The 130,465-nt window shown below is 37.5% G+C and overlaps 17 protein-coding genes and 1 long non-coding RNA gene across 25 annotated transcripts in view; 9 read left to right on the top strand and 9 right to left on the bottom strand.

Annotated features, from left to right (window-relative positions):
- LOC131316783 (ATP sulfurylase 1, chloroplastic-like) overlaps positions 1-2,627 on the bottom strand; it is a 7,299-nt gene extending 4,672 nt beyond the window's left edge. The window contains exon 1 of the mRNA XM_058346230.1: positions 1,877-2,627. Within this exon, the coding sequence (XP_058202213.1) occupies positions 1,877-2,520 (644 nt within the window). The 5' untranslated portion in view covers positions 2,521-2,627. The remainder of the gene's footprint in view (positions 1-1,876) is intronic.
- A 6,180-nt stretch (positions 2,628-8,807) lies between these two features.
- Positions 8,808-10,945, top strand: LOC131316798 (uncharacterized). Its single transcript, XR_009197280.1, has 2 exons — positions 8,808-9,115; positions 10,343-10,945. It is a non-coding gene; the product is annotated as an uncharacterized LOC131316798 (long non-coding RNA).
- Positions 10,946-13,728: 2,783 nt separating this feature from the next.
- LOC131316790 (cysteine-rich repeat secretory protein 38-like) lies at positions 13,729-14,649 on the bottom strand. The gene has a single exon (XM_058346241.1). The coding sequence runs from the start codon at positions 14,647-14,649 to the stop codon at positions 13,930-13,932; it is 720 nt and encodes a 239-aa protein (XP_058202224.1). The 3' UTR covers positions 13,729-13,929.
- Positions 14,650-19,250: 4,601 nt separating this feature from the next.
- On the bottom strand, positions 19,251-20,242 carry LOC131316787 (cysteine-rich repeat secretory protein 38-like). The gene has a single exon (XM_058346239.1). The coding sequence runs from the start codon at positions 20,177-20,179 to the stop codon at positions 19,451-19,453; it is 729 nt and encodes a 242-aa protein (XP_058202222.1). The 5' UTR covers positions 20,180-20,242; the 3' UTR covers positions 19,251-19,450.
- A 4,250-nt stretch (positions 20,243-24,492) lies between these two features.
- On the bottom strand, positions 24,493-25,517 carry LOC131316786 (cysteine-rich repeat secretory protein 38-like). Its single transcript, XM_058346238.1, has one exon. The coding sequence runs from the start codon at positions 25,439-25,441 to the stop codon at positions 24,710-24,712; it is 732 nt and encodes a 243-aa protein (XP_058202221.1). The 5' UTR covers positions 25,442-25,517; the 3' UTR covers positions 24,493-24,709.
- A 6,495-nt stretch (positions 25,518-32,012) lies between these two features.
- On the top strand, positions 32,013-37,476 carry LOC131316784 (meiotic recombination protein DMC1 homolog). Of its 2 annotated transcripts, XM_058346234.1 has the most exons (15): positions 32,013-32,108; positions 32,220-32,302; positions 33,256-33,347; positions 33,427-33,498; positions 33,601-33,639; positions 34,771-34,828; positions 34,935-34,980; positions 35,118-35,163; positions 35,824-35,885; positions 36,024-36,090; positions 36,185-36,277; positions 36,367-36,435; positions 36,844-36,922; positions 37,095-37,274; positions 37,399-37,460. In XM_058346234.1, the coding sequence occupies exons 1-15, from the start codon at positions 32,095-32,097 to the stop codon at positions 37,458-37,460; spliced, it is 1,062 nt and encodes a 353-aa protein (XP_058202217.1). In that variant the 5' UTR covers positions 32,013-32,094. The 2 variants fall into 2 exon arrangements, with proteins under 2 accessions (XP_058202217.1, XP_058202216.1); XM_058346233.1 differs by having other exon boundaries at positions 37,095-37,476.
- Positions 37,477-38,337: 861 nt separating this feature from the next.
- LOC131316792 (transmembrane emp24 domain-containing protein p24beta3-like) lies at positions 38,338-42,370 on the bottom strand. The gene is made up of 4 exons (XM_058346243.1): positions 42,038-42,370; positions 39,732-39,918; positions 39,523-39,630; positions 38,338-38,685 (listed from the first exon to the last, which is right to left on the bottom strand). The coding sequence occupies exons 1-4, from the start codon at positions 42,269-42,271 to the stop codon at positions 38,552-38,554; spliced, it is 663 nt and encodes a 220-aa protein (XP_058202226.1). The 5' UTR covers positions 42,272-42,370; the 3' UTR covers positions 38,338-38,551.
- A 765-nt stretch (positions 42,371-43,135) lies between these two features.
- Positions 43,136-47,457, top strand: LOC131316785 (perakine reductase-like). 3 transcript variants are annotated; one of them, XM_058346236.1, is made up of 8 exons: positions 43,136-43,251; positions 43,443-43,552; positions 44,176-44,346; positions 44,888-45,094; positions 45,347-45,519; positions 45,667-45,763; positions 46,173-46,326; positions 47,073-47,457. In XM_058346236.1, the coding sequence occupies exons 2-8, from the start codon at positions 43,490-43,492 to the stop codon at positions 47,249-47,251; spliced, it is 1,044 nt and encodes a 347-aa protein (XP_058202219.1). In that variant the 5' UTR covers positions 43,136-43,251; positions 43,443-43,489; the 3' UTR covers positions 47,252-47,457. The 3 variants fall into 3 exon arrangements, with proteins under 3 accessions (XP_058202219.1, XP_058202220.1, XP_058202218.1); XM_058346237.1 differs by having other exon boundaries at positions 43,183-43,237; XM_058346235.1 differs by having other exon boundaries at positions 43,191-43,313.
- A 3,066-nt stretch (positions 47,458-50,523) lies between these two features.
- LOC131316791 (early light-induced protein 1, chloroplastic-like) lies at positions 50,524-51,695 on the top strand. The gene is made up of 3 exons (XM_058346242.1): positions 50,524-50,809; positions 51,023-51,112; positions 51,196-51,695. The coding sequence occupies exons 1-3, from the start codon at positions 50,663-50,665 to the stop codon at positions 51,649-51,651; spliced, it is 693 nt and encodes a 230-aa protein (XP_058202225.1). The 5' UTR covers positions 50,524-50,662; the 3' UTR covers positions 51,652-51,695.
- A 1,073-nt stretch (positions 51,696-52,768) lies between these two features.
- On the top strand, positions 52,769-56,286 carry LOC131316970 (early light-induced protein 1, chloroplastic-like). Its single transcript, XM_058346552.1, has 5 exons — positions 52,769-52,808; positions 53,559-53,701; positions 55,743-55,817; positions 55,942-56,066; positions 56,154-56,286. Exons 1-5 carry the CDS (start codon positions 52,769-52,771, stop codon positions 56,284-56,286), a joined length of 516 nt encoding a protein of 171 aa, XP_058202535.1.
- A 2,448-nt stretch (positions 56,287-58,734) lies between these two features.
- On the bottom strand, positions 58,735-60,323 carry LOC131316125 (uncharacterized). The gene is made up of 2 exons (XM_058345404.1): positions 58,921-60,323; positions 58,735-58,868 (listed from the first exon to the last, which is right to left on the bottom strand). The coding sequence occupies exon 1, from the start codon at positions 60,315-60,317 to the stop codon at positions 59,007-59,009; it is 1,311 nt and encodes a 436-aa protein (XP_058201387.1). The 5' UTR covers positions 60,318-60,323; the 3' UTR covers positions 58,735-58,868; positions 58,921-59,006.
- Positions 60,324-60,348: 25 nt separating this feature from the next.
- On the bottom strand, positions 60,349-60,882 carry LOC131316969 (uncharacterized). The gene has a single exon (XM_058346551.1). It carries the CDS (start codon positions 60,880-60,882, stop codon positions 60,349-60,351), a length of 534 nt encoding a protein of 177 aa, XP_058202534.1.
- Positions 60,883-63,254: 2,372 nt separating this feature from the next.
- LOC131309678 (early light-induced protein 1, chloroplastic-like) lies at positions 63,255-65,722 on the top strand. Its single transcript, XM_058336281.1, has 3 exons — positions 63,255-63,523; positions 64,533-64,583; positions 65,249-65,722. The coding sequence occupies exons 1-3, from the start codon at positions 63,374-63,376 to the stop codon at positions 65,591-65,593; spliced, it is 546 nt and encodes a 181-aa protein (XP_058192264.1). The 5' UTR covers positions 63,255-63,373; the 3' UTR covers positions 65,594-65,722.
- Positions 65,723-86,034: 20,312 nt separating this feature from the next.
- Positions 86,035-87,663, top strand: LOC131309688 (early light-induced protein 1, chloroplastic-like). 3 transcript variants are annotated; one of them, XM_058336291.1, is made up of 3 exons: positions 86,035-86,323; positions 86,970-87,011; positions 87,180-87,663. In XM_058336291.1, the coding sequence occupies exons 1-3, from the start codon at positions 86,174-86,176 to the stop codon at positions 87,522-87,524; spliced, it is 537 nt and encodes a 178-aa protein (XP_058192274.1). In that variant the 5' UTR covers positions 86,035-86,173; the 3' UTR covers positions 87,525-87,663. The 3 variants fall into 3 exon arrangements, with proteins under 3 accessions (XP_058192274.1, XP_058192270.1, XP_058192278.1); XM_058336287.1 differs by having other exon boundaries at positions 86,060-86,323; positions 86,964-87,011; XM_058336295.1 differs by lacking the exon at positions 86,970-87,011 and having other exon boundaries at positions 86,060-86,323.
- Positions 87,664-92,542: 4,879 nt separating this feature from the next.
- On the top strand, positions 92,543-95,039 carry LOC131309663 (early light-induced protein 1, chloroplastic-like). Of its 2 annotated transcripts, XM_058336268.1 has the most exons (3): positions 92,544-92,790; positions 93,700-93,741; positions 94,546-95,039. In XM_058336268.1, exons 1-3 carry the CDS (start codon positions 92,632-92,634, stop codon positions 94,891-94,893), a joined length of 549 nt encoding a protein of 182 aa, XP_058192251.1. In that variant the 5' UTR covers positions 92,544-92,631; the 3' UTR covers positions 94,894-95,039. The 2 variants fall into 2 exon arrangements, with proteins under 2 accessions (XP_058192258.1, XP_058192251.1); XM_058336275.1 differs by lacking the exon at positions 93,700-93,741 and having other exon boundaries at positions 92,543-92,790.
- Positions 95,040-95,920: 881 nt separating this feature from the next.
- On the bottom strand, positions 95,921-99,256 carry LOC131309656 (chlorophyllase-2). The gene is made up of 2 exons (XM_058336262.1): positions 98,866-99,256; positions 95,921-96,836 (listed from the first exon to the last, which is right to left on the bottom strand). The coding sequence occupies exons 1-2, from the start codon at positions 99,139-99,141 to the stop codon at positions 96,156-96,158; spliced, it is 957 nt and encodes a 318-aa protein (XP_058192245.1). The 5' UTR covers positions 99,142-99,256; the 3' UTR covers positions 95,921-96,155.
- A 4,665-nt stretch (positions 99,257-103,921) lies between these two features.
- LOC131316354 (VAN3-binding protein-like) lies at positions 103,922-109,735 on the bottom strand. 2 transcript variants are annotated; one of them, XM_058345691.1, is made up of 7 exons: positions 109,363-109,735; positions 108,124-108,249; positions 106,124-106,550; positions 105,237-105,512; positions 105,092-105,141; positions 104,628-104,685; positions 103,922-104,469 (listed from the first exon to the last, which is right to left on the bottom strand). In XM_058345691.1, the coding sequence occupies exons 1-7, from the start codon at positions 109,666-109,668 to the stop codon at positions 104,255-104,257; spliced, it is 1,458 nt and encodes a 485-aa protein (XP_058201674.1). In that variant the 5' UTR covers positions 109,669-109,735; the 3' UTR covers positions 103,922-104,254. The 2 variants fall into 2 exon arrangements, with proteins under 2 accessions (XP_058201674.1, XP_058201673.1); XM_058345690.1 differs by having other exon boundaries at positions 108,124-108,252; positions 109,363-109,734.
- A 19,307-nt stretch (positions 109,736-129,042) lies between these two features.
- Positions 129,043-130,465, top strand: part of LOC131316744 (protein IQ-DOMAIN 19) — a 4,775-nt gene continuing 3,352 nt past the window's right edge. Inside the window, exon 1 of the mRNA XM_058346175.1 lies at positions 129,043-129,728. Coding sequence (XP_058202158.1) covers positions 129,243-129,728 — 486 coding nt within the window. The 5' untranslated portion in view covers positions 129,043-129,242. The remainder of the gene's footprint in view (positions 129,729-130,465) is intronic.

The following is a 130,465-nucleotide window of genomic DNA, read 5'->3' as shown; positions in this document are numbered from 1 at the left end:
ATAGACAACAATACTTCAGGACTTTTCTTCAAATTGAAAATGCACGACAAATAATTGAATTCATAGGTGGTTATTAGTACAAAACTATATTAAACATGTACCCACATAACCAATATCTGCAAATCTCATCACCCTGACTCTATCTCAATACATTTTCACTCTACTTTCTCACTTCCAAGAGCCCATTGTCTAAGCTACTACCTAACCTGAAAACTTACCAAGCTTCTAAAGTTAAACTATCCCACAGGCCACCGTTCAACCTAAGGAAGTTCTTAAGATTACTGTAAGGACACGTGCACTTTCCAACTTCATAGAACTTAAGTCCAAATCCTACACTCAACAATCCCATTTTAAACTACTCCTACCAAAAAAAGAACATTGATTTCTGTCCGCCGCCCTCCTCATGGAGCCGTACGTGGACGTTACGGGCCTTACGGCTCATACATCTCCCAGCCAGCAAGCAGTTATCCTTCCTTTACTCAAACATCTAATTTAGAGAATGCTTAATCTTCAGAAATAACTAAATCTCCACATGTCACTTTGCCAATCTAATTTGTATATTTGTAGATCAGAACAACAGCATAATCATTGAATCTTAAAAATGAAGCATCAAAACTATCAGATGACTAATAGCAACCCGCTTCTACTGATTTCATACAAATGACTTTAGTTTTGTTTCAGACCATCTTTCACTGAACCTCTTTCTTTTAACTTCTGGTGGATATTTGTTAGTTTACAGATTCACCTTAATTCTAATAATCCAAAAATTAAAACATATGAATGAAATGTCTAATGTCTACAAAGGACCCCAAAAAATTCGATATGATAAAACTTCAGTCCATATTGTCTTATTTCAGTCACAAACTGAAAAGTTAAAAACTGTTTTAAGCACAAAAAAAAACCCTTAACCATGTAAAAAACCTAACCAGAACACAATCTAGATAAACCCAACCCGGCCCCCCCTCCCAAAAAAAAAAAAAGAAATAAAAAGATTTTTGCACCCCACTTTTTTTACAATATAAACTACAAAATTTGTTTCCAGCACAGAATTGGAGACCCTGTAGTGCGCCTCTGCCTATGCACTACAGGGCTATAGTGCATCATTCTAGCGGTCCAAAAGTGTTTTCAATGGGCCGGATTTAAAAGGACTCTTCCAGTCTCCTCCGGGAAAATGTGTTATTACAACCGTCCATCTCAACAATCACGATACCCTTCGAGCGAAGAGACCTTCTCCCGGACTGAAAAAAACCCGAAAAAACCGACTGATTGATTGGGGTGATGGCGGAATTTTTCTGGACCGAACCGAACTGAACCGATCCGAAATCGGTTCGGTCTCGGTTTCCCGGAATTCTCGCCGGACCGAACCGAACGACTATATATTTTATATATTTTACATATATACACTTTAAATTAAATGAAAATTTTATATTTCGGGTGGACGGAAATCACCAACCGGACCGACCCCACCCCACCCCAAACCGAACTCAACTCAACTCAACTCAACTCAACTTTGGTCGAGATCGGTCCTGAAAATATTTGAACCAAACCGAACTGAATCGGTCTTCGGAAATTTCACCCCGAAACCAAAATCACCACTATTTACAACAGAGACAACTTTTAAGTACATTTATGGAAGCGTACGTGAATTTTTTTTTTTTGCTCAGCGTATTTGAAAAATAATTACTCAAAACAAAAGAGTAAATGTTTTTTACCCTCTATTTTTTTTATTTTATAAATGCACTCTAAGATATACTCCCATCATTTATTGCGTAAATTATGAACTGCATTTTTAGAAACATTGGTGTGCAAAAATCTTTCTCCAACAAAAACCAGACCGTAACCGAATAAGAAACGGAAAAGACCCAAACGCCCTTACTTGCTAAGAATAGCCAGCGGGTCACCCCCGTCATCAACCAGGGCCACCCGGGTCGACTCCCCGATCCGCCCCTTCTGCTCGTCGTCAACCGCGAGCACGATCGGCACCGACATGTTCACGACGGCGCCGTTCTCAACTCTCAGGGAGTTGAAATGAAGTGTTTGGAGGAACTCGGACTCTCTCATGAACCCTTTAAGCGGGTTAGCCCACCCTTCGCTGAGAACGTGGACCCACTCCAGATCGATCCGGGTCAGCCCGATTCGAGGCAGGGACAGGGCCTGTCTCTTCTTGGACTCCCTCTGGGTTTCCTCGACGAGGAGTGAGACGAGTTTTCCTCCATCCGGGTCGATGAGGCTGCATTGGATTCGGGTCCTTCTGGGGGGTTTGAGGAGAGAGACGGGGAGGTGGGAGAAATGGGTTTTGTTAGGTTTGGGGAGAGAGAGAGAGGGAGGTGGGGTTTTGAGGAGGGAGGAGGACATGGATGGCATTGGAGGTGGAGACCGATTGATTAAGGTCTGCATCTGATTGGTTTCTGTGTAATTAGAGAGTCCGGTGCCTTGTACGGATTCAAATTTAAGATTTTTTGGGTTTGATTTTTGGATTACTATAATGGGATTACTATATTCATTCTTCAGACAGTTCATTCTTTAGACACCCACTCCAACTTGGGACGATGAACCTGGACAGTTTTCCTGAACTATCTGCATTTAATCACAGTTAAGGGAGTGATTTCGAAAGGATTGATTATCATACGGAATGGGGCACCCTACTCCACAACATAAAGGTGGGAGGGGAAATCCCAAAAAGACCCTTTGTTGTTGTTTGGGTGGGATCTTTATATCGGGTTAGTGTCCAATCCAGTTTATTACCCTTCAGTTCGGTCCAGTTTTGGGCCATAGCCCACAACAATGATTAGAAACATTTGTTTTTTAGAGTATCTCTCGTGGTTCAACTTAACTATTTGATAGAGACGAAATTGTAGAAATCAGATTCCAATTGAACCCGCCAACCCGGGGATCCTGTTGTCCATCCGAGCCATTCAATTCTGGCAATAGACGATTCAGATTTTGTCTCGATAATAAACGAATGGATGACTGAGATCTATTCGGCTGAGATAAAATTTGAGCCGTCCATTGCCGAAATGGACGACCCAGATAAAATAAAGGACAACACCCATGTTGTCCCGGGGTCCGAGTTCATTTTAATTGTTTAAACAAAAATGCTACTTACACAACCGTTGTGTTGGTTGTGTGTGTAATTCTGACTGTCCAGATGTATTTGGACGGTCTAGATTTAAAAAAAAAATTTCCATGGATAAGTTTAACATAACCGTTGTATTTTACATAACCGTTGTGTGTGTAGCACTTTTGATGTTTAAATGAGCATGCTATTTTTGGATGAGTTTTTGAAAAATTTTGTAAGGTTATGAGTAGAGAGAGAAATGAGAGTAATAATTAGAAAAAAATAGAAAGAAAAATGAAAATAATAATTAGAGATAGAAGTGAATAATAATTGAACGTAGAAATAATGAATATTTTTTGAGTGGAGAATATTTTTTAAGAAAACAATCCAAACAAAGCATGCATTTCTCGCTCTTAAAAACAAAAAACAACCTCCACTCACGTACGTCTTTTTCACCACGTAGATGGTCTTGCATTATTACTCCTAAACAAAAGATACTCCACTACTCCTCCTTTTATCAGAGAAGAGAAAATCTTTTTACGGCTGTTCCGTAAATAAGAAGTTATAGAGCTCAATCATGACGATCCAAATTGAAAATCAATTATTGGTAATAGTTGATTGTGATTAACTTTTCTCTGAATTTTTTTTATTAAAATCTAAACCGTTTAAAATCAAAATGAATACACGAGATTGAACAACTCCGTAAACAGACTCCGTGAAAAAGGCTCATTAGAGAATCCAGAGAGTGATCTTCCTTGTCAAGAATCCAACGACGGGACGCGAAAGATACGGATTAACCTTCTTTTCCTACTAATTTCTCAATATGTCCCACGAAAAGAACACTTTTATAAAAAGATGCGAATTTGGTCGGACAAAATAAATTGAAGGACAACTCATGTAAAAGATGGGTTTGGATTAAAAAATCAAGCGATTTATTTTCTGTCTCTATTTAATTATTATTATTTTTTTGCATTTGTTTATTTTGCATCAAATTCTTGTGACTTATTAATTTACCTCAATGAGAGGAATTGAAAAAGTATAACATTATAATCGAATCTTATAATTTTTTGAATAAAGCGAAAAATTCAAAAAGACAATTTCTGATCTTCTTGACTTATTTTGTCTTTTTAAAAAATTATGAGTTTCGATCAATTTTTTTCTATTTTTTTTATTTCTCTTGATGAGAAGAATCAATAAGTCACAAAAGTTTGACGCAAAATTATCAATTACAAAAAAAAAATTGAATAAGTACAAAAAAAATAAGTTATTTTGAGCCAAATCCACCCTTTATGCATGATACGAAATCAATAAAATGTATCTCAAGTTTTCTTTTTTGTTCCAGTACTTTCTTCCTTTCTGGCCCTTTCTTTTGGTTTTACAACAATGTTACACACGCCCATCCCCTTACAACATGCATCTCTCGCCGTCCATCTCAGCAATCAATGATCCGAATTTTTAAAAACAACTTTTATCGGTAAAAGAAATAGTCCTTTTTTTTTGTATTCGGTAAAAAGATAGATTTCATTAACTCAAAACACAAGTACTGAGTCAATAGGAACTTGGGAACACCGGTCTGACCACTCAAGACCCTCATCTCCTAACTATACAGAAGAACTAATTTAGACTCAACATGCTGAGCCCAACTAGGAAGATAAAAACACCTAAAACCCGAAGTTGGTAAAAAACCAACAACGAGACCCAAAAAAAAACCCAAACACCTAAAAACGGGCCAGGCCCAACACCAAAACAACCACCCAAAACCAAACCCTGCAAAACAAAACGCACAGCCACCCAACGCCGCCACCACCACACCTGCCAACCGAGACACACAGAGCAAACCACAGCTCCGCCACAGATCCACAACACACGGACAACCGCCCCAAAAACCTCCAACCACCACCCACCGCCATCAGCCGCCACTGTCATCCCCGGCTGGGGAAACCCAGCCGATTTCGCACGCACGCTCCTAACTGTCAAAGCAAACCAAGGTAGTACTTTTTGACGGCGAGAGATGCATTGTAAGTGGATGTTGTAAAACTCTGTTGTAGGCGTATCATTTTGGTTTTACATATTACAAAACATGACTAATTTACCGGATAACTCAGGATGAGAAAATGAAACAACGATTAAAAAGAAATGGAAATTAAATAAGTAGTTATCATTATCATGAAAGTTTATTACGATATCGCATGTTAATTAGATAGTGAGAGGCACCACTACTTCGAGAGAGTTTTAACTAAATTAATTGTATTGAAACTTTTGGCATTTAAATTTTTTCTTTGTTTTACGTCAAAATTTTTGAAAATTTATTCGTCTCAATGAGTGAAATTAAAAATATATACAAAAGTAATTTGAAGTTAAAAATAGATTAGTTAAGGCAACAGTTTTTTTATTTTGCTTTTGCTTTTAGTGAATTTTTAATTTTACTTTAGTCATAAACCTTCTTCTCTTAGTCAAGACTACTGATCGACTAACCTTAAAAAATTAATCTAAAGTATTGAAAATTAAAAATGCATTAGAAAAAGACCCCTAAATGCATTAAAAAAAGACCCCCTAAAAAAATTAAGTTAAACTCTTCTTCGTGCAGATCACTCTGCATAATAGTAGTTTATTGCACTCAGAGAAATTAATTAAGAAGAGTTAAATCTAGGATTAACTGGGCTAGCTCGATCAGTTAGCCAAAACTCTAAAACAAATTACTTTACACACACATTCACTTCTTTTGGTGGATCCTACACATACCGGAGGTATAGCATATGTGGGGTCACAATATAAATATGAGTGAATTTGTGTAAGTGTTTATAGTTCTAAAATAATTGTAATTTTAAAATATATATTTCTCTCACTTAATTCAAGGAAAAGTTTACTGCACCAATTCGGTTTCATTTTAGCACAATATCAAATTCGTTGGATTAAACTCATCTCATTTTTCATTCAAATTAAATAGTTGAACGAAGTGAAAAAATTGATACCCCGTACTATTATTTTTTTGACGTCAACAAATGACAATAGGTGGAGTTAGAATTCCCCAAGAAAAAAAAATTAATACTCCTGTCAATGGACAGATTATGGCTATAGCAAGACAAGTGGTTATGGAGAGAGCTTGCTCTACCAAACAAGAATTCATTTAGTATTAGGATGCGAAATTCTAGAAGCATCACTTGGAATGTTAGAGGGCTAACCAAAAAGGAGAAAAGAGCTAGAATAAAGAAGATGCTTAAAGAAAGAAAGGTGGATATGGTTTTCTTTCAAGAAACCAAACAAAGGTCTATATCTAAGGAATTCATTAATTCAATATGGTGGAATGACAATTGTGAATTTCTGGAAGTTGATGCGATTGACACAGCTGGGGGACTTCTATGCGTATGGAATCCACAAGTCTTTTGTCTGGAGGAAACAGTGGGCTTTAGAAACTTCATAATTTTGAGAGGTACTCTTGCTCAGTCTTTTCATTGTGTTTTTGTTAACATTTATGGTCCATGTTGCACTGTGGAAAGAAGATTACTTTGGGAAAGGTCTGTTTGGTCTGTTTGGGAATTCTCCTTCTTGTGTCTGGTCTCACCCTTGTGTCTGGTCTTATCTTGGTCTGATGTTTTCAGTGGTGATGATGTGCTTTGAAATTTTTTGTTGATGCCGGATTGCTTGGACCTTAATGTTTAGAAAAGCCACCACCTGATTGTTTCTGCTGTTTTGAACTTCAACTGCCAATCCCTTGGTTTTGGTGCTATTGTATTGCTCTGAAGAATGTTGAATCCCGAAAGACGCTAATTTTGACGCTAATGCTGCTACTGCCTGAAAGATGCTAATTTTGACGCTAATGCTGCTACTGCTATAAGTTGGGGTTGCTGCTGATATGAGATAATCCATATTGATGCAATGGCCGTATCCTGTATTGTGGGGTCTTTTTCATCTGCTGACGAGCCAGTTTGTTATCTCCAACTGGTTGGGTTAAAAAGAAGACTTGAGCTGCTGTTTTGGGCTGAGCTTAGTGGGAAGTTTTCAACTTCTATTTAAATCTTTGTAAGCTTCATTGGGTATTTTTCTTGTAAGTGGTTTGGGTTGATTTCTTATCAATCCTCGGGCTTGAAAAGCATTTGATTGTCGTTTGTCGTGAGATAGGATGTCAACCTTGTTGGGATGTTACTCTCACATTGTGATGCTATTTTTTCTTGCCCTTATATGTACTTCATTATCGTGATTAATAAAATCTATCTTTTTCGCCGTTCAAAAAAAAAACATTGTCATTGTCATTGTCGGCTTTTTGATATTGTAGCAAGCAGGAAAAAATAGCCTTGGCAGCCATTTGAACATGCACCACCGGGTGAGCCTACTCTTACTTAGTGGAAGAAGTAGGGCTTTCATGTAATTTTGTCACTAAATACTGAAAATGAATGAATTTTATCGAATTTAAAGTGTGGAAATTATTTTGCATAATTCAAGAGTTAAGATTTTTTTCTTTTTATCCTCTAAACTATGCCCATTTTCTCTACTTAGTCTCTAAACTATCAATTTAATGATTTCATCCCCTCAACTATCGTATTGTTACCTATTTAGTCCAATAGATAATGGAAATTAGAAATTTGGACGGAAAATGTGAAGTAAGGCCCTGTTTGAGACATGATACGCACCTAAGATTGCTTGATCGTGGTGCTTAAGTCCGTTAGTTAGAAGTGCTTTTAGCTTTTATTGTCGTTTTTAGTCGATATTGCTCGTGAGGTAGTTTGTTTAGTGTTTCAGGCAAAACGCCCTTAAAAGGCGTGTTTTGGATGCAAAGTCAACCCCCAAGTTAATTCAAGACTCATCGCTCGGTGGAACTTGTGCCAAAGTGACCAAAGAACGAAGGCGAGGAGCATCGGGCAAGCCAACGGTCGTCGGGTGTCAAGTTTTGGAGGCTGGCCTGAAGACCAGAGATAAGCTCCCCGTATCGATACGGATTTTGGACCGTATCGATACGCGTTTGTTATCTTTCCAATCAGAGAGTCCCGTATCGATACGGCCATAATCTGTATCGATACGGGATTGTTACGGGAGATTGGCCTTTTCAGCTTAACGATGTGGTATCGATACTTTGCTTATTCTGTATCGATACGGAGAGCTTCCGACCAGATATTTTGCTACTTTTTGGACTTTCCATTTATGGAATACTTGCCTTTTATAGTATGTTTTTAGATATTTGAGGAGAGAGAAACCCATTGTGTATAAATAGGGGTCTCCTCTCTCCCCTTTGGGAGCTAGGTCTTTAATAGCTTTTAATTTTCCTCCATTAATGGTCTTTCAAGCTTTTCTAGTGTAATTCCTTAAGAACTCAAGTAAGTAATTCTCGTTTGTTAATTTCTCGTTTATTAAAGTTGTTCCTACGGACTAGATCTTTTATAATATCAAGTTTGTTTTCGTTTTCATCGGTTAAAAGTCATGTCTCGTTTTTATGCTTTCTTTTATGCTTTAGCTATGTGTGAGTAGTTGATAGGCCAAGTCTCGGGGTAATCTTTCCTGATGACTTAGGTAGTTATTTGGTTCTCAAACCTTCGGGCTTAAAATCTTGATTTTCGGAATTTCATTAATCTAGCCTTTTTGGTCTAAGCGAGGCGTGTTAACTCCTTGGTATGAAGCTTAGTCAAGCGGTCTTGGCAAGTGTAGAGACCCATAATTATTTTCTCAAATTTTAAATGTTTAATATGTATTTGGATTATCAAAATATGGATAATGCAGAAGATATGAGTTGGGTCAATGTGAGATGACTTGTAAGTTGTGGGAGTTGATGATGTAGTTATATACTTGAAGGGTGTGTGTGTGAATTGGCCTATATAAGGATCAAAATATCAGGGAAGATTATTTTCTTCCCCCGTACGCCTCTCTCTCTCCCGTTCTCTCCTCTCTCTCGGCTCTCACCTCTCTCACCTTCTCTCTTCGATTTCATCGACCACGAGTGAGACTTTTGAAAAATATCAAGTACTAAAGTTGTTCTACGCGACGAGAGCTTCCTATCCATCGAAGAAAATTCACGATCGGAGCACTTCGAAGTTTCCTCCATGTTCGGGCTTGCTTCTAACCTTCGAGGTAGGGATTTCCTGCCTTCTTTACATGTTTAAGTGTTATTTTGATGTACAAGGATTAAGTTTGATCATCTATTTTGAGTCTTGAATAAACCTATTGTATGCTGAAAATTTCGTGGGTTCTGGTAATCTGTTTTTTTGGAGCCTTTCTGCTAGGAATTAATTTTTGGTGCCTTCATAACAGTTAAAGTACGTTTCAATACGAAGATTTCGGTACCAAGATCATGAAAAACCGATAATCACATAATTAGTTATGAATTTTTGAATATCGGCTGTTTTCTGTATACGCGAATCTGTGCGTGGCTGTCTTCTTTTAATTTTCTGGGCATGACGAACATTTTGGGTGGCTTTGGGTCATTTACAGGAGGTGCATATTTAAGTTAAGAAGAGATTGGCGTTGGAATCAATTAATTTGGTTAAGTATACAATTTTTGGTGAATTTCTAAAGCTGGGTTGGTTGATAGGTGCGAAAATGGTTGCGAAACTGTTTTTCTTTTGATTTTTGGGTTAATCTCCTCTTGTTTCTGAACCTGGGATTTTTACTGAGTGTAGGGCTTGTCGTAGTGCAACTTTTGGCTTTGGTTTCACTATTTTTGGGTTTAAGATGAGAGAGCTATGATTTTTCAATCAATTTTACTTATTTTCGCGTAGAATCTGACAGCACCGGCGGACTTCGGTAAAATGGCCATAACTTTTAGCTCGGGACTCGAAATGATGCACCATTTGTTTTGTTAGAAACTAGACATATAAAGCTTTCCAACGATGCATCCCATGCATCATGGGTATGTCCGAGCGATAACAGATTTGCACACAAAACTGACCCAAATTCTGCTTTGCACCAGTTTCACTGCTACGCTGAGCTATAATCGCTAGGCCATAGTAAGGTCATCCGAACTCCGTTTTTGATGCACGACCTTTGGATCGAAGAAAAAGAAGTATACTTTTCAATGGTTTAAGTGTCGTCCTTGGATTAGCGTTGTTTAATTGGATATAGTCTAATGTAAAGGATTTAACTTTGCCAATTTGACATGTGGGAATACAATGGATTGACTTGATTAGGTGTTGGATTAAAGAGAACTTGTGGTGTATAAGAGATATGCATTGTTGGTGTATTGACGTTGATGTTGTTTGATGCTTAGAGAAAAATAAACACTTTTAGGGCATTGTATTGAGCATAAATAGAATCATTGAGTATTGTCTAAACATGTTTCCATTTGATTGAATGTTTTAGGAAGTTCGAGTCGTTACGTGGATCGAGGTGAGTGATTTAATACTTAAATTACATGATTTTGAACTTGTTTTCTTTAACGAACTTATTTGAACAAATTTTATGAATTGTGTACTCCATGGAATAACAATGGAAGGTGGAACTATTTGTGAAATATTTGCGAATCTATTTAATGGCATTCCCAACGTCCGGTCTTGCTAGGGGACGGCTTAATGGCTAGCAAGGGTGTTTGAGGTTGGTATGTGTTTTGGGATAATGCGTAGACGTCTGGCTTATCCACTACTGGGGACGCCCGGTAGCTTTGAATTTTGAATAGCGGAATGTGCATTATATTTGGCTTATAGTTTTGAGTTCTTTGTTTTGAAATATTATCAAATTATTTTGCATTGTCCATGGAAGGCATGTGAGTTAAGTATTAATCATTCACACGAGCTTTGGCTTAAGTATTTTCTTTTCCACCTTTCAGGAAGCGACGCGTAGTGTGGCAGGGTGTTTACTTTAGTTTGTAAATTTGTAGGTAAGCACAGCTCTGAGAGGTTTATCCTTTTGGTTTGTAAACCTATGTAAGATTTTGGTTTGTTATCAATAAAAGTTAACTTTTGCTTCCGCTGTTATGTTTAGCCCCTTTTGATCATCGCTTGCTTAGATGATATTTGATTTGTGATTTGGCCTTAGTGAGAAATCACTGGCATTTGTCATGATTAAGACCTCGAGGGGCGGGTCAGGGTCGTGACAGCAAGCGACATATTGAGGGCTCGTGGCCCCCTACGTGTTAGATACATTAGCAAAAATAGGTTGATTTAATTCCGGTTAATCACATCTTTTGATAAACGTAGTCATTAAAGCTAAATCTTCCGGGCGTGAGCACGCGGTCGTGGCTCTCGCCTGAGTTATATTGAGAACCGGTAACATCCTTTGTCAAGGGTTAGACGATCCCTAGACTTGCCTCATTTTAGTTTATTAAGCGTTATCCTAGTCTTTTGCCTTGGCAATTTTCATCGTTTCAAAGCAAAATCAAGTTGGCCGTCTTAAACGCCACAATCCACCATATAAAACCAACAATCCGATTAAGCTACATTCGAATTCTCTGTGGGTACGATCCCGGACTTCCGGATATTATGCTACCAACGACCTAGTCCTACGCTTGGGGTTTTCAACCTTATATTTGAAGGCGAGGTTTGAAGGCGAAGCAAGACATTGTAGAACAGATACTTAATTATGAAAGTCTTAGAGATAAAAATTAATTATGACCCTTTAAGATAAAATGATCAGAAAAATAAGATTTTCGCACCAGTTCAAACTGATTGAAAATTAGAGCATTTAATTTTTTTTACAAGATTCATATATTAAAATCTTATGTGGCATTTTATAGAGACTAACACATACATATATATATTTTAAAAAAGACTGAGTTCTTCATATAGAATTTAGATTGTTTATATATCAAAAATATGGTTAAAAATTAAGCTCTCTAATTTTTAATTCGTGTGAACCGGTGCGAAGAGTTTTTTTGATCATTTTATGCTAAAAGGTTATAATTAATTTTTTTTTTGAAAGCTCTCATAATCTAGTATTTGCTCTAAAGGGTTCCAAATAAAAAATAGATACTCCCTCCGTCCCTTTTTAAGTGTCCTGCTTCGTAACTCCAACTTATTAAAAAGACATCATTATTACACCTTTCACATCAACTTTTTCCTCCACTTTCCCTTCTTACCCATCATCATTACACTTTTACTCACTAACTTTTCAAAATAAAATCTACTTTTAGGGACAAAATAGACAATACACCAACTTTTACCCCCTTAACTTTACAAAATGGACACTTATTAAGGGACAACCCAAAATGAAATACTGGACACAAAAAAAGGGACGGAGGGAATATTTAATTATGATAGCCCTAGAGATAAAAATTAATCATAACTTTTTAGAATAATATGATCAGAAAAATAAGATCTTCGCACCGTTCCAAACGGATTGAAAATTCAAGCACTTAATTTTTTTAGAATGTTTATATACTAAAATACTAAAAAATATAGTTAAAAAATTAAGTGCTCCAATTTTCAATCTGTTGAAACTGGTGCAAATGTCTTATTATTATTATTTTTTTATCATTTTATCCTAAAGGGTGAAAATTAATTTTTATCGCTAAAGCTCTCATAATCAAATATTTGCTCTATAGGGTCTCAAACAGGCCTTACATGTTATTTTCCGTCCAAATTCCTAACTTCCGTTATCTATTAGACTAAATAAGTAACGGTATGATAATTGAGGGGACGAAATCCTCAAATTAATAGTTTATGGACTAAGTACAGAAAATAGACATAGTTTTGGGGATAAAAAGGAAAAAAACTCTTCGAGATTTGATCTCTAGCTACTCACAATTGGTGCTTAGTAAAACTTCTAATCGATCCAATAATATGCAAAAACACTTGTAGTCCACCCCACTCAAAAAATAAATCCAACTTTCAAAAAAAACCTCGCTATCCCTCAACCTTGCCATGCCCTGCCACCGCCTCAGGAGACCGCCGCTAACAACCGGCAACGACTTACCCAAGACTGGTGTTGGATACTTATTTGGCGACCGATGATCTTCTCGGTGCCGGCTACTTAGAAACCTAGCTAAAACTAATGAAATTAACATCACTCTTACTCTAAGTACCAGTGGACTGGACCCGGCGTTGTTTGAAACCCCTATTGTGGATTATAGACCAAATTTCTACTAAATGTTCGATGATTTGTAGACTGTAAATTACCTCTTAAAATAAAGACAGGTCTGTCTTACCTGTATTTTCCTGATTATACAATAGTCATCTTGCTTTGACCAACGAACATACAAAAGTAAACGAACAGAGTTTGGAAATCACTTCATGTGACCGGTAATTTTTATTCAAAAAATGCTTGTTATGGCTTCATTTAACAAGTTAAACTGCTGTTGTGTAAGACTTGATATTTTAATGATCTACGCAAGTTTTTACAGATGCACGGTCGGTCAATCCGGAGCTATACAGGCATTGATGCCTGAAAAGATGAATGATTCAAATTTTCAAGTGAGCTTATGATGGGTCCCATTATGCACGATATGAAAGACAAATTAGAAAATGTCAAATGAGTAAAGGATATTTGACACTATCGCGACCAAGGATGCTTTATGCTGGAAGGAAAGACAATTGGGCAAGTTATTACCAAGTACAACAAGTGCGCGCACTTGGTCCACCAGTTCTATAACTTCACTTCGGTGCAGTAAAATTGTTGTTTCAACTCCTTCAGGGTGGAAGTTGATATGTTTTGATGAAAGGGAAGAGGACTGCTGGCTTGTTCGTTTTAGGTTTTAAAGGAGATTTGACCAGTGAAAGGAGATAGATAGAGAAAATATATTGAGAACCGCGCGCATGAATTTTAAAGTCCCCAAACGAACAAACATTAATGCAAATTTTTGAAGTATCGAAAAAACAAAAACAAAGTACATTTTCAAAACAACACCTCCTTGGACTCCCACAATTTATACAACAAAACATACACCTCCTTAGTTATTCGTCAACTCCACAAACCTTAACAAAACAACCAACCCTAAAAACAATGATGCATTCTCTCTAGGCATTAACAAAAGGGTAAATCTCGTAACGCACATTGCAGCTCCCGCCCACGACCCTCCCTCCTTCTTTTCCGTCACAACAGCTTGGAAGCTCACTAATAGCCTCATCAATACACTTTTTGCAATCGATGCTAGAAAGATCTCTGGTGCACTGGACCAACCCATAAAGCTTCTTATGTTCCCCAATCTCCAGCTCTCCCGCAGCGTACATTTTCGGACTACCATAAGCCTCTTCCGCTAGCTTTCTCAACAACTCTTTGGTGTTTTTATTGAAATAAATTGGATCACTCACATTTTTCAAATTCCACATGTAAAACTTGTTCTGGTTGTCGATTTTTCCAAGGAAGTCGAGGTTCGAGTACTTCAATTCGCATTCGTCGTACCATATGATTGCTCCTTCGTCGTTAGGACAGAGTGTCCGAATCTCACTTCCTGCTTCGGCAAGACAGGACCGGCAGTCTGTGGTATTGACGTCACCTCGGCAAAGAGCTAGGCCATTGGCTTGGTTGGGGCTCGGTCCCACGGAGCCAGAACCAAACCCGGTTAGAGGAGCTGTCAAGAAGAGATAACCCATGAGCTTGTTCAAGTTTGCTTCGTAAGGGCCGTATGGAGCGAAATTTCCTGAATTTGAACAGATATGGAAGAGAGGGTTGGTTCCGAGGGCAATTTGCAGGAGGAGAGTGAAGGAAAGGAGGGACGTGAATTGTGAGGAAGGCATGTTTGTAGGGATGCAATGTGTGTGTGTGTGTGTGGGAGAGAGAGAGAGAGAGAGAGAGAGAGAGAGAGAGAGAGAGAGAGAGAGAGATTAGGAGATGGGTAAATTATCCTTGGCAGATTGAGGATTTATAATAGGGGGGAAATCAAAAGGCCAGAAGCCAAGATCAACTGTTCAAAGATTGACCTTTTCTTTCAAAAAGGGCAGTAATAGAATATGTATGTTCTTCATTAGACACTGTCAAAGTTTAGACTGTACAATCAGAAAATGATTTTCTGATGAAGTTTGGAGGCGGATCGAATTCATCGACTCCTTTGAGTAGGTTGAATTGGATTGTTGAGTTTAGTGTTTATTTTCAAAGTTTATTCATCATTATAGGGGTGAGAAATGCTTTGGCATATTTTCTTTAGTATCTTAAAAGTATATTACGCAATACTTTCACACTACATGTTCCGTTCAATTATATAACTCTCCAGTATTTTCGTTTGACAAAAAAAAAAAATTTTATAGGACTCTCCTCTTTTAAAAGTATTCAATTATTGGAATGATTGATGTTATTCATGATAAAGGTATGGTTTTTATATCAAACATTATTCACAAAACGTATTACTCTTCTCATTTAAAAATCAATTATTCAAAACAAACATATTGCTTTTTTGATTTGGTTGAAAGCAACTTTCAGCTTTCAATCTGTTATTATATTTAATTTTACCTACAATTTATGTTCTCTCATATTACAAATTTCCTGTTAGTATGATAGTATAGATTGTTGTGCATCGCATGGGTTCACTGCTAGTATTTTATAATTGCATGTAGATTGAACAAAATAAAACATGATAATTCTTTTGATAGTATCTGTTCAATTTGTACATGCATGCATAATTGATACCGTCTTTCGTATGTATATTTCAAATTTTCTTAATGTTTGCCAGCCTAGTACTTAAATCCTTTGTCCTTCCCTGATAATGACTTCTACGCGCTCAGCTCTCATGGATTTCACATTATTGGTAAAGTAATCGGATGAATTGTCGAGTAGATAGATCTGATCCCAGACACGGCTGTTGCTCCGCGGTATATTGGATAGTTCTCGAGGTGGTAAGACTAGGATATCATGCACAAATGATCCTAGCAAGGACAATCACCCATTAGAGACTTCTTCTATGGTTTCAGGTAAACTTACCCTTTAAATAAACACAGGTCTAACTTATAACGCATGGAGTTTCCAACAGTACTAGTTACGAAAGTCATCTTACTTTGACCAACGTAGAAAATTAGCCAAATATAGTCTGAAAATCACTTGAAAGTCTGAGGCGGTAAACATTTATAAAATTCATGCAGCAAGGTCTTCAATACAAGTTGGCGAGCAAAAAAAAGGGTCATCGAAATACAAGTTCGTGAATTCCATATTATCGGCTAAAAGATTGAATAATTCTGGAGGTGTAAAGATTAGGATATCATGCACGAATGACTCCGGTCCCAGTGGCAAGGACAATCACCCCACTAGACTTGTTCTATGGTTTGTGGACTGCAAACTAACTGTGAAAATAAACGTGCAAATCTTATAATCTGCAACACTCAGTTAGTGAGTTGAACTGCTTATTGTGTAAGTCTTGATGTGTTTAATCATCTACGTAAACACTCAGTTAATATTGATAGAATAAAGAAAAAAAAAACTCAGTTAGTATGGTATGGGTTTCCATTTGCAAGTAAAATATCTGTCAGGAGCATAATAAAAATCGTCGGAAAAATAAGATATTTGCATCAGTTCAAACAGATTGAAAATTTGAGTACTTAATATTTTAACAAGGTTCATATATCAGAATCTTACGTGGCATTTTACAGAAACTAACACATACATATATATATATTTTTTAAAAAGATTGATCAAGTTCTTCATATTGAGTTCGTGTGAATCGGTTCTAATAGGTTTTTTGATCATTTTATGCTAAAAGTTTATAATTAAATTTTTTTGAAAGCTCTCATAATCTAATATCTGCTCTAAAGGATCCCAAATAAAAAGCAGATATTTAATTATGATAGCCTTAGAGATAAAAATTAATCATGACTCTTTAGAATAATATGATCAGAAAAATAAAATCTTCGCATCGTTCCAAACGGATTGAAAATTCGAGCACTTAATTTTTTTGGAAGGTTTATATACTAAAATACTAAAAAATATGGTTAAAAAATTAAGTCCTCCAATTTTCAATCTGTTGAAATCGATGCGAATGTTTTTTTTTAATCATTTTATGCTAAAGGGTCAAAATTAATTTTTATCTCTAAAGTTGTCATAATCAAATATCTGCTCCACAAGGTCCCAAACAGGCCTTACATGATATTTTTCGTCCCAATTCCTAACTTTCGTTATCTATTGGACTAAGTAGGTAACGGTATGATAGTTGAAGGGATGAAATCGTCAAATTGATAGTTTATGGACTAAGTAAAAAAAATGGGCATAGTTTAGGGGATAAAAAAGAAAAAAAACTCTTCGAGATTTGATCTCTTGCTACTCACAATTGGTGCTTAGTAACACTTCTAATTAATCCACCTAATAATATGCAAAAACATGTGTAGTCCACCCCATGCACTCAAAAAATAAATCCAACTTTCAAAAAAAACCTCGCTATCCCTCAACACTGCCATGCCCTGCCACCGCCTCAGGAGACCGGCGTTAACAACCAGGGACTTACCCAAGACTGGTGTTGGGTAATTATTTGGCGACCAATGACCTCCTCGCGCCGGCTACTTAGAAACCTAGCTAAAACTAATGAAACATCACTCTTACTCTAAGTACCAGTGGACTGGATCCGGCATTGTTTGAAACCCCTATTGTGGACTATAGACCAAATTTCTACTACATGTTCGATGATCTGTAGACTGTAAATTAACTCTTAAAATAAAGTCAGGTCTATCTTACCTATATTTTCCTGATTATACAATAGTCATCTTGCTTTGACCAACGAACAGAGTTTGGAAATCACTTGATGTGACCGGTAATATTTGTTCAAAAAATGCTTGTCATGGCTTCATCTAACAAGTTAAACCGCTATTGTGTAAGACTTGATATTTTAATGATCTATGCAAGTTTTTATCGATGCACGGTCAATTCGGAGCTATACAGGCATCGATGCTTAAAAGATGAATAGTTCAGATTTTCAAGTGAGACTATAATTAATGGATCCCATTATGAACGATATGAGAGACAAATGAGAAAATCTCCCATGAGCAAAGGATCTTTGACACTATCGCGGCCAAGGGTGCTTTATGCTGGAAGGAAAGACAATTGGGCAAGTTATTACCAGTATAACGAGTGCGCGCACTTAGTCCACCAGTTGTATAACGTCACTTAGGTGCAGTGAAATTGTTGTTTCAACTCCTTCAGAATGGAAGTTGATATGTTTTGATGAAAGGGAAGAGTATTGGCTTGTTCGTTTTAGGTTTTAAAGGAGGTTTGAGTGGAGGGAGATAGATAGAGAAAATGTATTGGGAGTATTGGGCGTTGTTTCAAACCCCTAGATATTGTACGTGGACTATAGGCCAAATTTCTACGACATGTTCAACAGTCATGCTACTCACACAGCAACTGTGCACAGATTTTGTGCACAGATTGTAATGTGAGACCCACTTTGGGTTCTACACAAACGATCCGATTCGTTAATTAAATGTAAAATATTTTTTTAAGAGTCCTCACAAAAAATAAGGTCAATCCGATATCTGTAAGTGCTTGATTCAATCATCTAACTTTTTATTTAGATTTCAGGATAATAAAAAGTTAGATGATTGAATCAAGTACCTATAGGTATTGGCTGATTTTTCGTTAGGACCCTTGAAAAAACGTTTTACATTTAATGAACGGATTGAATTGTTTGTATGAGATCCGAAATGGACCCTACATCACAATTTGTGCAAAAAAATGTGTGAGTATCATTTCTACATGTTCAATGATTTGTAGACTAAAAATTAACTCTTACTAAAATAAAGTCAGGTCTATCTTACCTATATTTTCCTGATTATACATTAGTCATCTTGCTTTGACCAACGAACATACAAAAGTAAACGAACAGAGTTTGGAAATCACTATTACCTATATTTTCCGGTAATATTTATTCAAAAAATGCTTGTTATGGCTTCATTTAACAAATTAAACCGCTATTGTGTAAGACTTGATATTTTAATGATCTATGCAAGTTTTTTCCGATACAAGGTCAATTCGGAGCTATATAGGCATCGATGCTTAAAAGATGAATGGTTCAGATTTTCAAGTGAGCCTATGATAGGTCCCATTATGCACGATATGAGAGACAAATGAAAAAATCTCACATGAGCAAAGGATCTTTGACACTATAGCAACCAAGGGTGCTTTATGTTGGAAGGAAAGACAATTAGGCAAGTTATTACCAAGTATAACGAGTGTGCGCTCGCACTTGGTCCACCAATTGTATAACATCACTTATTAGGTGCAGTGAAATTGTTGTTTCAACTCCTTCAGAGTGGAAGTTGATATGTTTTGATGAAAGGAAAGAGGAGTTTGGCTTGTTTGTTTTAGGTTTTAAAGAAGGTTTGAATGGAGGGAGATAGAGAAAATGTATTGAGAATTGTGCGCATGAATTTTAAAACCCCCAAACGAATAAGCATTAATGAAAATTTCTGAAGTATCGAAAAAACAAAAACAAAGTACATTTTCAAAACAACACCACCTAGGACTCCAACAATTTATACAACAAAACATACACCTCCTTAGTTATTCGCCAACTCCACAAACCTTAACAAAACAACCAACCCTAAAAACAATGATGCATTCTCTCTAGGCATTAACAAAAGGGTAAATCTCGTAACGCACATTGCAGCTCCCGCCCACGACCCTCCCTCCTTCTTTTCCGTCACAACAGCTCGGAAGCTCACTAATAGCCTCATCAATACACTTTTCACAATCGATGCTGGCAAGATCTCTCGTGCACTGGACCAACCCATAAAGCTTCTTATGTTCCCCAATCTCCAGCTCTCCCGAAGCGTACATTTTCGGACTACCATAAGCTTCTTCCGCTAGCTTTCTCAACAACTCTTTGGTCTTTTTATTGAAATAAATTGGATCACTCACATTTTTCAAATTCCACATGTAAAACTTGTTCTGGTTGTCGATTTTTCCAAAGAAGTTAAGGTTCGAGTACTTCAATTCACATTCGTCGTACCATATGATTGCTCCTTCGTCGTTAGGACAAAGTGTCCGAATTTCGCTCCCTGCTTCGGCAAGGCAGGACCGGCAGTCTGTGGTATTGACGTCACCTCGGCAGAGAGCTATGCCATTGGCTTGGTCGGGGCTCGGTCCCACCGAGCCAGAACCAAACCCGGTTAGAGGAGTTGTCAAGAAGAGATAACCCATGAGCTCGTTCAAGTTTGCTTCGTAAGGGCCGTTTGCAGCGAAATTTCCTGAACTTGAACAGATATGGAAGAGAGGGTTGGTTCCGAGGGCAATTTGCACGAGGAGAGTGAAGGAAAGGAGGTGAAGGGGGGACGTGAATTGTGAGGAAGACATGTTTGTAGGGATGCAATGTGTGTGTGTGTGTGTGTGTGTGTGTGAGAGAGAGAGAGAGAGAGAGAGAGAGAGAGAGAGAGAGAGATTAGGAGATGGGTAAATTATCCTTGGCAGATTGAGGATTTATATAGGGGGAAAATCAAAAGGCCAGAAGCCAAGTTCAACTGTTCAAAGATTGACCTTTTCTTTCAGAAAAGGGCAGTAATAGAATATGTATGGGCTTCATTAGACACTGTCAAAGTTGAGACTGTGCAATCAGAAAATGTTTTTCTGATGAAGTTTGGAGGCTGATCAAATTCATGACTCCTTTGAGTAGGTTGAATTGGATTGTTGACTTTAGTGTTTATTATCAAATTAAGTTTTATTCATCATTATAGGAGTGAGAAATGCTCTGGATTTGGCATATTTTCTTTAGTAAACTCTCTCCGTTTCATATTGAGAGTTAACTACGAAAAGTCGTACTATTTTTTAGATCAAAAAATCAACTACTTCTGCGTATAATTTTTTGAATTTTTCGCACCAAATTAAAGTACTAATCGAGATCTTTAATACGTTGCGTAAAAATTCAAAAAATTATACACGGAAATAGTTGATTTTTTAATTTGAAAAATGGCAAAAGAGAAAAAGTGAGACTTTTAATATGAAACGGATGGAGTATATCTTATGGTTTCCAATTTAATAAAATAAGAAATTTAAAAGTATATTGTTTCACACTATATGTTCTGTTCAATTATATGACTCTTCAATATTTTTGTTTGACCAAAAACAAAAATTATATGATTCTCCTCTTTTAAAAGTATTCAATTATTGGAATGATTGATGTTATTTTGATAAAGGTATGGTTTTAATATCAAACATTATTCACGAAACATATTACTGTCCTCATTTAAAAATCAATTATTCGCAACAAACATATTGCTTTTTTAATTTGGTTGAAAGCAACTTTCCGCTTTCAATCTGTTATTATATTTAATTTTACTTACAATTTATGTTCTCTCATATTACATATTTCCTGTTAGTATGATAGTATAGATTGATGTGCATCGCATGGGTTCACTGCTAGTATTTTATAATTGCATGTAGATTGAACAAAATAAAACATGATAATTCTTTTGATAGTATCTGTACAATTTGTACATGCATAATTGATACCATCTTTCGTATATATATTTCAAATTTTCTTAATGTTTGCCAGCCTAGTACTTAAATCCTCTATCCTTCCCTGATAATGACTTCTACGCACTCAGCTCTCATGAATTTCACATTATCAGTAAAGTAATCGGATGAATTGTCGAGTAGATAGATCTGATCCCAAACGCGGCTGTTGCTCCGCGGTATATTAGATAGTTCTCAAGGTGGTAAGACTAGGATATCATGCACAAATGATCCTAGCAAGGACAATCACCCATTAGACTTCTTCTATGGTTTCAGGTAAACTTACTCTTTAAATAAACACACGGTCTAACTTAGGAGTATAACGCAGGAGTTTCCAACAGTACTAGTTACGAAAGTCATCTTACTTCGACCAACGTAGAAAATTAGCCAAACATGGTCTGAAAATCACTTGAAAGTCTGAGGCGGTAAACATTTATAAAATGCATGCAGCAAGGTCTTCAGTACAAGTTGGCGAGCAAAAAAAAAAGGGTCTTCTTCAATACAAGTTCGTGAATACCATATTATCGGCGAAAAGATTGAATAATTCTGGAGGTGTAAAGATTAGGATATCATGCACGAATGACTCCGGTTCCAGTGGCAAGGACGATCACCCCACTAGACTTGTTCTATGGTTTGTGGACTGCAAACTAACTCTGAAAATAAACGTGTGTATCTTATAATCTGCAACACTCAGTTAGTGAGTTGAACTGTTTATTGTGTTAGTCTTGATGTGTTAATCATCTACGTAAACACTCAGTTAGTATTGATAGAAAAAAAAAACTCAGTTAGTATGGTATGGGTTTCCATTTGCAAGTAAAATATCTGTCAGGAGCATAATAAAAATCGTCAGAAAAATAAGATCTTCGCATCAGTTCAAACAGATTGAAAATTAGAGCACTTAATTTTTTTACAAGATTCATATATCAAAATCTTACGTGGCATTTTACAGAGAGTAACACATACATATATATATTTTTTAAAAGATTCAGTTCTTCATATAGAATTTAAACTATTTATATATTAAAAATATGGTTAAAAATTAAGCTTTTTAATTTTTAATTCGTGTGAATCGGTGCTCAGAGTTTTTTTGATCATTTTATGCTAAAAGTTTATAATTAATTTTTTTTGAAATCTCTCGTAATCTAGTATCTGCTCTAAAGAGTCCAAAATAAAAAGAAGATATTTAATTATGATAGCCCTAGAGATAAAAATTAATCATGACTCTTTAGAATAATATGATCAGAAAAATAAGATCTTCACACCGTTCCAAACGGATTGAAAATTCGAACACTTAATTTTTTTTGAAGGTTTATATACTAAAAGAATAAAAAATATTGTTAAAAAATTAAGTGCTCCAATTTTCAATCTGTTGAAATCGGTGCGAAGGTCTTTTTTTTATCATTTTATGCTAAAAGGTCAAAATTAATTTTTATCTCTAAGGTTCTCATAATCAAGTATCTGCTCTACAATGTCCTAACATGACATTTTTCGTCCAAATTCCTAACTTTCGTTATCTATTGGACTAAGTAGGTAACGGTATGATAATTGGGGAGATGAAATTGTCAAATTGATAGTTTATGAACTAAGTAAAGAAAATAGGCATAATTTAGGGGATAAAAAGGAAAAAAACTCTTCAGATTTGATCTCTAGCTACTCACAATTGGTGCTTAATTAGTAAAACTTCTAATCCACCCAATAATATGCAAAAACACTTGTAGTCCACCCCACTCAAAACATAAATCCAACTTTCAAAAAAACCCTCGCTATCCCTCAACACTGCCATGCCCTGCCACCGCCTCAGGAAACTGCCACTAACAACCGGCGACTTACCCAAGACTGGTGTTGGATACTTTTTTGGCGACCAATGACCTTCTCAGCGCCGGCTACTGAGAAACCTAGCTAAAACTAATGAAACATCACTCTTACTCTAAGTACCAGTGGACTGTATCCGGCGTTGTTTGAAACCCCTATTGTGGACTATAGACCAAATTTCTACTACATGTTCGATGATTTGTAGACTGTATAAATTAACTCTTAAAATAAAGCCAGGTCTATCTTACCTATATTTTCCTGATTATACAATAGTCATCTTGCTTTGACCGACGAACATACAAAAGTAAACGAACAGAATTTGGAAATCACTTCATGTGACCGGTAATATTTATTTCATTTAACAAGTTAAACCGCGCGCTATTGTGTAAGACTTGACATTTTAATGATCTATGCAAGTTTTTACCGATGCACGATCAATCCGGAGCTATACAGTCATCAATGCTTAAAAGATGAATGGTTCATATTTTCAAGTGAGCCTATGATGGGTTCCATTATGCGCGATATGAAAGACAAAGGAGAAAATCTCACATGAGCAAAGGATCTTTTGACAGTATCGCGACCGAGGGTGCTTTATAGGCTGGAAGGAAAGACAATTAGGCAAGTTATTACCAAGTATAACGAGTGCGCGCGCGCACTTGGTCCATAACTTGACTTAGGTGCAGTGAAATTGTTGTTTCGACTCCTTCAGAGTGGAAGTTGATATGTTTTGATGAAAGGAAAGAGGACTGTCTTGTTCGTTTTAGGTTTTAAAGGAGGTTTGAATGAAAGAAGATAGATAAATAAAATGTATTGAGAATTGCACACATGGATTTTAAAGTCCCCAGACGAATAAGCTGCAAATTTCTGAAGTACCGAAAAAACAAAAACAAGTTTAACCGCGCGCTATGGTGTAAGACTTGATATTTTAATGATCTATGCAAGTTTTTACCGATGCACGGTCAATCCAGAGCTATACAGACATCGATGCTTAAAAGATGAAGGTTCATATTTTCAAGTGAGCCTATGATGGGTCCGATTATGCACGATATGAGAGACAAATGAGAAAATCTCACATGAGCAAAGGATCTTTGACACTATCGCGACCAAGGGTGCTTTATGCGGGAAGGAAAGACAATTAGGCATGTTATTACCTAGTATAACGAGAGTGTGCGCTCGCACTTGGTCCACCAGCTCTATAACTTCACTTATTAGGTGCAGTGAAATTGTTGTTTCAACTCCTTCAGAGCGGAAGTTGATATGTTTTGATGAAAGGGAAGTGGAGTCGAGCTTGTTTGTTTTAGGTTTTGACGGAGGTTTGAGTGGAGGGAGATAGATAGAGAAAAATGTATTGGGAACCGTGCGAATGAGTTTTAAAGCCCCCAAATGAATAAGCATTAATGCAAATTTCTGAAGTAGCGAAAAAACAAAAACAAAGTACATTTTCAAAACAACACCTCCTTGAACTCCCACAATTTATACAACAAAACATACACCTCCTTAGTTATTCGTCAACTCCACAAACCTTAACAAAACAACAACCCTAAAAACAATGATGCGTTCTCTCTAGGCATTATTAACAAAAGGGTAAATCTCGTAACGCACATTGCAGCTCCCGCCCACGACCCTCCCTCCTTCTTTTCCGTCACAACAGCTCGGAAGCTCACTAATAGCCTCATCAATACACTTTCCACAATCGATGCTGGAAAGATCTCTTGTGCACTGGACCAACCCATAAAGCTTCTTATGTTCCCCAATCATCAGCTCTCCCGAAGCATACATTTTCGGACTACCATAAGCTTCTTCCGCTAGCTTTCTCAACAACTCTATGGTCTTTTTATTGAAATAAATTGGATCACTCACATTTTTCAAATTCCACATGTAAAACTTGTTCTGGTTGTCGATTTTTCCAAAGAAGTTAAGGTTCGAGTACTTCAATTCACATTCGTCGTACCATATAATTGCTCCTTCGTCGTTAGGACAGAGTGTCCGAATCTCGCTCCCTGCTTCGGCAAGGCAGGACCGGCAGTCTGTGGTATTGACGTCACCTCGGCAAAGAGCTAGGCCATTGGCTTGGTCGTGGCTCGGTCCTACTGAGCCAGAACCAAACCCGGTCAGAGGAGCTGTCAAGTAGAGATAGCTCATGAGTATGTTCAAGTTTGCTTCGTAAGGGCCGTTCGCAGCGAAATTCCCCGAACTTGAACAGAAATGGAAGAGGGGGTTGGTTCCAAAGGCAATTTGCAGGAGGAGAGTGAAGGAAAGGAGGTAAAGGGTGGACGTGAATTGTGAGGAAGACATGTTTGTAGGGATGCAATGTGTGTGTGTGTGTGTGTGGGAGAGAGAGAGAGAGAGAGAGAGAGAGAGAGAGACTAGGAGATGGGTAAATTATCCTTGGCAGATTGAGGATTTATAGAGGAGGAAAATCAAAAGGCCAGAAGTCAAGTTCAACTGTTCAAAGATTGACCTTTTCTTTCAGAAAAGGGCAGTAATAGAATATGTATGGGCTTCATTAGACACTGTCAAAGTTTAGACTGTGCAATCAGAAAACGATTTTCTGATGAAGTTTGGAGGCGGATCGAATTCATCGACTCCTTTGAGTAGGTTGAATTGGATTGTTGAGTTTAGTGTTTATTTTCAAAGTTTATTCATTATTATAGGGGTGAGAAATGCTTTGGCATATTTTCTTTAGTATCTTAAGGTTTCCTATTTATTATAACTCTCCAATATTTCCGTTTGACAAAAAAATAAAATTATATGACTCTCCTCTTTTAAAAGTATTCAATTATTGAAATTATTGATGTTATTTATGATATAGGTATAGTTTTTATATCAAACATTATTCACAAAACATATTACTCTCCTCATTTAATTATTCGCAACAAACATATAGCTTTTTTGATTTGGTTGAAAGCAACTTTCAGCTTTCAAATCTTTTATTATGTTTAATTTTACTACAATTTATGTTCTCTCATATTACAAATTTCCTGTTAGTATGATAGTATAGCTAAAATGGACATCGCTGTGCATCGGCCGAGCAAAAAAAAAAAACATAGCTGTGCATCGCATGAGTTCACAAAATAATACATGATAATTCTTTTGATAGTATCTGTTCAATTTGTACACTCATAATTGATACGTCTTTCGTATTTTTCAATTTCTCTTAATGTTTGCCAGCCTAATACTTAAAATCATCTATCCTTCCCTGATAATGACTACTTCGCGCTCGATCAGCTCATGGATTTCGCATTATTGGTAAAGTAAATATTGGATGAATTGTAGAGTAGATAGATCTGATCCAGACGCGGCTGTTGCTCGATCCGCGGAATATTGAATAGTTCTCGAGGTGGTAAGATTGGAAAAAAGATTAGGATATCATGCACAAATATTGATCCTAGCAAGGACAATCACCCATTAGAGACTTCTTCTATGGTTTCAGGTAAACTTACTCTTTAAGTAAACACAGGTCTAACTTGTATCTATAGTTTCCAACACTACTTACGAAAGCCATCTTACTTTGACCAACGTACTCCCTCCGTCCCGATTTTTTTGTCACTTTTTTGATTTTTCGAGAGCGTTTGACCTCTAAAAAAATTGTCTATAATTTTTAATTGATAATGTTTTAATATGCAATATGGATCTTATTTGGTAGATTTCAATTAATTTTTATTATACAAAATCTTCAAAATCATAAAAAAATATTATAAAATGTAAGATATAAGTATATTTTTGAAAAACACAAATTTAGACAATTGGACAAACAAACTGAAACGGAGGGAGTAGAAGATTAGCCAAACAAAGTCTGAAAATCACTTGAAAGTCTGAGGCGGTGAACATTTAAAAAAATGCATGCAGCAAGGCCTTCAAGACAAGTTGCCCAGCAAAAAAAAAAAAAGGGTCTTCTTCATGATCAATACAAGTTCAAGAATTCCATATTATCGGTGAAAAGATTGAATAATTAATTCTATCTGGAGCCTGGAGGTGGAAAGATTAGGATATCATGCACGAATGACTCCCCAGTGGCAAGGACGATCAGTACCCAATACTTGTTCTATGATTAGGATATCATGCACGAGTAATAGTTGTCTACTTGATAATTGCACTCATGTGATCATTCTTCATGTAATGCAAAATAAAGCTCATCATAGCTTCGGTTAGCGAGTGGGAGTTGAACTGTTTATTGTGTAAGTCTTGATGTGTTCATCATTTACATAAACACTCAGAACTATTGATCAAAACTAAAAAATAAACACTCAGTTAGTATGGTATGGGTTTCCTTTTGCAAGTAAAATATCTGTCCCAAGAATAATAAAAATCGTCGGAATCTGACAATTTTTTCACCGGGTAGCAATGATTTGATCAAATTTTTACCGATTCCTAAAATTTGGGTTTATTTCTATACAAACAATATAATACACTGAGGCTCACAAGATGAACAGTAAAGATCGTCAAGTGAAACTAAGGTCCCATGCATTATGCAACATCATATGAGAGATCCAAACCAAACCAAATTTTATGTCTTAATCAATTGGGGTCGGCTATATGAATCTTTTTTTTTCTATTGAGCACTATCAAAGGCCATTTGTTCAATCAAATCCATTAAACTCATATTCTTGCGCACAACAGCATCATCATGTGAGAGATCGAATGAGAAAATTCATGAGCAAAAGATCTTTGATGCCACTGTGCCAAGGGTGCCTAGTTGCCTACGCTCGAAGTAAAAAATAATGATGGCAACCTGACTAAATTTTAGGCGGTCACTAGCATAGTCCAAAGCTTGTTTAGATGCAACTAGGTGCGGTGAAATTGTGGTTCAATTTTCTTAGGGAATGTTGATACTCTTAATTTTGATGGGATGGGAAAAGGTTTGAGACATTCTTGTCGTTATTAACTCAAACACATACGTAATTATTATTACGTTAGATTTTTTGGATGATTACAACTTAAAATTAATTAGCAATAGGTGAAGTAGACTCAAAAGGGCTTCTAGCCCAATGGTATTTCTTGGTTCTTCCTCGTAGGAGGCCAAGGTTCAAGTTCCGTCCGGGGCGTTTGTGGTTCAAGTGTATGAACAGCCTTTAGATTCCCCAGTAAACTAGTTTACTAACTATATCCCAGAATCTCCGCTAATGTATACCGCTTGGCAAAAAAAGAACAAGATAGACAGACAATTCTAGAATATATTAACCAAGCTTTTGTGTCTTAGATGACCAGATGCACATGGAGGTATGACTTGAGAAGACAAAGAGATTTGACTCGGGCAACAGACGCTCAATCATGTGAGGTGAGACAACCCAAGACCTAACTATGATACCATGTTAGATTTTTTAGAGGGTCAATTCCAACTTAAAATTAATTGGTAATAGATGAAGCAGCCTCTAAAATATATTAACCAAGCTTAGAAAGCTTAGATGAGCAATGTGGTAAAGTTTAACAATTATTAACTTGACAATGTCATGATACGTAATGCCTACACGCCGCTATGTAAAACATCTAAAGAATGGTGATTCCGACGTGTATACAGGGACGGAACCAAAATTTTCTATACAAAGTGGCCATAATAGCGAACAATAAAAATTTGAAATTTCAAGGACCAGTAGTATTCATTTCAAAAAAAAAAAAAAAGGACCAGTAGTATAAAAAAGTTATTTAAAATGACACTCTATCTTAAACACAATATCTAGAGCTCTTAAAAAAACATAAACAATTAAATGTGGTCCCGAGTGAGAAAAATGTGTGTTAGTGTAAACAATATGGTTGTAAGTTTTCAATTCTTTCAAAAGTAACGTTTTTTCTGGCAATTTACGAGGGCTCGGCAATCCGACCCGATCTTTTTGTAGGTCTTGTTTCCAACTTAAGCTGATTGCTTAATCGTACGTCTACGGGGTGCTAGGGTGTTTCACTATGATGAAAATATGTCAGAGTTACAAAAAAAAGAGGCAGCCCTAGCTTTGCTTTTATATGTGCAAACAAACTAATATTAGAAAACCCTAAAAAATGCTAAAATCTGTGTTGGGCGGGACCCAAAACATTCCGGGTCATTTTTACTGCAACTCTAAAATTGTCTTCACATCTCAACAATCTCCCACTTGAAGACATGATCAGACATCCAGTCAATCATCAACTATCATTAACACCACCAGCACCCAGCCTCCCACTCAAGCTTGGAGACCCACAGAAGCTGAACAAGACTTCAGCTTCTCCACGGTAACTACCTTCGTAAACATGTCTGCCGGATTATCCCTTGTGTGAATCTTCTCCAAAGTAAACTGCCTATCCTCCAACAAAGAGCGAATAAAGTGATACTTTATGTCAATATGCTTGGTCCTCGAATGAAAAGCTGCGTTCTTTGCCAGATGTATTGCACTCTGACTATCGCTGAACAATTTGCAATTGTCCTGTTTCTTACCCAACTCTTTCATGAAGCTCCTTAGCCATACCATCTCCTTGCATGCCTCCGTGGCTGCAACATACTCCGCATCTGTTGTGGAAATAGTCACTATTTTCTGTAGCCGCGAAACCCAATCAACTGCTGCACTCCCCAGTGTAAAAACATACCCAGTAGTGCTCTTCCTGCTATCAATATCCCCTGCTAAATCCGAATCCACATATCCTTGCAAACAAATATCAGAACCTCCAAAACACAAAGCCAAATCAGAAGTACCTCTCAGATACCGCAAAATCCACTTAACTGCCTCCCAATGCTCCTTGCCTGGATTTGCCATAAACCTGCTGACAACTCCCACTGCTTGAGCAATGTCTGGCCTCGTGCTAACCATAGCATACATCAAGCTGCCTACCGCCAAGGCATATGGAACTTTGGCCATGTAGTTCTTTTCTTCATCAGTTACTGCCCCTTTTTCCCTTGAAAGCTTGAAGTGACTTGCCAACGGTGTGCTAATGGGCTTAGCACCTTCCATGTTGAACTTTTTGAGCACCTTTTCAACATATTCCTCCTGTGACAACTTCAACTTTCGGTTCACCCTGTCCTTGCTGATTCGCATCTCAAGGATTTTCTTTGCAGAACCCAAATCCTTCATTGCAAACTCCCTGGACAGCTGTGCCTTGAGATTAGCAATCTCATCCATGCTTGAACCTGCAACAAGTATATCATCTACATACAACAAAAGTATGAGATACGATTTACCAAGCTTCTTAAAATAACAACAGTGATCCCCATGACATCTACTGAACCCCGTATTTGTCATAAATGTATCAAACCTTTTATACCACTGCCTAGGCGCCTGTTTCAACCCATACAGACTCCTTCAAAGCTTACATACCTGATCCTCTTTCCCATTGACAACAAAACCCTCTGGCTGATGCATATAAATATCCTCCTCCAAATCCCCATGAAGGAAAGCAGTTTTAACATCTAACTGCTCTAAGTGCAAGTTCTCAACAGCCACAATATTAAGGACACATCTGATAGTACACAGGAGAAAAGATTTCGGTGTAGTCAATACCTGGTTTCTGCTCAAAACCCTTTACTACCAACCTCGCCTTGTACCGTTTGCTCCCATCAGATTCTTCCTTAAGCCTGTATACCCATTTGTTGTGCAAAGCTCTCTTCCCCTTGGGCAACTGAACCAAGTCCCAAGTCTGGTTTGATGAGAGAGAATTCATCTCATCATCCATTGCTCGCTCCCACTCTCCCCTGGTCTCCACCTGCAATGCTTCCTTAAAACATTCTGGTTCACCACTATCAGTTAACAACAAATAGTGTAAAGCAGGAGAATAACGCATTGGTGGTTTAACGGTACGTGTAGACCTCCTGAGTGGAGGAGTCTGTGGATCTGCCTGTGGAGTAGGTTGTATATTAATATCCTGAGGCTGTAAGACATTACTGTCAGGGATCCCCTCAAACTCTACAAAGTCTGAATTTTCATTAGCCTTATCGGGTTGATTCTGTCTATTTCTATACAAAACAGACTCATTAATTACCACATCCATACTCCTGCGTGTTTTTCGATTTTCAAAATCATATAACTTATACCCATAGCTATCAGTACCATAGCCTATGAACACGCACTTTCGAGACTTAGCATCAAGTTTACCCCTATCACTCGATTCAATATGCATATAGGCCATGCAACCAAATACTCGTAAATGAGATAAATTTACCTCTTTACCTGACCAAGTCTCCTCCGGCAATCCATTGTTCAAAGGAACTGAAGGTCCCTTATTGATCAAAAACGGTATGTGATCGTTCTTATTTTGTTGGCGCAAACAATAGACACATTAAAATTTACGAAATGAACGAATTAGATTTAAATGGGATCACAATGAATTTTACTTTAGGAGATTAGAAGAATTGATCTCGATTCTTTTTTACACCTTCGCTCACTAAAAAATCAAAAATTCTAAGAGCAGAGACGATTTGCAGAGAAAAACGCGTTTGGCGGCTTTGGCCACATTTTGGGTCCCGAAAAAATCTAGAAAAATATCCATAAATTTTTGAATATTATTTTATGGAGCCCTGTAAAAAATCAGCCCCAGAGGATATCGGTAAGTATTACTACTTTTGGATTTGTAGAGGCGAACTAAGCAGTTTCGCCCATACGAATCCAAAAGTAATACTTGCCGATATCCGCTGGATCTGATTTTTTACAGGGCCCCATAAAATAATATTCAAAAATTTATGAATATTTTTTTAAATTTTTTCGGGACCCGAAATGAAGTCAAATGTGTTTGTCTTTGCGTGGTTCTCTGTAAATTGTCTCTTGACTCTGCGCATAGCAGCGCTGCTAAAAAATATAGCTGCCACGTCATGCAGCATGCACTGGTGCGCTGAATATCTAACCGAAGTGGACTCCATACACGAATTAAATTAAGTTGATAGAAATTCGCAGTCCCCGCCGTATATATAACCACCTCGCGCTTCCCAATTCAAATTCACCGCTCCAATTTCGACCAACCAACTAACTCTCTCTCTCTCTCTCAGAGAATCGAAAATGCTTGGGTTCAAGTAAGCTCTCCCTCGCGATCTCACCTCTACTTCGAATTCCACACACAAACACATCGCATTGCAACAGCTAACGGAATTTGTTTGATTCTTCCCTGTTTGTGATGACCTAAGGTCGGAAGAACAGGGCCAGCTACAGCTCGTCGAGCGCGAGGAGATCGAAGACGAAGATGACTTGTTTGAAGCCATCGACAAATGTAACTAACTAAACAACTCCTCATCACGACTCCGTTTCACTTCGATCCGTAAATTTTCGTTTACTCCTCGCTGTTTTGTTGCTTTTATCGTTACTGTATTCGTCGATAAATCCGTGTGAATCCGAAATTCCAACATAACGCGCCTCCTTCGAGTGATTCTTAGATCGATATACAGATAGATTAGATCCGAAGTCAAATTTTCTCATCGCTTTCGATATTCTGCTGTATATTTTGATTTCTCTCTGTTTTTGTACATTTTTGTTTCGATTCGACTTCTACCGATTGATATAAAATTATGAATATGATAAGCTTCTAATTTCTTCTGCATAATAACTGAAATTTCTGTTCGTGACTGAATGCGAGTTGCTTCTGTCCTCTGTTTTGGCATTACGAACGAAAGTTAAACGAGATTCTAACAAGATTTTGTGTTTATTTACACTGTAATTAGCAAACGAACGGAGCTGCTCGTGGCTCCGCTCGACTCGTTTGGTAATTGAGCCGAGCTTGACTTCGAGTTGTAGGCTGGTTCATTAAACGAGCTCGGCTCAGCTTGCAAAAGCTTGGCTCGTTGTTTAAAGAGGCTCATTAAGGAAATAAGTCAGTAAGGGCTGCTCGGCGCTTAATTTGTTGCATATTTCTGTTTCATTATCATAACCTTCCGTATGTTGCTACGTTAATCCGAGATTTTAGAATGAGACTTGACCTCAATTTTCTCTTCATTTTCGAAGGTTTTTTTTTTTCTGTTTTTTTCTTTAGCAGTTTGATACTGATTTGTGTAACTATCCGATCAACCTTAATGTTCCTCCAAACTTACCTAGAAGTTCACTAGTCCTCAGCAGTTATCGATTGCTTTCGTTCATGAGTAGAAACCGGATCGGCACGTACTGTGCTAGACGGAATCAACTACTGAATCCGTATCTCTGTTTGTTCGCTTTTATTCGTGATTTTCGCAGTGATAGCTCACGGAATCAATGCTGGAGATGTGAAGAAGCTTCAGGATGCAGGGATCTACACCGTCAATGGCCTGATGATGCATACGAAGAAGGTGTGTTGTTTTCTTCAATTCTGTTTTTGCGAAGTTCAGTTCTGGCGAGCACTTTTAAACTGTGATCTCCATTTTGCAGAACCTGACCGGAATCAAAGGATTATCTGAGGCGAAAGTGGATAAGATATGCGAAGCTGCTGAGAAGATAGTGGTTGGAGCTTTGATTGGCTAATAATCACAAGTGTTATTATTGATATGTTTGTCAGTAACTTCTAGGGGTTTCTGATTAATTTTGTTTGCTAAATGTATGCAGAATTTCGGTTACATCACAGGAAGCGATGCTCTGCTCAGAGTAAGTTGCTAATTCTACCATTATAATTCTAATACGCCTTGGCGAAATTTTTTTAAACTTTTACTCCCTCGTCTCAACTTGTTTGTCCAATTTTTGCATTCATATCTCTCAGAAAATAATTTGTATTTTGAAATGGACAATGTGTTTTATATGATGTAGAAAACTTTGTATTATAGAGTAGAGATCTATCAAGTAAGAAATATAGTGCATATAAAAACTAGTACAACTATAAAAATGTAGACAAATTTTTTAAAAGGTCCAAAATATTGAAAGTGGATAAACAAATTGAGGCGGATGCAGGGCCGGCTCTGGGCTAAGGCCCAAGAGGCCGGCGCCTTAAGCCCCCAAGAATGTGAAAAAATTAGGGCCTTCTATTATTTTGGGTACCTATTATATATGTCCAATCTTTTTTGGTATAGCAACACTAGAGGTCCATTTTAATACATAAACCACCTATTTTACACTTAAGAGACACAGGCCCAATGGTTGGGCCCAACCTGACTTGCTCAATCAAACGAAACAAAAAAGGAAAAAGAAAATGCAGATCACGGGCTGCTGTCTTCATGTAGAACCCCTTGGAAAATGATCCCATGTTATGGTTCCTATATAAGTTTTATGCATATTCTACCCTTAACAACTCTAATCTCCTGAACACACAATAAAATGGAAGAAGATGAATTAGAGATCAAAGAAGAGAAAACAAGATCAGAAATTAGTATTTGTATGGGTTTTTTCCTTGTTGAATACATGCATTTGGCTTTGAAAAAATCATTTAACTACTTGTTATTTTATTGTCGTAAATTTTATTAAGGGCCTCATTGTCTACGTCCGTCTTAGGCTCCAAAATCTCAGAGCCGGCCCTGGGCGGATGAGTGTATAAATAACGACACATTGTTACGAAACTTCTACCTATTGTTTGGCTCAGTTTTTCAAACTTTTTTGGAGGAAATTTTTTCTGAATACAGTGAGAGCGCATGTGAGCAAGCTCCTCCTACAAGTTTTTTGGCTACGTTTTTTAAACTTTTGGCGTGAATGTGGAATTTCTCTATGCACATCTTAGCTGATTTCTAGAGTTGTTTGGTTCAGTTGTAGATTCATGGTTAACTGAGTTATTGCTTGTGTAATAAACAGAGAAAGGCGGTGGTTCGCATCACAAGTGGAAGCCAGGCCCTTGATGAACTCTTGGGTGGTAAATTCCTATTCTCTCTTTGATTATGATGGACTAAAAGTTCAGTTTCAATGCTGTAATTGACAAAGTTTGTTTTCTCCATCTTGTATCTTGTTGATATGCAAAGGCGGGATCGAAACTAGTGCGATTACAGAGGCTTTTGGGGAGTTTCGGTGAGAGCCATGCAATCTCTATTTGAATGTCTTTTGTGTTTGTAATCACAACCACCACTACATAGTTTTGAAGTAACTTTTTCCTATTTCTTCATTTTTAGTTTGTGAACTAATGGTTTTCGGTGTTCTTACTTCAGATCTGGAAAGACACAGCTAGCACATACTCTCTGCGTTTCTACACAGGTTCGATTCTGGAATTTGTCTCTTTAGAATTGGCTTCGTAGTTGGGCTTAGGTTTGGATTCTGCCAAAACATTGAGTTGACCCATCTTTGAATTGGCTGTGTTAGTTGGGCTTATGTTAGAATAGAATAGAGAGAGATTAGCTCATCTTTGTCTTCAAGCATCTAGTATTACTTTTGTTAGTTTTTGACTTGTTGGTATCTTTATGGATAGAGCGTCTCCTAGTTAACCATTTCTCATGCCAAAACTCTCCTTTGGCCTGAGGTTTGGCTTTGACATATCAACGGTTTATCTAAATATCAAAAGTAAAATGGAATTTTGGTGTGCCTAATTTGGCTCAAGGTTTTGCAAAGCCATTTTGGACATAACGGTTGTGATATAACTGCTCAAATGAATTTAGTGCCTAGAAAGTCTTGACACCAATGGAACGACATTGCCAAAAATGGCACTATGGTCGCTTTTTGTCTCCTGTTTGGGTGTCCAAAGACAAAACTCGAGAATGAGTTGGTAATTTAGAAGATCAGTTATCCTTTCCCCACCACCTATATGTTAATAAGAAGCATGATGTACTGGTTCCGTGCCATTTACAATTACTGTCTCTGGTGTTTGGGCTTTCAGTTAACTCTTGAAAGTAGTTTATCTGGTTTCCTTTACTTTTGTAGCTTCCCACAAGCATGAAAGGAGGAAATGGAAAGGTCGCATACATTGATACTGAAGGAACTTTGTATCCTTTCTGATAACCTGCAGTTTTTGTAGTGGTCCATTATAACATAAGCACAAGAATTGGCATTCAATAGCTCTCCTTCAAGAGAATCTCTCTCTACCAAATCTGTGTTTCTCCTTAACTACATTCGCTCTGCAGCCGGCCTGATCGGATAGTTCCAATAGCTGAAAGGTTTGGCATGGATGCGGGAGCTGTCCTTGATAATGTAAGCCTCAAATTTTCCTTTCCAGCGTAATGAATTAGGATTATAATAAGTGAAAACCAGAACTAAATATGCCTAGTTTGTATTAATGGGACAGATCATTTACGCACGTGCATACACATATGAGCATCAGTACAACCTGCTTCTTGGTCTGGCTGCCAAAATGTCCGAGGAACCTTTCAGACTTCTGGTGAGAGATTACTAACATAAATAGCCCTATGATGCCATTACTTATAATGCTATTCAGCATACTGATGTGATAATAAATTGAACATCCAGATTGTGGATTCTGTAATTGCTCTTTTTCGTGTGGATTTCACCGGAAGAGGAGAACTCGCAGAACGACAGGTTTACTCGAGTCTCAAGTGTGTTGTGATATCTACTGCGATATACTTACTGTCTGTTACTGATCCATAAGTTAGCAACTAATGACATCATTCCAACTTCAAAACCGATTTTCAGCAATTAAGCTCATGGTCCATCTCTTTACCTGAATTTCAGCACTTACGAATGTACATATCTTCTATTAAACACCTTGCACAGCCTACAAAAGACGTTTAAGCTTAAAATAAGAATTTCAGAACTTATTGTAGTGGATGCTAGTAATTTAGTTGTAGTTGCTCAATTTATAGTATAGAAGTTGAACCATCTTCTGTTGATGCTGAAATTGTTGTTGGAAACCAAGATACCTACTTCCTAACCTTTTTCCTTTAAGTGTGAATTCTCTAAATGACCGAAGGGTTTTCCTATTTGCAGCAAAAGCTGGCTCAGATGCTTTCTCGGCTAACAAAGATAGCCGAAGAGTTCAATGTTGCTGTCTACATGACTAACCAAGGTAAAACCTCAATCTGAAAGCATGTCATGAGAAACACATTTGTAATTTTCTGATTCTGAGTTAGTTACTAAGCCATTCCCACCGTTCTATTCTTTCACTGCACAAAATACTTTGACAACAAAAATGGACTTCTGCAACGTTATTGTTAATCAATGGGAATATGTGGATGCAGTTATTGCTGATCCAGGCGGTGGGATGTTCATATCAGATCCGAAGAAGCCAGCAGGAGGGCATGTGCTTGCCCATGCAGCAACAATAAGGTTGATGTTTAGAAAGGGCAAAGGGGAACAGCGTGTTTGCAAGGTATTCGACGCCCCAAATTTGCCAGAAGCTGAAGCAATATCCTTCCCCAGTTATCTCACTTCTTATTTACGTTTAGCTCTTATTGTGATTACCTAAATTGCTCAAATCTCACTTTGCATTCAAATATTCAACATCTCAATTTCGAGTACCAAGATTGCTTTGTTGGCCCGAAGTTCTTGACAAAAAGCACATCTTTCAGATAACAGCAGGAGGAATAGCGGATGCGAAGGACTGAAGGTTAATTGGTGGAATTACTTTTGTCTTTTATTACTTTCTTTCTCCCAATTCCTGCTGTCGACTGAGTTTTCAGATATTTTTCTTGGTGCTGCCTACGTCGAGTTTAGCTTAAAGTTGTTCAGTTCAATACATGCAAGCCAGTACATTTGGTAATTGTTTTTAGCCTTATGTTGGTTTAACCTTAGCAGCAGTATATTGAATGAAGATATTTGGGCAATTTCAACACGGTGGTAAGTGCATGATTAAGCTACGACAATAGATAATAACGTACGCATACATGAGCCTATCAGCACACTGATTCATCATCTGTTCAAAAGAACTCTCAAATACCAGTTTGCCACTCATTTTCTGAATTCATAAACATAATTCAATACCGTCGTTAACAACTCATTGGAGACAGGCTTGTTATGAAATCCGAACAAGCTCAAAGCCATTTGGAGTTAACTACTCATTGGATATGGGCTTGTTATGAAATTTGAACAAGCTCGAAACCATTTTGAGAAAATTGAGTTTCTCAAATTCTCCGCCGAGATCAACTTTTTCGAGCCTAGTCTTGGTATTTGATCAAAATTCATTAGATACATTAGTTAGACTGATAAACGAGTCGAGGTTCAATAATTTTGGAATTCGTTAGTTTAAGTTGGACCATACTCCTCTACGACTCGGTGTCCGGCTCATCCATAAAGTGTCAGAAGCTTCAAACGCATTGTGGTTCCCAGTCTTTTCATAATCTCTCCAATGTTCATAATCCTAACATAAAATCAAGTCACAAGTTTTCCATCGCTTTAGATTTTCTTTCGAAGTACCGAGTATCTCAAGATGGAGAGATACGCTGCTTATCCAAGAAACAAAGCGAAAGAATGAATGAGATGATGTGAATTCCAACTACTGCAAATATATTGAATCCCCGCACTTAAAATGTCACTTTTGACATGATTGAAATCAGCAAATAAGGTAAAGAAAAACACTATCCCGGAGAAGTTATATCCCGAATAAACAACTATGATCCCGCACATGGGTTGCTAATTAAAAAAAAAACATGTTTGCTGTAATCGCATCTGTTAGACTCCAAATACAAACCCAGATGCCTCAAACCCTGTTGTAACCAACCGACTTACTGAACAGCTGCCGTATGTATAGGACTTGAAGGACACTCAAACAAGCCAGCAAAAGGTATTCTCCAAATGTGTAAAATAGAACCCGTTTCCTCGTACTATCATTAGCTGCAGCAGAAACAAAGATGGTGAATCAGTACCAGGCTATTCGGTGGAATAGCCCATAATGAAATCATTAAATTGCAAACATAAGTCTTCTAGTGGAGACGACTTCGTAGTTATCATGAAGTATTGAAGTTGAGTTTACAGCATTATCTTTGACCAATATACCTTGATATAGGATATAAATTCAAATCATAATCATCGAATTTGCTCTCCCTGTATACCTATGTACTAATGTACATAGGTACTTATTTTAACAGCAAATGGCCTGGAAACAGTTTTCTTTCTCTGAATATAAGCTGTTCATCCCATCAACTACATTAGTATTGCAGTCCTTGCATAGAAAGGGAAATATGGCAGTCAAAGCATACCATTCTCCAGTCAACATGCGCAGTCAAACCAATGTTTCACCCGTGGTGGAGTAAAATGAAACAGAACTACTACAATTTTTGGGACAGAAAATTTGGTTTGTCCCGCATAACATCAAACTCCATCTCCATCATCAGATAAAACGATGCAAAAACCGTAAATACTAATTTCCCCATGTGTAAGTGAAAGTAGGTGCTGCTCTTCCTTGCAATTTTCTTCATATTAAAACGATTTTCGTACAGAAACATGCAGTCAGGGAAGTATGCTGCAGAGGTAGAATCTCTGCTGTACAGAGACAATCCAGGATTAACAATATCACATCTTCTAGATTCTACACAAGTTTTGTTTGACTTTGCAAAACCATGTACATCAAGACCATTTGACATTGCAAAACCATGTACATCAAGACCACCGCAATTTTGATGACCGCATCAATTTAAGCACACAAATATATCAAGAGAAAGAACAGCTTACTACGACGATGGCGAGCATCACGTGCTTTCAAGTACTGTTGCTCTGCCGTAACAGATTCCAATGCCTCCCTCAACTCTGCTATCTTAACATTAATAGGGTCCAAATGCTCTGCAAAAAACCGCCAGATTAAAACAAAGAACGAAAAAATGGATGTTATTCATGAAATGTACATGCAAACTCATAATTAAATAAAAGAGAACTAGACAAACCATCTTTCGCGAGGTTATGTTCATTGGGAATGTGGCCAATATGTATGTGGAAAGCAACTGTCTCTGGTGTTGAGTGAGGGTTATGAAAACAGAATTTATACATTCCACTTCTTGGAGCCTTGAACTCAAACTTGTCCCCAGGTGTTCCCTTCAAAGTGTGCACCTCATTACCTGCTGGAGATGTCACCTGCACGAAACCAGGGACTAAATAAATTTACTGATTCCAAAAACAGTAGGCCTTAACCCAACCCCTGATTTACTCTCGGTGTTGTTTCTCGTAAGCTTATGGTATTGTTCATATGAGAGAAAGTGATTCCGGATGATAAGATGTGATTGTTCATTTCACCGCGACTACTCTTTACAACCACCTCAATTAATTTGATCCGGAAAAAAAAACTTGATTTTCAATTGACTATTTAGGAGAATCAAGACCAGTTTTGTTCTTTTTATTGATTGATTGAGAGAGAGAGAGAGAGAGAGAGGTGTGGGGATTGAAAGGAATTAAAGTGGGTGGGGTTTTTTTTCCTTCAGGTATGATGCTGGACTCCAAGTTCCAACCCATAATCCAAAATAAAAAGAAAAGAAAACAAGAAATTTAAATTTTTTGAAATGCTTACTATTTCTTAATTTCTTTGGCTCTCCAATGATTGTTTTGCCTAGAAAAAAAAAAAAAGGAGCTCCTCACAATGAGCTAGGGTTTTACTTTGAGATAAAATGTAACATAATTTTTTTTTTTTTTTTGTAAGGTTGATAGAAAAAAGTATTTTTTTCAACTAGAAGTATAACAAAATTAATTTTTTAATTACATAGAATAGCCAAATGTGTAATTCCTAAGCTATCTAGGGGCATATTGGTAATCTAATCTCTAGTCAGGAGCTCCCCTTAATCCCAGGACTAATAGTCCCACAACACCCCCCACACCCCCCCCCCCCACCCCCCAAGATTATTTTGTCCCAACCTTGAAAGATAACTAGTCCGGGACTAATAGTCCCGGGACTAAAAACAATACAAACATGGGATTAGGAGAGGTGAGGGGATTAATAGTCCAATCCCACCCTTAGTCCCCCCAATCAAACAGGGCCTAAAGGGGCTCCTCGTTGGTACACACACACAATAAAGTGGAAAAATAATAATAATAAAGGCAAGCGGTGGTTGATAACAGGTTAGGTCCGTTAGGAGCTTGAGCAGGAAATGGCATGCCCAAAAAGGCTCAAAGGTAATATACAAAGCTTCAAAACACCATTATAATTAAACAATATATATCAACATATAAGAGCAAATCCCCACATAAACAGATGTCCTTCATGCATGTCCTATCCTGCATTACAAACCTAACAAAAATAATATACTGAACTATCTCTATCCTAGCCATACGCATATAATAAAGTCTTGAACTATCAACCCACCAAAGTAGCAACTTATATCACCTTTAATCCATCAACTCCACGACCGAGATTCATGTCTTCCTATCATAAGACCCCATCAATCCCCATCAAATAGGTTTAAAAAGGAGGCAAAAAAAATAATGTTGCAAACCCCAATTGCTTGGGACAAAAGGCTTCATCTGGTTTCTTTGGTTAATCCCCATCAATAGACTCTCTCCAATTACTCGAACCTAAAATCAAATGACCTAGTCCATAAACCCTAACAATCCTGAGAATTCACATTCCAAATCCAGCAAGAAATTCAACCAATCAACAAGAAAATCGAAACAACAAACACATTTATATACATACATATATATCCTCTATTACTATCATAATTTACTACTCCCTTCATTCTAAACTGTTTGTCTAGTCCACAAAACGGGGTCTTAAAAATAATACAACTTTTGCTAGAAAAATTCAACAACATACTACTCATAGAAAACAATTAGTTCTTTTAATTTGTGAAGAAAGTTTGAAACTCTTCTAAGTCATCGTTTTGCAGACCAGGCAAATATTTTTGGGACGGAGGGAGTACTGTAAAGGAAATACCTTATTGGTTTGAAGGGCTGTTATGAAGCCGGCTCACACTTTTAATTTCCTAATCTGCTCAAAGAATTTGCCAATCGGAGAAAAGAATAACTGTAACCCTAATCTTCCTCTCCCCTCTTTTCTTTCACATCTCAGATTTCATAACGAATTAATCTCAATTCAAGATTTTCACTTTTCCCCCTTCTTCATAACACGATTTGCACACGTATCGCGTTTGCCTCAGGCCTCTAGTAGTATATAAATGTGCGTGTGTGTGTGTAGAGAGAGAGAGAGAGAGAGAGAGAGAGAGAGAGAGAGAGAGAGAGAGAGAGAGAGAGAGAGAGAGATTACGATGAAATCGATGCCCGGGTGGTCGGAGTTCCAGAAGATATCGTGATCGACGACGACGAAGTTACCGGAGACGGTGTCGTCTTCGTAGAGGACGTACTCGTACACGCACTCGACGTCGTTTACGGTCACGGAAAGGGCCGAGACGTCGCTCACCAAGCTGAGCAGAAGAAGCCCTGCCAGCGCCGTCGCCGCCACCGCTTTCTTCTCTCTCCTCATTCTCTCTCCTCTCTCCATTTTCCCGTCTTCTTCTCTTCCAAAACCCTTTCTTGATGGTTCTTGATCTCTGAATTCACTTTCTCTGATTGGCAAACTCCATTTGAGGAGACGACGCCGTGTGATGTACAAATGTTCATGTGGTGGTTTAATACACCATCACCCCTGAAGTATGTGACTCTTGATAGCTTGCTCCCATTCAATTAAAACGCTTGACACTTTGCCCCTCTTCCATCAATATTCCGAGCATGGCTACAAATGGAGTGAGTTGTTCGTTTGCAGCTCGAGGCTCATGTCACGACCCAAGTGTTTTGACAAATACGTGACATGCTTCCCACCAACACATTGAGGTTTTTCCAAATAATCTAGAGTTTCATAGAGCAATTTAGAAAATTTCTAGAACCATCTCCTAGACTTAGGCTTATCCATAGCTCTGTTTGGGAAGGAGAGTAGGAGTATTATTTAAGAACCTTTGTTTTTTCTTGGCAAATCTCGCGTGCTTCTCGGGAAGCAGTCTAGAATAAAGATTCGTTCGGTTAAGATTCTTATTTTTTAAATACTTATTTCACGTTTTATAAGACATACATTCTCTCATAATACATAACTTTTAATAATTCAAAAAATAAGTATTCATTTAAAAAATAGGAGTAAGTAATTAGTGGATGTTCTACTAATAACGCTTTTTTACTTTTAGAAAAAGTTCACGTTTTGTTTTATTCAAATTTTTTTTGGTTTGTTAATTTTGCACCAAACTTTTTTATATTATAGATTCGTATCGACAAGACGAATTAAAAAAGTAAAAAAAAAATACTTTTACCCACTTTTAAGAAAAAAAAATCAACTTTAACAAACCCAAAGGAGGGTTTGGAACTCCCTCTTCAGTCTTCACTACAAGCCAAAAGTCAACAGCTTAAGGATTACATGTTTGGCTGGCAATGTGAAGATAGACCTCGTACCATCTTACCTACTGCACGTCAGATCAAGCAGGTGTGAGCTTCAAGGTGTAGCTGCTATTACTCCTACTAGTTTATTTGATGTTGATCAAATCAGTATCATGTTGAAAGTACTTTTTAAACCTGATGATTTTAATTAATAGCACCTGAAACCTAAAGTAAATTTTTTTTGGAGGGCAGGTTGCCTGTGCCATTAATAAATTAAGAGGTACTCTTGCTTTCCATTTCCTTTTTCGCAGGGAACTTCTCTTCGACCTAAGATCTGCAGGTTTCTTGTGGAGGAGTAATGGAGCAGCAGAATTCCCAAATCCAAGTCCCGAAAGTGAAATTGGGCAGCCAAGGTTTGGAGGTAAAATTCTCAGAAATCTGTATATAGCGGATGGAAATTGCTTCTGATTGTGAATTGTCTGCCATGAGTTTGTCCAAATTCCCCTACGAAACAGGACTTCAGTTATCTTATTAGTTGAAGTCTTAAATCCCGTCTTCCACCTGGGTTTAAGTTGAAACCCAGTTGTCATTGGTTAAAAAAGATCTCAAACCACTCAGATTTGAAGCAAAAAAAAAAAAAAAAACAAAGAAACGAAAAGGAAGAAGAAAAAGAAAAAACGTACATTTGACTAATCACAAGATCTTAATTCTCAGCTTTACCTTATTAGTGCCCAACCTTACTCACATAATCCTTCAAGATACCCTCTGCTCATGCTCTCAATTCTTGCTCTGCGATCGCGCTCTCAATACTTGTTCTCGTGAATTATACTAGTAGTTTGGGATGTTTTCCAGAGACTATTGTACGCTTGCGCTCGCGCACGTGCCCGCGAATTATGTGACTTAGGATCTCCAATCTAAGAGAACATATGAACAGCAAAGGTAGTTTAGTATTAATGCAATAAGTAGCTTCCTTAGCGGGTTTTGATTTCTCTGTTGAAAATAATACAATTTCAGCCATGTGATGCTGTCCCTTTTGTGTTGCAGGTTTCTACTTTGGGCTTTGGATGCGGAGGACTTTCTGGAATATTAAATGCTCCACTCTCCCATGAAGCTGGATGTTCCCTTATAGTTGATGCATTTCAGAAGGGTATCACCTACTTCGATACAGCTGATATCTACGGACAAAATCGTGACAATGAGATAATGGTTGGCAAGGTACAGTAGTTCTCTTTCCGCATTTTTATAGTTCTAACTTGACAATGCAAATGATAACAAATGTGAAATGAACTGTAGTTGTAGGTACCGTTTTCCTTTAGTCTAATTTTCTTGATTGATATTAAATGAAGATTTGTAACTTGAAAGGACTCAAAGTGAAAAGAAAAGGAATTGGGGTCAAAAGTCAAAGGTGATTGATATGGTATGGCAATGTTACATACACTTATCTAAATACTTAATTTTGGACACTAGATTAGTTGGACATCCCCTTGGAAAGCATACTAGGTAATCCTAAAATTACCTAGTTATGCATGAAATACCATGCAATGGGTTCTATTGAGGTACGTTGCTCAACATTCAAAGCTGATTAGACAGTGATGAATCTGACATTAGACTCAAATTCGCATCCGACACGTATATATTGGTTCATATAAGTTTGTAACAGATGATGTCGCCATGAGTATGTCATTATATAGATATGCAGATCTCAACTTGCATCTTGATCTGAAACTACAAGAAAAACTATCTTTTTGCTTTTCAGGCACTGAAGCAGCTGCCTCGAGAACAAATTCAGATATCCACGAAATTCGGAATTATCATGTCCGCCGATATGAGTCATGTAGAGGTCAATGGTACCCCTCAATATGTGCGCCAATGCTGTGAAGCAAGTCTCAAATGGCTTGATGTGGACTATATTGATCTCTATTACCAGCATCGTGTGGACTCCTCTGTGCCAATAGAGGACACTGTAAGCATAAGATACAATGATTCCTATAAATATATCAAAATAGCCCTATTCTTGATGAGTAGTCAACGGCACATAAATGTGTTCAGAGTCGTTGATGTGCATGTGTTTCACATGATGCAAATGGGATTGGAGACCTCCAAACACGTTTATGTCCGAATTTTTGTCGGTGCAGTGGTGTCCGAAGAGTTTTTCCATTCTAGATTTCCAATAAATCGTATTTGACCTTGTTTGTTTTGAATTGATGCAAGCAAGATGGGGGAGCTGAAGAAGCTAGTGGAGGAGGGGAAAATAAAGTACATTGGATTATCAGAAGCCAGTGTAGACACAATAAGGAGAGCACATGCTATCCATCCAATCACTGCCGTGCAAATGGAGTATTCTCTGTGGGCTCGTGAAATTGAAGAGGATGTACTTCCATTGTGTAGGTTAGTTAGATATAATTGGACTATATTTTTGTAATATCAACGCTTATTGACTAGAAGTTATTTCAGACTTAAAAAGACATCAAGAACATAGCTAAGTGTTGGATGAGTCTGAACCAATTTGCAACCTTTTTGGCCTTAAATCCACAGGGAGCTTGGAATCGGGGTAGTGGCGTATAGCCCTCTTGGTCATGGGTTCTTTGGTGGGAAGGGAGTCGTGGAAAGCTTGCCTTCAGAAAGCTTTTTGGTATATGACTAACATTGTTTGTTTGGTTTGGTTTTGTTTTCATTTCCTTCTTTTTAATCTCGGGAAAAAAAAAATGAGATGTTTGAAAACACTTGTGATTTTTATTTGGGAGACAATGTAATGTTTGGAGGAAAAAAAATGCAATGTTAGGAAGATTGCAGTGCAAGGACACAGATGGATCAGAAATGTCCTATGCATGTGGTTCCACACAATGCACTTGGGATTGAACACATCGAACTCCTGCCGACACATATGTAATTTTCTGTTTTAACAACACATATTGTTTTGATCTTGGGCAAGAATAGTTTCTAAAAATTCAAAATATATCTTCCTTATTATACATCTGAGTTGTCATTATGGACATACAGGATTTCATGGTTGAGATATACTTATACATTGTTTGTCTCAGGCTTGGCATCCAAGGTTCACAGGGGAGAATTTAGAGAAAAACAAATTTCTCTATGCTCATTTTGCAGACTTGGCAGAAAAACATGCCTGCAGCCCTGCTCAGCTAGCTTTGGCATGGCTTCTCCATCAAGGAAATGATGTCGTTCCGATCCCCGGTATGTCAAGCTCTCTCTCAATCAACTTATGCGCTCTTTAGATTTCATCTTCAGTAATTTTTCCGACGTTTTTGGACTAACCTCAAGAGAAGCCAAATTCTTTCTGTATCTAAGTATTCAGTACGCCGCTGTACGCGTTCCGATTCTCCCGCGTCCTTATTAGGGATTAGACCATGTTGCTGGGGCTATTTGCAGGCCTTCTCGTATTCTCATATCACGTTGATTATCGAAACTGTTCATTATTTGAAAATAACAGTTGGCACACTGGATTGAAACCTGTTTATTTCATGATAAATGTATTACGATCGTGTATTCATTAATATTACCTCGACTCTACTATGGCATAATTGATGTTCTCAACGAGCTCTAATGATAGCAAATTTCAATCTTCAAAGTCAGTTCAGGAAGGACTCACAAACGAACAAACAGCACGATCGAGCCCCTCCCCTTGTAAGAACTATAGAGGAGCTGGTTCCCTTTAGTTCCACTTTATGAATCTTTAACACATGCTAATTCATATGCAATGAATTGATCAATACCTGACCACAGATTTTGGGCAAGTAAGTTATGTTTTTTTTTTTTATCTTCGAATGTTAGCATTGTTAGAATAGCTAGATTAGCACATTGGAAGACGAGTTGAACTCCTAATCTCTTTTCTTCTGGCACCTAAGGGCACTCCTAATGCCGTCAGGCCAAAGGCCTCTTAGCGTAAATTTATCTAATTGTGGCTGTGTTTGTTTTTGCAGGAACAACTAAAGTTAAGAACCTTGATGCCAACATTGGATCTCTGACAGTGAAGCTTACAACCAAGGATTTGAAAGAAATTTCTGATGCAATTCCTACTGATCAAGTGGGTGGACAAAGGGAGGTCCAGGTCTTTCTTCCATTTTCTTATAGGTCTGCAAATACCCCACCAAAAGCATAAACTCCAGTTTATAAGTAGTACTTGTGAATGCTGGTGGAAGAGTCTCTCTCTTAATAACTGACAGAAATCAATTGCTTGTGTATGTGTGTATTTTATCTACCTCAGATGCTATGTGTACTGAGGAACGAACAAATGCTGCTTATATCTGAGGGTTTTATATGTATAGAATTTTGACTTTTAAAGCGATATATTTCGTGTTACCTTCTTATTTGGTGGATTTCGATTATATGGTTTATGTTTGTTTTCCGATAAGATATCAGATTTATCCAAAATCAAAGCATTCTCAAAATTTGTAAGACATACATCAACAGTTCATTACATTTACAATGGGAAGTTGCTACGTACGGCCACCAATGGCCATGGTCGGTTTCCTTGGAGTTTCTGTTTGGTGGCCATGGTCGGTTTCCTTAGAGTTTCCGTTTACAATGTAAGCTTGTAATAACGCAGTTCCACGGGCATATAAGATTGATTGGTTCTTAGTAGCAATCTGATAACGTTTGTCTTAAACCATCATCTAATGTTGATCTCGCAACTTACAAAGGAAAACATGGTTTTTATCAGATACCAAATAGATGAACAAGTTGTATTTCATTCGATGCACAATAAATATAGTTTGCATTTCAAAATACAGCCTGGTTGCGGGCTTATCTATATCGGATCAAATTTATCTCTTTTGCAAACATAGACTCTTCTTGGATTATAAATCTTGCGCTTCGAATGTACTCAGGTCCGTTTGCGAGCCTAATTATTTTTACATTTTTTATTTTGGATTGTAAGTTAATAGATTATGGATTGTGGCTATATAACATATTATGAATCTGATATAGTGTTTGAAAGTTATGTACAGAATAGATTTTGCAACAGAGTAGTATTTATGAGGATAATGCTCAAAATAGATTATGAACGGGTATTTTAAGGATAATACTCGAACTAGATTAGGAGTTTAGAAAGATAATCTAAAATGAGAATGAAGAAAATTCCTCAAGGGCCAATTCTCAGATTGTGCCTCTAAAGTGTAGTTTTCATAATGCATTGTGAGGAAATTTATTCTCACAATTCAGCTCCCTTACGAAAAAAGTAGAAAAAATGCACAATCAAAAATGCACAATCACAATGCACAATGCACAATCTGGCTCCCAAGCAGACCGTCATCAACTATAACATCCTAAAGAATATGGTGGGATAAAGTAGGCAGATGAACTGAACTTGCCCATAGTGACAGATTTTTCTGTGTTCCGGGGACAATGCTCGTCTCAGTCACGATGCTAATTTCTGTTTTGGACCTGACCATGATAGTACAAAGATATTTTCATACAACATAACTTTTGAGGTAATTTTAAAATTACACATGTAACTAATTCTTAAATAAAAAAAAAACTCTAGATATTTCACAACGATATTCTAGAGCTTCTAAAAATGAAACATTTATATCTTTTTCGATAATAATATCTATCATATTTGGGTTTTGTCCATTGGAGTTTTTTCAAAATACTAAATTTAGTTTATGCTTTAGTCATAATTAATATACAATTAAAAAGTAGATACACCTAATAATACCAACAAACTATGCTTACCTTTTAAAAAAAAAAAAATTAAGATGCACAATTTTAAATCACTCAATTGAGGTCTATTACATTAAGGCTTTATGTTTCCTTTGTTAGGAAAAGAAATGTCAGACAAAACACAATCGAAGTATAATTCTTTCTTTTATACAAGCCTTACATTGAGGTTGAGTTTTCATCAAATGGTTTGAAAGATGCCATGATTAAATCAAACAGTTTAAATTAATGTATTTGGGATTCCGCTTCTTGAAATAAAGTCCGACTTTTTCCGAATAAGTAATCGTAGGATATGTACAGAATTAGAATACTCGTATAAATCGTAAAATACGCGATTGCATCATAGGATTTCTATACAAAGATGATACATGGTGGAATACATATCGTCTAATGTATGTTTTTGACAACTCTGATTATGATAATTATCTCGTGTCTTGGAACAATTATTAAATGCGAACTCGAAGGAGTTTGACCATATTAATAAGTGTTTGTTCTCCATGAGGTTATATGTTTGAATTTACAATAATTATACAACCACAAACACTTACACACACCTTCATATCTTTTGGTGGGGTCCACACACGCTGGAGGTGTAATGTGTGTAAGCCCTAATGTGAATGTGAACGAGTTTGTGTAAGTGTTTGTGGTTATAGAATGATTGTTGAATTTATATGGGCCAAATATCCCAAAACTTTGGGGCGTTAGCTTCAAGGCCTCAAAATTAATTAAGGTGCGTGCAAGATTACCCTACCATCCAATAAAATGATAGAACAATTACTACTATTAATTAAATGCTCTTGCTACAATAAAAAAGTCTACCCCGCTGCACCAATTCACTGCTCATACAAAATGGTGCCGTTGTGGCACAAGTTGGTCCATGTTTGGTGCACAATAAATGAGCATGATGATTGATGATTTTACGAGCACCTTACTGATATCGGATTGAGATTTTTTTTTGGTAAAAATCCACAAAATAATATTTAAAAAATAATTTACAATTTGAATTATTTTTTTTTGAGACCTGAAATGAGTCTACACCAAACAAGACCAACTTCTGCCACAACGGCACTGTCTGGCATGCGCAGTGATTGGTGCGGTGAGAGTAGCAGCGCTATGGTACAATGGAACTTTCTGGATCACACTAGAGCGGAATAATATCGTGCATTTGGGGTTACAACAACGTTCACGAGGAATCCAGTCCCACGAGCACTGACGCTGCAACGGGCGACAGCAGTATCAATGGGGTTAGGTCGTGATCACGATGTTACAGCACTTAATATTACGTATCGAACTCCGCTTTGGAAAAACGTGGCCGTGCCCACCACCATACCAACCTTCCCCCAAACCAAAAACCCTAGTACTATCCATGGCCTCACAGCCACAAACTTGAACTCACGGTGAACCTTAAAACCACGTCGACCCACCTCACCATATGTGGCCAAATGAGAACCCACGTGACCCAACGTCCTTTTGGGGTCCAAGCTCGTTGACGTGGCCCTCAAAATATCCACCAATTTGTTGTCTCTCCCTTCACGGATCCTGCAAGGTGCTTTTTGTAGTGCATTCTGTAGAATAGATCTGAGTCGTTCATCTCGACAATCGATGATTCAAGTATGTTTTTTTAACTTGTAATAATTAATAAACTTATCTAAACTAATAATTGTCAAAATGAACGGTCTAAATCTGCTCTGCATGATGCACTACAGGAGAAGCACCCACTCCACTATATAACTATCTCGACCTTTATTTGTTTTCTCTCATCAACTCAAACTTGTAGCACTGAAGTGATAAGTTTCTTTCACATTACCTTTCGAAAATCCTCCGATTTCTTCCCTTGTTAATAAAACTTCAAATGGCCACTTCATCGGTGATGCAGTCCATCCTGGTGAGCCCGGTGGTGAGCGTCGCGAAAGGGTTGGGTTCGAATCGGTTGAGCCCTTACTGCCGTATGCCCCATCAGAGGAGGAGTTCTAGCATTGCAGTGCGCTGCACGGCCGAGGTTTGTCAAACTGGTCTGCATTTCTATTATTAAGTCACGAGATTGCATGTTCACCAATTGATTGTTTTATTTATTTTTATTTTGGACGGCACTTTTTTTTTTTATTAATCCTTAAAATTATTACAATGATTAAAAAAAATAAAGAATGATGACATCAAATTCTAAATAAAACTGCCAACCCGAGATCACCAATTTGATTGTATGACATAGCAGGATGGTGATCAGAAGGAGCAAGCGGCACCCACGGCCACTCCATCAACTCCGTCACCCCTGCCGATTCCTCCACCTCCCCCGAAGGCTAAGGTATATTTAACCAGCCATTGTTCAGAATTCCCTGTGTTTTTGTACTTGTAGGCTTTCTAAAAACATTTCATTAACCATGACAGGTCAGCACCGATTTCTCCGACGTGTTCGCATTCAGCGGTCCGGCGCCGGAGAGAATCAACGGCAGGCTCGCCATGATCGGCTTCGTGGCTGCGATCGCCGTGGAACTATCCAAGGGCGAGGACCTGTTCGCCCAGATATCCAACGGCGGGATCCCGTGGTTCCTGCTGACCACCGGTGTGCTGTCCGCAGCGTCTCTGATCCCTTTGTTCAGTGGAGTGACCGTGGAGTCGAAGTCGAAGCCGTTCTGGAGCTCCGATGCTGAGATGTGGAACGGAAGATTTGCTATGCTGGGTTTGGTTGCATTGGCCTTCACCGAGTTTGTCAAGGGTGGGGCCCTAATTGTAGGTCCTGTTTGGATGGAAATTCAGAATTATCAAAATGGTGTCACATTTGTAGTTGGACCCACAAAAAATATGTTAAATTTTGTAAAGATGTCGTCATTAGTAATGTTTTGATAATGTATCATTGCGGCTTTTAAATGCACTAAAATTTAGGATGACACTCGTGTCTAAATTGTGCATAATTTCTACTTTTTTCCCGATTGATTAGAGTAATAATTCGTGTCACGTATGAATTACTCCCTCCGTCCGGATTTAATAGTCATTTTTTGGAGTTTGTTCCATTTTTCAATCGATTATATCTTTCAATTTATAATGTTTTACGTGATTTCGAAAACTTTATATTATAGAACTAATCAAAATCTATCAAACAATATCCATATTCGATATAAAATTCATTACGGATTCAAAGATATAACCCGTTTTTTAGCCGGCTAGAATAGAACTAGGAACAATTTAATCCGGACGGAGGGAGTAAAAGAAATAACATTATTGTACATTAATATTGAAGTAGCTTCGATCAATTCGAAAAAAACAAGTGAAGAACCTTGAAAAACAAAACTCTAATACAAAACTCAAAACTTTTTAAAGTCATTTCAATTTTATTTTAGATCGGCAAAATGCAAATTCTTTGGGCAGAATATTTTAGAGTCTTTTTGGCAACTAACTTTCACTGCATGAGAGGATGGGTTTTGATCCTCAAAATATAGAGCATAAAGAGGATGACTATCTGTTTGACAAAAAAGAGACTTTAAACTTCAAATTAATTATTACTTTTAATCAACGCAATTTATATTTTTGCAAAATTAGTAAAATATCATACAATAAAAAACATCAATAAGCCTAGAACATGCATGACTACTACAGTATCAAATTTGTCCACCTCTTCATACTCCATCCATTTTTACTGTTCAAACTCTTATATCGTGAATTCAGTCCACGGTCATAATTCAACTGTTTATCTCTTAACTTCTACCAAGGAAAAAAGGGAAGTGATTTCGGCACCCTTTTTTTTTTTTTTTTTTTCTAACAGCACTCCCTTTTTTTGTCCATCTCCATCACCTAACAGAGACACATAAGGGGGTGTTGTTAGAGAAAATGGGAGCGCCAAAATCACTCCCCCGAAAAAAAAAAAAAAACAGGTTTCCAATATATACAATCAACCTATGCTTCAAATCGTTCAGCTCATAACTTACAAGCAAAAAATGGTTGTAAATCGGATATTGATAGATAGATGAACAAGTTGTATTTGATTCTGACAAATGCCAAGAAATGTATTCAAAATTTTACAACTATTTAAGTTTGCATAATAAAATACAACTTGTCGCGGGCTTAATTATCAATATTCTATCAAATTTATCTTGTTACAGACATTTTTCTTGAAGGGGTATGTAAGGTAAATGATTGGCAATTCAGCGGCACACGCATATTGTGGCCAAAGATGTTGTGAGAGAGATTAATAAAATCTATCCTAAACTTTGGCCAAAAAAAAAAAAATGATTTGGATTAAAATGTTGCACTTGAATGAACTCGTAAGATAATATCCTAAAGAGTATGGTGAAATAAAGTATGAAAAGGAGATGAACCCACCCACATTAAACTCACATACAACAATGAAATCTCTAGGGACAATACTCATTCCTTTCATAAAATTGTATGGGATTCACACGCACACTAAGAAGGTGAAGCCCACACACCCTTATGAATACGTTGAGTCATGCTTGGCAGCATCAAATAATCTCTGGTATCTTTGAACAATTATTAAATGGGTCTGGCCAGATGGATATGTGAAAACAATAAATGATTATATATCTTTCATGAGGTCGTATATTCAAATTTCACAAAATTCAAACAATATTCCAAACCTTGGGAGACATTAGAGGGTTTAATTGCCCAATCATTAACTTAAAGTTTTGGAAATTAGGCGAGGTGTATGCGAATTGGCCTAGACATCCGGTTATTTAAAAAACAATTAACAAATGTTTTTCGAAAATGTATTCATCCCAGATTAATATTCATTATAGGGAAAGACTACAATAACCAGAGTAGGAGTACTATAGTAGAACATTCTGGATCAGCGGAGAATGAGTCGTGCCATTTGGGTCACAACGTTCGCGAGGAATCCAGTGAGCTTCTGATGTTTCAACGGCCGACAGCAGTATCACCGGTTAGGTCGCGATCATGATTTTACAGCAATTACGTACGTACGTATCCAATTGTGCTTGGTAAAACGTGGCATTGCCCACCTCCAACCTCCACGTAAAACCAAAACCGCATGGTCTTTACAACCACAAATTTGAATTCCCGTTAATGCACAAGCCACGTTTTTGAGACAAGATTTTTTGTGTCGAAAATTTACGTGCTTCTGTGACAAGAAATTTTTTTTTTGTTCGATTTAAAACATAAAAATAAAAAGGGTAAATTTCACTTACCTCCCCTGAGGTTTCTGACAATGACAGACACCTCCCCTCACGTTTCTGAAATTGCACTTACCTCCCCTGTCAGAGTTGTCGGGTAACTTTTCCTAACCGAAGTTGGGCTTTTACTTTTTTACCCCTTCTCAAATTTTCTTATACTTTTGTCTATTTGACTAAATAAATAACTCAAAAAAATAAACCTAATCACCTCAACATTTGATCAGTCACCTCTGCTCTATATGGAATCTCAAAAATTAAAATTTTGAAACTTTTTATTTTCATTTATTCTTGTCTAATTCTTTACCAATTTCTTTAATCATTCGAGGGACAAGTATAAAATTGAACCAAAGATAGTAAAAGTTCCCTAACAACTAAAAAATCCAAAAAAGAAGAAGAAGAAGTTATAGAGTTAAAAAACTTGTTTAGTAGTTTTTTTTTTGTTTTTGTAGCAAAAATTAATTTGAGATGCCAAATATTCTTTTTGTTTTTTCGTTGGCTCAAAAAAGTTAACATACTTACGCAGAGCTTTTAAGGTGGGTTTAAAAGAGTTATGTTGGGTTATTTTTGGAGACTTATTTATATTTATACAAGTTGAGAATACAAGGAAGTTTTTTTTTCCTTAAAACACAAAGAAATAAATGTTCGTTCATGCCAAACTAAGCTTAATTTCACTTAAATGCCAAAGATTTATACATGTTTATGTGTAGCCTGAAACTAAAAAATCAAATAAGTAGTTGAATAATAATTAACAACCACCACGTATCTTAAAACCACCCATTCACTTATTACAAATCTATGAATCCTATTTTTCTTGGTTTTTTTCTCGTCATTAGTGAACCTTTTTAAACTTTGAGTAGAATAATTAACAACCACCACGTATCTTAGAACCACCCATTCTTATTTTTAGGTTTGTCTCAATGAGTAGAATAAAAAAATTAAAACACCATGGACCATATTTTTCAAAGTTTAGAAAAAAAAAACCCAAAATAATTAAAATAAGTTGATTTATCTTGTTTATTTTATTTATTTGGTATTAAATTAAAATTTTCAAATTGGTCCATATTTTTCTACTTCATAGATTCCTCTTATGTAGAGATACTAAAAGAAGTAATAATTTTTTTTCCCATAATTAAAATTAAAAAAAATTAGAAAAGACAACAAAAAAAAATCACTTTTGGCTAGCCCAAAATGTTGAACATGTATTTTCTATTGTTGATATTCATTGAACATATATCATCAACATATGGTGTTTTGGTATATGTTTATTGCATTTTTTGGAATGAAAAAGAGGGTATAAAAGGCTAAAGACAAGAGATGAGGGCAAAATGGGAAATGAATCTTCACTTTTGGCTGACCTCACTATTTTCCGTCACCTTTAGTGACAGTTGACTAACGGCTGGGGGAATCTGCAGCCGACAAGTAAAGCAGAAGGGAGGTAAGTGCAATTTTTGAAACGTGAGGGGAGGTGTCGTAATTGTCAGAAACCTCAGGGGAGGTAAGTGAAATTTACCCAAATAAAAAATCACATAATCCAACAGTTGAAATGGCCAACAGAGGAATTCTAGCGTGGTCGTGCGCTACATGGCCGAGGTAACTCGAAACTCATTGATTGATGTTTTAGACCCTGTTCATTGTGGATTTTGAGTAAGATTTTTAAAAGTAATGAATACGAAGAGATATAGAGAGAAAAATTATTGAAAACCATGCTAAGAATTATGAATCCCCCAAACGAATAAGACCCTGTGACTTCATACTATGATTGTGTAATCACCGTTTGATTGTTTGATACAGCAGGATGGTCAGAAGGAGGAAGTGGGACCCGTCGCCACTCCATCGCCATCGTCACCCCCTCCTCCTAAGGCCAAGGTACATTAAACCAGCCGTTGTTGTAGCAATATTGTCATGATTTTTATTTACATATTCGAGGGATAAATATTTGAAGGTAATTAAAAAGTGAATTCTAAGACATTTCCTTAATTAACCATGACAGGTCAGCACCGATTCCTTAGACGTGCTAGCATTCAGTGGGCCGGCACCGGAGAGGATCAACGGCAGGCTAGCCATGACAGGCTTCCTGACGGCAATAGCCGTGGAGCTATTCAAGGGCGAGGATGTGTTTGCATAGATATCCAACGGTGGGATCCCGTGGTTTCTGTACACAACCGTGTTGTTATCTGTAGCGTCCATAATCCCTCTATTCAGCGGAGTGAGCGTGGAGTCGAAGTCGAAGGGGTTCATGAGCTCCGATGCTGAGATGTGGAATGGGAGAGTTCCTATGCTGGGTTTGGTTGCTTTGGCCCTCACCGAGTATGTTAAAGGTGGAGCCCTTGTGTAGGTGGTCTAATTTGTATGGGGTTGGACCTCTTCTGTTCCGAAAATTCTTATGCCGAAGGGTTTTTCGGCCGTTGGATTGTGGGATCTTTCTTTTTTTTATGTTTTTAATTCAACGGTCGAAAAACACCTTAGCACTGGAATTTTCGGCATAGAGAACGCAATTGAAAGGACTCGAGTAATGGAAAACTTACATCATGTTCAAGAGTGATTCTTGATACTCCTTCCGTCTTATTTTAAGTGTTTTGTTTCGTAACTCCAACTTATTAAAAAAATATCATCATTATACCTTTCACATTAATTTTTTTCTCCACTTTTCCTAATTACCCATCATCATTTACTCACTAACTTTTCAAAATGAATTCCCATAGTATTGAGAGCTTGCGAAAAATGGAACAAACAAAAGCACCAACAATAACAAAAATTCAATAGAGACTGCGATTTTTATCATGTTTAGTGTTTTGTTTTTGATAGGCAACATAATTTTATTAGAACTCGACGAATGGTACATCGAGCTAGCCAAACTCTATATACAAGAGAGAAACAAGAAACATAGAGAGAACCAAAAGAAAGAGAAAAAGAAAAAAAAGGATACATCCAACACGTTTAGTTTTTCTTATCATGTTTAGTTGTTCACGGTGTTGCAAACCTCCACCCACTAGGCGGAAGATAATAAGTACGTAATGACAAACAAGTTCGAATATATTTTTTTCGGATATCAATACACTTTTTACCCATTATCCTACATCTAATGGGCGGAGGTTAGCATTTTCCTTTAACTTATGAAAAGAAATTTGTAATAGATATTGGAGTTGGGGCGAGTTAATATGCAGAGGACAGTCTCATGTTTTAGCACTTTCATAGGGTACCCTAAGGTTTTAGGCACTTTCATAAGGTACTATAGGATTTTAGGCACATTTTTCGTAATGTTTGATTGCAATAGGTGTTTGTCATTAAGCTCAAAAAATATAAATATGAAAGATTTTTTACTAAGTCTTCCTTTTTTTTCCCATATATAGAATGTGTATGGATAGCTTGAATGCAAGCTATTGGATACATGGCGTATAAGATGTACAAGTTACAAAAAGCTATCTTCAAAATTGTACTTTGATACTTGGCGTATAAGATGTACTACGTAAGGAACCCGGGATGCATGTTGTTCACAAGAGACAACATGTGTGTTGTCACTCATCCGAGCTGTCCGCTCTCGACAACGGACGGCTCATATTTCATCTCAACCGAACAGATCTCAACCGTTCACCAAGATGAAATCTGAACCGTCTGTTGCTAAGCACGGATGGCTCGGATGAGGAACAACACGCATGTTGTCCCCGCAGACAACAGGCACCCCCAATTCCGCTGGTACTTGGTAAGCGTGTATGAAGGTTGTTCCATTGGCGTATAAGATGGATTGGATCTTAGTAGAGAGAGAACTGATAACATTTATCTTTAAAAAAAATGCAAGTACAGTATGTTGTAATTTGTTTAAATAAATCTGTAAACAAGTAACCGATGAATTTCAACCCTTTATACCGAAAAAACTCTCATTTCGTGAATTCATCTCATAGTCATGATTCAAACCATTTATCATGTAATTAATTCATAAAGAAAAACATGTTTGCAACATACATCTTATTAAATCATGATTTAAATCATTCATCTCGTACGTAAATTGTGAGAAAAAAACATGTTTCCAATCAAATACTGATAGATATACATATATTTTTTTTTTTGGATAGGGAACAAAATCTTATTAAAACTCGACAAAGAGTACATCGAGGCAAAATCCCAAACGGACCATAGAGAAAGATGTACCGAAAGAAAGCTAAAAAAAAAGAAAAAAGAGAAAAAATTACATTGAATGGAAATTGAATGAGCCCAATATTACATTGGCCCATAATACCAATCCGGTAGAAACAAACTGAGTGTAACATCACGAGAGCATTCAGATCCAAAATAGGCATTACTTTTGCTTTGTTGGGTTTTTTTCTTTGCTTTTTTCTTTACCCACAAGAGAGCAAAACGTGGAGAGGCAAAAAGGGACTCAAAGGGGGGAGAGATTGTTGAAAAAGCTCGAGGGGGATGCGTGTCAGCATTGGCACGTAGAAGTTCGTCGGGTTCAAGAAGGTTGCTTCAAGTACCAAAACTTCATTTTGCTTGTAGATTGACAAGTTGCGATAGTGGTCCACTGGACTATGGGCCATCGATCTCGCAAATTAACAGTTGAGATGTGCCCTTGTCCGGATTGGGGTCGGACATGGGATCTTGGTCTTGATATTTCGGGATACTGGACTCGACTCCGTTCATGTTAGTGATTAACTTATGCAACACAATTTTTTGCGGTTGTCCTTGTCCAAATTTTTTTGCGTTTTTTTAATTTTTTTGTTTTTTTTTTTTGAACGGCAAAAAAGGGATATTATATAAATAAAGAAGAACAAATAAGAGAGCATGCTAATCAAGCTCTAAAGATTGATAAGAAATCAATCCAAACAACGCCCAACGGGGCCACCCCCAAAAGGACCCAACGAAACAGCATCAAAACCACAGGAATACACCCCAAACACCCACAAACAAAAACACCCCCACCTCCCACTCAAGACAAGACACCTCCCCACCCAAAACCTAAGACACACCCCACCAAGCCCCAACTCGAAAAGCAAGCTAAAGAAAACCAACCTGCAGCTTCAAAGGCGGCAACTACCAAAAACTTAATGAATTAGAAGACTAGGCCTGTCCTGTCACTATGTCAGCTCTGTCCAGGTCTTCAGCTACCAAATTTGCAAATTTGCTTATGACTTCATCCTCCTCACCATCGTACCCCAACCCCATGATCTTATTGCAGGTCCAAATTGCTTGAGCTTCGTCCAAAATTATTCTATTTCTGTTAATAACTCCATCTGAAGAGATAGATGCAGAGAGAGCTAGAGCTGCAACGGCAGATCTATAAACCGCACACTTTGGTTTGTTATTCCTACTCTTGTTATTGAAGGAGTTGCCCCTTGTAAATCCCAAAATATCATCAATTGTCTTCCTCTTCTTCTTTCCTTTTACTCCATTAATGGCAGCTTTGATTGGAGCAGAAAAAGGATCATTTTCAGTTCGGCATGCTTCAATATGTTGTTCAGGAATATTTTCATCATCATCATTTTCCCCTCTTAAAACTTCAGCAAATACTGGATTTTCCTTAACTGAATCCTTCACCCAACTGTCTTGATTATCAGCCAAATTACTAAGGCTTGCTCTTGGAATCTGAATGCACTTATTCAGCCTTACAAAAGTTAGAGGGTCCAAATTAATATTGAGAGTTGTGTTATTTGCTGCCATCTCTCGCATACTATCCATGACCCTTCCACTTCCCCAAGCTGATGTCTCAACCCTCGAAGAAGAATTAGCTGCCTTATCAATACATCCTTGCATGTTTACATTAATAAGTTGTAAGGCACTCTCTTCTGTCCCAATAGCCTTTTCAGCTTCCATATTTGTTTCTGCCATCTCCTCCACAATTTCCATTTCATTTTCCAACTCAGCTTTGTCTACATCGAAGTCGAGCGATTCATCATCCCCCGGATCTGTCTCAACTACGATCTCTTTCTCCTCTTTATCTTTCCCCTTCTTGATCTTAATCGAAGTAAACACACGCTTTTCCCAAGAAGTTTCTGCCATGGGATCTTCAATGACTTTGACCGGGAAGATCACACCATTGATCTTAATATGCACAACCTCATTAATGCAATCAAGATAATCCGTTATGATAAACATACGCCCTTTATCGAAAGCAATGAATTTCTCCGTTAGCTCATCAAGCTTAATCACATCACCCCATAGCTTTCCAATTTCAATAAAGGTAGAAGAGCACCAAGCATTAAGAGGAACACCATAACAAGAGATCCATACACACCTTGAAGGAGGGATCTTTTGATTATCCCATGCATGAACAGAAGAGAACCACTTTGCTAACACCTTCGATTCGTCTTTGAGAAATTCGTTCAACGTTTCAAGAGAATCGAAAGAAATTAAAACATTGAGCCCACCCATATGACGAATCTGAGCATCCCAAATACCATTGCTAATGAAAAGATCGATCTTGAAGCGTATTCACATAACAAAAATTAATCAATTTATCCACTGCGCTCTTTTGCAACCAACCCAATCCCACTTCCTTAGCTTCCACCAATTTCAGCCTACCACTAGAGCCCTCTTTAAGAATATTAGCATAGGAAGAACTATTAGAAACTCTTTGAATGCTCTGAAACTCAATGGGTTTAGGATGCAACCTATGATGAGAAGGGGCCGAAATAAATTTCTTAACCCCATCAAAATACTTCTGAGAGGCAATAGGTTTATCTTTCGAATACTTTGCAAATTGCACGACAATAGCAAAATTTCTTATCACAACTCCATCAAGATCCTCAATCGCATTAATGGCCTCCTCCCTTCTCTTAAATCTAACGAAACCAAATTTAGTGTTGAAAGAAGAGCTCCTCTTACTCGGCATAAAGATATCCTCCACACGCCCAAATGGAGTGAATAGTTGGCGAAGCCACCCAACATCCATTGATTTGGGGAGATTATCGACATACACGGTAAATAAACCAGCCATCTCTGAACCCAGGGAGATTAGAAATGTGGGCTAAAGCATCCAAAAAGCAGCCGAACAGAAAACTAATGAAACTAAACTAGCAACAGCAGTCTCAAAGCTTGAACGCAGAGGAACCCACACAAAACCAAGAATACTGCAGCAGAGCCAGATTCGAAATTTGTTTTGTCCTTATGCAAAAAATCAGCTTAATCAAAAATCGATAGATATATCAAAATTTGAATTTTAGTTTATAAATGGACAATCTGATTTCTGTCAATAATAATAAAGATAAACTATCCATTTTACAAAGTAAAATTCAATTTTTGATACTCCTATCGACATCCAATCAAGTTTATTTTTTGTATGGGTATGCTACTAACAACAACCATTGAGGATAACCAGAGGAAATATGTAGTAGATTTTGAACAAGTGGTATTTCATTTTGTAAAATGCACAATAAAAATATATTTTCTATTTTAACCGTTCATTTTACATAAAAAAAATTACAACTTGGTCGCGAGCTTATCGATATATATCGTCCAATCAAATTTATCTTTTACCGACAATATTATTCTTACCGGGGTATATAAGATAGTACATGATTCAGATGATTCTAAGTATACGACTGTGGTTGGATAAAGTAGGAAGAGGAGCTAAACCTGCCATTTTAACTCACACACAACAATGCATTCTATGGACAGATTAATTATTCTATGTTTTAAGGGCAATGCTCTCTCCTCTCAAAAAATTGTGTGGATTCTATGTACGATTGAAGGAAAAGCCCACACACTTATGAATGTGTTAAGTCATAATAGCTAGCGACGTCCAATACTTTCTTGTTTCTTGGAACAAATTTTTATTTATTTATTTATTGAAAGTGGAACATTAATTGAATGCTCTTGATACAACGCCATATGATGCTTCATAAATGTGTTCATTCCACGTTCATATGTTAGTATAAATGATGAATAAACTTAATTTGGTTTTGGCTAGGGGTTTGTTTTTGGTTTTTGGCCAGATAGGTGTCTCGACTTTTTAAATCGATTTATGGGGCTGTTTTGTTAGATTTTATGGTGTTTTGGTTGCCGGCTTGCTTTCCTCGGTCACAGGTGGCTTTTGTTGGTATACCCTTGGTTCTTTTAATTTTTTTACCATTTATGAAAATTAATTAATATCTTTTGTTGAAAAAAAAGACGATATTTTGGCACTAAATGGTACCACTACAAATATCATTATGTAGTACAACATCCCCAAGGAATCCAGTGCTACTCAGGGGCACCTCCACTAGGGTTTGAGGGGGTTCAAGTGAACTCTTTAAGTTCAAAAAATACACTAAAATTTTGTATATTTTTGTGTATGATTTGATATATTTTTTCTATTGTTGGCACTAAATCAGTCAGTCATGCCAAAGTAAATGAAAGTTTACTGAAAATTGTGAGTAAATAGATCATACAACTCAACAAAATAAAATAAATTAGGCTCGATAAGTCTTCAAGTAAAGTAAATATAGGTAGTGTTCGGTTGCCATTTCATTTTTAGTGTTAGTTTAGATTTCAATCATTACCATATTTCTTTATTCAATCATTACCATATTTCTCTAATTATTACTTTCTTATCTCTTTCCAATTATTACTCTATTTCTCTCTCCACCCACTACCAAAACTAAACTCACAACCAAACAAAGCCCTAATTTAGTGTTTTGTATGCAAAATTTTTTGTATACAGTTTTTGCAAAACCAAAATCCTAGAAGTAGCTGGTATTACCGTCGGTGCAACGGGCGACAGCAGTATGATGGTCGGGATCACGATGTTACAGCACTTACCGACTTACGTATGAAACTCTTACTATTACTAGTACTTGGCAAAACGTGGCATTGCCTACCTCCAACATCCACATAAAACCAAAACCCTAGAAGTACGGAAAATTTTTCGGTCCAGAATGGGTAGTTGCACGTAGTGTTTGCTCGGCGCATCCGAGCTGTTTATTGTATTTTTGGACAGCTCAAATTTGCAGAAAAAAAAATGAGAGAGAAAAGGATGAAATAAGAGGAGAGAGAGTTTCCATTTAAGCTATGCAAAAGTGTATTTGGTCCAAATATTCCGAGCGAATACCATATATCCACCCCGCACCGAAAAATTTCTCCTAATAGTGCACTAGTACTACAATCCATGGCCTTCGTGAATTAATTCCCCGATAATATACAAACCACGTCAACCCACCCCACCACATGTGGCCGAATGTGAACCCACGTGATCCAGTGACCTTTTTGGGATCCTAAACTCGATGACGTGGACTCTCAAAATATCCACCACCTTGTTCCCTCCCTCTCTCTCTCTCTCTCTCTCTCTCTCTCTCTCCTTCCTTGCACTATATATGTATGTATCTCCACATTTACTTCTTCACAACTCAAACTTGAAGCAGCACTGACAAGTTCTTTCGATCATATATAACCAATATATACTCCTTTTGAAGCTAGCTTCTAATTCTCTATCCCCTACTATACACCCTCAAATGGCAACTTCCTCAGTCATGCAGTCCATTCTGGTGAGCCCGGTGACCGGTGTCGCGAAGGGGGCGGGTTTGAGTCCGACGATTCCTCGCGGCTGCTATTTGCCGAGGCAGGGGAGAAATTCCGGCATGCTTGTGCGTTGCATGGCTAAGGTAGGTCTTTTACGTTTTTTACTTTCTTTTTGATTTGATAATTAAATGTCCAGACCAGTTTGCAGAGCAATAAATAATTCGAGGAACCTGAGGCGAGAGAACATATAAATCTCCGGTATCCCCACAGTTTGAAATATTGGGCCTTGATGCTCGCGGGATTGAATTTCAATCTCTTGGGAGCACAAGCTCTTTAAATGTTTTTTTGTTCATATTCATTTTGCCAAATCGGTGGAGATTGCAGAGATAGGTCTTTCGGGTTAATGTGACCCAAAGAAGTTGTGTAGAGGCTCGAGAGGCCCAGCCACTCTACAATTTTAGACTTTAACTATTCCCTCTGCCCGTATTTAAATGTTCAATATTCTATTTTGAACTGTTCTAAAATAAGTGTACGCTTTAAAAACTTAATAGGTAAAGTGGAAGATAATTTTAGAGAGTGTAGGTAAAATACGATATGAAAAGCATAAAGTAAAGGATAATTTTAGGAAGTAGTGATAAAAATTGATATGAAAAATGTAAAGTGGAAAGAAAAGTTGATAAAAAAAATGTGTGAAGCGGAGGTGAAAGTTGACTCTTAAAATTGCGTATTTTTCAAACTGACATCTAAAAAAGACGGTGAGAGTAATATTTTATGCAGTACAATTAAAATATAAATCTTCAAAATTCTAAAATAACTTTGATTTGATCTAGAAAAAATTAAGATTATTCTACAATATCATGTAAAAAAAGCTTCAATTTTTTCATAGATGGGAATAATCACACTTGAGCATTGCAATTATTGTCCAAATAACGAAACGACGTCATATCCAATATGATACTCCTACAAAAGTTACATGATAAGTTGGGTTTATTTTTTGAATGAAAGAACTTTTTTAAAATCGACAACCCTGGGTTTAAAACTCCGACTTCGCCACTTATGTGACCGTAGATCATAAGAGGTATGATGATCCGTGATTAATCCAATGATTTTGGGGACATAGCTTAATTATTATTTGACTTTTTGATGTGGCAGGATGGTCAGAAAGAGGAAGGTGGATCTCCCGTAAAGGCTACGGTGGCTAAGGTATACTTTACGAAGTCATTACGGTGACATAGCTTAATCATTTTCTTTTTTCTTAATGCTTATAATTTGCTGATTTGGGATTTATCCTATAATCTTGTTACGATGTTTCTCACAGTTTTGGCTTACCTTCTGCTTTTCTTGTTGAAATATATTTATTTAAATTTTTTGTTATACTTCCTAAATTTTGTCATTATGTCAGAGAAAACAATGAAGGGTTCAAAATATTGGGGAAAAGGAGTGAAAATCAGAAAAAAGTATGATAGATCTTGTCACTAAAAATTAAGACCTCCTAGGCCCTTAAAACTAATTAATCAGAATTGTTTACTCTCTTTGTGGTGCAATAAGAGTATTCCTCCCGTTCTAATTTGCTTATTTTTATTTACGAAAACCCATTTATTACGAGACTATATAATCATTACACTTTTCAAGTTTCAAAAAAATGCCTTCCGATTTAAGTTAAAGCTGTCACGCCAATTCAAAAGAGAAAGGTTGAACTAGAATCATAATGATTTGTTCTTTTAACTTTTTTAAATGAACAAACATTTTAGGACGGAAGAAAGTTAACAAGTGAGAAAATAAATGAGATGGAGGTACTAATTAATTTAGTTGTTACATCAAATATTTTCGACGGTTAAAACTAAACATTGCACTCCCAACCATGACAGGCCAAGACCGATTTCTTCGACCTGTTAGCATTCAGCGGGCCGGGACCGGAGAGAATCAACGGCAGGCTCGCCATGGTTGGCTTCGTTGCGGCGATTGCCGTGGAGCTATCCAAGGGCGAGGATGTGTTTGCCCAAATATCCAACGGTGGGATCCCATGGTTCCTGCTGATCACCGGTGTGCTGTCCGTAGCGTCTCTGATCCCACTGTCCAGCGGAGTGAGTGTGGAGTCAAAGTCAAAGCCGTTCTGGAGCTCCGATGCTGAGATGTGGAACGGGAGATTTGCTATGCTGGGTTTGGTTGCATTGGCCCTCACCGAGTTTATCAAGGGTGGGGCCCTTGTGTAGGTCGTGTTTAGATGGAAATTATCAAGATGGTGTCACACTTGTAGTTTGACCCAAAAATAAAAAAGTAAAGTTGTAGTGATGCTACTAATATTTGGATGAAATATATATACGTTGCTGCTTTTTGACGAACCAAGGTTGTCTTCCTTTTATTTTTCTTTTTTTCGTAATTTTTCGTTTTGCTTTTCATCGTAATTTTTGGGATTAATCGGATTAATTGTTTGTCCCGACGAGACGAATCGAAAAAGTTTAAAAATATGGACCGTTGTTAAAAATATTTAAATAAGACGCATTTTAGACAAATAAGACAGCTGTTTGATATCACACAAATCCAACAAACAAATAAACAAGTTAAGTTAAAAAGAATGCAGCCTAAAGGCAAATTCGATGATATTGGTCTCCCCAAGGTATAGAGTTTCTACAATAAAGATGTAAGTAACATTGATTAATTAGATCAGGAAAAAATGAAGAAACTTAAAAAATTATACTCCATTGAATCTATATAATATGGAGTAGCAGTTTTTGAATTCTCAATATTTTGGACTCTCGATTTCGTACATATTTTTTCTATGGCTGAAATTTGCGGATAGTAAGATTAGAAATGTATTTGGAAAAGAATGATATTTGGAAGAAGGATGAAAGAAAAACTAAAATTGATGTTTCTTAATCTGATTCAGATTCCTTAATTTTGAATTTTTTCTTTACTTTTCTAACAGTTACCAGTCAAAAACGATTACTGTGATTTAAGGCTATATCTCTCTCCCTCAAACGTTAATTCCAACGGATTCTAATTTTGAATCCGAACACACACATTTACACAAGAAAACGTTCCGGAAACACAAACAAGAGTAATTCTTTGCGGCCAGGAGTATTTTTTTTGCGGCCAAGAGTAATTTTTTCGGCAAAGAGTAATTCTTCTCAGCCAGAGGTAATTCTTTGCGGCCCATAGTAATTCTTCGCGGCCAAGAGTATTTTTTTCGAACAAGGGTAATTCTTTACGGTCAGAGGTAATTCTTTGCGGCCAATAGTAATTCTTCACGTCCAAAAATATTTTTTTCGGCCAAGAGTAATTCTTCACAGTCAAGAGTACTTTTTTCGGGCAAGAGTAATTCTTCGCGGCCATCTCACATGAGGTGAGTTCCAGATATCCGGTTATTTACAACGCTCTCTCAAATGAGATGATACCATACGCATATCCGAGACCCACCTCATGTGAGATGCCATGCATTAAAACAATCGTTTTATCCAAAAAAAAAGAATCAAAAAAGTGGGAGGTTTAATACTTCATTTAAACTATGTTTAGAAAGCATTGTCACTGCAATTTCTCCGAGCAAGCCTAATCACATAGAGGCCAGTTAGATTCAACTAAAAGCCAAAACAAGTATCTTCTTATATTGTACACTGAACTAGTGCTTACCCGTGCCTACGGCACTACGCGCTCCGGTTGGAATTGCACGTACCTATGGCACTTGCTAGCTAGTGGTTCAATCACTAAATCAATTTATTAGTGTGTAGTATGTAATCTTTTTCTTAGTGGCACGAAAGAGAATTACACATGCTTACAGTACTCCCCCAATTAAACTTTTAAGTTAGTTACAAAAAATTATCAATTTGCTTATGGAATCCCAATAAATACCGAGTAAAAAAGTTAAAATAGTATTACTATGGATCCCCTACCGCATCTATTAAACTCATTTGCAGAAAAAAAAAAAGAACATATTAGAACCCAGAAATCAAAAACCTCAATATAACTTTAATCACTAATAGTTATCAAACACCATAAACTAACCATATAAAGAGTAAAAAAAAATTAGTTCAGACCGCGAGAAAAAAACTGGCTATCAAAAAAAGTTACAAAGAACTTAGGCTTGAAATACCTAAGTGTAAGCGATCACCGGAGGCATAGTGCTTGCCCGTGCCTACGGCACTACCCACCCCAATCGGAATTGGCTCAATGTGCTGAAAATTATGTACCCATAGAATTACTATTCTGAAATTCAATTTCTGCCAAGAATTACATCAATTTCTACTCATGCAGACACGGGCAACCCGATGATAATTGAAAAAGGAAGGGAGAAAAAGAAGGGTCTAAAAACATATGGACCTGGACGCGGACTATACTACTAAACTATCATTCAAAACGGAACGTCAAGAGGAGTCAAAATAACAAAACTCGATTATGTGTAACATTTAACCACACCTACCCACCCACACCAAAAAAATCACCCAAATTTTTTGAACATTTAGAACATGCACAAATTCCACTCGGAACAGTAGTTAAATTGAAATTTAAACACTACTTGCTCCCTAGAAAGAAACAGGCACCAAAAACTTCCCCAAAAAAATCCCGAATGAATGTTTCACACGGCTTTCAAAAAATGGTTTCTTTGTTAGATCCATTACATTAGCTTTCTTGGCCCAGCTTTTCACGCAACTTTCTTCAACCAGCTTCGCTGGAATATATAAAAAATCCCAAAGAAATGTTTCTTTTTTTTTTGATAATCAAAATGAATGTTTGTTGGCCTAACTTCTGACGGAATTTGTAGATGATAGGAGAGAGAGAGAGAGAGAGAGAGAGAGCGAGAGGGGGGGGGAATCCAAACGACAGGAGTTGGAATTTTTTTTTTTTATATCATGCCAACAACAGAAGCTGAGTAAAAAAAGAGATGGCATTTTTGTGAAATATTTGAAAGATTGTGGGCACTTTCTTAAAAGAGTTGGATTAAAGGAGAGGATTGCCTATAGTGTTGAATTCGATGGAATTCAAGTCAAGGTGGAGATTTGTTGGAAATTGACTAGAATTCCTAAATTGACTAGGATTCCTTTTCCTATTTGGTTTAGGTTTATTTAGTGTTTTCCTATAAATAGGGACCTTGGGGGTTCCTAGGGTTATGGTCTTTTGTTCAAGGGCTTAGATATTAGGGTTTTGTTTATGCTCTTAGGGTTCCACCAAGGGTTTGTGTCTCCCTTTTGGGTTCCACCAGAGATTTGTCCCTAGATATCTGTTTGGTGCTTCAATTAGAGTTACGGGTATAGCCGGCTCTTTGTTTCTCTCCCCGTTTATAGTGAATCCTCTTGCTCTTTTCCCCGTGGAGTACGTTCTTGCTTTGTGCTTGAACGGAACCACGTATATCCTTGTGTTCTTGTTTATCGCTTGTTGATTTATTATATTCTCAATTTCGTGTTCGGCACAACAAATTGGTAGTTGTGTCGAAAACGAAATTGAGAATATAAACAAAACAACAAGCGAAAATCAAGAACACAAGATTTACGTGGTTCCCCAAACTGGGTACGTCCACGGGAGAAGAGCAAGAGGATCCACTATAAACGGGGAGATAACACACAGAGCCGGCTATACCCGTAACTCTCGTTGAAGCATTCAATTACAGATATCTAGGGACAAATCTCTGGCGGAACCCGATAGGGATACTAAAACCCTAGGTGGAACCCAATAGAGCATAAACCAAAACCCTAATATCTAATCTTCAACATGAGACCCCTTGGGGGCCTCTCCAAAGGGATTCACTCAAGAAGTCCAAAACCTAATAAAGAGAATAAGGCTATATTTATAGCCATAGAGTCCTTCCTAAAATCAATACTTGCCCAAACAAAATTCCTTGCACCCAAAGTTTAAACCAACAAGGAAACAAATCTTTTAGGAAGTCAAATATCTTTTCGACCATCCCAAATTCAAGGCATATCTCCAACAAATCTCCACCTTGACTTGAATTCCCTCGAACTCAACACTATAGGCAATCCTCTCCTTCAATCGCTCATCTCTCCAAAAGCCTCCCATGGGGCAATCACTAATGGCATAAACGAGCAAGGCTCAAGCACACCTGCTTGACCTTGTAAACGCGACTTAGGAAACCCAGCCGCACATGCCTCCAAATTGAGCATCTATCTTCCAACGGGCACCTCCCACCCAACGCATCCCTCCCGGATACACACGAAGATCTGCTCAAACTCCACACAGAGTTAATTACCGACTCCACCACGGAGTTACGTACCGAACAAGTATACCGATAAATATAGTCTCCTCCTCAAACTCTTGACAAACTTTATACATCTCCTCCAACAAAAAACCCTTGAATAATCCTTGTTGAACAAACTTCTCAACTTTGTAACAAGTCGCCATTGAAACGATCACCAATTGCACAGTCCATAGCGGAAAACAAAAGCCTCGAATTGAAAACCCAGAGCTCCGATACCAGTTTGTTGTGTCGAAAACGAAATTGAGAATATAAACAAAACAACAAGCGAAAATCAAGAACACAAGATTTACGTGGTTCCCCAAACTGGGTACGTCCACGGGAGAAGAGCAAGAGGATCCACTATAAACGGGGAGATAACACACAGAGCCGGCTATACCCGTAACTCTCGTTGAAGCATTCAATTACAGATATCTAGGGACAAATCTCTGGCGGAACCCGATAGGGATACTAAAACCCTAGGTGGAACCCAATAGAGCATAAACCAAAACCCTAATATCTAATCTTCAACATGAGACCCCTTGGGGGCCTCTCCAAAGGGATTCACTCAAGAAGTCCAAAACCTAATAAAGAGAATAAGGCTATATTTATAGCCATAGAGTCCTTCCTAAAATCAATACTTGCCCAAACAAAATTCCTTGCACCCAAAGTTTAAACCAACAAGGAAACAAATCTTTTAGGAAGTCAAATATCTTTTCGACCATCCCAAATTCAAGGCATATCTCCAACAAATGATTTGTTAGAACATGTGTGAACGTTGAGTCCCACATCGGATAAACAGAAAAAGAGTTGGACTTTAATATACAATTGGATGACTCACCACTTATAAGGCTTAGCCTTTTAAGTGGATATGGGTCATTCAATGTATATTGGGCCCAAGTAATGTGGTGGACTCTTTGCCGTTACTCCCTCATAAAATTGGGCCTTGAGCACGCAGTGGCGGGTCGATGCATCGGACAAACTCCCAACAAATGGTATCAGAGCCAGGTTGACGATCTATGGGAAAACTCTCAGCGCACCATTGAATGGGTTTGCATAGAAGACACTCGTGGAGCGATATAAAGTCCAAAAAGGTGACTCTCGATGAAGCAAGGTGGCTCGATGTTGGAGTGCTGTATTGGATGGCTCATTGTCGATGGAGTTGACTCGTCGGGGAGCATGGTGTTGGTGAATGAGCACATTGGCTCTCAATGGAGTTCTCGTCGGGGAGCATGGTGCCGGTGACTAGGCACGTTGGCTCTCAATTGAGATAACTCTGAATCGATTGAGTGGGTGCAGAATAAGCCCAGTTCGGGAGATAGGGTTGAGAGTTATAGATCAGAATCAAGGGGGAGCTTGGATGCAGAGAGAGGTTAAGGCCCAATGGTCGGTTCACACATGAGGGGGAGATTTGTTAGAACATGTGTGAACGTTGAGTCCCACATCGGATAAACAGAAAAAGAGTTGGACTTTAATATACAATTGGATGACTCACCACTTATAAGGCTTAGCCTTTTAAGTGGATATGGGTCATTCAATGTATATTGGGCCCAAGTAATGTGGTGGACTCTTTGCCGTTACTCCCTCATAAAATTGGGCCTTGAGCACGCAGTGGCGGGTCGATGCATCGGACAAACTCCCAACACATATCAACCCTTAGATCAAACAAATCTAAGCCGTTGTAACAACTTGTCCCCACACCCTTGTGTTTTATAATAGAGATTGACTCAAAACACCACGATTACAATTTTGCGTGAAGAAGTCAGACCTTGAAGGCCTGATGTGTAGGAAGTTGAATTTCTGTTAATTAGGTCGATTTCCAAATCCTCAAAATTAATCATTCTTAGTAGGAATTACAATTAGGTCTTATATATAGTTCTTGATTGTAATTACAAGAAGCTTACTAATTCAAGAAAAGACTTCTAGCTTCAGAAACACAGACTTTGATACTCTGTATCAACCGCGGAAGCTAGAAAATCTGGGAACAAGAAGTCCTATATGCACTAATTAAATTTCGGTGCGCAGGTCAAGCAACCGATACCTGAGAAGCAAATCTGAAGTACTCCAAAACTGGAAGAGAATATATGCTTATTCATACGCTCAAACCAAATGTGGTGAGCCAAGAAACAAACACAACTGAAAGGGCCCAAGAAAGGAAAAGTTTCCAACATCTTCTTTAGAGGGGGTTATATATGTTTTTTTTTACAAGGAAGAGGGTAAGTTTCCTACGTCCTCTACAAGTAGAGAGATTGTTTTTGTGACTCGAACCCGTGACCAGAAATATGGATACAACATCGAATGCAAACAACAGTTGGGTAATTGGATGACTTTGAATTACCTATTGCCTCATTGGGAAAAAATTTCGATGTAGTGGGAATTCTTCACTTTCCAACCAAATAACATGCAATATTTTACCTCTTCGAATTGGCAAATCAGCAGTAACATATATAACTTGTTCGTTTTGGTATTTAGGATTTGAGGTTCCGTTTGATAAGGGTATTAGCCTTTAGGATTGGACTACCAATCCCAATAAACTGTCAATACCTTGTTTGATAACCCAAAATGGGTTGGGTCTTAGTCCAACAGACTACCAATTAAGGTGGTCTTTAGCAGGTATACACAATACCGTCTCACATTTGGTATTTATAATCCAATCCCAACACAAGCCATGCCAAATTTCTTTCCTATCCTTGCTTAAACCAACTAATGACCAATCCCTCCTCCTGTTATAGGTATGCCTACATACCAGGTGTTTGTCCAAAATCTTTAAGAGAAGAAAGAAAAAGATTACAGATTTTGGTTCTTGTTTTTTGGGTTCCCTTAAACACGAAAAAATAGCTGTTTCCATATAGATTACTAAAATGCTACTCCCTCCGTTCCTTTTTAAGTGTCCTGCTTCGTAACTCCAACTTATTAAAAAGACATTATCATTACACCTTTCACATCAACTTTTTCCTCCACTTTCCCTACTTATCCATCATTATTACACTTTTACTCACTAACTTTTCAAAATAAAATCTACTTTTAGGGACAAAATAGACAATACACAAACTTTTACCCCCCTAACTTTACAAAATGGACACTTATTAAGGGACAACCCAAAATGGAATACTGGACACAAAAAAAGGGACGGAAGGAGTATCTGTTAGTTATGAACTTTTGTGGAAGTTTGAGATAATAAAATGTTAGTTATGAACATAATTTTGTGGAAAAATGTTGGTGCTGTCTTAATAGGTGATGGTTTGATGATACATGCAAGAAGAAAGTTCTGTAAAGGCAACAAAAAAAAATTGCTTAGATACCCGTGAGTGAGGCCTATCTGAGTCGTGTTATAAATGCATTAGCTAAACCTATTGATGGTAGAGGTGAAATTTCATCTTGAGATAATAAAATGTAAGTTATGAACTTTTGTGAAGTTTGAGATAGTAAAATGCTAGTTATGAACCGTCCAAAACTCGTTTGGACGTCTGAAATTGTTGACGACACTGCGTGTGTGGTGCCACCCGCACGGCACCCAAAAAACTTCTCCCTCCCTCCACGCAAAACGAAAACCATGCAACCACGTCAACCCACCTCACCATATGTGGCCAAATGAGAACCCACGTGACCCAACCTCCTTTTTGGAGCCCAAACTCGTCGACGTGGGCCTCAAAATATCCACCAATGTGTTCCCCTCTCCTTCCCCTATATAACCATCTCTACATTCCTTTGTTTCTCTCATCAAACTCAAACTTGTGCTTAGCAAAGTATCAGTAACTGAAGATCTGGTTGCACAAGAGCATGAGGCCATGCTTGTTTATCGTTCCCTTAGTGCTGCTGAGGAAGCTTTTAAAAAACAGAATTCAAGGGTTCAATGGCTAAAGTTAGGGGATAATAACACTCGGTATTTTCATAAGAAGATGGCTGCCAATAGATTACGTAATAAAATCTTATCTATTAATGATGTTAATGGGATAAGGTTAGAAGACCCAGCTGATGTTAAAAAGGAAGTTGTGTCTTTCTATGTTCGATTGTTAGGAACCAGCTTTCCTAATCGTATTGAAGCAACAAATGTTCTCAATGGTCTTGTTGTGGCCAAAGTTCCTGTAGAATACCATGCTGCTCTTACTAGCCTTGCTTCTGCTGAGGAAATTAAGTGTGCCATATTTTCTATTGGAGGTGATAAAGCTCCCAGTCCAGATGGATATAATGCTGCTTTCTTTCAAAAGAACTGGAGTGTAGTTAGTCCAGATGTGGTTCTTGCTGTTCAGACCTTCTTTGTTACGGGAGGGATACCTAAAGTGTGGAATGCCACTGTTTTAACTTTGGTTCCAAAGGTTGCTGCTCCTACCAGCATGAAAGAGTATAGACCTATTGCATGTTGTAATGTCCTTTACAAGTGCATTACAAGTTATGGCAAAAAGGATGCAAGGTATTCTGCCCCTTATTATCAATCATGGTCAATCTGCTTTTGTCAAGGGTAGATCTATAGCTGATAACATCTTGCTTATGCAAGAACTCGTCAGGAATTACCATAAAGATGAGGGGCCTCCACGGTGTGCCATCAAGATTGACCTTATGAAAGCCTATGACTCAGTATCGTGGGGTTTCTTGTCTGAAATGATGGTAGCTATGCAGTTTCCAGCTCAGCTTATTCAGTGGGTCATGTATTGTGTTTCAAATCCCTGATTTTCTGTGTCTCTTAATGAGAATTTTGAAGGGTTTTTTAAAGGAGAACGAGGTTTAAGACAAGGAGATCCGATCTCACCTTATCTTTTCCTCATAGTTATGGAAGGTTTTTATTCTATTCTGCATACTAAAGCTACTACTACCCCCTTTATCTACCATCCCAAGTGTAAAGAGACGCAGATTCATCACTTAGCCTTTACAGATGACTTGTTTATCCTTTGTGGAGCAAATCAAAGGTCTTTTACTATGGTCAAAGATGCATTGGATGAGTTCTATTCTTTTTCTGGCCTCAGTCCCAACCTTCAAAAGAGTGCTATTTTTTATTCTGGGGTTTGCAATGATCTTAAAGAGGTTTTGGAAGCAATCCTCTCCATTCCACAAGGCTGTCTTCCAGTCAGGTATTTAGGGGTTCCTCTCATCACTTCTCGACTTTCTTACTCTGATTGTGTGCAACTTAAAGAAAAAATCATCCAAAGGATCAATAGTTGGACTACTAAGCTATTATCTTTTGGGGGGCGTTCTCAACTAATTAGCTCAGTGCTATGGAGTATGCAAGTGTTCTGGTGCTCTATCTTTATCCTCCCCAAGAATTTGTTAAAGGAAATTGAGAGCCTGCTACGAGCTTTTTTGTGGACAGGGGTTCAACTCAGGTAGGCTGGGGCAAAAATTAAATGGGAATGGGTGTGTGCTCCAAAAGATGAAGGTGGTTTGGGTTTCAAACCTCTCAAAGTTTGGAATAAAGCTACCATGATCAGACATTTTTGGGCTTTGAGTAAAAAATCGATTCGTTATGGGTTAAATGGGTGCATTCATACATTATAAAGAGGAAGTGTCTTTGGCAGATGAATTTGCCTCAAGATTCTTCTTGGACTATTCGCAAGCTTTTTAAACTCAGAGAGAAAGTGCAGCCCCCAATAAAGTATGTGATTGGTAATGGGAATACTACTTTTCTTTGGTTGGATCATTGGCATGATGTAGGCCCTCTTTACAAGTTGTTTGGTGATGATATTGTTAGTAATGTTGGAAGCTCCCTTCTAGACAAAGTTTCATCCATCATTCGAAATGAGGGTTGGCATTGACCCAGGCAGAGAAATAAGGCTATCATGCATATTATGCGAAGCACTCCTTCAACTCTTCGACCTAATATAGCTGTGGAAGATTCTGTGATATGGTTGCCTACCCCTAGTGGTATCTTCTCAGTTTGAACTGCTTGGGAAGCTCTTCGGAACCCTCTCCCCAAAGTTCCATGGGCTCATATTGTATGGGTTAAGCAAGGTAATCCTAGATGAGCTTTTATCATGTGGCTTGTTTGCTGGGGTAAGCTATTTACAAATGATAGGCTGTTATCATGGGAGATGAGAGTGGACCCTCGGTGTGTCTTTTGTCATAGTGTGAATGAACTCACGAACATCTCTTTTTTAACTGTTCTTTTTCAGCTTGTATTTGGGGGAGAATCCTCCATTTGTTTGGCATGACTAGATGTCCAGGGGAGTGGGAGCATGAGATTAACAGGGCTAGCTATTCAATAACTCAAGAAGAAAAGGTTCTCTTCTCCTCTCTATAAGCTTGCTATGGCGGGGACAGTGTATTACGTCTGGAAGGCTAGGAATGATTCAATCTTTGGTAATAGGCAATGTTTTTCGGATTCCATTTATGAGCAAATTGTTAAGGATGTGCGGGATAGAGTGTTCTCTTGGAGAAACTGTGGCCGTAGCCCTCTGAATAGAGTCTTGTGTAGAGCTTGGAACATCTCGGAGAAAGTTTTGTAGCTAGTAGTTAGTTAGGCAAATATCTTTGCTTTTGGTTTTTGTTTTTGTTTCCAGTTTGCTGGGGCGTTTCAATGCGTTGCGCGGCGTAGTGTGTTCAGACGCATGACCTTTCATCAACTACTGTTTTCTTGTTTAAACTACCTGCATCAAAGTTATCTTTCATAAGGCCTGTTTTTGTTGTTGAGAAACCAGTTATCAGTGTTCTCAGAGTGAGACCATATCTACAAGCCATGTTCCATTTTATAAAGGGAAATTTATAAAAATGGTCCCTCTAGTTTGCACGAGTTCTCATTTTCGTCCCTCTACTATTAATTGTACAAATTTTAACCCTATAGTTTTCATTCCATCTCAATTTCGTCCTTCTCCCTAACGCCATCCATGAAACAAACGGAATTGAAGGGCAAAATTGTCATTTTCTCTCATAGAGGGACCAAATTGAAATTTTATGCAAACCAGAGGGATTATTTTTAAAATTTTACATTTTACTTTCGTTTTTTGCAAATAAAATAAAAAAGACCATAAGTAATGTATTTGACAACTGAATTATTTTTTATTGGGTAATCAAACTATATTGAAAAATTTATATTTCATTACACATTACAAAAATATTAGAAAATGTACAAATCAACCCCTTAGCTAATGTCTTTGTATCATGTTCTTATAATCTTCTTATTTTTTCACCCAATAAAAAAATGTTTAAAATCCGTGTTTATTTGTTATATGAGTGATCTTATGAGTAAGTCCCAAAATAAATACACTTATACCCATATTTTAATGTATTTGATCTCTTAATATTTAATAGTGTTTCATTGCTTAATTAAACACAATTACAAGATTTCTAAATACTACTGAACAACTTTTTCTTTTTAATCATGTGACAAAAAAAATAACGATAGTGAAAATTCAATTGAAAAAAAAAATACAAAACCAAGACAATTAACATAAGGGTTGTTTTTCGAATTTTCTCATATTTTTTGTGATGTATATAATAAAAACTTTACAAAATTTCAACAATATTTTATTATTCAATATAAAATGAGATGAGAAATATATTATATATGATGTATTTTAAATTTATTTACAAAAACAAAAGTAAAAAACAAAATTATAGAAATAGTCCTTCTAGTTTGCATGAAATCTCAATTTAGTCCCTCTGTGAGGAGAAATGACAATTTTGTCCTCCAATTCCGTTTGTTTCATTAACGCCGTAAGCGAGAGGGACGAAATTGAGACAGAATGCAAATTATAGGACTAAAAGTAACACAATTGATACTAGAGGGACGAAAATAAAAATTCATGCAAACTAGAGGGACTATTTATAAAAATTTCCCTTTTATAAACAAGATTTTCTTGATCATTTCAAGCAATTAAACGTACTAAAAGTTATTTTATGTCCATGGCTTGATGAAATGGTGCTGTCCTAAAATGATCCAACGACTGAGCATCTTCGAATGCCTGTCAAAAATATTGAAAGTAATATTCTGAGAGCTGATGACAGTCTTATAACAGAACAGATATCTCGCACGGCATATTGTAAAGTAGCGCATGACATTACAGTATGCCGTGAAGGAGATGACAGTGGTCCAGACAGTTTGTCCAGAAACTTCCATTTTCTTTTATGCACTGCATCATCCTTATCACCTCTGTACAGATAGCACCACGTGCACGTCAATGTGATATATTTCCCATGTCCTTTCCCCTCTTACTTACTTATTAAAGAGCTTTATTTTTCCAAAAGATTCATGAAATTTTTTCCTTTTAAAAATGTTTAGTAGAAACTGGTTTCACCGGGCGAGTGGGGTGCTTTTCGATAAAACCTTCCTCATTCGTAACGTGGCTCCCGGACCCAGAGTCTCAACATTTTTTGCTAGACCAAAAGCCTTTTTTCAAAACGAGTCATCGATTTCTCAGATCATTCATCTCAAAAATCCGGGTGACGACTCTCTCAGGCGTGCGCCGGTCGGGGAGCCCACACTTGTCTCTTAAGGGAAGGAATAGAAAATAGCATTGGGCTGCAAGCCATTTGACAACTTTCACTGCTTGATAGGATTGGTTCTGATCCTCTAAATATAGAGCATGAATAGGGTGACCATCTACTTATTTTAAACTTCAAATGCATATTAATTTTAATCAACACATTTATATTTTTAAAATAAAGTAGTATTTTAAAAAAATAACATCATTAAGCCGACATGACCCTCTATCAAATTTGACCAGCTCTCCATTCTCTTATATCGTGAATTCATTCCATGGTCATGATTCAATTGTAAAACTTATAATTTGTACCAAGAAAAAAAAAAGTTTTCAATATATGCAATCAACCTATGCTTTAAATCGTTCATCTCGTAACTTGCATAGCAAAAGTGGTTTTAAATCGGATATTGATCGATAGATGAACAAGTTGTATTTGATTATGTAAAAGGCACAATAAATGTATTTAAAGTTTTAATTATTTAGTTTACATGATAAAATACAACTTGTCGCAAGCTTAATTATCAATATTCTATCAAATTTATCTTGTTACGCTTGAAATGAACTCGTAAGATCATATCCTAAAGAATATGGTGAGATAAAGTATATGAAAATTAGATGAACCCACCCACATTAAACTCACACACAACAATGCAATCTATTGGAGATTATTTTGTATTCTAGGGAGGACAATGCTCCCCCTCTCACAAAACTATAAGGGATTCACATGCTAGGAAGATAAAAACCCGCACACCCTTATCATTGTGTTGAGTCATGCTAGGTGGCATTCTAATATCTGGTACCTTCAAACAATTATTAAATGCAAATTCCAATGGGTCTGGCCAGATAGACATGTGAAAGCAATAAGTAGTTATTTTTCATGAGGTCGTATATTCAAATCTCACAGAATCCAGACAGCATTCCAAACTTTGGAAACATTAGAGGGTTTAATTGTCCAATTGTTAACTTTTTTTTTGGGTCAATGGTGAGTCCAATCGTTAACTTTAAGGTTCGAAAATTAGGTGAGGTGCACACAAATTGATCCGCACTTCCGGAGTAACAGATGCTCTTCGAAAATGTGCTCATCCCAGATTAATATATCAGTAGGGGCTCGATTTGATGCCGTATCCATTGGGTGTATGAGGCAATCCAGGTGTATTGGCTCTTGATGGGACATGTTTTGAACTGTTTGGGATCATCATTTCCTCCGGTATTTCTTTTCCCCTTCTTCGTTAACACAGGCGTAAGGGTACTAAATTATTGCCACCCTTCAAGCTCTCCATAATTTATCCGGCCTAATACACCTTATTTTTTGACCAAATTGTCCCTCCTCATCTACCCTCCCCCAACCTCAAATAACCCTAACCCCCAAATTCAAAACCCTAAACCCAATTTTCTGAAAAAAATCGGAAATTCAAAATCAAATCCCTACACAATTCAAAATTTCGGAACCCTTACCTCAACGAAACCCACTGCCGCCGCAAGTGCTCGTCGCCGCCGTGAATCGTCGTTGCCGACTCGCCGCCGTCAGCCTACTGTGAGCCAGAGGGAGAACGAACCCTAGAAATCACATAGAAAAATGGGGAAGAGAAATGGTGTAGAAGAGAGAGAGAGAGAGAAAGAATCTGAGAGAGAGAGAGAGAGAGAGAGAGAGAGAGAGGTGGTCGGAGATGGTGAGAGAAGTCAATTGGGGAGCGGGAGCGAAAGGGGGGTGTTTTGCTGAAGAAGAGAGAGATGAAAAGGAAAACCTAATTTGGCCAACCACCCGGCCAGCCAAAAGTCCCTTTATATAATTAATTATATAAAAACTTTCATGTATAATTAATTTTTAAAAAAATGTGTTTTAAGTGTAAGAAAAAGTAAAAAAAAAGTTCTTATAATTAGAAAATTATAAAAACATGTGTTCTCAGTTTTTTTATAATTAGGAAATTAATTAATTTAGTAAGAGATGTGTTCTGAGTTTTAAATGGCCCCATCCTTTTACAAAAACGAAAATAGCCCCATCCTAATATAAATTTATATTATATAAGTAAAAAAACATTTTGGCGTAAAATGTTTTAATAAATTTTTTTATAAACAATTTTTTAATTTTTATAAACATTTAATTAATTATTTTACTTGTAAACTAAATTATTATTCCTTAAATTGTGAAAAAGTAATTAATTTTATTGAATTTTGTTATTATATAATGAATAATTTAATTTCATACTGCACAAGGGCAAATGATTTATTTGATAATTTTTTACATCATACACCATTCCTTATACACCCAATTTATCCTTCATGCAAACCAAATATTATTTTATCCCCTTATCTAATATATGATCCAAACCATCTAATTGTTAATACATCATCTATAAATGTCACAGTAATGCGAGTTGTTTATTCTTAACTAATATCAGTTACTATCTTATCCCCTTCATAAATAATACACTCAAAACTTATACTGTATCCAATCGATCGAGCCTAGTAGTATTAAACTAGGAGGAGTATTATAAGTAGAACATTCTGGATCACCGAAGAATGAGTTGTGCGGGGGCACAACACGTGGAATCCAGAGTGCTTCTGATGGTTCAAGTCAAGGGGCGACAGCGGTATCACGGGTTAGGTCGTGAATTGTGATTGTGATTGTAAGGTGAAAGAAGTCAGAAAAGTATAAAATTTTGATTGAAATTTATAATAATTTGTTTTAAAAAGACGAAAATAAATAATAAAAAAAAAGTTGTCATTTTGACTTTTTTTTGTTTTTTTTTAAAAAATTATGAGTTTCGATCAAATTTTTTTACATTTTTGATTTCTCTCGTCGAGACGAATTAATAATTTACAAAAATTTGACGCAAAACAGAAAAATGCAAAATAAAATTTTGCATAAAAATAAAAAACTAATTTTTTTAATTTTTTAATCCAAACTCATCCGTAGCAACGCTGCCAAACGGGGAATTCAAATTCGTGGTCGTAAAGGGCATGGGTTTTGGTTTTGGTTTTATGGGGAGGTTGGAGCCACGTTTTACCAAGTGGAAGTATTGGATACGTAGTTGCTGTAAAATCACGGGAGAAAAGAATCTGACGGTATATCATTCCACAGAGCCATATAAAAATATAATTATGTAGCTAACATATACTCCTTTTTTTTTGAAAGGCGAAGCAACATTTTATTATTTAAGGAGAAAAAGGATTCCAACCAAAAGTTGAAAAAAACACACAAAGGGCCGAAGCCCAAACACCTAAGCGCCCAAGAGCCCAAATAATACAATAAAGCACAAAACACCCAAAGAGTCAAAAAGCCCAGATAAAACAATACAGCCCAGCCAGAAAGAAAACCAAAACCTACCCTAGATCTCAGCCGCCCCCACCACCGGTCAACCACTCCGCCAACCACCAAACCACCATTGGCAACCCAACGGAGCAGCAAACCGCACCCGAACACAACCACAGCAGATCATACCACCGCCGCCCATCCGATCAGGATGCACAACACCCACCACCCGTCAGCCACCATCGTCCACCACCAAACCACCACTGGTCACCCAACGACGGAGCAAAAAGTACTGCGTGAACATATACTCCTAACAGCTAACATATACTCCTAACTCAACGCTTGATGCGTGAACCAAAAAGTACTGCGTGCAATTTTTATTGGCGGCAGTGGTACTGGTTGGTGTGGATTTGGAGGGCAATAATTATGAGTACTATTGTGAGTACCGACGGTTTTCGTAGGAAAATCGTACCGATAGTCGCGTCGGACCGTCTCCGGCCATCGGACGGCCGATCAGAGCGTCCAAAAATTCTAAAAAAAAATCGAGGGGCCCTCGGAAAAATCAACAGCATCCGATGTGTGTATGTGCTTGGATCAAGCACCCTACACACATCGGATGCCGTTGATTTCCACACAAGCCCCCTCGGGTTTTTTTTTTAGAATTTTTGGACGGTTCAGATCGGCCGTCTGGTGGCCGGAGACAGCCCTGGCGCGGCCATCGGTACAGTTTCCCTACGGAATCCGTCGGTACATATATCATTTATATAACCACACATTCACACATACAATTACATTTTTTGGTGGGTCTCATACACACCGGAGGTGCAGTATGTATGTGCCTCAATGTGAATGTGAGTGAATTTGTATTATAAGTGTTTAGGGATAAAGTTTCATTTTGACGTTTTATTTCTTGGATCTATAATATCATCTGTTATCATTTTGACAATAAAAAAAATGTGTTCATTTCACGTTCATATATATAAACGATATTTTGGCACTAAGTGACGGTGCCACTAGAAAAATCATTATGTGGTAAAACATTCCCAAGCAATCCAATGCTACAGATGGTGCGAAAGTCTACGCTCACTCCTCTCTTTTACTGCTCCCCTCATCGCACTCAATTTCATTGTCCAACAATGTTTTGGCTGCATGGTCGATCCGAATTTTAAAAAAACTCTTTCAAGGAAGAGTTAATTAAAAACTCTTCCGGTGAAAAGTTTGTTTAAATTAAATTCGAACCATTGATTGTTAAGACGAACGGTGAGATTAAGAGAGTGGTGAAATCGTAGGGGGCCGTAGCATGGATGGCAACAGCTGTATCATTAGATTTTTTGACAAGAGCTGTATCATTAGATCGGGATCACGATTTACAGCACTTACGTATCAAACTCTTATTACTAGTACTTGGTAAAACGCGGCATTGCCTACCTCACACTTCCACATAAAACCAAAACCCTAGTACTACTACAATCCATGGCCGGCCTTCATAACCACAAATTTGCATTCCCCGTTAAATACAAACCACGTCAACCCACCCCACGTCCACATCGACTCGAAGAGGCTTGTCAGATCTATAGTTTTTTAAAAGTTCATTGGTGCGTTCATATTTGGTTGAAGTATATCTAATCGCAATGGTAACTCCAGGATTTTTTAAGAGAGTGTTCAATAATTACCTTAACCCTGTTACCTCTATTAACTAGTAGAATATACAAAAAAAAAATTGATACTCCCTATGTTGCAAAATGATAGTCCTTGCAAAGACATGCAATTTTTTGAATCAAAAAATCAAATACTTACGTTGATAATTTTTAAAATTTTTTGCACCAAGTTAAAATCTATTCGAGATCTTTGATATGATGCAAAGAAACTCGAAAAATATTATTTTTACCAGGGTATATAAGATGGTATAAAGAGAGAGGTGCTAGGGGCACATCAGGTGTGGTTAAGGTGCGCCACACCGATGTGCCTCTAGTATTAATTATAATTAAAAATACACAATTTGGTCCTTTATTTCTTGATTGTAATTAAAAATCTTACTAATTCAAGAAAAGACTTCTTCAGAAACGTAGACTTCGACGCCGTATTAACTGCGGAAGGTAGAGAATGACAAGAAGTCCTATATGCACCAATTAGATTTTGGTGCAGGTCAAGCAACCGATACCTGAGAAGCAAATCTGAATTTTAGGACCCAAAACGAGAACATTGTTAGAAGATTTAAATGTCTAAATAACAACTAATATAAAATACAATATATAGGTGTTCCTAACAAAAAAATAACTAATTGTAATTTTAATTTTAAAAAAAACAACTCGTGGACCGTGGCCCCATAAGCCCACACATAGCTTCATCTCTGGCAAAGGGTAACACTGAGGCTCCTGCAATTGCTAGGTTTGGGGAAAAATTGATGTGCGCAGCCTTACTCATGCAAGCAGGGAGACTGTTTCCGTGACTCGAACTCGTAACCAGAAATATGGATGCAACATCGAATGCAAACAACAGTTGGGTTGGATGACTTTGAATTACCTATTTCATCATTAGGAAAATTCTATGTAGCGGGAATTCTTCATTTTCAACCAAGCAACGTGCAATATTTTACCTCTACGAATTGGCAAAGCAACAGTAACCAATGATGGGACCAGGAAGAGTCTAGTGGCGGCGACCATCATGACAAGAATTTTAGAAAATGTAATTATTATATGTAAAAAAAAAAAATTATGCCCAACTTATATAGTCTCGCCACCACTAGATTTTTTTAGTATATATTTCGCCACTGCTAGGATAAAATTCTGATTCCGTCCTTGGCAGTAACGTTTAGAGACTTTAGACCAATAGTAACAATAGCCGAAATCATGTCTTTTGGAAATTAGGATCCTGACCCAGTACAGTATTGAGAGTTCGTGAAAAAAAGGGAAAAAACAAAAGCACCAAGAATCACAAGAATTCAAGAGAAACTAACGATGTTTGTATGTAAAAGAGAGTGTTCAATAATTACCTTAATTAACCCTGTTACCTCTATTAAAGAGTAGAATATAAAAAAAAAAATTTGATACTCCCTACATTCCAAAATGGTAGTCCTTGCAAAGACATGCAATTTTTGAATCAAAAAATCAAATACTACTTACGTTCATAATTTTTAAAATTTTTCGCACCAATTTAAAATCTAGTTGAGATCTTTGATCTGATGCAAAGAAACTCGAAAAATATTATTTTTACCGGAGTATATAAGATAGTACATGATTCAGATTCTGAGTATACTATGGTTGGATAAAGTAGGAAGACGAGCTAAACCCGCCGTTTTAAACTCACACACAACAATGCATTCTATGGACAGATTAATTATTCTATATTTTAAGGGCAATGCTCTCCCCTCTCAAAAAATTGTTTGGTGTTCATACGTACGATGGAAGGAAAAGTCCACACACTTATGAATGTGTTAAGTCATACTTAGCGACGTCCAATACTCTCTTGTTTCTTGGAACAATTTTTATTTATTTATTTTTATAAAAAGTGGAAAATTGATTGAATGCTCTTGATACAACGCCATATGATGCTTCATAAATGTGTTCATTCCATGTTCATATGTTAGTATAAATCATGATGACTAAATTTTGATTTTGGCTAGGGGTTTGTTTTTGGTTTTTGGTTTCTGGCTAGATAGGTGTCTCGACGTTTCAAATCAATTTTTGGGGCTATTTTGTTAGATTTTTTGGTGTTTCAGTTGGCAGCTTACTTTCCTCGGTCTCGGGTGGCTTTTGCCGGTATACCCTTGATTTTTTTAATCTTTTTATCATTTATAAAAATTAATAAATTTCTTTTGCTGAAAACAAAAACGATATTTTGGAACTAAACGGTACCACTACAAATATCATTATGTAGTACAACATCCCCAAGGAATCCAGTGCTACTTAGGGGCGGCTCCATCAGGGTTTGAGGGGGTTCAAATGAACTCTTTGAGTTCAAAAAATGCACTAAAATTTTGTATATTTTTGTGTATGATTTGATATTTCTTTTCTATTGTCGACACTGAATCAGCCAATCATGCCAGAGTAAATGAAAGTTTACCGAAAATTGAGAGTAAATAGATCATACAACTTAACAAAATAAAATAAATTAAACTCGATTAGTCTTCAAGCAAAGTAAATATAATTACTATCTAATTTAGTGTTTTGTATGCAAATTTTTTTTTATACAAATTTGCTACCGTTGAACTAAAATCTTGCGGTAGCCGCTGGTACTACTGTCGGTGCAACGGGCGACAGCAGTATGATCATTAGGTCGGGATCACGATGTTACAGCACTTACCGACTTACGTATGAAACTCTTACTAGTACTTGGCAAAACGTGGCATTGCTTACCACCAACCTCCACATAAAACCAAAACCCTAGAAGTACGGAAAATTTTCGGTCCCGGGTGGATACCTGCACGTAGTGCCTGCTCGGCACACCCAAACTCTCAATTACATTTTTGAACTATTCGTATTTGAAAAAAAAAATGAAAGAGAAAGTAATGGAATAAAAAGAGAGAGAATTTCAATCTGAACTGTCCAAAAGTGCATTGAACAGCTAAAATGTGCTGAGCGAATACCATATATCGACCCTAATAGTGCACTTGTACTACAATCCATGGCCTTCATGAATTCCCCGTTAATATACAAACCACGTCAACCCACCCCACCACATGTGGCCGAATGTGAACCTACGTGACCTATTGACCTTTTTGGGATCCGAACTCGATGACGTGGACTCTCAAAATATCCACCACCTTGTTCTCTCTCTCTCTCTCTCTCTCTCTCTCTCTCTCTGCACTATATATGTATGTATCTCCACATTCACTTCTTCTTCACAACTCAAACTTGAAGCCGCACTGACAAGTTCTTTGGATCATATATAACCAATACTCCTTTTGAAGCTAGCTTCTAATTCTCTATCCCATAGTATACACCCTCAAATGGCAACTTCCTCAGTCATGCAGTTCATTCTGGTGAGCCCAGTGACCGGTGTCGCGAAGGGGGCGGGTTTGAGTCCGACGATTCCTCGCAGCTGCTATTTGCCGCGGCAGGGGAGAAATTCCGGCGTGCTTGTGCGTTGCATGGCTAAGGTAGTTCTTTTTCTTCTTTTTTTAACTTTCTTTTTGATTTGATAATTAAATATTCGGGTCAGCTTGCAGAACAATAAATAATTCCAGGAACTTGAGGCAAGAGAACATATAAATCTCCGGTGTTCCCACAGTTTGAAATATTGGGCCTTGGTGCTCGTGGGATTGAATTGCAAGCTCTTTAGATTTTTTTTGTTTTATATTCATTTGGCCAAACCGGTGGAGATGTTGAGGTAGGTCTTTCGGGTTAATGTGACTCAGAGAAGGTGTGTAGAGGCCCAACCACCCCACAATTTTAAACTTTTACTATTTTTTCTGTCCCTATTTAAATGTTCAATATTCTATTTTGGACTGTCCTAAAATAAGTGTCCATTTTGAAAATTTAATAGGTAAAGTGTAAGATAATTTTAGAGAGTATAGGTAAAAGTCGATTTGAAAAGTATAAAGTAGAGTAGAGGATAATTTTAGAAAATGGAGATACAAATTGAGGTGAAAAATGTAAAGCGGATGTGAAAGTTGACTCTTAAAATTGCATATTTTTCAAACTGCGACATTTAAAAAAAAATTGGAGGGAGTAATATTTTATGTGGTTCAATTAGAATATGAATCTCCAAAATTCTAAAATAATTTTGATTTTTTGATGTGGCAGGATGGTAAGAAAGAGGAAGTTGGATCTCCCTCAGAGGCTAAGGTATACTTTACGAAGCCGTTGCTGTAACTGTGATTTTCATTTTTTTTAATGCTTATAATTTGCTGATCTGGGATTTAATCCTATAATCTTGTTAAGATGTTTCTCACAGTTGCTACGTCAAATATTTTCAACGGTTAAAACTAAACATTGCACTCCCAACCATGACAGGTCAGAACCGATTTCTTCAACCTCTTAGCATTCAGCGGGCCGGGACCGGAGAGAATCAACGGCAGGCTCGCCATGGTCGGCTTCGTGGCGGCGATCGCCGTGGAGCTATCTAAGGGCGAGGATGTGTTCGCCCAGATATCCAACGGTGGGATCCCGTGGTTCCTACTGACCACCGGTGTGCTGTCCGTAGCGTCTCTGATCCCTCTGTCCAGCGGAGTGAGCGTGGAGTCAAAGTCAAAACCTTTCTGGAGCTCCGATGCTGAGATGTGGAACGGGAGATTTGCTATGCTGGGTTTGGTTGCATTAGCCCTCACCGAGTTCGTCAAGGGTGGGGCCCTTGTGTAGGTCTTGTTTGGATGGAAATTAATTATCAAGATGGTGTCACACTTGTAGTTGGACCCAAAAAAAAATTGTCCTAGTTGAATTTTGTAAAGTTGTATTGATGATATACTAATATACGTTGTGGCTTTTTGATGAACTAAAATTCTATGGTATTGGTCTCCCATTGTAGAAAATTTATGCAATAAAGATAAAGATATAAGTAGCATCGATTAATGCGGAAAAAAAAATTAAGAAACTTGAAAAATTATATTGAACTAATCAATATCTCCGCGCAAGCATATGCTCAATCCTATTTAAGTTAGCTAATCTAATCTAATCTAATCTCATTAAAGAGTTGTATGAATTGACTAAAAAACACCACAATTGACAATTTTGCGTACTAACAAGCTGCGCCACATTGCCTCCCCAACGTTTTCCTACATTGTTGGAGTGGGCAACAATTGTTCCGAACAATAGCAAACACGTGTCACGATGCTCTATGATCTACGAAGTTAAGAAAGAATCAAATAAACAAAACCGAGGTCAATCTACGTAATGATCATTCAGAATTGGAATTACAATTTGGTCCTTTGTTTCTTGATTGGAATTATAAAAATCTTACTAAAATTCAAGAAAATACTTCTTCAAAAACATAGACTTTGACACCGTATTAACCGCGGAAGGTAGAGAATGGAACAAGAAGGCCTATATGCACTGATTAGATTTTGGTGGAGGTCAAGCAACCGATACCTGAGAAGCAAATCTGAAACACTCCTAAACCGGAAGAGAATATATGCTTATTCATGTACCTCAAACCAAATGTTGTGAGCCAAGAAACAAACACAACTGAAAGGGCCCAAGAAATGAAAAGTTTCTTACGTCATCTTTATAGAGGGGGTTATATATGGTTTTTTTTTTTTTTTTGATATGGAAGGGGGTATGTTATTCTTGATATAAAAAGGCTTTGGATACACTAGATGTAAAGGGCAAGGGCAGGGACGGAACTAGGATTTCACAATCGCGGGGGCCAATTATGAACAACAACATTCTAAAATTTAATTTCAAGGTTCGAAAATCTAATAGTTTGTTTGATTGAGGATTTGAGGGAGGTTTTTCGGGTAGCAATTGGAGAGAGATAAAAAGAGGAATCAGATTAATAATTGAAGGAAAAACTTATGAGAGACCGTGGCGCAGAGAGAAAAATTGAATTTTGGGACCTAAAACAAGCACATTTTTAGAAGATTTAAATGTCTTAATAACACCCAATATAAAATACAATATGTTGGTGTTCTTAACAAAAGAAAATAACTAATATTAATTTTAATTTTAAAAAAATCCAAAACAACGCAAGGGCTGTGGCCCCCATACGCCCGCACATAGCTTCATCTCTAGCAAAGGGCGCAACACTGAGGCTCCTGCAATTACAAGGTTTGGGGAAAGGTTGATGTGCGCAGCTTTACCCGTGCAAGTAAAGAGACTGTTTCCGTGACTCGAACTCGTGACCAGAAATATGGATGCAACATCGAATGCAAACAACAGTTGAGTTGGATGACTTTGAATTACCTATTTCATCATTAGGAAAATTTCTATGTAGCGGGAATTCTTCACTTTCAACCAAGTAACGTGCAATATTTTACCTCTACGAATTGGCAAAGCACCAGTAACGTTTAGAGACTTTAGACCAATAATAACAATGAGCCGAAATCATGTATTTTGGAAATTAGGACCCTGACGCAGTACTGTATTGAGAGTTCGCGAAAAAAAGGAAAAAGAAAAACAAAAGAATCACAAGAATTCAAGAGAGACTAACGATGTTTGTCTGTAAAAGATACTCCCTACGTCCCATAATGTTTGTCCGGTTCGCAAAACGAAGACGTAAAAATAATACAATTTTTGCAAGAAAATTTTAAATTTTTTTCAACAATTCACTAGATATCGATAAGTTCTTTTAATTTATGAAAAAAAAATTAAATTTTTTCTTGAAAGAAATGCATTACTTTTTAGTGCTCGTTTTGCGGACCGAATAAACATTTTGGAACGGAGGTAGTATATTCTTTATACCAATAGGTTCAAGCACGTACAGGCTCAATTTGGTGCACGAGATGCGAGTGTTTTGCCAAATCGGGACTCATCAAGCCAATTTCATCAGGAAGTTGGTTTTTTTTTCCTTTTTTCATATATAGAATGTGTATGAATAGCTTAAATGCCTAGGCTATTGGGTACTTCATTTATTTGGTCAGTAGCCAAAGACGAAATTGTCATTTCTCCTAAGAACCGGAGGAGATGGTAGCATTTCCAGCACAATTTACAAAAGCTAGCTTCAAAATTGTACTTTGATAATTGGCGTATGGGATAGACTACAATACACACCCCTTATTTTGATGTGTATCATATACACCCCGCAAAATGTTATGAATTATAGAGAAAATGTTACGAATCGTACTGCTAAAAAATTACGAATCGTATAAAGGTTATGAGATATACCCAAATGTTATGAATCGTACTGCTGAAAGGTTATGAATTCTAGAACAAAAATTACGAAACGCACTAAAATGTTATGAATGAACCATAAAATAGGTGCATATGGTATATCCTTTTAAGAGATGTGTATTGTAGATTTTCCCTTGGCCGTATAAGATGTACCATGTAAGCATGTATGAAGGTTGTTCCATATATTGGCGTATAAGATCGACTACTGGATCTTAGTAGAGAACTGATAACATTTGTCTTTAAAAAATGCAAGTACAGTATGTTGTAATATATATCTGATTAAACCATGATTTAAATTGTCCATCACGTAACCTGTGAGGAAAAACATGTTCCCAATCAGATATATACCGATAGATAGATTAACAGGTGGTATTTCATTTTGTAAAATGCACAATAAATATATTTTGTACATTAACCTTTTCATTTCATTTTACATTAAAAAAAAATTACTACTTGGACCCGGGCTTATCTATATCCAATCAAATTAATTTATCTTGTATACACTATTATTTTTACCGGGGTCTATAAGAGCATCTCTAGCAGTGTAGCCATTTCTTCCGGCAAGATAGATTCCCGAGCGAAACCATCAAAATCGAGTTCCAAGCAGCCTCGCCAATCCCCACGAACTCGCCAGTTGCCCCCCTCACTCCAGCCCCTCGCCCGTCTGAGCGAGTACGAATGCTCGCTTTGCCAGACAGATCGTGGCTTCTCTCCATTTTCCAGCGACAATGACTTCAACGGAGATTTAATCCTAAAATCATTTTGAGTCCAGAAGATTGTAGATATCGTTGAGACGATTCCAACGCCACCAATCCTGTCAGCAACTGAGGTCACCGGAGATCTCACGTGCCGATCAAAGGCTGCACGTGAGAGAGAGTCAGATCTACTCTTGCACGTATTGGTCACGCGCCCGTCTGAAATATTTATTTATTTTTTACATTGTACGTTGAGGTTTTTATTGGGGCTGTTGGATGGTGGACATGTTTTGTTGCTAGCCAAGAGAAAAATCCTATGATAAATGGCTAGAATTATGGCTATATTACTGAAGATGCTCTGAGATAGAGTACAAGATATGTTAGAGCATCTCCAATCCATCCAAAATAGAGGATGGATGTAACACATCGAGGGGAGATTTTGTAATTCATTCCATTTTTTCTTCACTTTTTGTACTTTTTTGAGAGAATTTTTGAGGGATTCACCGTCTTTTTTAGAGTTTGGAGGAATTTTGTACTCCAAATTTACTTTTGGTTCTCCATTTTTAGAGGACCAAATTTACTTTTGGAGGACCAAACTGCACGGTGGGTCCCTCAAAGATTCTCCCAAAAAGTACAAAAAGTGAAGAAAAAATGGAATAAATTATAAAATCTCTCCTCAATGTGTCTCATCCATCCTCTATTTTGGAGAAATAGAAAATGGATTGGAGATGCTCTTAGTATAAACGATATTTTGGCACAAGGTGACAGTACCTCTAAAAAAATCATCATGTGGTACAACCTTCCCAAGGAATCCCGTGCTACGGATGGTGCAAAAGTCTACACCCATCCGTCTTCCTTTCCACCGCACTTAATCTTACCACTTGAAAGTGTTTTGAATTTAATTCGAATTTTAAAAAACTCTTCTAGAAAAAAGTTAAACTCTTACGGTGAAAAGTTTGTTTAAAATTCGAAGCATTAATTGCGGAGAGAGCGATGAAAACAAGCGGTGAAACCGTGTAGTGAACATAGCATGAATGGCGACAGCAGGATATATCATTGTACTTGGTAAAACGTGGCATTGCCTACCTCCAACCACCTAAAAAAAATTCAGTGCCGAGCGGGTACCACGTGGTGTCCGCTCGCGCATCCGACCCGTCCATTTCATTTTTGAACGGTTCAAATTTGAAGAGAAAAAATGAGAGAAAAAGTATTGGAGTGAAAGAAGAAAGAGAGTTTCAATTCGAACCGTTCAAAAATGTATCGGATGATTCGAATGTACCAAATGAATACCACGTGAAATATACTCGCACGCCACTGAAATCTCTCCCAACCACCGCATAAAACCAAAACCCAAGTACTACTATTACAGTTTTTTTTTTTTGACACGGAACCCTAGTACCACAAGGCCTTCTTCGTAACCACAAATTTGAATTCCCCGTTAATATACAAACCACGTCAACCCAAACAAACAACCCCAACCTTCCGTGTGGCAAAATGTGAACCCATGATTTCATTCATTTTTAAGGGTTTTGAATTTTAAATTTTACTTATTATTTTAATTTGTTTTTGTTATCATTCTTATTTTTTTTATCTCTTTTTAATCATTATCGTTATTTTCAATTATTACTCTATTTTTCTCTATACTTATTATCTACAAATTCAAATTCAAAATCTCAAAACGAATAGAGTCGACCCAAGGTCTTTTTTGGGATCCTAAACTCGATGACGTGGACTCTCAAAATATCCACCACCTTGTTCCCTCTCTGTGCAGTCTGCACAGCTGCACTATATATATCTCCCAATTTACACCTTCGTCTTCTTCACAACTCAAACTTGAAAGAACTGAGTACTGAAGTGTGAGAAGTTCTTTCGATCATATATAGCCATTACCCATTACTCCTATTGAAGCCAGCTTCTAATTCTATCCTCCTAGTAAACACCCTCAAATGGCAACTTCCTCAGTCATGCAATCCATTCTGGTGAGCCCGGCGACCGGTGTCGCGACAAAGGGGACGGGTTTGAGTCGGTCGACGATTCCTCGCAGCAGCTGCTACTTGCCGCGGCAGGGGAGAAATTCCGGCGTGCTTGTGCGTTGCATGGCCAAGGTAGGTCTTTTTTTTATTTCTTTCTTTTTTATTTGATAACCAAAATGTCTGGGTCAGCCTGAAGCACAATAAATAATTTCAGATCAATGAGGTTAGAGAAAAAATAAATCTCTGATTGCCCCACAGTTTGAATTATTGGGCCTTTGTGCTCATGGGATTAAATTGCAAGCTCTTTAGACGGTTTTTTTTTTTTTTTCATATTCACATGGCTAAATCTATGTGGGTTGCCGAGGAAGGTCTTTCGGGTTCATGTGATCCAGAGAAGGTGTGTAGAGGCCCGAAGGGCCCTAACCACCCCGCAATTTTAGACTTTTACTAGTATTTTATACCGTACAATTAGAATATAAATCTCCGAAAATATAAAATAATTTTGGTTTGATCTAGTCAAAATTAATACTCCATTATTCTACAATGTCATGTAAAAAAAGTTCAATTTTTTTCATAGAGATGAGAGCATTGCAATTGTTGTACAAATAACAAAACGTCATATCCAATACTCTCTCCATTCCAAATTGGATGACAATTTTTGAAATTTGTGCCATTTTTTATTGCTTATATTTTTCAATCTATAATGTTTTTCACGAATTTGAAAACTTTGTATAATAGAACTAATCGAGAACTATCAAACAAGATCCATATTGCATATTTTTTGAGATTCATATTAAAAGATATAAGGAATTGAAATTGGCACAGATTTCAAAAATTGTCATCTAATTTGGGACGGAGGGAGTATAATATTGCACTACAAAAGCTGCATGATACGTAAGTACATTTTTGAAAGAAAGTACTTTTTTTTAAATCGATATTCTTCGGAACAAATTCTGACTTCGCCACTTATGTGACCGTAGATTATATATATGAGGTGTGATGATCCATGATTAATCATAGTTTGATTGTTTGATGTGGCAGGGTGGTCAGAAAGACGAAGTAGAATCTCCCCCAAAGGCTAAGGTATATTTATGAAGCCGTTGCTGCAACTGTAACCGTGATTTTCATTTTTTTTTTTCCAATGCTTATAATTTCTTGATCTGTGATTTATCCTAGAATCTTGTTACGATGATTCTCACAGTTTTGGCATATTTTCTAGCAATTTATGCTTATATTTTGCCTTACTTTTGTCCTTATAGCAATTTATACTTTAATCTAGAAATTACGAGTGAGAAATCCGTCAATGGATGAGAAATTTTCTTCATTATTACACATATTTATTGGATATACAGTATAATATAGCAATATAATTTCTAGAATCATTTGGCATTAATCAGTAGGACTATTAATACTTAATTAATGTCTCAATATTGTCGTTGCAATTTTTTAAAATACAGGTAGTCATGAATTAATTAATGTCGTAGAAATAAGATCAAATAGTATGAACTGTCTTACATATTGAACTTTCTGCTTTTCTTGTGAACATTTATTTTTTTTTTATTTTGGTTCTAATTCGTAAATTTTGTTATTACTATGTCAAACAAAACAATGACTGGTTCAAAATATTGGGAAAAAGGAGTGAAAATCCGAAAAAATATAATAAAATTCATTACACTTTTGATACTATGAGTTTCAATTTACGAGCGTTAAAGCTGTTACACCAACTCATAAGGATCTGTACCTTAACTTTTTTAAATGGACAAACATTTTGGAACGGAACAAAGTTAAAAGTGAGAAAACAAAACGAGACGGAGGGAGTAATTAATTTAGTTGTTGCATCAAATATTCAACGGTCGAAACTAAACATAGAACTCCCAACCATGACAGGTGAGCACCGGTTTGTTCGACCTGTTAGCATTCAGTGGGCCGGCACCAGAGAGAATCAACGGCAGGCTCGCCATGATCGGCTTCGTGGCGGCAATCGCGGTGGAGCTATCCAAGGGCGAGGACGTGTTCGCCCAGATATCCAACGGCGGGATCCCATGGTTCCTGCTAACCACCGGTGTGCTGTCCGTAGCGTCTCTGATCCCTCTGTCCAGCGGAGTGAGCGTGGAGTCAAAGTCAAAGCCGTTCTGGAGCTCCGATGCTGAGATGTGGAACGGGAGATTTGCTATGCTGGGTTTGGTTGCACTGGCCCTCACCGAGTTTGTCAAGGGTGGGGCCCTAATTGTGTAGGTCTTGTTTGGATGGAAATTAATTATCAAGACGGTGTCACACTTGTAGTTGGACCCATAAAAAAAAATTATCCTAGTTCAATTTTGTAAAGTTGTATTGATGATATACTAATATAATATACGTTGCGGCTTTTTGATGAACTAAAATTTGATGGTATTGGTCTCCCATTGTAGAAAATTTACGCAATAAACATAAAGATATGAGTAGCATCGATTAATGCGATCAGAGAAAAAAAATTGAAGAAACTTGAAAAATTATATTGAAGTAAATAATATCTCCCAGCAATGAAAAGTTTCTTACATCCTATTTACGGGGGGGTTATATATGTTTTTTTTCTTTGATAAGCAAGGGGGATATATGTTAATATTTGTTGATATAAAAAGGCTTTGGATATACTGGATGTAAAGGGCAACACGAGACTCCCGCCATTGCGGGGTCTGTATGCAGCCTTAACCCCTGCAAATAGAAAGGCTGTTTTCGCGATTCGAACCCGTGACCAGAAATATGGACACAACATCGAATGCAAAAAAAGTTGGGTAACTGGATGACTTTGAATTACCTATTGCATCGTTCGGGAAAATTTTCTATGTAGTGGGAATTCTTCACTATCAACCTAAAAACATGCAATATTTCACCTCTACGAATTGGCAAAGCAGCAGTAACATTTAGAGACTTATACCAATAACAATGAGTCGAAATCATGTCGTTTGGAAATTAGGACCCAGTATAGTATTGAGAGTTTGAGAGAAAAGGAACAAACAAAAGCACCAAGAATCACAAGAATTCAAGAGAGTACGATGGTTGTCTGTAAAGATAAATTCTTTTACACTCAAGCATGTACAGGCTCAGTTTGGTGCACGAGATGCGAGTGTTTTTGCCAAATCGGGACTCATCAAGCCACCTTCGGGAAGTTGGTTGGGCCATTATGGCAGCATCTCATTTGTGCGCGAAGTCCTTTGGTACAACATACTTCATTTGGATCAACCACAAGAACCCTACAAGTCCATTTTCGGATCGATACAATCCATAAAGGCAAAATAAACACAACTCTTTATTGATAGATCTATAGCGAACTCTGTACTTACGGTGAGTGAATTCAGTACTGAAATCACAAGGTTATCACAAATTCTTTTCATCATTTCTGATGCTATCAGTAAATAACTATATAGAACTAAAGAAGCACAGAAAATGAAGTTATGGTAACAAATCTTCATCTTCAAGCAACAAGTTTGAGTTCTTCTCTCCTCTTCTGTATCCCAGTTTCAGTCAAGAAACTCAACCTTTTGAAGCTCCAAAGGCACCTTCTCATGCCCATATCGAATACCAACAAGGTCACTAAAATCGCCTTCCAAATAAGCTCTCAAGAAAGCCACAACAATCCCACCAACAAAACTCCTCATGGGTTCTCTAGACTTGCCATTTTTACACAAACAATAACTGGACTTCCCTCTGATCCCCTTTGTGTCATCATCAAGCATATCAACATGGCCATAGTCCTTAGCAACGAAATGGCAAGCCGGTTTTCGGCATTCCTTATAAAAATCTTCATGGTTAACCCCCTTGGGAGCACAAGGAGGAAACAAAGGGTTTTTTCGTACTTCACCCAAACCGGAACCAATTACCAAAACTGCCATTTCAAGATCAAAGGAGTTAGGAACATAGGTGAGTACTTTTGGGGGAGTTTGTTTCCCTTTGTCCATGCCATCAACAGGGTCTATCCCTATTAATGCTGAAAATTTCAAGGATTTCGGAGTGGCTGTTTTGCCCAGAGCAAGGGAAAAAGCGGCTTTCCCTCCGCGACTATGGCCAGAAAGGGCAATCTTGCTGAGGTTTGGGAGAACATTGGTTGGGAGAACCTTGTCGAGTCCTTCCGAGAACCAGTTTGTTACTGCAGCCGCGGACTTGATTTCATCAGTTGTATCTGGTCCAGCCACACAGTATAACTGTTGCAGTGCAAAACCACATCCAAGACGAGGTAGACATCAAACTACTACAAGTACATAGGTGTTTGGAAAGGAAAACAGTTCACCTACAAAAATGTCTCAAAGAAAACTCATCCAGAAAGATACGTCCTACGTTTTTGGGGCTATGTAATTGCTCATACATATCTAAAGGATAAGGCATGTGGTATGAAAACAAGAAGATTTGTGGGTGCCAAACAGACTTTGAGGGTTCAAAACAAAAAAAACAGACTTGATTGTGACAAAGAACAAGACATGGACGTTTTCAAATTGGCAGTGTATGGCAATAGGACCCCTTAGTTTTGTCTGATACCTACAACTTAAGTCACATCATAAGCGTGGTTGCTTATGCCCCCATCAAATTTCTTTGACAAAATCCAAACAAAATCATTCACATTTCTTTCCTTCTTGATGAAGTCATCCACGTTGCCAAACAAAAGCAACAATGATATGAGGTTAATTCTGGGAAACAGAATTCGAACGGATGGCAAAGAAGCCAACATGACTGAGATTCATAAACACCCATTTTAGTGATTTAACCATTTTCGGATAGGCAATTTTCCTGAATCACCACGGATAGTAGCATACATATGCAAATATGCAAATTCACGGGTCGGGAACAAAATGTGAGTGGAAGTTAGTAGGAAATTTGAGAACCAAAAACATAGTAGTGCAGTTAAAAAACGAAGGAATGTGTGCATTGCTCTACAAAGGTTCAAATAATTGGGTCAAAGTGCGTGTTACGAAAAATTCTAGGATAGCTTTTAAAAGTCATTGTGAGTGTTTGTCAACAATTCTAATCAACAAATTTTCGGATTCCTAGAGATTCCTGGTAATTGAAAAATGATGTAAAATTTATTCCTGGAGAAGTTGAATGTACGTGCTTTTCAGATCAAATTTTGGATTCTAAGTATTTTGGAAACTGATTTTATCTGATTCTCTGAGAGTCTATACTTAAAGCAGAATCTAAAGCTATAATCTGACATTTGTTCTCATGACTATCGCAAACAACCCTCGAACTGAAAGGATGAAAGGTTGAGGAAAACTTAGTTTTTATCATTGCAACATGGAAAATAGCAGAGGGGAGCACCATCATTAGGCCGGTTATACCCCAAAAAACTCCAGAGTAAACACTTAAAAACACATTTGCATAGATTGGTTGAGGGGCCAAGGACACAGTACGGTGCAATATGTATCTGAATTTGTGTAAGTGCGTAGGTCATCCATAGTACTGGTTTTAGTTGCTCCCTCGCCTGTCGCCTCCATTCATTAGCCTCTTGCTCGAGAGATGAGTCTGCTATTCCTTCTGCTCTGCTGTTAAGTATTTGTGTTCCTAACATAATTGGGTCATACCATCGCCTGAGGCCCCTAACAATTTTTTTTTTTTTTGGGCGTAGAAGAAGCCTCAATTATCTAAATTCCAAAAGTCAAATAATGTAGGCCTCACATTAACCCCAAGGGCTTAGGGGTTGGCCTGGTGGTTAATGTCTGAGACTTACGTACACGTAGGGCTGCAAATGAACCGAGCAGCTCGTAGCTTGGCTAGGCTCGTTCAATAATTGAGCCGAGCTCGAGCTCGAGTTTCTCGACACTCAAAAAGTTCAGCTCGCAAAAGCTCAGCTCGTTTGTACAGGCTCTGCTCATTTAAAGAGACTCATTAAGTAAATTAGCCTGGCTTGGCTCATTTAATTGTAAATGAGCCAAGCTCGAACACTACGAAGCTCAGCTCGGCTCGGCTCGTTTACACTCCTAATTACAGGTTTACCCTCTCCTAAGGTGCTATCAACTCCTTTGGAGCCAGCCCATACAGCGCATTTGCTCCGGCTAAAAGTGGATCCCACGGTGGGTTATGGTCCCAGAATTAATAAAGGTGCGTGTAAACTGGCCCGATATCTAATCATAAAAATATATAGACATAGGCCTCATATTGTTGTTTTACCACAGGCCTCCAAAAATCATGGGCAACTATATTTTTTGGGGGACAAAGAATTCCTGTTCATAGAAAGCAAACCTGAGGAGCAACAACAACGAATCCGTGGGAAGCAATGTGTTGGATGAGCTGAGAGTAGAAAGAATTGTAGAAAAGATAGCCATGGAGTAACAGCAACACTGGGAATTCTCCAGCCTCTGATGGTGTGGCAATCAGCAGTGGCTTCGGAGGGAGGGCAGAGAGTGATGAACCGGTGGTCTCAACACTCAGGAGCAGAGTCTTGTGCTTTCCAATCTCAAACACACTTGTACCGGTAGATGTGGCTGGAGATGAAGTAGAAGTAGAAGTAGGAGACATGACCTAATTGGCACTAAGATATTTGAGGCTTCTTCCTTGTTAGTATCTAACTTTGGTTTTGTTCTTCTTTTTTCTTTGCTTTGAGTTTGGGATAAGTTTTACTCCACTTGTGTGTGGCCTTTATAGGCTATAGCCCCACCACCTCAATGTGAAAGCAAAATTTTTGATTTTTATTTTATAGGAGAGTTTTGGTTTTTCAAAGCTGTGCTTCAATGTTAGATTTATATTAAGGAAAATGATTTTGGTACTCCAATTTTTTACGATGGCACTCTAAAGTTTGTCTTTTTAGTGTGTTTGTTATGTATAATTTTTACACTAAAAGACAAGTTTTTGAGTGTCATCATAAAAAATTGGAGTGCTAAAATCATTTGTCTATATTAACTTATAAAAAAAAAAAAACAAGTAAAATCAAACTACTTATAGTTAGGCCACGTTTCACTGAAAAATTTACGCTATAATTTATTGGTTTTTGTGAAGTTGTTCATATTAAACTAAACTAAAATTTCCAGCACATTTTCTTCTAATAACCCAACATATTTTCTACTACTTATAATTTAATGAAAACAATTTGACGTTTATGGATGGACTGCAAGAAGTTGTCCATAACTTAACGCTTAACGAAAAAACCCCTTTATTACTCCTTTGACGGGTAAGAGCATCTCCAACGCTAGATGTCAGTTCTTACGCGGAGGTTTAATTGCCGAATTTATTAAGCCCTTCTGGAGCTTTGCTATCTGATGTGAGCCAAATCTTATGTAGCAATGGCCAAATAATTTGGGAATGCTGAAGTATGGTGACTTTTTGTAAACTAGTTTTGTTTGGAGTTCAGAAAAAATGAAAGTTTCAATATAGAATACTATAATATTACAAAATTGACACTGTGATTGTCACATATGTAGTATTCCAAAAAAAAATTGACATCTTCAAATTTAAACCCGAGGCACAGATGCTCTAACGTAACTAGAAAATGAACTTCACATGTCCCTGTTCATTTTCCTCCAACCTTACTCTAACTTAGTCCAGATCAATGATATCAATACGTACCGGATTTGAGAGAAACCGGTACCCTAATTCCCCAATACCGTTTCGGACCAAATACCGGTCGTTACCGCCCGGTACCGGTCATCTCGGAAAATACCGGCCAGTACCGGAGTACCGGGAATTCCGGCCGAGATTTTGAAGGTTTTTTTTTTTTTTTCTGTCATTTAATCATTTTCTGGTCAAAAAAAAAAACGTTATTTTTTTGGGTGGTTATCTTAACCCCAAAAAAGAAAAAAACATGGGCTTTAACCATAGTACGTGCGCGAGGCTCAAATTCAGGATTTGCACCTCCCCTGCGCGCGAATAACCCATGAAACGCACCCGGTTAATTGGTTTCCGAATCAATTTTTCCAAATTGCCGTCAGCCACAACCCATTTTGCTGCGCTCGCGAGGCCTCTCCTTGGGTCCTCATTTACAAGTCCACTAGTGTGCAAAGTCATTTAAGATGGAAAAGAGTTTTGTAACTAGGCAATGTGGGACAAGATGCAAACACATATGTATTTTATGATGAATTGCATAGTATGGGAAATTTTTTTGAATTATGATTATATATAATTATTATATATATTGTAGTTGCGGTAAATTCGAAACGGTACCCGGTATCTGACAAGTACCAGTACGTACCGTACTAGTAAGAAAACCGATACCCTGGCCAGTACGGTATTCATAACATTGGTCCAGATCGAAAAGCTCATTTCCTCAACTTGTTATCATTTCCTATCTTTTACATTTTTCTTGTTTTCGTTTCACAGAGCGAGGATCCACACTAAGATGTCTTTTTCCTAACGGTATCAGCAGGCGCACTAATGTGCCAGAAGTAAGAAAGTCGGGAGTTCAACTCATCTAAGATGTCATTCTAACTATTCTAGCAATACTAACTTTTGTCGAGGGAAAAAAATAAATTGAAGAGTGACTTTCAACTTGATACGTCGCTCTTCTAGCGAAAAATTGGGGGAGCTAGAAATATTGTGCTATAGATATTTTAGACCCTTTGCCCCACTACCATCACTTTCGTAATGATGGAGAACGCGTGTAAGCATATTAATCTTTCTTTTTTCTGTATGAATTTCCCAAAAATTTGGAAAAATAATAAAGAGAGAAACCCTTTTTCTTTAAGTGAGCAAACATGACAACACCGCAATGGTTGACGTAGGTGGATTTTGCCATCACTAGTCCCCATTTGCAAATCCAAATTTCAATAGTCTAGCAGCACAAACATGAGAACTTGATCTAGCTTTTCAGAGTTAGACCCGGCTTCTCTGCATTCCAAAACTCAGATCACAAAAAGTCCTTCACATCTTGGACGTCTAAAGTCATTCATCAAATTTGAATCATAAAAAAAATACTTAAAAAAGGGCCGAGATTCTCGGATTGCTCTTTGCAGTCCAAATTAGACCGCAGAGAAGCCAAAATCGTAAATGAATGCAACGCATTTTGCAGCTCACTACAATGGACAGGTCAATTCAAAGCCCCAATACAATGGATACGGTTGTAAATGAACTGAGCAGCTAGCGAGCTCGGCTCGTTACTCGAACTCGAGTTTTTGGCTCGTGTAGTTCGTTCGTTAAGGAAGGCTCGACTTGATTAAAGAGGCTCGTTTAGTAAGCTTGGCTCGTTAAGGGTCGAGCTCGACAAAACTCGGCTCGGCTTGTTTGCAGCCTAGACTCTATGGGTGTACATAGTATGGGTCCGGCCCACATACTCACAAATATTGAAGTAGTTTGAGCTCTCAAGCTCGGAATCAGGCCTACATTCATTTTGGACCGGTCTGTCAATAGCCCAATGAAATAGTTGTCCAAAGCCCAATCAAGACAACCCAGAATCAGGCCTGCACTTGTACTCCCAAGCCCCACCCAATGAAAAAAAACAAATAACCAAATAACCCAAGCCTAGTCGTAGAGCCTAGATATTGGCTAATAAAAGTATTTTGTCCCCAAGTATGATTACTTTAATCAGGGATTTCATGGAAAAACCCCAACCACGTGATCACCAACGATCCTCTCCTCATGACAAACTATGTAGGGCCTACAACTAATTCAACGAAAACCTACATGGTTGTGTGATGCGAAAGAAAACTGTCATATCAGGTGACCTTGTTGCTAGGCCACTGAATAACTACTCGCCTTTGATAAAGCAAAAATTGGTTCTGAATAAAATGTGGCGAGCTTATGTACCCTCTTGATCGCTTGTCGTCGTTATCCGATGACGTTTTTGGCTTGAAGATGTAAGGGAGTTTTCGCCAGTTTTTTTTTTCTTTCTTTTTCAGTTGTTCGGCTTTTGGTTATGTTCTCCACGGAGTTTTTTGTGATCCCTTCCTCCCTTTTTCTCTGTAAGTGTGTTTTCCTCTTTACTCTGTATACTTTTTCAGCTAGATTTCAAATTTTGCAAATTTGCAATGTTATTCCTCTATTCTCAAAAAAAAAAAAAAACATGTTACCCGGATCCGGAGATGTTGCCAAGCAACCCCTACTAAGGAGCATCCAGCCAATCATCTCGGCATGAACGGCTCGGTCCATCGCTCGGTCAAAATCTGAGCCATCGATTCCTGAGATGAACGACCGAATCGACCACTCGGCACCACTACCTGGCATTATCTCTCAATCCAAGTTACCCTACTATTAACACCAGCAAAGAGAAAATGTACCTGGATTACTACTAGAAAAAGAAAGGAATAAGAAGCCCTTTTCTCTTTAATAGCTGATTGTTTTGGACATTCCACTGATAAAGTGGGACTTATCTCATGAGTTACCTCACTTTGCTTTATCATCATTAAGATAATACACGAATTCTTGATTCGCTAAATCCACACAAATCTTATTATATCCAGTGGAAGATTGCAGATCAAGACAAAATCTTGTCTTAACCCAGTCCATAACCATAACCTAATCTTAAATAATAAATTAAGTAGAGAATTTTATGTGCCCACCTCATGAACCAACCAAGGACAGAGAATCAAGGGCATTGTCTTTATCTGCCCAAAAATTATTCTTTTTCTCAAAATGGGATTCTTTCCTTCCTCCTCTTTTTGACTGCCCCTATTCCTAGTCCAAGATATAGTCCTTTTCCTTTCCTCAAAACACCAAATAACAATCTCTTTGGATCACATGGGGTTTTTGTTGCTTTCGTTCCCATACACTTCACTTTGACAGTTCAATTTTCAAAAAACCAGATCACAAGTAACACAACTATTTTTTTGGTTCGACATAAAGGTAACCGGACTAGTTCGCGCATCCCTCGACTGGTTCTCTCTCCTGTCTCACCAAATAGCAGCTCATACAAGCCCAAACTAAGAGATTTGCAAAAGATTTCTCTCTTGCGGCCTAATCCCAAAAATCTGCTAAATTTCGAACTCAAAAAATGTCGGGTTTTCAACTCATCTCTGTTGACACTTGAACCATCTTTTGGGGATGAAGTAAACTATTTGGAGAACTTTTACTTTGATAATCTCTTTTCCATAGTAGGAAGATCAAGCAAACAGCTCCATAAACAAACCCAAAACAAAGTGATTTTCGCACTCCTCTGTGTGTATCCTCGATTCTTTACTTATCTTCACGATTGATCTCGTACAAAAGGACAGTTACAAATTCATACATAAAACAAATGTAGATTCTCGGAAGAAGAGTGCGAAAATCATTCTCAAGTACGAAATACATTTGTTAATCCGAGTCCGAAGCCTTAGAATAGGAACACCAAGACAGCCCCACAAAACTACGTTAACATAATGACTAGCAAAAAGCCTTACAGTACAAGAGCCATTAATTCTATACCAATTTCCAGATTCTTGTCCAGTCTACCAATTAAACATTAGTACATAGCAGTTCAAGGAAAATTAAAAAAAAATAAAAAAAGACCACCATATGCCTGCCCCTAAAGTAAAGAAATCCACCTCCCCATTTGGATAACTTTTACTTTTTCCCTTTTCTACAAAAAGTACACCAAGAAAACAACCCCCCACAATATATTCTAAAACATAATGGTTAGTCCAAAAGCCTCATAATAGCCTTGAATTCTATACCAAATTCCCTATTTTTTTTTCCGATTTTACCACCACCCTTCCCAATTAAAACTTCTTCAAATTCTATGCTTGCTTTTCCTTTCAGCTGCAATGGAAAGAAGTCTCGAGACACCTTGAGTCCAGATATCATACTCCCTCTGGTTCCTGCACTCGAATTCGACGACGCCGCGCACCAAGGTCTTCAACCCGAAGTACCGACGGTGTTCACCGCCCTCGAGCAAGTGGCGGCCGGGCCACGCCGCGACATTTTTACAAACTCCCAGCACCACATCTGTAAATTCAAAAAAGACAAAAACTTAAAGAGTGCATCTTTTGATCACCATCTTCACTTTAGTGACACTCTCTTTCTCTAATCCCTATGCAGAATCAAACCCCCACCCCTCCATTTCAGATTTTCACACTGAGAAAGACAAAAGCAAAGGGGCTTACTCTTTTTCTTTTTTGTCATGGTCCCACCAACATGCCTGCTCTTCATCTTTAGCATCACCTGCAGTTTCATAACTAGTTTTCAGGAAAGAAAAAGACTGCAATTCAAGATAAAAAGGTGGATTCATGTGAACTACAATGCACAAATTATCATTTTTGTTCAGTTGTGCATTATTTCATCTTTTGTTTCCGAACCTTTAGCAGCAACCAGCTCACACACGATCTCAAAAGATCTAATCAGGGCACGTAGATCATGTATTTCAGACCCTCTGTGGTACTGACTTCGATCATTCAAAAAGAGAAACAATCCAGAACTTTTATTCAAATTTCCGTGCCTTATGGGAAAATGGTAGAAAGAGAGCCCCAATCGAAAACGAATATGAAAACAATTTGCTGATTTTCACTCATGTAACCTCAGGTGTAGTTTTCATTTCTAGGGAAACAAAATGGCTTTAGATTGAGTTTACCTGACCCATTCTGTTGATATAAACAGACACAATTTTCCAATGAAGATCGCCTGCATCAAGGAAAGAAACAATATTATTCTTCCATTCTTGTGTTCACGACGATGTTAACATCCTGGCTACAACCAGACTAACAATATGAAAGTACCTTGGCGAGTTCGCTTCAGGAGCTCACAACCACGGGCCAGGAGCTCTCGACTGCAAATGCCAAGGAAATTTTCTTCTGGAACAAGCTCACCGCTGAAACTGCTATTGGAACTTGTTTTACTACCAGTTACATTACCATTGCCGTTACCACTACCACCCCCATGACCACCACCATTAATGGCCAATCCAGCCAGTCCTTTCTCCACCGGAATCACTGCTGCTATATTCCACACTTCCTTCAGTGCCCTTGCCTTCAGTGTGGCTGCCCCACGCAGAGCTACATCCAGAGAACACAAACCACGATTCCATCAGACTATGCTCTTTGCAGTAACATGAACCAAATAAAATAAAATAAAAACCCTGTAGGCCATGTTTGGTTGGCTTGCCTATTTACTTATTGCTTATTTGAACAAATAAATAAGTAATAAGCTTAGTCTGGAGGAGGGCTGAATTGCATATTCAAGAAAACCAACATTTTCTCATCTAAATAAACAAATTGAATGGTGTTGATGGTTTTTATGGTTTAGTGGAATACCATTTGGTCCATGTTGATGGTTCTTATGGTTTGCTTCAAAAAAAGTAAACCATAAGAACCAAACGGCCCTGCAGAGTATGAAGACACTATCAGCCCAATGTGGGGTTCACTTTTTCAGAATAAATTTTGGTCTTTTATTTGCCCTTTAAATAAGTCTCAGGGACAATATTTTCCAAATCCATTTACTCCATAAGAAAAGAATGAGAAGCACATTCCATCAAAGTACTAAAATCTTGTCAGTAATTGTTATTACATGAGTATGAACATAACACATAAGGCGCAATAAACATCAAAATTGCTGTAAGAAGTTGATATATCCCAACTAGGTGTGTGTTATACATCGAGTTACATACCGGTGGCAGCAGCGGCGGTCAAAGTCATGATATCTCCGGCTGACCTAACATTGACAGCAGAACCAACAACTGAAGCAAGCATTTCACGCTCGGCCCCCATTGCCTCAGCTGCTTCTACACATTGTGCCGCCACCAATGTGGCGGCAGAAGCAACTGCCATGTCCGTTTTAGCCATATGCTCGTCTTTTCCCGACACAGAAGAGGCAGCAGTGGCAGCGGCAATTGCCGCCACAGCCGCAGCTACACCAGCAACCGAAACAGCAGCATGGAGCTGCGCGTTCTGAGCTCTTGTCTCTTCCTTCTTCTTTTCCCTCCGGTCTTTCAACCACCTCCCCACCGTCTTCCCTCCACCATTGGCAGCGGCGAAGCCACCAGTTGTAGCTGCCCAACTGTACTGTGCATTCAATTGGTAGTTCAGACGAGAAAACTGCACACACAATCAAATCCAATCCATCATTCATTGGTGCAGAGTGCAATTAAGAGTAATTAACATAGTTGACATCAAGAATGCAATTGAATAAGCAAAAGCATTGAATTTCTAGTATGTGCGGGTGCGGGCCATGAACACCCCCACCCACCATTGCGGGCTGTCTATCAGTCATAATTGGATTGATGACACTAGTAGAATTGGACCTGTGTGTGAGAAGCTCAATCATCTCAGTGGATGTTACAGTGCATGTGTACATATATGCATTCAAACAACCATTCATGAGAAACTCGTGTATGTAGCAATTAGCTCACAAAAGTATATGCAACATATACATATCTCTCGGACGGTGTGATTGTATCCCTAGATAGTAATCAGAAAAAATATATACGCATTTGCGCTGCGGGTCACTAATCAAAGACAAATTATTTCATCTTGGGTATTTTTTTGACCTGAATTCATTTCAAAGCTTTTTCAGGTTTCTTTTGGGTGAGAGTTGGATATCCTATTCGTTATATTTTCCATTTTTGTTTAGTTCACCCCATTTTTTTTAGCACAAATTTGTTTTGTTCACGCAACTGTCGATGTTCGATCATACTAGTTTTTCACATGAATAATCTACTTGACAATCTCCCCTTTAGGGAAAAAAAAAAAACTACTCCTATTTGACAAGCTCCAAAGTCAATAATTTCGATCATTGTACTTGACAATGGAGTGACTGGATGAATCTTGTCCATAAATGAGGGGAGAGTGTTATAGCATCCAGAGCACTTTTATCATATCCAAATTGGGGGATTTCTATTTCCAGTGAATTTTGTGATTGGAAGCTAGTAGAAACTGCAGGATGGGAGCTACACTCAACAGTGTTCAATATATGCATAAATGAAGCACGGAAACACGTACTTTTAGGCGTGTCCAGATCACAACCCAAATTGGTGATACAGGTTTCTGTTTAGAATAAAGCCAAGCATCAACAGAGACTACCCATCTGGGGTGCAATTAAAGTCATTGTTGGTTACAGAGAAAGCTGAGAGACGCCTCTCTCTCTCTCTCTCTCTCTCTCTCTCTCTCTCTGTGGAAAAACGAAACACCCCCCAAGGTACCACGCCAGCTGGGTTGTGGGGTACTAGTCAAATTCCGGCAAATATGTCGGGTGGCCGGCGGGCAAACATAATGTAATATTAGAGGAGCATATATATAGATATCCTAATAATTTATACTATTGTTTAGCTTGTGAAACCTGATTTGTTTTCACTATTCAAGACCCGCGGCGAGTCATATTACAGTAATCGATGATATAAATCCTATGTTACAAATACTTGTTATACGCAGCTGTTATACACCATCCTTAATTTGATACATAATAAAAACGGGTGTGAGCCGTGGACTGGACTACACAGTTGGGGAACCACGCACATATATCTATATCTTGCGTTTTCTGTTTCTTTTACTGTTTTTTCGTCGTGCGTTGTGTGCTTGTTGGTTTAGCCGATTTATCAACAACTATTCATGTACGTATGTATGGATGTATATACTGTATATGGAGAGAGAGAGAGAGAGAGAGAGAGGGGACCTTGTCGTCGATTTCGGAGGGAGAGAGAGGGGGGCTGTCAGTGAGAGAGCCACAATTACTGAGGCCACCACCGTTCAAGGGTCCACTGCTGTGAGAAAGCCTTCCAGAAGTGCGTGGTGATACCTCCTGCTGTACACCACCCCCACCAAACAATTCAACAATCTCTCTGTTAGTATTATTTTAGTTGCACACTTACAAATAAAGTCTGTAATAAAGGCAAATAGTCATCATGGAAGCCTAATTAATTGAGTTTATACATAAAAGAGATAATCAGGCTCAAAGAGAGAGAGGAAACTTGAAATTTAAGCCTGCAAAACTCAGAGTAAGAGTGCCATGTTTCTTTATTCACGGAGAGACAGAAAGGAAACTTGAAATTTAAGCCTGCAAAATTCAGAGCAAGAGTGCCATGTTTCTTTATTCTAATTCCAGTCCTAATTTCTTCTCGAGAAAATAGAAAGCCCCCTGCTAACTAGGTAAATTAATACCCCACAAACTCTTTGGTAGTTTCAAGAAGCACCTTGGTTTCCACAGGGGCCAAACCGACAGAAATTAAAGCAAAACACATAATCAAGAAAATGGAGCAGGAAAATGCAACGAAACTATTGCAAGGAATAACAAATAGTACAAGTCAGATGCCAAAAATTAGAAGCCCATTTTACAGAGAGAGAGAGAGATAAAAATAAAAATTAATCATTGGAGCACAATATGATCCGGACCAAACCAAAAAACTCCCCAAAATTAGATACCCAAAAATCCCCAAAAGTGAGCACAATTAGATAAACCAGCGGAACAAGGCGAGCATACGGTTGATCAATCTTGATTCGAAAAACTAGAGTTTCAAAAAGAATTTTCAATGAGACCAACTAAACTTAAAAAATGAGCCTTTTTCCAAGCTGAACACAAATCGATCTCGAGTAGCTTGAATTTTGTCACATATCACAAGTCGAATCAGCACAATAATAACTTTAACGAACTTTAAAAATATGTTTAAGTTTAATTTGTTCAAGAACAAACCCATCTTGAACAAACTTATAACGAGCAACCACGAGCTCCAACTCGAGTCGTGTGGTTCATTTATCGGCCCCAATTCTACTCAGAGAGGAGAGAGAAACGATTAAGTTGTGGAGAGAGAAACGATTGAGCACAACTTGATTCGGACCCAACAAACAAAAGAATCCCCAAAATTTGTCCACACATGTTTGTTTTGTCTTTCGTTGTGTTACCAAGTTGTGTACTCACCGACTGTGACATGATACGTTCCATGATGAGCTGCGAAGTCTCCGAACAAGCAAACGAAAATGGGTTCCCAGAAACCGCCGCCGCCTCCGCCTCTCCGACGAGGTCCTCCGCTATAACTTCACCGCCGCCGCCATTGCAACTTTTGACAACGCCGCCGCTGCAGGCCTTGGCCAGCGTGTGGTGGTGAGGTGGGGCCAGAGCCTTGGACACTTCTTGTGCTGATAGGCTCCAAGAGCGAGAGAGGAATTCCATGGGCTCCTTTGGGGTTTCGGGTGGTCGGTAGACGAAGTGTTGGACTGGGTCCATGTTAGACACAGAGAGAGAGAGAGAGTAGGATCTGGAGTGAGCCTGAAGTTTGGATTTATTGCGGGACTCTCGGAGTCGGTGTTTTATAAACGGAGAATGTGTGTGGGTCACTGCGCGTGGGAAAAGAGTTGCAAACAAATAGGCCAAATGCCAAGGAATAGATGATTAGGTAAAAGAAAAAAAAAAAAGCCCAAGGAGTATCCGTGCAAACCAGCCAAGCTTATTAGTGTTCAAGCTCGATACGAGCTTAAAATTTTAGTTCAAGTTTGGCTCGTTTGTAAAAGATTCGAGCTCGAGACGAGCTTAAAATTTGAGTTCGAGTTTGGCTCATTTGTAAAAAAGTCGGGTCGGGTTAATTTAGTTGATAAGCCTCTAAAAAAGAGCGAGCTTATAAAGCAACCATCTTTTGAGTATTGAGCATGACTTGGTTATTAAACAGCCTAAAAACTCGAGTTTGAATTTGGTTCAATTACTAAACAAGTCGAGCCAAATTTTAATGAGACGAGTCACGTAAAAGGTTAATTTATAAAACTTGCTACCAAGGAGTAGTTTAAAGTATGATAAAAAGAAAAAGAAAGAGTACTCCTCCTAGTATAAAGCTTACCGTACGTGGTATGAAGCCTATTTTATCATCTTTGCCACCAACACACTCAAACCAATATACACTTCCAGTGTGTGACCCACGGACACTGTGATCTTTATCACCCGGCCCACAACGTGTCACTCACTGTAAGTGTGTATTTATTTGTTTTATTTAAAAAATGACGATACCTTTCATTAAATTCCTTTCAGCATTTTGGTAGATTACTGATTTTTCAACCTACTTTTATTCTCTTGCACCTTTGATTATAGAATATTTGTTGTTTTATTTCAAAAAATGTTGATACGTTTCATCAAATTAATTTCGGCATTTTGGTAGATAAATGATTTTTGCACCCTATTTTTATCCTCTTGCACTTTTTTTCTTTTGTCTTTATATACATGATGACATGAATGGATAAAGTACCATTTATTATATGTGGAAAGTGAGTTAATAAGTAAGAGGAATGCAAGTCAAAAAAAATAAAAAATAAAAGTAAGAGGAATGAGATCCTCTTAATTTAATATTTTCTCATAATGCAGAGATATCTTCAGATGAAAATATGTTTGTAAGATCGTCCTTGTGAGACAACTCCAACAATTGTCCGAATTGTTACTAGAGAATATCTTCTTCTAGTTTGTTAGTAACACTTAAATAAAGACAAGAAAAAGAAAGTAATTGCATAGAAGCGGAGTGAAAAATAATTTCCTTTTGGACAACAGTAAAATGCTAAACATAGTCTAAAGGGTAATGATTAGGGAAAATGATGGTCGAGCACATGTTTTTGATAATTAATATCCGCCAAGATATGAATAATTTAAAAAAAAATCCGGATAATACAATTGGGTCAATTATTTTGGGAGGGAGGGAGTGATATTTGTGGAAATACATTAAATATTAATTTTGTGATATTATGTCTACATTATCCACTACTCAGAGATTTGTACACCGTAGAACATTGACAATAAAATACTCCACCAGTCACATATTACCGTCGGAATGTGATTTCCACGACCCTTTTTACAATTCACACTCTAAGCTTTTTATTTCTGTCCGTAAGAATCTACTATCTTGACCTTTGTCCAATAAAATTTTTTACACATCAAATGGCAAGATTGTAAATTCATGTGAATAAAGAAGAAAAAAGTGTATGAAAATTATTTCCCTTATTGTTTCATCTAACTCTACCAAAGATAAGGAACAATTTTAGACATAATGAACGGGTAGTGATTTTAGCCCTTCCTTTTTTATAATCACACTTCTTTTTTGTCTTCTTGTGGTATGAATTTGCAATATTGCCCTTTTAAACGTGGAAGATTATGCAAATGAGAAATTAATTTTGTAAATTTACATCACAAGAGGACAAAAAAAAAAGAGTGTGGTTATAAAAAAGAGGAGTGTAAAAATCAATTACTATTATTTAGGGCTGCAAACGAGCCAAGCCGAGCGTTGTCGAGCTCAGCTCGTTCACTAAACGAGCCAAAAATTTGAACTCGAGCTCAGCTTGAGCCTTAATAAGCCGAGCCCTTAACGAGCTGAGTTTAGTCATTTATTAAACGAGTCTCTTTAATAGAGCCAAGTTTTCCTTGACGAACCGAGCTTTTTTCGTACGAGCAGAGCTCCACTCGGCTTATTTACTAAACGAACCTAAAACTCGAGCTCGAACACGACTCATTTACTATCAAACCGAACTTTAACGAGTTGAGTTCGCGAGCTGCTTCGTTTATTTACTGCCCTACTAGTATAATTATTGTTTTCAACGGGAATCAGAGGTAAACTGATGGAAAACAGGAATAACTTCGAAGGACGAATCTCTGCGCGCACACAAAATTCTAATCTTCCGATTTTTTCTCCAGCTCACAGATATGGGCCTGTCCACGTCAGAGTAGTCCCACACGTATAGTCCGGCGAGCCCACAAACCTGCAAACTGTGTAGGCCTTAGAGGGGTTTAAGATAGAGAAGTGACACCCATTTATCCTGTTGGCCCACTGGTTTGTCTTTTCTGGTCCTTTATCAGGGGAGGTCAGGGTTCGAGTCCCGTCGCAAATGTTTATGATACAAGACTAGGGCTACGAACAGTCTTTTGGACCTTTTTGAACTAACTTACTAACTATCTTCTAACCCTTGTTGATGTGTATACCGCTTGAAAAAAAAAATTGTCATCTCAAATAGACATTTTATTTATATTCGTCTTACGCATGAGTTTTCGGTAATTATAGTGGGTTTGGTCTTATCGACGGGCTCCGGTTTAGGTTTTTAGCCCTGTATGTGAATTTTGAATAATCCAAATTTCTGAGTCTGGTTAAAAAAAAAAGTGTAGATCGATGCTTGCAAATACAGTGCTCAAATCATAGTAGATACTACCATTTTAAGTTGTATGAAAATGACCACATGGCTCAAAGGGTTGGAGGCATGGTCTCAATATCGGATCCGGGGGCTCTGCTGTGCCATGAGGCACAGTAGCGCCTACCCACACCCAAAAAACTGTGCCGTTTTGAATAAAAAAAAAATTTTAAGTTATCTATTTGCAATCCTATAGAACAGAAACATGATTATAAGAGCTTTAGAGATAAAATTTAATTATGTCTCTTTAGAATAATATGATCAGAATAAAAACATATTTACACTGGTTCAACCTGATTGAAAATTGGATCAGTTAATTTTTTAACCATATTTTTTAATATATAAACGTTCTAAAAAAATTAAGTGCTCAAATTTTTAATCCGTTTGAACAAGTACGAAGATCTTATTATTCTGAACATATTATTCTAAAAAGACATAATTAACTTTTGTCTTTAAGGTTTTAATAATCGTGTTTCTGTTCCACAAGATCCTAAATAATGAGCATATACTTAATTATGAGAGTTCTAGAGATAAAAGTTAATTATGATCCTTTAAAATAATACGTTCAGAAGAATAATAAAATCTTCGTACTTGTTCAAACGGATTAAAAATTTGAGCACTTAGGGGGTGTTCCATTTTCCCTTCTTTTGAAAAAGTTATTTTTTTCAAATTTAGAACGTTTATATATTAAAAAATATGGTTAAAAAATTAACTGATCCAATTTTCAATCAGGTTAAACCAGTGTAAAGATGTTTTTATTCTGATCATATTATTTTAAAAAGACATAATTAAATTTTATCTCTAAAGCTCTTATAATCACGTTTCTGCTCCATAGAATTGCAAATAGATAACTTAATTTTTTTTTTATTCAAAACGGCACAATTTTGGGTGTGGGTAGGTGCTACTGTGCCGGATCCCTCAATATCACATCTCTCCATATGATTTCTTCATGTGTCCATCAACATCCAATCAAATCTGGTTACTTGCAGAGATGAGTAATTCTACGTGAGATCTACTATGTAAACGGCTTAGATTATCTTCTTGAGCTCTGTTCTGCTAAGGGCTTTTAAAAAATAATTACTTATTTGTAATTTTCAAATAATAGATGTACTGAAATAATGTTTTGTGCAATATAAATCTTATTTAATAGATTTCGATGAGATATTTTTTAACGGTAAAAAAAATTGAACTGGGCCATGCAAGTTGGGAGCTGATCCATCTCTGTCCTCCCCCACTCTCCATTTCAGTCCAAAAAGCTTCAAAACAAAAGCTTTCAGAAAAAAAACATAAACAAACTTTGCTTTCCCATTTCACCTCTTTTATCTTCTTTGTGTTCTTCTTCATGAATGTGAACTCTCCCTGCTCTGAACAGAGTTGGTTCACTTTCAATGTTCCCATATTGCCCTTGGGCCCTTGGCATGTTAATTTTTTGCAAGAGTGCTACACACACGACCGTTGTGTAAAACACAAAATACAACCAATCTTTATTCGTCCATTGTTGTAATAAATTATTAGGATTCGCTTAAATTCTTCCTTGAAAAGGTTAACATTTTCCTTGAAATAATTTTTTTTTTAAATCTAGACCATCCAAACACATCTGAACGGTTGAAATTAGTTCCACAACCAAAACAAACGGTTGTGCGTGTAGCATTTTTGTAAATTTTGACGAGCTTTTCAACTTTTGCATATGTTAAAGTGTAGTACTTGCTTTACGTAGACAGAATTTGTCCTGGATGGTCAAATAAATGGGGCTATATCTATGGTGGATTGGGCCAACAAAACTTTCAATTCACTAGGGAATGTTTGCCTTCACCAACAAAAGAGTGATCAATAATAGAGGATATTTGTACTTTACTTTAGCAATCTTGTTTTCCAACTCTTTGTTGGCTCCTAGGCAAATAGTACAAAGCCGCTCAACGAATTAATCCCCAAAAAAAGAGTGTACGCTCTTTTTATAATTAGTGATTAGTGATATGGAAAGCCACGTTATCAATGGAAGAGAAGTCAAAAAAGGATAATTTTATCTCCTCCCACTTAAAAAGAAGGGTTAATTGCACTTTCTGGTCACCTACGATAAGAGTAAAGCAATCGTTGGGGCTTTAAATAATGAGGAGTAGTACAGTTCAGGAAATTTCAGCACATGGAACGGTTCATGAAAACAAATAAATGATCCACTATTTGTTTTCATGGATAGTTTTATGCATGTGCTGGAATTTCTGTATTCTTACGCTTTTGTTTTATAATACAAAAATCTCCTCTATGGTTTTTGAAACTATTCTTTTATAATTCAAGCAGGTATGCAAGTCAGTTTACGAGAATCTCGATTAATTTTAGAGCTCAATTTTACCGTCCGCTTGCAGGGAGCACAATTAAAATTAAAGCAAAGCTCCATAAGAACTAGCCTCAAAGGAGTTACTCGCTTGTGAGAGATTTTGAACCTGATATATTCGAAGGGAACAAACCGACAAGTCCCAGACTTTGACCACCAGGCCAACCCGTTCGGGTTACTTAGATTTCTAAACTATGCCAACCTGCTTTGCTTTTTTGGACATTCTACGACAAATACCCTGTTATGTTATTTAACCTTGGAGATGTTAAATATATAACAATCAGTACCCAGGTGTTTAACCTTGGGAGAGTGTCTTTTCACAGAACCTCTGTCAACATCTTGTTCACGAAACTGTTCAATCTCGCGCGTCCATTTCGGTTTTGGACGGTCCAGATTTTAATAAAATTTTTACGGATAAAAGTTAATCACAATCAATTATTACCGGTCATAACTGGTTTTCAATCTGGATCATCCAAAAACACTCTGGACGATCGCAATTGAGCTCTGTAACTTCTTCTCTACAGAACAGCCGCGCGTCAAGGAGATTTTCTCTTAACCTTGGAGATTTACATATGATCATTCCTTTTAAAATGCGTGACGAGTTTGACCCTTACGAAATTATTCAAGTACTTCTTTGCAATATCGAATACGAATGCCTTTTACCTTTCTCAAGAAATGTAAATCTCGCACGCGAGTTCTACTAATTTCATAATTGCGAAGGAAAAATTTGATAGAGATCTTTCCATTATGTTTAATTGAAAGTTTCTCGCTTGAGTAATCGATTGTAAAAGTATACACCAAGACCTCTAAAAAATCGACAAAGTGTCTTCATTTACTCCTACTATTTTTTATCTCGCGGGCTCGGCTCAGTTTGTTAACGCTCGTCTCAACTCGGCTCGTTTAGTATACGAGTCGAGTGGAGATCGGCTCATTCAAAAAAAAAAAAACTCGGCTCGTTAAGAGAGACTTGGCCTGATTGAAGAGGCTCAGTTTGTAAATGATTAAGCTCAGCTCGTTAAGGCTTGAGCTCGAGCTCGGATCGTTAGTAGCCCTACTTTTGTCGTTCATGCCTTAAGTTGCCAAAAAAAAATACAAAAATAACTTGGAAAATAGTCAGGTTATAATTACAACTCTTACTAATACACACAGAAATGGCCAGTGAATAGGTTTCCACTGAGGGAATTGGGTACTTAATTAAAAATCAACGAAGAGATAATGATGAGAAGGACGATAGTATGCATGAATTCCACAGGGTTATGTCAAGTGATAACACCATGTTTGGAAAAATAAATAGTAATTGTTTGTGAGGACAAGGAATCTTGCTATCTTGGGATGGAGATATATATAATATATATGCCACCAAACAAGTTCTTTGATTCACTTTGGGCAGAATATTCGATTGATAAGAGCATCTCCAATGGCACGTTAGATTCGTTGCTATAGGCATATTATAACACGAAGTCCCAATTTCTTCTGCACTGATGTGGTAAAAAATAGAATATATTTACCTGTAACTATACGTTGTGTGCAAATATTTTGATGATGCCCGTTTGTTTTTATCTCTCTCAATTGACATTTTGTGAAAATAAAATAGAAGAAACGGCATATGCACACCATTGGTTGCAATTCCACATTGTTCATGGCTATATGATATTATAGCAATAGCTATCCAAATAGCAAGTCCACTGTTGGAGATGCTCTAATTCTTCATTCAATCATGTTGGAATCTTGGAATCTACAATTATCACCACCTCACCAAGAGTTGGACCGACAACAAGAATTTTCATACTCTAAACACTATGAAGAGTGTTGAATCAAACCCCACATGCAAGTTGGCTTAATGGTCAAGTTTTGAGATTTGATGATTTTCTTCTAGGTCTTATAATTAGAGTTGTTATTTTCTAAGTGCTATCAATTCTTATAGAGCTAGTTTATGAAGAATTTTGCCCTGACGTTCGTCGGGCCTCTCATTGATAGACTGTGGGAGTAGTCCCCAAAGGATTAAGAGTCAAAATACATGTAAGTTTTTTTTTTTTTTTTCGGAACACCTTGATCAAGCAACTATTTAGAAGAAAAGAAGAGTGTTAAATCATTATAACATCTTGTACAATGCACTTAACCAAGAGAGTTGGACTGCCTGCATAGCTTTTAATGTATTGATAATCCAAAATTCATTTGAAGCACATATATTACTACCATAGAAGCCGACCCCAAGTGATTGGGACATAAGACTCAATTTGGTTTGTGGTGGTAGATAAGTTTTAATTTATTTATTTTTTATCAGCAAAAAGAAGATTTGGCGGTAGATAAGTTGATGACAAAGCAACTGAATTTAAGTTGTCTTTCTTTCGCGGTGGCAGGCTCAACGTCGAACTCCCTTGCACCAGTAATCCTGCAAACTAGATGACATGTGACAAAGGTCTCCCCTCCTGCCTTGGAGAGGCGAAAGGAACCCATGGAAAATAATCTCTCAAAAATCCGTCACGGGTCTAAAGTCTCTATAACCACATTTATTTTCGAAAGTTAGGTACTCGGCTCCTTCTCCACTCCAATTGTTGAGAAAAGAAAAAAAAATTCCCAAGCATATTAACAAGTACGCAAAGGCACTAGTTCTAATTTCCGAAGTACCAAAAAAAAAAAAAGCACTAGTTCTCAAGATAAAAGTCATTATGATTATATTCTAACCTCATATGATGTTTGCTTCTACCTATGATGATTGGATATGAGACTAAAACTAGTGTATTAGATCAACCATGCATATATATATGGACCATGAGCCACTATTTATCTAGCTACCAGTCTTGCCAAAAGGCTTTTGGCCTAACGACATCAAGAGTACGCTTAGTTACCAAGAAAAAGGAGGTCAGAGTTCAACTCATTTTCAAATATGCTAATTTAACTGTTCTAACGATAATGACTTTTGCCGATAAAAGTCTTAAATTCACATAGATGGACCATCATCCATTAATTATCTATATCACACTTAAATTCGAGTAGAGGTGGGGTGCTACTTAAGTGGACTATTTTCTTCTATGTTCGAAAGAAGGTATGCCATATTCTATTTATACTAATCTTTTGTTAAATCATTCTCAATCTGAGGAGGGTCTTACTAATTAAGAGTAAGTTTATGAGTAAATGCAGAGTTGATTGTTAGTGAAGAATTTGGTGGAGGGTCACCATCTAGCTAGGCGCACAAAAAAACATGAATTTAAATACTAAGGCTCCGTTTGTTTCGATGTAAAATGTTTTACATTGTAAAATATTTTTCATGTAAAATACTTTTTCCAAAACCAAATTTCAAACTTTTATTTTTCGGTGTTTGGTTAGCACTTGAAAATATTTTCAGAAATCAACAAAATAGTGTAGAGAGAGAGATGAGGAGCTTAAACGGTGGAGAGATATGAGATTATTGGAATTGAACGTGGGTCAGGATTGACGATCGAGAAAAGTAATTATGCAGTGTGAATTGCAGTAGAAGGCAACGGGTTTATTTCGGAAACTAACTTACTGAATATTTAAGGATAAGTCATTTTCATTCAATTGATGAAAAATATTTTACATATAAAATATTTTTCTTATTTTTTACACAATCAAATACCGAAAAATAAATAAAATATTTTATCAAAAAATATTTTACGTCTAAACAAACAAAGCCTAAGTAAAATAGTACTTTTCTTTGCACATAGGACCACACCAGGAGTACTATCTACCAATGTTAGCCATGAGCAGACATCACTTCAGAAATTGTGACATCTATCAGTCTCACACATTAATATATAGGTTTAACATGCTTCATTTTCCAAGGATCAAGTACTGTACCATGAGTCTGTCGGGAATCGAAAAACGTGTTTAAACTCACACATGAGCTCTCGTGATCTTGAAACGCTATGAATTACAGAAATACACAAGGGAAAAAGAAACCAAAAGCGAAGAAGACAATACGCAAAGATATACGAGATTCGGCAATGTGCTGACTCTTTGGGTGTGGATATATATGTTGCTCTAGAGTTATGCTAACATTTTTCAAAAGAGTATGTTCCTCGTATGACCATCCGGATGCAAAACACGATCGTGCTAACGAAGTTTGGACGGCAACTTCTGCAAGCTCCGGTTTTGATTCTTTTTGCCACCGTCCGCATGGGAATTCAGAATTGCTGCAAGGCAGAAATTAGCTTCACAGCCCAACATAGTCATGCTCAAAATCCAAACAAAAATGTGCTTCCATAACCAACAAAAGTGGTTGACCACAACTTTTTGGAGTAAAATTAATAAACGCGATTTGTTTTAAAATAAGGACAAAATCAAAAAAATTGTGGTCCACAACTTATTGGTTAGTAAAAACACTTCACGTCTCGTTTAATTACTGTACATTAATTTGAGGGATTAATGAAAAGATCAATAAATAAGGTGTGAGATGATTATCCACTTTTTGATCCACTCTAAAGCAAGTGATTAGAATTGCACTTCAAGGGCTCTACATGCAAATATACAGAGAGACCAACTAGCTATATTTATGGAGGTGATTATTGTCCACGCGATTTCCATTAATAATGGTACTTATTTTCATGTATTAATATTACAAAATTCTTAGTATTTTTGTTTGGCAAATGTAAGATGTGGTTTTACTTTCGAGATTAAAATAGGTGGCAATAAAAAGAGAAAAGAGAAGAAGGGCATTGCGAATTCAAAAATTCTACAATCACACCCAAAATCACACACTCAAAATACATTCTCTCATAAAACACAAGGTTCCCATACAAACTGAACACACAATGTGTGTGAAACCCTTGTGTTTTGTTAGAGGGTGTGTAGTTTTGGATGTGGTTGTAGCATATCTCTTGCGAATTTGCTATGGATTCACCCTCCGCCCATGCCACCAATAACAAAACAAGGGGAAAAAAAAAGGGAATTTAGAGAGCCAGGAAGCGAAAATCGAGAAGTGAAAAAGTAGAGGGGAGGCTTTTGGAGCAATGTCATTAACACAACTTTTTTTTTTCCAGAGACTAACACAATTTTAAAATACAACTTCGAACATCATTGAGTCCAGAGTCATTCGATGTACATGGGTCGACTTGCTTCCAAAGTGATTTAAAGATGTGTTCGTAAACTTTTTGGAGGAAAAAAAAGGGGCCAAATAAAAGAGAAAAGAGCTTGCAATAATCGACGAAGGAGACAGCGAGAGAGATGGGGTTTTAGGAAGACGGACCATTTCAATGGAGTTTGTTATTTGTAAGTTGTAACTCTCTTTTTTTGGGTCAAACGGAAATCTGTTATTTGTAGCTAGTATATTAATTATTAATGAACAATGCTAAATTATACGTAGTACCAACAACGCTAAATGATTGTCAAAGGACTCGTAGCCCAATGGTATTTTCTGATCCTCCTTTGTGAGAGCTCAGGATTCGAGTTCCATCGTGAGCGTTCGGGGTTCAAGATTATAGATAGCTTCTGAAATCCTTTGTAAACTAATCTATTAACTCTCCTTAGCCCTCACTAATGTATACCGGCTTTAGTTTCAATGGTCGATGGACTTGCTATCAATTTCTGGTGGAATGAACCATTTAGTGTTAGCTTAGAGTAATTACACTTATGAGTCATTTAGGTCGTCAAATTATACTCCCTACATCACTTTTTTTTGTTGTTGTCTATTTTTGTTATTTTGCATTTATTTGAAGATTCATATTGAAAAACATAAGCGATTAAAAACTGACACGAACATCAAAAAATGACAAAGAGACAGAGGGAGTAATTTAACAGAATTTTTGACAAAATTCAAGTTCACCCGTTGCTACATTCTGCAGTCAAAAATGACAAAAACCCTGAAACAAACCCCATACAATAACCCAATAAGCGCACCCCTTTTCAGTTTTTTTTTTATTACTAACTAGTACTAGCACTTTTGAGTACATAACAATAGGAATCCAATATACTAGCAATTGGTCAAAGTTCAAATTACACCTTTTGCATCAAATTCCGGAGCAGTGGGCTGTGTCAAGCTATATGGTTTACACAACCTATAGGCATAACATGTTTTATACTACCAAAGAAAGAATATGTGTACGGCAAACTGTGCAAAGACAGAGCGCGCACATGGCGATTTTGGATCCGTCTCAGGTCACACAAAAATGATCGGAGCCTCTCATTCTCATTTTGTTCAGAATATTTTTGTTTAGAATCCTTGTGAAAAATCAACTCTATCCGATATCGGTAAAGGCGTTTACGCAACGTCCAACTTTACTTTAGAATTCGGCCTCATTTTTGTGGGACCTGAGACGGATCCAAAATTGCGCAGTGCGCACTATCTATCTGTGCACAGTTTGCTGTACCCATAGCAGCTCTCGAAAAACTATGGTTTATTTAAGGTGCCCACCTGTGGCTATACAATTGCAAAGTCATCAGCCGCCGATAGTTGGCGCCCTACATTTGTGGGGTTGGTTCATCACAAAGCTACTCTTGAGCTCGAAGAGCTTTCGGCACTTAGGACTAACTTTCTTGGGAGAGCTTTAATTAGGAACTGTTTTTCTTTTACTATACCTTGACTAATTCTAGATGATGAATTCCACTGTTCAATAGTAGAAAATTTCAAAAACCATGCACGAAAAATCATTTTTTCCCCCAAAAATTGACATTACTTAAAAAAAAAATGATAAAATTTATGGAACAGAAGGATTATCATTTTTATTGCGGGGAAATATTGTTGGACGTAAACTTCAATAAAGATGAACTGAATTCGTTGTAATAAACTTTAACAAGGAAAAAAAAAACCTCTACTTTTCTTATGGGACAATATTTTTTTGAGGAAAGTTAATAAAAATGAAATGAGTTCCAACCATTATGGTGAGGGAAAGGGCACTAACTGAAAAATGGAGTTGTATATTTTAGTACTCCGTACTTCATAATTTGGTGATTGAATAGAAAGCATAGGTTTAATATAATTAGCTGATGTCTTGAGAAAAATTTAGATGCAAACGGTTATTATAACGCTCCTCTCAAATGAGGTAAAATCTATACATACTTGGGACCCCACAACTCGGTTCAGTTGTCGGAATTCCCAAAAAAAGTGAAGTGGGATGAAGTAAAGGAAAATGATATATATTTTCTTATGTGTTCTGTTGACAAGAAATCTTGCAAGAAATCAAGAATTTCTTCCTTTTGGCAACATTATTTTGCAGGAAAGTATTCTCCGGTGGGAAAGCTGGAATTGTAGGTCCTACAACTTTTCTGGTAACTGAACACACCGAAAACTAAAGAAAAGTTAATTTTCCCGTACTTTTCCATCATTTCTGTGCAACTGAACGGGACCCACGTGTGAGAGGGCGCCACAGAGTACAGAGTCATAGGACAGTTTTGGGCGTAGTTGACAACTGACAAATACAACTGGGCCAAAGATGAGACCATATCTAATCAAAGCCCATTGGAAGATGGGTCATTGGGGAGGAGTTAGGGCCGTTGGGCTGTGAGTGTCATAGGACATTTTTCGGCCTAGTTAAATTGGAATGAACAAGATTGAGTTATTCGTAGCTCAGTGTGTTTCTACTAATCCACAAGTTGTGGGCCACAACTATTTGATTTTGTTCTTATTCAAATTTTTTTTTCATTTGTTAATTTTGCATCAAACTTTTATGTAATATTGGTTCATCTCGACGAGAGAAATCGAAAAAGTAAAAAATTATGAATTTTACATAAGCATTTTGGGAAATATCTTTGGAAAGCTCAAAAAGTCAATTTTTTGGTTTTTTTTTTTCTTGGATATTTTCAAAAATACTTGTGTAAAAGTCGTAATTTTTTGCTTTCTTGATACCTCTCATCAAGACGAACCAATAATACATGAAATTTAGCGCAAAACAAACTAACGTGAAAAAAAATTTGATTAAGGACAAACTAAAAAAATTGTAGCCCACGATTAGTTGGTAAGAGGAAACACCAAGGAAATAACAAATCCAATTGGGCCAAAGATGAGACCATATTAATCAAAAGGGCATTAGATGATAGGTTGAGTTCATTGGGGATGAGTTAGGGCCTTTTTGGGCTACTCAGAACTTGGACATAGCCCACAATTGCTAATTGCTGAGTCCGAGTCCCCATTCAATTCCTTACATTATCAATCCTTACTGCTAGTTAACCAACTAAGAACTAAGCAACTGGGGCTAGCTCAGTTGGTTAGGACTCTTGTATTGTATTTCATTAGGAGATCAGGAGTTCGAATATCCTCTGCGTGTGGGTGCTCTTCCCTTAGGGGGACTTTTTCTTTATTTCTTTGTTTCTACCCTATAATGAGATTATTTCTTCGATGCTTATGTGTTTGGCTTGTGAAAAATTCGTCCACTTGAGCTAAAAATTGGTTCAAATTTCACTGCTAGACCAGCTATTTTTTAAAACGTTCAAGGGTGTCCCGGCTAATTTACGCGCACCTCAATTAATCTCTCGCAGGTCCGGTCAAAGGCATGGTATCCACGCTGGGATTACAAAATTTACACGAATTTTATTTCTTGCGGCTTGATTCCAAGAATTGAATTCTAATTAATTTTGTGAAGAGCAAACCCTCCAACCAATCGGACTTACCCTCGGGGCTAAAATTCGATCCGCTGTTTGGTAGTACTGTGCAAGAGTACTAGGAGGTAGATGAATAGAGAAAAAACCAACATGATCCTAAAGTATCGCTGATTCATAAATATAGCAGCGAACAAAATGGAGTACAATAAATTACAAAGGAATTTCGTACCATTATCACACATAAAACAATCAACAGAAAGTCTATGTCTGCTGCTCACTTTTACCGCTCCTCTCACCGCTCTCAATCTTACAGTTCAAAAATGTTTTAGACAAACGGATTAAAGCAGTGAAAGAAAGTGGTGAAACCGTGCGGTGGACATAACACCGATGTAAAACAATTTTTGTTAAAACCACATACAAACACAAACACAAACACTTATACATATAATTACTCAATCACATTGCATGTGCGGGCCCACATATACTAAACGCTTTCCATGTGTGTAGACCCCAAATGTGATGCAAGTTGGTTTGTATAATTGTTTGTGTGTGAGTGTGTGATTGTATAATTATCGGCCACAGGAAAATGTCTGCCCACATGTAATGAAACTTTGATGCTAGCTAATGCTACTATTGATGAAGAAACCTAGTTGATTATTTTCCGAAATTATTTTTTACTATTTTTGGGTACTTATTTTTTCGCCTTTTCATCAAAGTTAGTAGATACTAAGTATTTCAGACTAGAATACAGAAGTTTTCAACCAGCCGCAATGTTTAGCTTCAATGGTCAAAGCTAGGACGGACCGATGGGCAGCTATGCTCGGAGCCTTGAATTAAGTTATTTGAAATTCTAATTTGTTGACAATCGACATACATTATATGCACATTATCATACGTATTTCGTGTGGCAACTAACTGTATAAATAAATAAATAAACATGTACATGTGTATATGTATTTCGTGTGGCAAGTAACTGTATAATTGTAATATTGTAGTAGTTATTATGAATTAGGTATTCTATTTAATTAACAGATTTTTAAATTGATGATTGCACTGATTGAATATATAGTATTATAATTAGTAGTATTATAGTCTGGAAATAACAGAATGTTTTCTCAAGGATGTGAACTGGTACCCACATGATCTAAAGTTTTCATTTGGGGATAATAAGACAGAGAGATCTTTTGGCCCCACCTAAAGGATCACTGAATCACTACCCAAATTAATTGGATGATCACAGCCATCCATTTCACTTTCCAGTTGAATCTTCCCAACTCCATTTAGATTTACAAACTAAAAAATTGAGCTAATTATTTTCTCAATAATCGCAACTACTCAGAGAGAGAGAGAGAGAGAATATTATGGCCGATAAACAAAACAAGCTACTCGAATTCGAGCTCATATTCGTTTGTTAAAAGTTTGTTCGAGGTTGATTTTATGCAAAACAAATCACGTTTGAACATTTTTGTAAAGTTTATTAAACTTTCAAACTAAATTGAACAAGGTATTACTTTGATTAGTTCAACTTTTGGAAGTTTAAAAAAACAAGCTACTTGAGAGGGGTTTGTGATCTCCTCGATTAAAGCTCGTATAAAAATTAGCTCGTCAGATAAACAACCCCAACTTAATTACTATATGTTTAAAACTCAATAAATTTTCAAGTCAAGCTTAAATAATCTACTATTGCTTGGCTCGTTTGAACGAGCCCTAAGACTGTATTTAAGGATTACAGATAATTAGGAGAAGGAATTGAGGTGCTTCCCTACAGCAGACAAGAAGTCAGAGGGTAGCACATAAGCAAATTAACCATGTGATTGCCAACTAATCACCTCCATTATTAGGAATAGTTATTATTATGAGAAAATAATCTACTACGTACAGTATATACTATTCCGCACCATCCCCCAATTCACAAACACTGTTACAAGTAACTTTTACAAGTAGATATACTATTCCTCACCACAAATTCGTTGAAGCATATGAATGAAAATTAATCACACATCTTGGAGATGAAATGGGTACCGACGGTGCATATACGGTGTGTGGGATTCATTCCGGGATTCCACACAAATGATTCGAGCTGTTTAATAATTTTAAAATAATTTTTTGAGTGACTTTATAAAAAAAAAATCAGCTCAATTGGATATTCATAAGTGTTTGATCCAATTTCTCATTCAAAAGTTAGGATCCTAAATTCTGAATAAAAATAAAAGTTTGGATCAAGAACTTAGAGATATTCAATTGAGCTGATTTTCGACAAGATCATTCGAAAGTTATTCTAAAATTTTTGAACCATTCAAATTATTTGTGTGAAACTTCAAAGTGGATCCTTCACACAGTATGTGCACCGTCGATACCCATAGAAGGTCTCCTGGTCAGTATATGGCATATGGTTTGGGCCCTTGTATATTTACGCATTGACTGCAATGTATGGATCCATGAATTTCCCCATTACTGTTTGACATTAAATGCCCTGTCTCTCCACCAACTCCCCCATCACAACCCTCTGTCTGCCTGCTTCAATAAACAATGGGTACAAAAGCTGAAGGAACGCCCCACCCCTATGAGGATATCATTGGGAAATAAGGGTACTATTGGAGAAGATGGGTGAGGTGGGAGCTAGCTCGGTTGAGTAATCTTTTAAAATGGCCAACGTTTTTGTTCTGATCGATTTTCGTCAGGGACTCGCGCTTTCAATTGTCGTTCTCCCAAAGTTTAATAGTTCAAGATGTGTTTCAAAGACATTTTTACATTCAACCTCGGGCTCTAAAACTAAAAGGACATAGCTAGAAGAGTCCTTTTAAGCTGATCACGTGCAGAGCCAGAGCCCATAGAGGCATCTATCGTTCTAGTTTTATACAAATGAACCTAGGGATGAGACCTAAACTTTGGTCCCAGACCGCATAGGGCAATAGTCGCGTAAACTTGTCCAAACATTCCAACGGTCAAAAAAGGAGGGAAAAAAAAGAACTTTGGTCCCGGACAAAGTTGAAGTAAGCTCTCGACAAATGACCATGTAGTTGTAGTGACGAGGACAATGATTACATTATGTAACTTATATGCAAAAAAAACTAAATCAAGCAGACGTTTTTTTAATGATAAGTCAAGCAATTCATTTCAAAATATGTGAAGGTAAAGTCCGAAGGCTACAAAGATTTCATCAGAAAATACAGGAATGAACCAAAACTACCAAAACTTAGACCGAAACACATCCACAAGGAGGCTTCAGAGCACATACTGCCAAGGCAGCAGACCATACATAAATGCAGGGTATCATGCCCGTCTCCGATTTTAGTAGTAGAGCTCGAAGGGACACACAACTCAAACCATAGCCCTAAGCACAGATGAAATAAATTAAAAACCAGAAAAAAAGAAAACAAAGCAGCAACAAAATAAAACTAGACTTATTTGCCCACCAACCACGCCCACTGGATCTAGGGAGTCTAGACCGATACAGTCACTGGATTGGGGAAACCAACCGGGAGAAGCCGAACCAAAATGACTTGAAAAAACCTCCGGCCAGGGAAGAAACGCCTGACAACGCCACCCCGTAATCTAGAAACTTATTGCCGGAGGGAGCCAAGCCACCCAAACTTCATCTTGTCCTCAGATCTGGCCAAAACCCAAACCAAAGGAAGGAGGCGGAGGTGGAGGCAGAGAGGAGAAGGGGAGGACATACCCAAACCCGTCTTGATTACGTGATTAGTACGCGATTCTAATAATTTAATTAGTTCAAAATCGATTATTAAGTAAATATAATACGATTTTTTCATCACTATCGAGCTGATCGTAAGTAGTTTGATAAGATCATCTGTATCCTAATATCCTTATCAATCTATCTATTCTACCATGGGTGCCAACCAAACTTGTAGAGACAGTGTAACGATGGTTTTTGGGTCTATCCCCGGATCCCATACAAAAGATTCGAGGTGTTCATCCATTTTAGAAAAATGTCTTGACTTGCCTAGCGAAAATTCAGGTAACGTCCTTGATTGAATTGTCTAATTTATCATTCAGTATTCAGGAACTTAAATTTTTAATGAAGATGTAAAATTTCTGCGCACAGTCCCTAATAAATTTTCTCTATTTATCTCTCTTCGCTCATTACTTTCAAAAATCTCTCTCAAAATCCAAAACGAATAAGGTCTGAAAGATTTAATCAAACACTTACAGACTTGTAGTTATACAATTAAGCTAGATTTTTTCAAGACAATTAACAAAATTATTTTAAATTATACGAATGACTTAAATCATTCGTGTTCAACCTAAAATGGGGGTCCACAAAGCCATCAGTACCCAAAGTCTGGTTCTCAATTTAGCTCTACTCATTGACAAGACATTAGTTAACGAGTATCGATGCACAAATAATTTTAAAACACAACTCCGACTATAATTTGTGTAAAAAAGCCGTTGAATGCATATTGACCGGCTCACATACATTGAACGGATTCGACAGTGTTCCTATATCCATAGGGCCTCCTACCCTAGTATTTGGGCCCACTATAATTGTCGGGGTTCCCAATTGGACTTGGATAGACCCCTAGCTCAGCTTCTACTGCCTGATGAGATGTGGGACATCCCAAAACCTGACATGGAGTATTTTATAAGGAATCTGCATGTTCCTTTCCTTGGAGTAAATCTCACGTGGTTTCTGATACCCGATCCAACCCCCATCCCCAAAAAATATATAACCTCAAATATTACAGAATGACCAAAACACCCCTGGTCAGCGCATCACAAATCAGTGGTTCCAAAGGGCGAAATGGGTAAAACAGTGATCAAAGGAATCTGCTCCTTCTGTCTTTTATTGGGAAGACGTTCACAAAATGGAAGAAATGTCTAAAAATTCTGATTATTTTTTTCCTGAAATAGTACCATTTGTAAGATGTTTTTTACTCCAGTTTCAGTTTACTTACTTTTTTGTAACCTTTTCTTCTCGATCGGTTCATCTCGATTAGATGGATTCAGAAGTAAATAAATACTATAATTATATTTAGAAAAGTACGATAATCCTGAATTTTTAAAACTTGAACAACACTCTAAAAAGTAACCCACATAATGCGTGGAAAAATGATATTGGCACTCTAAAAATTGATGCAAGCACTTCAAAATCAGTGTAACTTCAAAGTCACTTTTCTTTATTTTTTGGAGTGCCTACATCAATTTTTAGAGTGTTAATATCATTTCCCAATGCGTGTGCATTAAAAACTACCATGAAAACCCAGAGCGATATTGAATGGTACCAAAATTGGGCATGCCATAGTTTTGTTTGACAACTGGACCGTTCAATATGTGATCAACTTGATTATTTAATTATATGGCATGTAGCAAATTTAAATCCATAAAATGAACGACTCGGATCGTCAAGTGAAACAAATGAAGAATCACACGAGGAATCATCGTATGATCGCGGTAGAGAATCTTGGGTACTTAACCCAATAGTTAATCCCAGGAATAAACCTACTGTTGGAGTAACCGAACGTGGCCTAAACACCATAATAACGCCATAATTGAGTTAAAAGCTGGTGAAATCACTCTGTCAGAGAAAACAAAGCTAGCTATCACGTCCTGTTTTCACTAGTAAAATCACCTTTTATAATGTTGTTTCAGTCGAAAGCTACGTATCATCCAGAGAGATAAAAGATCTGGACAGAGACAGACATCTAGAAAGAGAGAGAGACAGAGGAGAGAGAGAGAGTAGAGAGAGAGAGGAGAGACAAAAGACTGATTCCCATCTCCATATCAAAGTGTTGTTTACATCTCTCCTATACCCTGTTCGCATTTGAGCCAATGAGAGCTTAGAGAATTACTACTACAAAGTGAAAGAGATGGGAAAAACAAGCAAGTGGATTCGAAGCTTCCTGACGGGGAAAAAAGAGAGGGATCAAAAGGACAAGAAATCGATCAACAACCCAAATTCGGTCATCACCGACAACCCGGCGACGACGCCGATCACGATCCCGCCGTCCACGCCTAGGGAGAAGCGGCGGTGGAGCTTCCGCAGGTCTTCCGCGACGAATTGTCCGAAGGATTTGAGCTGCGCGGAGGCCGCCGCGATTCCGGCCACGCCGCCGCCGTCGGCGGGGACAGGGGCGGCGGGGGCGGCGGGGGCGTCGGCGGTAGAATTGGAGAATGACCAGAAGAGGCACGCATTGGCAATGGCAGCGGCGACTGCTGCGGCTGCGGATGCGGCCGTGGCGGCGGCGCAGGCCGCTGCCGCCGTGATCCGGTTGACGTCCGTGGCGGCCGGGAGGGCTAGTGCTGTGGAAGAGGCGGCGGCTGTGAAGATCCAATCTGTTTTCCGTTCTTATTTGGTATGTGACGACTACGTGGTTTTCCAAATTGTTTTCTTTATAATTCACTTTACGGGCGCCTCGATTAATTGAGAATAGTAAAGTTTATCATTTACCAAACAACACCCAATTAAAACTGAAACAAAGCTTTTTCGTGCCGACCTATTCCCAAAGAGTTGATTCGAACATGAAACCTTGAAAACAAAATCATAAGCCCCATACTTTAACCAGCAAGCCAACCATTAGCATTGGTTTTTCAATTGCTTTAATGCCTAGAATCCAAGATCATATATAAGGCTCCGATCTACTAAATTTTTTATTTTTGAAGTACTTATTTTCTATTTTATGAAATAAATTATTCTTACACGATACATCATTTTTAATTAAAAAAAAGAGATACTTATTTAAGAAATATATATTTTTCTTAGAGGAACAGGCCTAAGTTGAAATATATATATTTTCCTTGAGGAAAAAAAAAAAAAAAACTACTCCCAATATTTTGCACATATTCAGGGTTATTAAATGCCGACGTCGACTTAAGTGCATAAGAGTCCGGCCCGAGTAAATGAGGAGTGAAGTGTGACTTGAAAAACTAATAATTTAAACATTGGAACCAGCTCCTCTCCGGATCATGCTGTCGTTGGACTTTTGAGCGTCCCCGGCTTGTTACGATGGTCGGAATCCTTTATCTTGTAGAGCATATCGAAAAAGCATTAGCGATGCAAAAATTCATGGTGATCAAATATCATTTGATGTGA

Source organism: Rhododendron vialii, chromosome 2a, assembly GCF_030253575.1.
Source record: "Rhododendron vialii isolate Sample 1 chromosome 2a, ASM3025357v1".
In the NCBI taxonomy this organism is placed as follows: Eukaryota; Viridiplantae; Streptophyta; class Magnoliopsida; order Ericales; family Ericaceae; genus Rhododendron; species Rhododendron vialii.
The sequence above is the reverse complement of the archived record's forward strand: the minus strand, read 5'-3'. Positions and strand labels throughout refer to the sequence as shown.

What these genes read in the sequence shown, in the direction of transcription:
- LOC131316790 (XM_058346241.1), bottom strand. Translation starts at nt 14,649, where the DNA reads ATGCCTTCCTCACAATTCACGTCCCTCCTTTCCTTCACTCTCCTCCTG.
- LOC131316787 (XM_058346239.1), bottom strand. Translation starts at nt 20,179, where the DNA reads ATGTCTTCCTCACAATTCACGTCCCCCCTTCACCTCCTTTCCTTCACT.
- LOC131316786 (XM_058346238.1), bottom strand. Translation starts at nt 25,441, where the DNA reads ATGTCTTCCTCACAATTCACGTCCACCCTTTACCTCCTTTCCTTCACT.
- LOC131316784 (XM_058346234.1), top strand. An exon ending in TGATGATGCATACGAAGAAG is followed by an intron (nt 33,348 to 33,426) that starts GTGTGTTGTTTT and finishes TCCATTTTGCAG; the next exon opens with AACCTGACCGGAATCAAAGG. An exon ending in TGTCTACATGACTAACCAAG is followed by an intron (nt 36,923 to 37,094) that starts GTAAAACCTCAA and finishes ATGTGGATGCAG; the next exon opens with TTATTGCTGATCCAGGCGGT.
- LOC131316792 (XM_058346243.1), bottom strand. Translation starts at nt 42,271, where the DNA reads ATGGAGAGAGGAGAGAGAATGAGGAGAGAGAAGAAAGCGGTGGCGGCG. An exon ending in ACCCGGGCATCGATTTCATC is followed by an intron (nt 39,919 to 42,037) that starts GTAATCTCTCTC and finishes GGTTTCGTGCAG; the next exon opens with GTGACATCTCCAGCAGGTAA. An exon ending in TGATGCTCGCCATCGTCGTA is followed by an intron (nt 38,686 to 39,522) that starts GTAAGCTGTTCT and finishes TTTCTGCTGCAG; the next exon opens with CTAATGATAGTACGAGGAAA.
- LOC131316785 (XM_058346236.1), top strand. Translation starts at nt 43,490, where the DNA reads ATGGAGCAGCAGAATTCCCAAATCCAAGTCCCGAAAGTGAAATTGGGC. An exon ending in CTGTGCCAATAGAGGACACT is followed by an intron (nt 45,095 to 45,346) that starts GTAAGCATAAGA and finishes GATGCAAGCAAG; the next exon opens with ATGGGGGAGCTGAAGAAGCT. An exon ending in TGCCTTCAGAAAGCTTTTTG is followed by an intron (nt 45,764 to 46,172) that starts GTATATGACTAA and finishes TGTTTGTCTCAG; the next exon opens with GCTTGGCATCCAAGGTTCAC.
- LOC131316791 (XM_058346242.1), top strand. Translation starts at nt 50,663, where the DNA reads ATGGCCACTTCATCGGTGATGCAGTCCATCCTGGTGAGCCCGGTGGTG. An exon ending in CAGTGCGCTGCACGGCCGAG is followed by an intron (nt 50,810 to 51,022) that starts GTTTGTCAAACT and finishes ATGACATAGCAG; the next exon opens with GATGGTGATCAGAAGGAGCA. An exon ending in CACCTCCCCCGAAGGCTAAG is followed by an intron (nt 51,113 to 51,195) that starts GTATATTTAACC and finishes TAACCATGACAG; the next exon opens with GTCAGCACCGATTTCTCCGA.
- LOC131316970 (XM_058346552.1), top strand. Translation starts at nt 52,769, where the DNA reads ATGAACAAGTTGTATTTGATTCTGACAAATGCCAAGAAAT. An exon ending in CCCCTCCTCCTAAGGCCAAG is followed by an intron (nt 55,818 to 55,941) that starts GTACATTAAACC and finishes TAACCATGACAG; the next exon opens with GTCAGCACCGATTCCTTAGA. An exon ending in CTATTCAAGGGCGAGGATGT is followed by an intron (nt 56,067 to 56,153) that starts GTTTGCATAGAT and finishes CCCTCTATTCAG; the next exon opens with CGGAGTGAGCGTGGAGTCGA.
- LOC131316125 (XM_058345404.1), bottom strand. Translation starts at nt 60,317, where the DNA reads ATGGGTGGGCTCAATGTTTTAATTTCTTTCGATTCTCTTGAAACGTTG.
- LOC131316969 (XM_058346551.1), bottom strand. Translation starts at nt 60,882, where the DNA reads ATGGCTGGTTTATTTACCGTGTATGTCGATAATCTCCCCAAATCAATG.
- LOC131309678 (XM_058336281.1), top strand. Translation starts at nt 63,374, where the DNA reads ATGGCAACTTCCTCAGTCATGCAGTCCATTCTGGTGAGCCCGGTGACC. An exon ending in TTGTGCGTTGCATGGCTAAG is followed by an intron (nt 63,524 to 64,532) that starts GTAGGTCTTTTA and finishes TTGATGTGGCAG; the next exon opens with GATGGTCAGAAAGAGGAAGG. An exon ending in TAAAGGCTACGGTGGCTAAG is followed by an intron (nt 64,584 to 65,248) that starts GTATACTTTACG and finishes CAACCATGACAG; the next exon opens with GCCAAGACCGATTTCTTCGA.
- LOC131309688 (XM_058336287.1), top strand. Translation starts at nt 86,174, where the DNA reads ATGGCAACTTCCTCAGTCATGCAGTTCATTCTGGTGAGCCCAGTGACC. An exon ending in TTGTGCGTTGCATGGCTAAG is followed by an intron (nt 86,324 to 86,963) that starts GTAGTTCTTTTT and finishes GATTTTTTGATG; the next exon opens with TGGCAGGATGGTAAGAAAGA. An exon ending in GATCTCCCTCAGAGGCTAAG is followed by an intron (nt 87,012 to 87,179) that starts GTATACTTTACG and finishes CAACCATGACAG; the next exon opens with GTCAGAACCGATTTCTTCAA.
- LOC131309663 (XM_058336268.1), top strand. Translation starts at nt 92,632, where the DNA reads ATGGCAACTTCCTCAGTCATGCAATCCATTCTGGTGAGCCCGGCGACC. An exon ending in TTGTGCGTTGCATGGCCAAG is followed by an intron (nt 92,791 to 93,699) that starts GTAGGTCTTTTT and finishes TTGATGTGGCAG; the next exon opens with GGTGGTCAGAAAGACGAAGT. An exon ending in AATCTCCCCCAAAGGCTAAG is followed by an intron (nt 93,742 to 94,545) that starts GTATATTTATGA and finishes CAACCATGACAG; the next exon opens with GTGAGCACCGGTTTGTTCGA.
- LOC131309656 (XM_058336262.1), bottom strand. Translation starts at nt 99,141, where the DNA reads ATGTCTCCTACTTCTACTTCTACTTCATCTCCAGCCACATCTACCGGT. An exon ending in TCGTTGTTGTTGCTCCTCAG is followed by an intron (nt 96,837 to 98,865) that starts GTTTGCTTTCTA and finishes GCACTGCAACAG; the next exon opens with TTATACTGTGTGGCTGGACC.
- LOC131316354 (XM_058345690.1), bottom strand. Translation starts at nt 109,668, where the DNA reads ATGGACCCAGTCCAACACTTCGTCTACCGACCACCCGAAACCCCAAAG. An exon ending in CCTCCGAAATCGACGACAAG is followed by an intron (nt 106,551 to 108,123) that starts GTCCCCTCTCTC and finishes TTGTGTGTGCAG; the next exon opens with TTTTCTCGTCTGAACTACCA. An exon ending in ATATCAACAGAATGGGTCAG is followed by an intron (nt 104,686 to 105,091) that starts GTAAACTCAATC and finishes ATGAAACTGCAG; the next exon opens with GTGATGCTAAAGATGAAGAG.